The 144,179-nt window shown below is 32.4% G+C and overlaps 7 protein-coding genes, 1 long non-coding RNA gene, 6 other non-coding genes and 1 pseudogene across 20 annotated transcripts in view; 10 read left to right on the top strand and 5 right to left on the bottom strand.

The window, feature by feature from the left end:
• LOC105829260 (LIM/homeobox protein Lhx3) overlaps positions 1–47,423 on the bottom strand; it is a 49,840-nt gene extending 2,417 nt beyond the window's left edge. The window contains exons 1-5 of one of the 6 annotated variants that reach the window (XM_028193783.2): positions 43,417–47,423; positions 31,750–31,794; positions 3,054–3,228; positions 2,464–2,675; positions 1,897–2,089 (exon numbers count right to left, since the gene is read on the bottom strand). In XM_028193783.2, the coding sequence (XP_028049584.2) occupies positions 1,897–2,089; positions 2,464–2,675; positions 3,054–3,228; positions 31,750–31,794; positions 43,417–43,699 (908 nt within the window). In that variant the 5' untranslated portion in view covers positions 43,700–47,423. The other 5 variants (XM_036292995.1, XM_036292996.1, XM_036292998.1 and 2 more) reach the window with 5 other exon arrangements.
• A 14,957-nt stretch (positions 47,424–62,380) lies between these two features.
• Positions 62,381–62,452, bottom strand: Trnac-gca. The gene has a single exon. It is a non-coding gene; the product is annotated as a tRNA-Cys (tRNA).
• Positions 62,453–71,809: 9,357 nt separating this feature from the next.
• On the bottom strand, positions 71,810–71,930 carry LOC114254353. Its single transcript, XR_003625726.1, has one exon. It is a non-coding gene; the product is annotated as a U5 spliceosomal RNA (small nuclear RNA).
• Positions 71,931–73,081: 1,151 nt separating this feature from the next.
• Positions 73,082–73,154, top strand: Trnaa-agc. Its single transcript has one exon. It is a non-coding gene; the product is annotated as a tRNA-Ala (tRNA).
• A 453-nt stretch (positions 73,155–73,607) lies between these two features.
• Positions 73,608–73,681, top strand: Trnat-agu. Its single transcript has one exon. It is a non-coding gene; the product is annotated as a tRNA-Thr (tRNA).
• Positions 73,682–76,466: 2,785 nt separating this feature from the next.
• Positions 76,467–76,538, top strand: Trnap-cgg. The gene has a single exon. It is a non-coding gene; the product is annotated as a tRNA-Pro (tRNA).
• A 378-nt stretch (positions 76,539–76,916) lies between these two features.
• LOC105829430 (aromatic-L-amino-acid decarboxylase) lies at positions 76,917–85,002 on the top strand. The gene is made up of 8 exons (XM_012668267.3): positions 76,917–78,586; positions 78,979–79,212; positions 80,021–80,150; positions 80,335–80,595; positions 80,813–80,930; positions 81,467–81,557; positions 81,665–81,865; positions 82,179–85,002. Exons 1-8 carry the CDS (start codon positions 78,386–78,388, stop codon positions 82,476–82,478), a joined length of 1,536 nt encoding a protein of 511 aa, XP_012523721.1. The 5' UTR covers positions 76,917–78,385; the 3' UTR covers positions 82,479–85,002.
• Positions 79,554–79,625, bottom strand: Trnap-agg. Its single transcript has one exon. It is a non-coding gene; the product is annotated as a tRNA-Pro (tRNA).
• Positions 85,003–86,722: 1,720 nt separating the features above from the next.
• On the top strand, positions 86,723–93,516 carry LOC105827816 (major facilitator superfamily domain-containing protein 6). Its single transcript, XM_036293103.1, has 9 exons — positions 86,723–87,041; positions 87,352–87,650; positions 89,310–89,646; positions 89,781–89,971; positions 90,057–90,190; positions 90,791–90,906; positions 91,003–91,248; positions 91,501–91,659; positions 91,731–93,516. The coding sequence occupies exons 1-9, from the start codon at positions 86,984–86,986 to the stop codon at positions 91,799–91,801; spliced, it is 1,611 nt and encodes a 536-aa protein (XP_036148996.1). The 5' UTR covers positions 86,723–86,983; the 3' UTR covers positions 91,802–93,516.
• A 226-nt stretch (positions 93,517–93,742) lies between these two features.
• LOC105827817 (major facilitator superfamily domain-containing protein 6) lies at positions 93,743–98,010 on the top strand. The gene is made up of 8 exons (XM_036292598.1): positions 93,743–93,788; positions 93,921–94,039; positions 95,146–95,482; positions 96,077–96,267; positions 96,352–96,485; positions 97,104–97,219; positions 97,318–97,563; positions 97,804–98,010. The coding sequence occupies exons 1-8, from the start codon at positions 93,743–93,745 to the stop codon at positions 97,980–97,982; spliced, it is 1,368 nt and encodes a 455-aa protein (XP_036148491.1). The 3' UTR covers positions 97,983–98,010.
• On the top strand, positions 98,011–102,523 carry LOC105827815 (peroxisomal N(1)-acetyl-spermine/spermidine oxidase-like). Its single transcript, XM_012665970.3, has 6 exons — positions 98,011–99,055; positions 99,328–99,678; positions 100,407–100,598; positions 100,911–101,236; positions 101,323–101,601; positions 102,122–102,523. The coding sequence occupies exons 1-6, from the start codon at positions 98,751–98,753 to the stop codon at positions 102,292–102,294; spliced, it is 1,626 nt and encodes a 541-aa protein (XP_012521424.2). The 5' UTR covers positions 98,011–98,750; the 3' UTR covers positions 102,295–102,523.
• A 1,478-nt stretch (positions 102,524–104,001) lies between these two features.
• On the top strand, positions 104,002–105,563 carry LOC118647547 (annotated as a pseudogene).
• Positions 105,564–108,087: 2,524 nt separating this feature from the next.
• On the top strand, positions 108,088–111,858 carry LOC105840760 (F-box/SPRY domain-containing protein 1). Its single transcript, XM_012687815.3, has 4 exons — positions 108,088–108,501; positions 109,129–109,402; positions 109,529–109,619; positions 109,780–111,858. The coding sequence occupies exons 1-4, from the start codon at positions 108,197–108,199 to the stop codon at positions 109,872–109,874; spliced, it is 765 nt and encodes a 254-aa protein (XP_012543269.1). The 5' UTR covers positions 108,088–108,196; the 3' UTR covers positions 109,875–111,858.
• Positions 111,859–111,972: 114 nt separating this feature from the next.
• Positions 111,973–119,954, bottom strand: LOC105840761 (transmembrane protein 164). Of its 2 annotated transcripts, none has more exons than XM_028189695.2 (7): positions 119,711–119,954; positions 119,053–119,400; positions 118,853–118,969; positions 118,703–118,781; positions 118,527–118,627; positions 117,447–117,778; positions 111,973–117,279 (listed from the first exon to the last, which is right to left on the bottom strand). In XM_028189695.2, exons 2-6 carry the CDS (start codon positions 119,374–119,376, stop codon positions 117,494–117,496), a joined length of 906 nt encoding a protein of 301 aa, XP_028045496.1. In that variant the 5' UTR covers positions 119,377–119,400; positions 119,711–119,954; the 3' UTR covers positions 111,973–117,279; positions 117,447–117,493. The 2 variants fall into 2 exon arrangements, with proteins under 2 accessions (XP_028045496.1, XP_036148755.1); XM_036292862.1 differs by lacking the exon at positions 119,711–119,954 and adding an exon at positions 119,507–119,704.
• A 1,477-nt stretch (positions 119,955–121,431) lies between these two features.
• Positions 121,432–142,933, top strand: LOC118647726. Its single transcript, XR_004964899.1, has 3 exons — positions 121,432–122,577; positions 122,665–122,839; positions 142,095–142,933. It is a non-coding gene; the product is annotated as an uncharacterized LOC118647726 (long non-coding RNA).
• The last annotated feature ends 1,246 nt before the right edge of the window (positions 142,934–144,179 follow it).

The raw sequence follows: 144,179 nt of genomic DNA, 5'->3' as shown, positions 1-144,179 counted from the left end.
ATAAAATATTGATCTAATTATATATAAATAACATGATTATTTAGTAAAGTCACAAAAAAAGATTTATGAATGTTTACAATTCAGCGGAAGGTAGATCTATATAAAACTTTAACAATGAAGTTAACGTCATTTTAAGATTGGTTTCTTAATAACTTATTATTTCTCTCTTTGTAGATAGTATTTTAAAATTATTGAAAAATTATTGTACTTAGATATCATACGTTCGCGCAGAGAAAAATCAATTCTCATGTTAAGAAAAGCAATTACTCAATTCCTTTTTTCTTTCAATAAGTAACGCTTATCTTTAATAAAGAATATTTTTTTTGTGATAATAGTCTTAAAATATGTATTTATCACAAATTTTAGAGAAATTCACTATCATGTACTCAAGAAAAGAATTTCTCTTGTAGAGCAAAAAATTTATTAAAATATATAATAGCAAAATTCCCAGTTTATCTCTTTATCGCGTTTAGTGGATGCTGATACGTACTGAACGCCGATAAAGACTAGAAAAAGAATGAGTTCTAGGATAAACATTTTACTTGTTGTGCTAGGTATTCGATTATTTATGATAAATACTCATATCTCTGACATCTGGTACAAATTTCTACTTTTCATTTATCATTTCGCTGAATAGTGAAAGAAGGTGTATCTTATCTCGACGACAGTTTACGTCAAATATCGGCTCGAGTTTTCTAAATAAATAAAAAATTACTACGCGTGTGCAATTTTATGAATTTGCGTGTTGTGTTACACAGTATATTTATCTGCAGTCATTGATAGGCTTTATTTACTTATCCTTGACGTTATTTTCGCGGGCGCGCATTCTAACACCGTTCACGTACCTGATAAGCGACGGAGGTCAGCGACTAGGACTCTCCTTTCATAGATAAAACAATTTTTCGCGACAGTTCGTTATTTTGCCTACAATATCACATAGTACCACTTGAGTGATAAGAGGGAAAAATGTGCATCCACGGTTACAAAGTACAGCTCTAGCGGATATCATGATCTTAGATAAAGGTAAGTTAGCGGAACGTTAATTTTATCTTTAATAATCTTCAGTTTATTTCGAACTTACAAATTCCAAAACTATTAAAAGTAACATTTTTACCTTCTAAATCTCATAGAGTGAAAAATTACTCGAAAGTTATACAAGTTCAATTTTTATTCTTTTAAAATGATGTTTCATTGTACGTGATTTAAAGAGTACGTGAAACAATACATGAGGCATAATTTTTGAGTAAAAACCCTTATAAAAATGTAATACCGGACAGTATTAAATTGGCCAGTAATTATTACTTATCTTGAGTATTAAAAGTATTAACAGCAGTATTTTTAATACTAAAAATAAGTATTAATTACTGGCCAATTGAATACTGCCCAGTATTGCATTTTTATAAGAGAAATTAATGTAAAAATAAATTTTTATAAGGGAAATTAATTTCTACTATCGTTAATTGAATTACGTGATGTGTTTTGTGTCGCGAAAGAGACATATATATTCGGACTGATGTCTCTTCACATTTCCGAATCTCTCGATTGCCTCCATGAATGGCTTCAGAAACCATATCAGAGACCACATCAGACATTAATGCAGAATCCTAACGATAAGCCAGATGAGTCTCTCTTAATTTGATGATTTCGTCAGGACCCAAAATTAATTTTTCTTATCCAATTTCTCTATCTAATTCGTGCGATAGCTGTTTATATAACTTGTGACTTTAAGCGATGCATTTAATCGGACTCTACTTCTCCCGAATTTTATTCTTATCTGTGTTATATCGAATACAATGCGCACATACACATAGTCCGACGAATTGTAATATGAGGCTTCTCTTACGGGAAAAGGATCGAGCTTGGAATCTGGGAAACCTTGTAACCAACTTTCTTTACCTATTCTGAAACCAGACTTGAACGACGCGCATGTCGAGCCCTGTGTCCTGAGACAGCTGTTCTCGCACGTGCCTTGCTGGTTTCGGACTGGTGTTGTAGGCCAGCTTGAGGGTTTCGAGCTGCTTCGCCGTGATCGTCGTCCGCGGCCTTTTATTAGGTTGATCACCGTCTATACTTCCTCCGTCTGCCATTTCTGAAAATCGCATAAATTAATCGCGTATTGTAATATTCTGCAAAGCTTTATTTAATTAATCAAGCAATGAAAGGAATTTATCGGTAACATTTATATTAAAAATATTTAATACATATACGCTATTTAATGTCAATATTTTATTTTTATCTTTTCTATTATTTTAAGAAAAATTGTAAAGGTATCTATCATTATAAAATATATCAGATTGCCTACAATATAATTTGTTAAAAGTAAGAACTATTTATTTAATTTAAAAACATTGTTGTGGAAATTTATATCTTGAATAAAGAATAAAAATTCGCAATGAGAAATTCTTTCTTATGAACAGTGGTATCTGTTCGTAATTTTTAAAAATTATAAAGATTACTTCTTACCTTTTGCTTTCGCCTGTTCGTAATCGGGCTTGCAGACAAGTTTTCTATCTTCCATAAGATAAAATTCATCGCCGGTGTCCAGTTGCCGAGAGCAAAGGGCACACGAAAAACACGTGAGATGATAGACAAACTCCTGTGCTCTTCGTACCACCTGCGAAGGTGCCAACCCCTGGCCGCAGCCCGCGCATTTTGTCCCGAAACGCCTGCCACACCAACAACATACAATATTTTCACATTACATTCACACATTAATGACAAAACTATATAGCTGACATTATTGTGATTCTTTAGCAATTGATGCAAATATGCGCAATTAAGCAATATGATTTATGCTTATTACATGTACTTATTATTATAGTTATTTATTTTAATATTCTTTATGTTATTCTTATTATAATATAAAAATGTAATTAAAGATAATTCTGTAGTGAATGTGTTGTACGTAAACATATTAAATATATTTATTATTAAATATAATTAATATAATTAATATATATATTTATATTAATATATTATAAATCTATTATCTCTTAAAAAATATTTGCACGTGCATATATGCAAATAACGTGACAGCAATTATTGGTGCTTACTTGAAGAAGTCATCTTTGCAGAACACATGGCCATTTCTCGCAAAACATTTCTCGGTCAATCTAGCACCGCAGTCCCGACACGTGAGACATCTTGCATGCCAACACCTCTCCAGGACCCTTAGAACGTATTTATCCAAAATAATTTCCTGACATCCACCGCATTTTGGTATCGTGGCTGCAACATACCGATTGATACAATGGATATAATAATCGATACAAAGAAAGTTTAATATTAATATAATATCTTTTTGCATATATTTTTTATTCAGTTTATTACAAATTAAATATATATTATAAAATGTAGATTAAAAATTCAGTTTTAGTTGTGGCATAAAAAAATCTTTACGTGAACATTTTCATAATGTAAACACTTTAAAAAATAATATAATTCAATCAATTTTTACAATTTTAATATCTCTAAATAAAAAGTCATAATTTCTGAATCGCTTTATGCAGTATAAAGTATTTTAACTAATTTATGAGGTTCTCTTTTAATTACGTTTAATAAAATATATTTAAATTGAAATATGAATTTTAAACAAAAACCTAAGAGACATAATATTTATCGTTACTGTTTATAGACACAATTTTCATAAACTTTGAATTTTCGAATTTTCTAAGCATATTGAAAATTAACTGTGTGAGTGTCACACAACGCGGTCTTTTTATTCACATTTTATACCGAAAAATGCTATATCGAGTCGCGATGTGCAATTGACGGCGCTCTTGGATTTTATTATAAAATTTTCATTATAATATAAAACAAGCTTAATAGCACGATCAGATTTTTATGATGACCCCTGGCACAAACGATTAAATATGGAAATGAAGTTTACCAGCCGAAGTAATTAATTTTTACAATAGGGAAGGATGCTGCGTACGATTTATATCCAATAAAATGACAATAATCGAAGAGATCTGGTTTTGCTTCAGCTTCATCGAGAAAATTAAAGTTGAAGAAGCTCGAACTTCGGAAAACGTCACATTTTCTCAACTATAGCCTCACGGCGCCACCCTCTCTGTCCGTCATTCGTCGACACTTACAGTGAAGTATCGTCGGGATATGCAGAGGCAGGTGATCGAGGTCGAAGGCGGGCTGATCTAGCGGATACATGTCGCTTTGCGAACCGACGCTGTCCGTCGCGCTGCTGTGCTGTTCCTGACGAACGCCGTGCGATTCCGGACTACTCTGCGGCGTTAGGACGTCGTGCCGCTGCGAACGGTACATCCCTTCTAGAGGGAGAGCCTCGCATCCCAACAACTCCAGTCTCATCTTAGTCATAACTGCCGTCGCTTACACGTGCGATTACACGGTGTCGCCGCTATTATCTACGCTTCCCGGAGCGATTTCAGCGAATGCAACGCTCCGTACTGCGAAGCATATCGACTCCTTTTTTTTTCTTCGCGCGCGATTCTCTTTATCAAGACAACCAATGTCCGCGATATCTTCCTTGATGATTACCTGTAAGGCACGGTAGTAGGGAAGAGTAGCGATATCTTTGGAAAATCCAGATTTCACGTCTCAGAAATGTATCTCGTAGAAAAGAAAAAAAAAATCTAAAAACTTCGGGTTTTAAATGAAAATTTTCCCGGGGACAGATTTATTATTCATTCTTGACGCAGCTGGCACATTTCATTAAAACTTTCTCGTTGACTTTCCATCCGGCAGTTTTCAGAAAACTATTATTATAAGCTCTTCAAAATTGCAATTGGCAGCACTTAATCCATCTTGCACACGGCCGCACGGCATATTTTCTTAATCAAACACTTGGAGTTCATGCGGCAACGTAAGTAAACCCGCTCGAACTTTCAACGTGCATTATCTGTATCTTATTGAAAATCTTCAATTCCAGATTGTAATTATGGATAACGTTTGACGTATACTATAAAGGCTCGCTGTTAAAGTTCCGATAATCCGGACAAACAAGTCTGACTATTCGCCAGGTTTATCTTATCGCACCAACACACTTCTACGTGTGTATCTCGGCGTGAGAAATACGTTGAAACACCCGTCCCGACGAGCACGGTACGAGGGTACGCGCACGACTGGTTCACCAGCAATGATGTTGCTTGTGCGCACGTGACACTCGTGGGTGTGGCGGCCGATTGGTGGGGCGAGTGCCTGGATTATTGGGTGCGGTCGGCACCCACGCCACCGTCTGGTAGGTGCTGATTGGAGGGATGCTCGACCGCCCCCCAATATGGCGCACGCCACCAACGCCGTATGACTTGAAGCACCCGCGTTGCCGTGGTGCTGTTCGATGCCACCAACGTGACGCGAAAGATGAGAGGATGAGAGGGATCTGGAGGAGCGCGAGGCGAGCAGACGATCGTCGTCTGATGTTCGCTGATGATGGACAATATTAATCTTTTCGGACGGAAAAGATGCCTGCAGTAAGACGCGGAATGTAATCCGATTCTCCGCGTTTACGTCTTTCATTCGCGTACAGTTAAAAGTTAGCTCTCGAAGAAGAGACGTTGAATATCGATATCAAGCAGATTGACGTAGATTGATATGTGGACGTATATTTTTTCATTAATATGTCCCATACTCGCTAGGGTGCTCGAAGAGATCGTTATTTTATGAGTATCGTCAATCAGTCAATATTGATGTCAGTGTTAGATAGTAGAGAAATGTGATATTTAAATTTTACAATGCCGTTTATTTTTCAAATAATTGTACAGTTTTAAATAAAATAAAGGATATCTAATCTCGCGCGTCGTTTATAAAAAATAAAGTATAAACAGATACTCAATACTTGTCACATGGCATTATTTATAAAAAATAGATAGATAAAGGATCATGTGAAGCATAATTATTACAATATACATTGCAGTAAAAGATAAAAGGGAAGAGGGATAAGATAAAGCTTATTATTACAAATCCTCGAAAATATATTGTCTACTCTTAAGTAACTCCCTGCTATCCGTCGCGGCTTATTAATGCGTCGTGGCGGTCGCCATCCATCGGAATCGTCGCGCCAAAGAATTCGAGAGTCATCCCTTGGGAGCCCCTTTGAGCTGGGGATTCTCCTCGATTCGGTAAGCAACGCGGAGCGCACACGCCGTACAAGGAAGGATAGCGAAGTCTGTCGGTGCGAGCGAGGAGCCCGGGGAGTGAGGGGAGAAAATGAGGAGGAGAGAAAAGGAGGCAGAGAGAAAAAAGGCGAGAGGACAAAAGGAACCGAGCGAAATTAAGAACGGTCACGGGGATGAGGAGCGCCATTTTATAATCTTGCCCGGGATCACTCGCGTATATTTCTTCTGCTCTCTCTCTCTCTCTCTCTCTCTCTCTCTCTCTCTCTCTCTCTCTCTCTCTCCCTTGCCCGCCTATCATTTCTTCCCTTTTACCCTCTGCCACCCCCAAAACTCTCCCGCGTACATCCGACCGTATACGGATCGATTGCACGCGTATACATAAACGCGTATAGATTGTAAAAGCCGCACAGCTGTGATTACGAGACGGCTCCTTGATCTCGGTTTACTCTCGACCGGTTATGCTTTACGCTTAATTCATGCATGCGATGCAACAGAGGCGTCTCAAAAAGAGCAAAATATTTATATTTAAAAATAAAACTTTTGTTGTAACACATTATACAATAAGAATTTTGATGGAAGGTAGTATCGAAAAGGCAACGAGAAAAGAAGTCCATTCGTGGTTACAAATTGTTAGCATCATTAACGCACGTCCGCCAAATCTGTCAAGTCCAATCGTTGGGCGTAACTTCGCTAAGTCAATTTATTTTCAAACCAAAAACTTCCCTAGTCGTTCAAATGTTTTAACAAGTATTTTTTGTCTTTATGTATTTTATTTCTATATATTACTGTTTTTTATCTTTAATTGTCCCTATGCAGTGGTCCGTTGGTCAATCGGTTTTTTGGACACGACGTGACCACTTGAGCGTCAAATGTTCCCGTTAACATGTGTGCAACGTTAGTCAAGAAAAAAGGAAGTCAATTTCGTTTATTTAAGGATATTCTGGCTTTACAATACCACACAGTTGTAAATGATCAAAATTTAAAAATAACCTTCGCAGATTTCATATCATGGTACATAGAAAAATTTAAATAGTAAAACAAGGAGTAAATGATTTATTCGCTAAAGCACCGCGTTAATTTTCGTTGCAGTAAGGATTGCAAAAAAGAAAGATTAATCTTGATATGTTTGTAAATAAAAGAGATGTATTATTTCGCATGAAATGTTGGCAGTAATTCATTTCATTCAATTTAGCGTATTTTGTAACGGAAATTGTCTCGTAATTAAATTATTCTTCTATTAATATACTATTAAACTATGTAACTATATTATTAACATGTAAAATTATTATTACTATTAATATATTAAAATTATTATATTCAATATGTGTAAAACATAAAATACTTCGACTGAAGGATTACATTCTGTATTCAGCAGAGTGATTAAATTGCAAAATCTGTTCAGTTAATTACAACAATATATGCACATCACTAATCACTTTATCTATTATATTATTTGCACGTTTTAACCCACGATTTAGATCAATATTTCTCAGCCATGTTCTCAGCTACAATTTAATCGATCGCCTGCACGGCTTTCGCTGTGAAACAGGCGCATGTTCGCCTAGGCGCATATTTCATGCGTGCAAATACATTGAACCGGCAACTTCGCATAAAGGCCTGATCGATCGAAGTGCGGCATTTCCCTAATGCATATCGCGACGATCGTTAAATTTTCCACCTGACCACGGGGTAACAGATGGCACGGCGTTTTCTATGCGTACGATTGATGCTCATAAAATCTGTCATGCATACGCGTCGTTGGTGTTACGTCGCCAAAAGGGTGTACCGCCAAAAATAAACCACGCGGCAAATAAACGTCAAAAATTGTCTGATTTCTATATTCAGCATCGTGCCACGCAAATGCACCATTGAACATAAATACCCCATGATACAAAGTTTATATAAAATATTTCGATCAAAAGATGAAATTTATATCTGTCACATTAGAAATTTTAAATTAGATTTCTGGATTTTTAAAAGTCTCAAATTCGTATTGCAGACGTGACATAAAAAAGATACAATAAAGTGCACAAATATTATTTACAAGTATAAATAAAATACAAAAAAGGACATTCTCTTTTATTTATTAAAAATTCCAAGTAGAGACAAAATTTGAATTTTGCAATAGTAATCTTTTTTGAAATTTATATTTTTTGTACATTTCCATTTTTTATATTAATGTATAAAATGTAATTAAATCATCAGCTATATGTATTGAAATATAGGATAAAGTTTGTATTAAAATTTAAAATTTGTGTAAAAAAAGTTTCGAATTCAAAGTGGACATTTATGAAAATTATAAAAATTTCTTGCTGCATATTTAATTAAGAAGACAACTTTGAGAACTCCTAAAAATTTATTTTATCGTTAACAATACGATATCATCGATTCTTCGGCAGTTGCCTTCGACACGGCATCGATTTTTCCTTACGAATCGAACACGAGGTCTTAGATCTCGACCGCAATGACGATCCTCTCTCGAAATCGTCGATGGTACGGGGGTGTCACATCTTTGCGATTGCGCGACCTCGTGACTTCCGTGGGCGTCCTTCCACCCGAGCTTCGATCACGCGAACCCACCCTTTGTCGGTTCCGTCGCGTATACGTCGACACGCCTCCAGGAATCGTCCGTCACCGTAAAAAGCGTCGCCGCGGGGGATTGTAGGGCAAAGGCTCGTAGGGTGGAAGGGTGTAGAATGCGTGGAACCCCTCGTTTCGCGCATTTACAGTTGTGCACGATTTTATGGATACAAAGCTTATGTTTTCAGGAGAAAACTTGTCCCAAATATATAAACGTATTTGTGAGAGGAACAAATTTATAATTATAACACAACAAATAACATGATGTTTAATATCTTTCTCGCGTACGATGTTCGAAATGTTCTAACATTTATTTCGCGATATAATACGTCTACAGTATATTAAAGTTAAATATATCAAACATTATCGTTTCTCTCTCTTTCTCTCTCTCTCATTTGAATGAAGGGTAGCTTCACATCTTATTCAATTGGTTTCAATGTTCACCAGGAAATACCAGCTGAAATCAATTGTTGCGGTTCTAGACTCACAATTAGTGAACGGAGAGACGACTGCTATGAAATATAAAGGTCCATATACGCAGTACATTTTTTAATTTAACTTGCTTCAGAGAGAGACAGAGAGCGAGAGAGAAAGAGAGAAAAGGGGGGGGGGCAGCCGGAGGAGAGACGGGTGGAAATGGGAAGACCCGCGCGGAGGTAGTCCAACTCGGGGGATACGACTGCATATAATCGAATTTACACCGGGGAGATCTCTTTCTCTATGGGCGTTTCCATTACGTTGGCGGGCAATAAATTACGCTACCCTTGCCACGTAAATAGATTTGAATTTATGCCGCCTGTTTTGCTCCATTTATGCATATGCTTTTTATTCCTCTTCCATTCGCGAAACGTACCGGCGATTTTTTTGGCAAAAATCATTTAGGTTAAATCGAATCATTGCACAGTAAATATACCTTACAACGATTGATCAAGACACTGTTATATATTAAATTAATATATGATATAATGTACCAATATCTTTATATCGCGGGTGTAAAAGAGAGTTGCATAGTCACTTAAGTTATTTTTTTAATAATATTTTCCACTTGGGGTATTAATTTGTACACAAATAAACGTTGAAAGCTATAGCTTGACGTTTTAAGTAACTACAATATCTTTTACCAGTGACAAACTACTTTATTATAATTTTTTGGCAATATGTTGCCAAACGTACGATTTAGCAAACTGCCTTTGAAAATGTAAAATTCATAAATTAAACAAAATATAAGGAATTATTTATAACTAATAATTTTATATCAGTTTCAATTGTATTGTTACGACTTAAAAATCTCAGGTTTAACAGGCGAAGTACAATATTTGCATTCAATCAGCAATGTCGAAGGGGCTTCAATTATTTCACCTCGAGTTTGCAAACAAACGCAGGCAGTCCAGCTTTAAACGTCAGAGAAAGTTCGACTTCCTCGGATCGAGCGTAGTCAATGCACGCTATCACCATATAGACCAGATGTGCCATTGTGTCAGCGTCCACCGTGATGTCGGTATTGAGGAAACGCGAGGTCTTGTCGAAGGTGGAGGAACATAACCAGGACGCGCGTATCCACACTAACGCGCCGGCGACGGGCGGCGAGCAAGGAGGAGCAATGTGGAATGAAAGGGACGCTCGCGTGGGTGCGCCAACATGGTAGGACAAACCGTCGGCACCCCCCCCTCCCCCTGCATCATCCCCCGCTTCCTCTTGTCTCGAGCTCCGGCTCGGGGTTCATAAACCCCGCAAAAGACCCTTCGCAAAGCCCGACGACAGCCCGTACCATTGTCGCTGGCTTGAACGATCTCTCTCTCTCTCTCTCTCTCTCGCGTTCCAACGATTAAATGGACTTAAGCGACATACGGGCACGCATTTGCCCGTTACATCAAATCCGATGCACTTGCGCGCGGAGACCTTTCCACCTCATCTCACTTGGATTTGCCCGGCAGGTAAAACGCGACCGGACTGAACACACGTGGGCGGACAAAGGGCTGTGAAGTTCAGTCAAAGGATGAAATCGCGCGTTTTGATTTCATGCAACTATTATACTGCCGTATATAAATCATTAGAAGTCAAATCTTTTATTTTCTTCCTTTCAACTATTGTAGAACCAAAACGTCCTTAAGCATTCAAAAATAATATTTTAATAATCGAACAATTATCTCGACATCATGTTTAAACTTTTTTTTTTTCGCGTAACCAGTTAATATTTATTTATCACTCTATTGACGTTAACCACGTGCTGCCACGTATTGACTCACATTGATGCTAATGGCAATTTCAAGCAATTCCGCGACGTCGTCAAACTTTAACGGTCCAGATCTGTACTTCGCTAAAGTTTCGGCGGTCGTGGTTTAAAGAAAATCCGCTCATGAATACAAGAACCCGGTGCCATCCGGGCGCGCGCATCGAGCGGGGGAGATCCCGGCCGGCAATAAAACGAATCCGACGTGCCTAACCAACGATATTAATAAATCCAATATCTTCCGACCGATAAAACGGCAACCGAGCCGTTCGCGCATTCGTCACCGTGCCCCCGGCCTCATAAACAGTTGGCTCGTTCGTCGTTGCGCGCACGGATTCGCCGGGAATTGTGCAAACACGTATAAAATACGCACAATGTGTCCGCGGAACCGCGTAATACACGTTGCGCCTCACGGACCTTCGATAAAAAGGCACCAGACACCGAATCGCCCTTTTGTGAATGAGCGGCGCACGTCATTCGCGTTTTCAAGAAGATTGCTATTAGATGAATTATTATAAGTTGTCAATGTCATTCAGATCTTGTGTATCTCACTACAACTCATTTATATAATATGTCTAGTCCAATGTTTTAGCTTAAAGATATGTAAGAGAAATTCGTTGTATATTGATTCAGTTTATATTAGGCAAGATAATTTTGTTTCGAAATACCTAGAAATGCAGCTTTGACAAATTTGAAACTGTTTCTGAGATTATCCAAATAATTACGTAGGACGCTCAAGCATAGTGATAAATGTTATCAAAAGTTTTGACATTCCCAGCAACCAGTTTAAGCGTCTTAATTATGTTGAGAGGGGGGTCCAGTAAATTATTTTCTCAATCACTGTTTGCACATACTCCAACTTTGATTCGCTAAAATTTCCTTGTTGATTAAAATTAGAGGGGGCTTATGAGTCGCGTTCATTTGACAGACCTGCCAAATCACGACGCCATCGGCTATCATCATCAGCCGTGTTATCAAAGTAACGGGTTTTAACGCTCGTAAAGGTATTATACGAACGGAGCAAGTGTCATAGCAGGACAGACGGGGGGATCCCCTCGCGTGCGAGGATGGTGCCCCGCACGCATTACTTATGCGCACCGCCCATTGCGTGTCGTGAGATATACATACGTGCGCGCGCGTGCTTCGATTCACGCATATGGGGACATTAGCTACCCCATTAAACATTTTATCCGTCGCTCGTCTGCCAGGGAAAAAAAGGAGGACGATCGTACCTGGACGATTCGCCGGCGAATCCATCACTTTCATCGATACGCAGTGGGGACCGAGTGACGTTCGCAAAACATGCGAATTATATCGATACGTCAAATTTAAGGGGGAATTTTATATAGCTTTTCGGCAGTTTTAGTTTGTTTGGGAATTTTTTAGCATAAAAACTTTAGATCTTTAAGGAGCTTCTTAGAATGTTAAATTTAATTTTAAAATTTGGTATCTTAAATAGTTAGTAGTTGCGCAACAAAATTGTCGTTTTGTGGTTTGTTTCTTATGTGTGTTAAATGTGTGACTATTAAAAATATTCTTTATTGTATTTTTTACTTGGTACTGATTTGTACGCAAATAAATGTTCCAAATTGATACGATTTAGACAATCGGTCCCTTAAATTGAAGCTTGTTAATCTAAAATGTGTCGCCTTTGTACCTAATTTATGAAATTACACAATTAAAAATGTAAATAATTAATGACTAACACTTGTTTTATTAATAATTTATTATAAAAAGATTAAATATTTAATAATTAATAAAGTAACAATATGATGAAAAGATAAGAACGTTGTAATAATCCTGACTTGAACTAATTTTTGCAATATTATTTTTTTATTTATAATTATATACATATTAAAGTTAATTATTTTTTATAATTATTAATTATTAATTTTAATATTATTATTTATCACGACCGGTACGCATTCAACAACTCTCTCCTCTACGAGTTTACATTATCAAATAAGTTTTATTTGTTAAAAAGAAGAAAAATAAGAAATATCTTAAACGTCCAAAGAAATAATGGACAATTTTTAGCGCGTTTTGCATTGCATTTTACGCGGGTATTTCTGTCTAATCCAAGTAGATTTTATCTGCGAACGATGACGGCTCGTTTCGATCGTAGTACACATTTTTACTGGCGTTCGGTTAACCTACTTCCGCGAGTCGTAACACTCGCGATTACGTAATAACGTGCGTAGTAGAAACGTGCCACACATTCATACGTGCGCACGCACGTCCGTAACGTTGCCCGGGTATATGTACTGCGGGTTAGAACATTTAGCGAGTACATTAAGGAAATTGCGTGGACTCTTTGCACCGCGCCCTGCCACAGACCGCCTCTCACACTCGCTCGTATTAAGCACATACGGAGGAAGCGTCAGCGAGGTGGAGGTGGCCTTTTCCGAAGCAGTGTCTCTCAAAAACTTGGAAGGTCTAAAGAGTCTAAAGTAAAATGAAGAGACCGTGTAAAAGGATCAGAGCCCTTACCTTTTCAGTCTTTTTTTCCATTAAAAGGTGCACGTGGCTCTGAAGTAGATTAATGGACCTTTCTTTGGCTTTCTCTCTGGCTTCGTCAAAGTGCCTTTTTAAAAAAAAAAATATCTCGCTATCAGTAATTGAGAGTATAGAGAGTCTAAATTACAAAACGATGTAAACAATAAATTAAAGAAATAGATAATTTGTAATTTCGCTCTCTAAGCCTTGCCTTTACTTTCACTATTTGGAACCGACCTCCCCGGTCTATCTATACCTTGATTATCGTTGGTGCCACTTGAGAGACTCTGCCGTCGGTTGCAAGGAAACATGCTCGCACCCTTCAGCGCATCAGTGTAAGTAAGGTGGCGCGGATGGAAAAAGAGGAGCACACGCTCTCACGGATGCTGTGCGGATACATCTGAGCGCACGCGTGAGGGCGAAATAAAGGAAGATAACGGGCAGGAGGGGCCTAGAGAGAAGACAGAGGGCCAATGGGGCGTAGAAGAGAGCTGTGGATCCGAGGGTGGAAATGGTCTGCACTACCAGACCCCGGGTGAGACAAGTAGGGTCAAGTGAACTAAAGCGAAACTACCGGGACGGGGGTGTTAAGGGGACAATATACCGCTCTCGCGCTGGAGGGTGAGTCGAAGATGGGTTTAATCTATTACCGGGCGACTCGAGCCAAGTGGCTTCTTGTTACACGCTCGTTTAGACGAGACGGACTCTCTAAACCGATCCGATAGAAAACCGGCGGTCCCGACGGCGGAGGAACGTAGACAATTTGACGTCCCGAAGGCTGTTAAATCGAACGAGAAATGAACGTTTTCGTAAAGTTCTTACAAAAAACAAAAGGCGTATGGATTACAGCCTCGTAAAAGATAACCTGATCCGACGAATTAATGTTAAACTTCTTCTTTTCTCTCTACCCAGCGCTTATTTACGCTTAATTAATTTTTTTCATCTATAACTCGCGGATAGAAAAGAGTTTCCGAATATGTACCATTTAAGCTATTTTTTATTATATTTTTTATTTGGTATTAATTTATATGCAAAGAAACGTTAAAAATTGTAGGTTAATGTTGTAGGCTTTTTTTTTTTTAGGTACTTATAACAACACTGTGTGATCTTTCACCAACGCAATCGAAGTAAAATTGGCTTGCTTTAATTTTTGTAATTGATCTATTTTTATTTAAATACGTCAATTATTAGTTTTGCTATTATCATTTATCAACCGTATATTTGTAATAAAATGTGTAGGAAGGAGGATGAAATTGATAGATTTTACAAAAACTTCAATTAATTTTTATATAATAATTGCAAATATTTATATAGAATAAATGTATGTTATAATAAAGCTTCTTTTACGAAAATTTATATAGTCTAAAGTTGTATGGTTTCATTATTATTTGATATATAAATTAATCAAAAATTAATATAAATGGTACTTGTTCTTTTAACTTTGTTAGCACTCACAAAACATGAGGTGTAGCCTATTAGATTCCATATTTTTTATTAACTTCATATTTTTGTGACTAAATATTGCTTATACCAAGTATTACTGAATAAAAACGTAAAATATACGAAGAAGTACGACTTAAAAGAGCAATTCAACAAACTCTGCCCTAGTTCTAGAACAACTCAATATTATTGCTATTGATTTCCGGAAATGTTTAAGCTATGTCTTCATTTTATTCCGCACTGTAAAAGTCTACACGCAAGATCTTTAGGTAGAATAATAAAGGAAAAAGTTATTAATGCACTTTGCAGTCATTCAATAGTGACGTTTGTTTTCGTATTCATTCATGGTACGTTGATTTATTCGAAGCCGGAAAGGCAGATGTCTTTAATATTCACTGTTATTTCGCCTTTCTCTCTTTCCGCGATTGACGAATCATTCTCACTGGGATTCGTAAGCGGAGCGCGACGTTACTGTTCTTACGCGTACACGTTATTTCCGGAAAAGGTCAACGAAACCGGAAATCAAAGGTCCGCAAGGTGCTCGACGTAGCAGGACGTTATTAATTTATTTTTCTCGGCTCGCCGATCGCAGCTGCTTTTACGACTTTACTTTTTCACGGGAATGATTGTGGTTACAATATTCTTCAGAATTAAAGTATTATTTAAATGATGTTTATTAGAATATATTATTTTAAAAAGCATTACAAAATTTTATTATATGTAATTTTGTAGCCTTATATTAAAAGAGAACTTAATTCCTTTTAACTATTTTATGTACTTTAATAGATATAGAAGAATCAAGCAAGAATAAAGCAAGTTTTGAATACGTAATTAATAATCTATACGCCACAAAGTTATACTGATTCCAATAACCAAATTTAAGTTAGTTTTCTTGAGTTTATTATCAGCTCTATTTGAAAGTAACATAAATGTCATCAGTCGAAACATTCCTCGCTTTTAGCAAAGGCACCGAATCTCTATAAAAATTATACCACAAAGAAACATTCAATCCTTAATAGCGAGACGCGGCTTAGATTTGGCGTAAGATTCGCCAGGATTTCGTCGCGGAACCGTCGCCCCGCGAGTTCGTCGCGCAGAGAGCGCGTGTAACGACGGATTCGTTTCGATTCTCACATTATATCACCGGCGCGCGTCCCCAGAGATAAGTAACAGGCCGAGGGAATTCGCCTGGGAGTTATGGGAACGGCACGACAAACACCAAACCCAAGAGTATCCGATGTACGAGCTAGCATATTGCGCCGGGGAGGCCCGTGGGGTTTTCCGTGCCAGGAGTCGAGGTCGAGCGAAAGGAAAAGAGAGGGACAAAAGCATCGCGTGGACATTAGGGTGGCGAGAGGTGGATCCGCTCGTGGGGGGGGGGGAAGGGGGGTTGCAAGTGACGTTACCGCAGCCCATTGTGCTCACAATCGTTGTCTACAGTCCCGCTTTGCACTTGACGCACGCTCCATGACTGGACCCAATGATCACACCCGTGGGCCCGTGTCGATGAGAGTCAACAACGAGCGCCAATTTCGACATCATTCTTTTTTTTTTTTAATGATCACACACATCGGTATTGGTATTTTATTAAGACCATTTCTAGAAAAGACGTAGATCACAGGTGGATACGATAGCTGAGCAAAAGAGTTAATGTTATTAGTTTGCGCTTCTGTTTGGACGGTTGCGTTCGTGTTTGCAACCTGTGATCTATGTTGTTCTGCGTTTCGTATAGAATTGCTTTTACACGTGCGCGTCGCGTGAAACCAACCTTGAACTTTAAAACTGATGTCCCCCCAGGGGGAAACAAAGCAAGACATGTCCGGCGGTAAATTCTGAATTCGTAATGGTCTGCGCTTTGTCTGATGTACTCTGTTTATCTAATTAAGCGAGCTACCCATATAAATCTACACGGAAAAGGATTTTATTGAAGTAAAAGTTTATCTATTAAGAGACTATTTAGGCTATCAAGCTAATTATGTATGACATATCAATTTGTAATTAATATTAGCATCAATAATTTGTGAATCTACTCAATTGAAAATAAAACCACTCTTTCCGTAAAAATTCCAAAGCAAACTATAATATGCTTGCTACGATAAAACTGGTTAATCCCTAGTGCTACGTGATATTATTTTACTTTTCTCATTTGAATACCGTAACATTAACGGCAACGTGAGGCAGAAGCTCGAGAGATTGGCGGAGTCTCGCGCTCTTGCTCCTCCATCGTATCAGATTATAGTTTCTGAAGACTGTACAGATTACAGGCGTGGACTACGGGGGATTGAAATCAGTGAATCGCTGTAATCATCGGCAACATCGTACGCCGCGCGCACGTTTCCGCACGGCGGAATAGCCGGCCCGGGAAGGCCCGGCCGCGCGCAGTTTCAGGGACTAGAGACTCCTGAAGCGGACCAACCCCCGAAATTCCCCCGGGAAATCAGCGAGGCATGAGACTTTGCTAGGTCCCGGTAGGTGAAAGCCGGCGCCGTGCACATCGACCCGGCGTGCACGTGTGCCCGAAGCACGCGTGTGCCAGCTTTTACGAGCGTTGACAGTGTGCTCTGTAGCGCACCACCCTCGTCGTTACTGCCGAACGGCCGGAGAGGTAAAACTTGCCCTTGCCCTCCAAATTTTCGCGTTCCAATCGAATTCAGCAAAGATTTGCGCCTTCGCAAAGAAAGCGTAACACACGAGGTGACGAACATTTCTCTCTCTTTTGCGGAGTTATTTCTCAAATGCGTAAACGCTCTTTTTTTATGTGAGAGAAAAATATAAATAAAGATTTTTGACATGTAAATGCAACTTCCGAAACACTAAGTCTAAATGATACGTGTGCATACAATCGATATTTGTCGTAAGAGCATTAAGAGTATATTGAAAAATCGAGTCTATAGGAGCCATCCTTGAAAATTTTGGAAAATTTTGAGACCAGTTGCAAGAGGATCGGACCACAAATGACGGAGTAGTTCGCGAACATACAAAAATACGGACCAGATTCTTTTCGATTTATTATGTTGTAGTTATTGTATATAATTAAAGTTTACAGTGTTTTTAAAGCAAGAAATAAAAATTTATTTTAACAAAAAAAAACTATTCAACTACATATTGTCACATTTTTATAAGTAACATCCTAATCTTAGATATTTTATAATTTTAGGTCCAGAATTAATTAACATATTGGTGAATGAAAATGGTAAGTATTTAATTTAATTAACTTAAGTTCTCAAAATATTAATTATTAATAATTATTGTAGAAAATATAACAATAAAGGACCATAATATTTTTTTTTCTATCAATTGAGTAACATGATCAAAACATCATATTTTTTAACTGCAAAATTAACTGATGATAATTTCCAGGATTTTAAAATCTTGTTAATTAATTTTTGCTATAAATGATAAGTGTCTATTAAAAAGTTAAATATTTTAACTTTCTGCAATTATCGCAATTGCCGCGCATCGAAGCAGTATACAATTATTGAAAGGTCGGTGTATCTATTTGTTGTTGAGATATGAATTGGACACCGCCGATCATGGGAATAGTACAGAGCGAAGTAAATACACGTTTGTAGGGATAAAAACGATCGTTCTGTTTGTATTATCCTTTGATTCATCCGGCGGTCACGTAGCGGTAGACACACTGTGTGCCGATAGAATTCAGGGATAACGATTATTATCGGTTTCTCGCACGCGTCGTTATTTGTTAAGATTAGTCGAAACAGGCTTATACGTGATTCGGATTTACCAATTTCGATAATTATATACAAATACTATACATTGAAACGTGATTCGGATTTTCCGATTTTGATAATTATATATAAACACATCGAAGCATGCTTCTATTTTCAGATACAAATGTAATACAAATATAATACAGATATAATTGATAAATATGTAATTTTTATTGAATATTAAAAAATTATTTTATAAACTGTACTTGTATGTATAAATATGATATAATTCTCTCTTTTTCCCTCGTTTTTTTTTAAATTTATAGATATATGGATATATATGCTTTATCTACATATTTCAAAACCTTTAAAAAAAGAAAATAATGCAGCATTTATATAAGACAAATTATAAAGTAGCTTTTATTATTACTGTATTTATTTCCAATCAGTTGAGTGCATTAATCGTTGACATTTTATTGGTATAAAGAAAATTGATCTAGGGTATGATAAAAAAATCAGAATGTTTCAATTTGTACAAAATTATATAAAATACTTAAAGCAAAGTTATATTGAATTTTAAAACCAATTTATCATGTAGTTATTAAGTAAATTAAACATTTTAGTTTTATTTACTTTGTACATATATGTGACATCTTATGACAAATATATCGAACGACTAGCATATATCATGTTTTTAAAATGCTTTAATATAGATAATAATTATATAAATACTTGCAATAGTTAATTAAATAAATAGTACAAGTAAAAAAAACTGATCAAAATATGCTTATAAATTGCAGATAATGTTAGATAAAAAAATATAACAGAAAATTTGTCACCGCTATTGAAAAAAAGATTAAAAAATTGTTTAGATATTAATTTAAAACAAAACAAGTTGTAAAATTCCATATGTAGTAAGTATGTTTTAAAACATGGTAATAAATATACGATAAGTAATGAAACATCACAGTTTAGCTACTTAATTGTAAAATCCGACATTTTAATAGCAAAACTAAAGATATGCAAAAGAGTATATAAACTAGTTCTTATTATTAACGATTACAAAAACATTTCATTAGTTTAACTGTATGCAATTAAAATCAATAATAACGATAGAATTCAAATACGTGCTAAATTAAAAAAAAATGAGATACTCTCAATAATATTATATAAGTCGCTTTTGTTAAAGTTATATTGACTATACCCCTTTAATTTCTAACTTTATATTGTAAACAACGGAAAATTAAAGGAACCGACCGAGATTCGATATTTTTCATTCTCAGTTTTTTTAATACTTAGAATGTTACAACTATTCCACTATTCCCATAATTTCGATCGTCTATAAATATATTTAATCAGCCTTATGGAAACCTTATCGCCCAACATTTAATTACTTAATTAAAAATCAAAATTGTAATTCCCTGCTGCGATTCGACTGAATAAACCGTACTTCCGTGCCGTCTCATCGAGGGCGTCGCACGGAAATCATTTGGACCTCCACCTGTTACCGTTGCGGTGCGTGCTGAAAACCTGTAGGGATGAGCTTCTGGAGTGTTATCGATCGCGCGGGATCAATGGATACAATTATCCGGTCACGTGTCGGGTTAACGGCGAACAAGTAGCCAAAGAGGACGAGAATAGAGCCAGTCGGAGAGCGCGTTTTCCCGCCGGTTCTTCAACGACCGCGACATTGATAAATGTTGCACGCGTGACGCACATTCTGTTGCTGGTCGCGTTTCGCAGGTTATTCGAAATAAAACCAAAAAAAAGTGCTCGTCGACCCTTCCTCTGAGAGGCAGTGCGAGCGTCCCTTGGAAATAAAACTGGTGCTCATTAATAAATGTAGCTCCGTTACTCCGCATTACCGCGAATCAGACAACGAATCAGGAAGGAGCTGTACAATTCTGCTAATAAAGAACACAGAGAATGTAAAAGCGTAAAAACGTTCCAGCTGGGAGAACCGGGAGAAGCTAAATGCTCTGAGTTTCTATACAAAAGCGAGCCTGAGAGAATATTTCAGAGATATTTAAGCCGCATGTTATTCCTTTAGCGTTCCGACGGTGCTTTTTGTTATCATTAAGAGTTCTAACATTTTTTAGGAACAACAATTCGCTCCCGTGTACGGTAATCAGAGTAGCGCTGATCCTGATTGTCCCGTTACAACGTTATGAATTGTAATAATTTACTAGAGCGACTAAAAGAAAGCTCTCCCCGCGGGATACACCGCTGCCTGATAAAATCCAGATCGTTCGCTTTCTGATCTCGAGGGATGTGGGCTCTCACGATCGACGACCTCGTGCCAATTCTCTATCAGCGTCGCGGGAAAGGACCGATTCGGACGGAGAGATTCGAATTTAATAATGAAACTTTGCTTCGGTGGGGTAGATCGTAATCGATGATACTCGCGGAATTCGCGAGTTAATTATGGTGTCAAACCTTCCCGCGCATAAAACGAAGGACGCGAAATTGGATAGATAAGGCCAACGATTGATTTATAATATTATATCGCTAAATTCAACACGTTGATATTTTTTCATTATAACGAAATTAAGAAGGTTAATTTAGCTAGGTGCATTGATCTTCGCGTTTTTAAATCTTTAAAATTTTACAAATTTTTATTAATTTATAATAATAATCGATTAGAATATTTAAAAAAATATTAAAGTTACACTGTTTTAATATTTGTAATTTGTAATATGGTGCGCGCAATGTCGTCTCATATCACATAATCTATAATAATCTATATGATACATTGGTTGATTTAAAAGATTAGAATATCTGGAAAATAATTTAAAACGAGCACAACGGAGATAACAGCTATGGGGAAAAAAACTCACGGCAACATCGTCGTACTTTTACAATTATGTATATCCGTATCTTCAACGGCAATGAAAACATTTCAATGCGCGCTTTTAAATATTATCCGCGTACACATCCCGCTCGAGATATACATATATATTTTTTTCGTACGCCCCGTTGTAATTGGGGGTTCGCGTGCGTTTACGCACGCGTAACGATTCCGCCGGTGTCTGTGCCTCGGCAGGTTGGGTAATCAAGCGTAATGCTTTCGGGCTTCGAGCGCACGCTCTATTTGCACCACGCATCATAGCTACGCTAATAACGTCCCATGAGGACCTAATGTCGAGTCCGTGCTCGAGCCATAATCCGAAGCGTGCGTGCGTGAGCACCGTCGCGTCACCCCGCGCAACACATCGCCGTGCCACAGATTTTCTTTAACCATGAACCTCAAGGAGAACGATCGGCATAAACTCGTGAGGCAGTCACGCAATTTAATTTTGAATTTGAGACAGTTTTTATCCCAGTGCAGGATTATTTTTTCTATGAGCTTTTGGGCTGGTTTCATATATGAGTTTTATTAATCAATGATATCTCTTAAAGATTAAAGATTAACGTGAGTCTTTTTCTAACAGAATTTAATTAGATACTATTTTATTTTGTGAGCTTTAATATTTTAAATTTGAATTCCTGCCAGCCTTAAAATTTTATCATAGTAGAGCGTATCTAATAAGATTAACGGAAAAAGATTACTCGCTGCATTTGCTCGCATTTTATAATATGCGCACATAAAAAGATGTTCTAGTTTTTATTGTTAATATAAGCGATTGTGCAATTTATTTTCCTTTTTCCAGCAAGTAATCGTTCTCTCTTATTTGAAAGAAGAAAATTAGAAATTGAGTAATTGTTTTTTTAGCACAAGAATATTTTTTTGAAGTGCAAATACGTACATTAAAATAATTTCGGAAATTAATCATTAACATGCAAACAATCTCATACAAAATCAGATTTTCCTTGTATAATTAATATATTTCTTTATTAATTAAAATTATAATGCAAGTTGAAAGTTTGTATCCAGACATTCGTTTTTCGTTAATCATGAAAGATTCGTGATAGTAATTAAACAGCAGCATTCACATAAATATCTGTTACATAAGAGGTAATAATATTTTTTTCGTTTTAGCTTAACATTTCGCTATGTGCAGAATATCGTCGCATATCGGGGTATACATGTGCTATAAATCATACATTATGATCAATTAAAATAATTATAGATAAGTAGCTTACGTGTAGCCGGTATCGGAACAATCTACACGTAAAACGTCGCTCTAACTTGTTGCATAAATAAGATAGAACATGCGAGGAACGTGTCGCATTACCCATGAAAGCCTTTCGATAACGTACGGATACTTTCGAGACTTAATGATAAGCGCGCTACAAACGCGCGAGGTATAGTAGAAAAAATTATACATTTAATAAACGCAAGTTTGTTATCGTCTTTAATAATTTTATGATACGACGATACAGCTAAATAATCCCGTAAGTCCCGATGGTTTTAATTATCGTATTGCTCATTCCTCCGCGACTGTTTATCGCGCGATTTTTTTTCTCACATCAAACTTTCTAATTTTAATTAATAACCGTGCAAGCCTCCGTATCATCGTCGAGTGGATGAATTACGGTTCTACTTCTCAAGCTTGTATTAAGGCCGGCTGGTTTAGGGCCTTTTGCGCAGCGAGCCGGGATTTAATCACTCGCAGGATCCGTTCTTCGCGATGGAACAAAGGCGGCGTTTGAGAGTTCGGGCGAACACGCTCGTCCATCTGTAAAAGTCAGCGGTGTCTACCGCGCAAAACGGATCCTCCTAGATTCTAATCAGGGGCTGCGTGTACCTATTAGGGACGTTCATTGTGCGTGGGTGTACCGTGAATACGACAGGGGTAAGTCTCCCCTTCGGGGATGGCCCCATCAAAAAGCTGGGGATCTGACTTCGCTCTCTTTCTTTGTTTCTTTCTCCCTTTCCATTTCTCTCCCTTTCTCCCTTTCGCCCTCTCCCTCTTTCACCACGAGACCGTCACTTGTCACGTATGATTATGTGCGCGATTCCCTTATTTCCGAGCTACAAACACCGTCACACGCGCGACACATGCGACCAGCACGGGGTACGCATGTTCTATACAAATATATGGATGTTTGCTGACTAGTGATACAACCGAAAAAAGAAAAACAATAATCTTTTAGTATAATTCGATGCGTAAGATAGAAATTGGTTTCATTCAAAATTATCAAAAATTAATACGCCCTCCTATTTAATTTTTAACGTGTAAATTGCAAGTATAAAATCCGGAATACCTATAAAACAATATGTATTGCAACAATATTAAAACATTTGACAATATTGAATCGCTGAGGGTCCCTGTTTTGCTGTAATTCAAATTTAAATTAACTTGATCAACCTTTCTTATCTATATAAAAAGTTTTTAACTAAACATATATTATTTGCACAAATAGATAATAAGAGATTTTTAATATATATTCTTTAATATATTTCACATCATTTATTAACAAAAACATTTCTGTCGCGTCGGTTAATCAAAATTTCATATCGCTTCATTCGCTTTTACCCGTTTTACCTTTTAATGTCTTACGTCTATTGTACTATACTTCATAAACCTCTTTAATTTCAAGAAGAGCAGCGGCCACTTTCATATCGTCCCGTCATATCCTTTCCCTCCCGCAAACGTACACACCCCTTTAGGTAGCAACAACGTAGCCGGCCTCGCCGTCGGGGTTAACGAGCATCAACGAGCGCGCCTTGTGTAAAAACACACACATACCGCGGCGGCTTCCTCGTGCGGGCTTCCAGAAGTTATCGGGCTACTTCCGAGGCTATCTTCCGATGATCGCGCATCTGTCGTGCATTTTGGTGAATCACTCCGTTCCACGGAGCGCCCGCCGACGGGCGTCGCTCCATATTATGGCTTCCACGGGTCCGCGGGTGTTCCGGAATATTGCGCTCCCGATATAGACCAGGCCGACTGACTGGTCGGGTCAGCTGCGGAAGCGTGGCTCGTGCCACCGGCGTAACCATAAGGCCCGCAATTACGACGGGGGTTTGCGGTCGGCCCCGCGATGATTTGTCGGCCTCCTCCTCCTCCTCCTCCACGGTAATTAAAGGGATGACTTTCAACCGCCGGCGACGTCGCGTCGAATCTTCCCGCGTGATTTTTTTCGCCGCCCACGTGAAAAAGGCCGAGCCCCAGATTCTTCACACGTACGTCAACGAGTTCGTCAACGAATCAATTCACATGGATTCGAAGAATTGAGCAAAGTTTCTAGTTTTGAATACAATATTGATAAATTTTTGAAATTATCTCTGAGCGATCCGACAATGATTTTTTTATTTGTCCCATAAAGAGACTTAATGAAGTATCAAGTAAGTCTTTTGCCGTTATCTCGGATTATAACTTTTTAGAACACAAATTGTTACACTTTATGTAGTTTGTGTAATTAATGACTTGATTTAATTTATACACAAAGAGAATTTTCTCTTACTCAAAATCTGGTAATTGTAAGATAATTTGTTAACTCGAGGAATTTTACTATACTTTTTAGTAAAATTTACTAAAACTATAGTAAATTTTACTAAAAAGTATAGTAAAATTCCTCGAGGCCACACATTATCCCACAATTTTGAGGATAAATTTTAAGAGAAAATTATCTCCATGTATAAAAACATTTTTAAAGAAAAATGTTATATATTAATATTTGAGATTTATTTCATTTATAAAAACTTTTAATTTTTAATATTGTTATTTCATAATTTTGCTGTTCAACTTTGTTTTAGAAAAATATATTCTCTATGATGGATAGATAATATATACTCTCTCGCATATTCTCTACGCAATCTCTATCTTGTTTTAGCTACAACACACACACGCGAACAAGAGCTTTCATCAACATCCAAAGCGTGTATGTTATAAATATACGAAATTACGAGACGTTATTATAATGACCATTTCCCACCAGAGAAATTAATTTAATTGACGTTATTGAATGATGTTGAAGCGTTTTTTAAAAATAAACATTTATTAAACAAATTTAATTTTATTGCACATCCATTGTACATGATGTTGCGTATCGTTTGGACAAAAAAATTATATTTATGTTTTATTCAAATATTATATTAAATATAAATCGGAAAAGCGCCTCTACCGCGCCCGCGGCGACAGGGACATTATGAAATTTTATTCCCGCTGGCTGGCTCGGGTATTATTTAGCATGTCACGTTTGCTGTGTGTTTACTAAAGCTCTCCATTCTGCGACCACAGAGAGAAAGAGAGAGAGAGAGAGAGAGAGAACCTGCCTTTGCAATCGATATATGAAGCACCGCGACCGCGGCACTCCCCGGAGAGAATCGCGATATGTATTTTCAGAAAGCGCCTGCACGCTCTTCGAGCACGCCCTCGCCAGTTCGCGAGCTTCTGTTTGCACGCGGTACCTTTCATCCGTGGCTATTTGATCTTATTATTTCATTCGTCTAAATTTAAACACTTCACCCCCTGCGATACCGGGGTTTGTTTTCCCGTCCCGCCGCGAGACGATGCTGAACCGAATAACTCAATCGGAGGGGCCTGAAGAGTCCTCGGTGTTGACGAGGTAAACGCGTCATCGTAACCCAAAACTGTAAATCTTTTTCGGGTATTGAAAAGTTCGAAAAATACTGAAATTAGAGGTAAATTATCTACAAACGTGTTTTTGAAGATTAAACTTCGGTGAAAAGTTTTCTCAGAATTTTTATACTAATTGGAACACTTTTTAGAAATATTAAAAAATTTACATCTTTTCTTAGAATCTGTATCAGAATTTTTATATGTAAATATTTTAAGATTTTTGTAGTTATCAATTTTTAATTTAAAAACTTTACTTTAAACTTTTTCAGGTTTTTATAAGATTTCATACACTGAGAAAAAAAAATTCAAATAAATATTTCTTGGAATAATGCTAATAACATTATTTTATAGAAAATCAATAATATTTATTTAAAACAAGTATACTAGTTTTCTATAATTTAGAAAATATTACTTGTTTGAAATAAATATTATTGATTTTCTATAAAATATGTTATTAGCACTATTCAAAGAAACATTTATTTGTATCTAGCAATTTTTTTTCTCAGTGTATTTCAGAATTTGACGAGAAACTTAAGTGTCAAAAATCCCTAACATTTTGCCTAATGTAATTTTCGCGTATAACGAAAATCGCAAAGAAGAATCAAGATCGTCGCGAACCCTCGAAAACGGACCGATGCGTTAACCGCGTTACAGGCGCTGGTATAAACCAAACCAAACATTGACATGTTCAATCATAGCGATCTCTCATAGTCAGCTAGAGCGATGACGGAGGAGAAGGAGGAAGAGAGGAAGGAACGAGGGAGGCATGAATAAACTCATAGGATATGTAGGGTCAGACAGAAAGAGAACGAGAGAAGAGGGGGGAGAGGAGGGGGAGAAACAGAGAGAGAGAGAGAGCGGCATCGTATACCATCTGGCCTCTGACGGAAAGGTTGGCACTAAGGGGTAGAAATTGAAATGAAAACAGGGCGCTACCCCAAAACCGTGCCGCGTCTTTGCTATGGTTGTCAATGAGGGCTATTAGGGGACGATATGTTTTTCTTCTTCACAGATTTTCTCTATGACGCGTTGACTTCTACCTAGACCCGATGACGAGAGCGATGATTGCTCGTCCGTGACATGCAGAGAAGGATAAAGCGACGACGCGGTTGTTATCCATTCTTTTTTTACTGTGTAATTGATGTTAGTAAAATCATCAAGGCAATATAAAGTATTATTTTAAATATTATTGTTTGAATAATGCTTTGAGATAAAATATATAAAGTATAAAGTTATAAAATAAATTGTAAGAGTATCTTCGAATTTGGTGTTTGCAGTATTTCAATATGTATTTAATTGTCCTACATAGCTTTAAATTGAAATACAATAATTTAATTTTTATTTTAAAATTATTATGTTTAAAACTTTCATATAAAGTAAATGCTTGAAATGATCTCTTATCTCTTATGTACTGTATCGTTATTTTAAAATAATTTAAATTTAACATCTTACAACTTTTAAATTACAGTCTGTCATATATCATCATATTCGATATCATATTACTCTTTTTAAAAAGATCTTATAGTTTTTGATATAAATTTATAAATAACAATGCTGAACTTCATAATTAGTGATTCTAGGGGGTCAAAAGATATACACGGATCACTTAATGTTCCAACTGTATTATGCGGGCAATGTTCGAAGTCTAAATCTGCGGGTTATTTTCATCATATTATTTCATTTCTTTTGACGATTCAGTAAATATTAATAATTGTAGATAAGCAAAAATTTATAAAATTAATTTTAGTTGATTTAAATATTGCCATATAATTAAAATGCACTTATTTATATTTTACATAAACAATACTTAACAAATTAGTAGTAAGCAGTAAAAATGCTGACAAAAAAATAAATATTTTAGTCGTAACAATTAATAATGATAATAATAATAATAATAATAAAATCTTTTAATTTTAACATATTTTGACATAAAATATATAATGTCTTGTAAATTATTAATTTTTTTGTCTATATCTTAATATTCTTGTATAGAATAATAAAAAACAAAAAGAATCAATGACCTTATAATAGAAATCATCTTTTGCTTCACTTTCTATATCTTCTGCTTTACTTTCTGTATTTTGAACTTATTTGTTACAATTTCCTTTGTATATTCAATCCTTATAGTTCCCATATAGAGTTTTCGATCAAGGCGCGAGGAAAAAAGTGCAAATAATACACGTTACACGTGGTAACGGTGTTTTGAATAGTACTCGAACCGCCTCGACGAGCACTTGGCGTAAGAGCATTGAGAAGGTCACGTGTCGACTCGTGCATACCGGATGTCACGGTTTTGTCGTATTTAACGCCTCCTCTATAGTCTATTCACTTCGCGGTAAAAGCATAGGCGGTTCCTTTTCCACCTAAATAATCACCAACGAGGTACAGAGGCTCGTGCCATGAGAAATGAACGCGCGCGATAACATATAGAAAACAATTGATACTGGATAACAATTGAGACAATGTTTGTTTTGATATAAAAGATATTCATCCTCTTTAATAGATATGCTTGATCTTTCAGAAGAAAAGATTAATATTAACTAAAAGGTAATACAAATTCACATTTCTTTCTGTCTATTTTAATTTATTACAATTTTAACATACCCCGTAGGAAAAAATTATGCAAAAATTATTGCACAAAAAATTGCATATTTTTGTGCATGAATTTCTACAGTTTTTTGTACAAATTTTCGCCTTCAGAATTTTTCTGCAGAATCTTTTACAGAATTTTATGTAATTTTTTCTGACAGAAATTTTCAGAAAACATTACATAAAATTCTGCAAAATATTCTGCAGAAAAATTCTGGAGGCAAAAACTTTGTACAAAAATCTGTAAAAACTGCAGAAATTCATGCACAAAAGTGTGCAATTTTTTGTGCAGTAATTTTTGCATAATTCTTTCCTACGGGACACGTTATTGTAAAAATAAAAAAATAGAAAGGTTTCTAAAGCGCGTTGAAATTACGAGACGTCTCTTCGTTTTAAACGACGACTTCTAAACGGGAGAAATATGCAGTCATCATGGCTGTGTGATAGCCAGCACTCCTTCACGTTCACGCACTCGTCGTTATCGACTTATTTCACTTGCGCGGATAAGCGGACATTTTCACGGACAATTACGTAACGAGAGCATGGGAATTGGGTTACGGAATGCCACAATTTTAGCGTCGCTGTAAATCCACGCGTGATTTGCAATGCGTGCCACGGACGAGCATGTGGGATCTCTCCGGCGAGCGTAGGAGTGCCGCGTCAACTATTGTATCCCGCGGCAACCATTTCGTCTACAATGAGCGTTTGACAAAACCGCAAAGCACTGACCGTGATCGTATTTTGGTATCCGTTTACGATCCCTATCGATTACATTCGAGATTAAACCGTCAAGGCAACGTTAAACTTTTGGCTACAACTTTTTAAAATGTTGAAAATTCGTGTAATAAGAAAAAAACGTATTTTTAATGATAAATGACGAGAAACAAACCGAATGAAGCCCGAAGAAGTAAACGTTTCTATAAAAATTCTCCAGTTTAGTCGTATAATTAATACTTTTAATACTTTAATTTTCTGGTATCGCGTAATTATTTTTAATAGATCCCACTTTGGCTTACTTTGTTCCTGCCTTCGTAACTGTCATTAATATATTTGACATGTTTCCGTGCTGCGATGAATGATATATTGTTCCCTAATGATTTTCTGATCCTCTACAATGTTATCGTAGGACATCATCCACTTACGTATTGCGGAAAGAATCGAAGGGAGAGGGGGGGGCAATGGGGTTGCCGAAGAAAGTCGACTATGGGGAGGACTAGAGACACAAAGATAGATAGGTAGATAGATAGATAGGCCGATAGCTATAGATACGGGAGGAGAAACGGTGCGAGCGTTACAATTATCCTAATGGAGCCGTGAACACCAGCACGCATTATCGATTCGACGTAAGCACTTTTATACTGACTACGTAACCCATTAAACTGCAGTATATAACTTAACGCAACGGGAAACAACTTTCCTCATCGGGTACGTGAGTTCTCGATTCACGTGTGTTTTCGATTCAGCGAACCACAAATATAACTGTTACATCTAACATAGAAGTAGAGCCATTACACGGAGAGAATTTTCCTTTAAAAATTACCCTAAAAGTCGTGGCAATTGTGGGACAACGTAAACCTTGAAGAATTTTACTACACTTTTGACAAAGTTTACTAAAATTTTAATAAACTTTGGTAAAATTTTGTAAATATTTTACTATACTTCTAACAATATTTACTAAAACTTTGCCAAATTTTATTACAATTTTGACCGTCGCTGTTTTCTACTTCGAATATGTCGATTACTTTTCAAAGAAGTTTCTCTTAATTTCTTACTATTTCTGAAAACACAAAAGCAAGTTTTGGATTATGAAAAAAACAAAGTAGACCAAGAATAGAAATAGACATAGTTTAAAGATAAAATTTTGTAACGCAAGTCAAGATTGAAGATGCGACAGATATATCGCGGGAATGGACGATTCAAACGTTTTTATACGTTTTTTAATCAAAGAGTCCTTTTCTCTCCCCTTCTCCTCCACGCCTCTCGCGCCTCATCACCGCAAACGGGGACCCTCGTTCGAGCAAACTGTAAAGTCTGCCGCGAAGCCATCTAAACGATTATTTCCAATTAACGGGCGGCCCACGAAAATCGGCAACAAACCCAGCGGGAAGGCGATCCGCGTACATCGGCGCACACGAGAGACGTCGGAATGAACAATCCACTCGTCAGCCCCGGCCACGTGCTCGCACGTGCCAGGAACGTGCCGCGACAACTGGTGCCCCGCTCGCACGTCGCGCCATGTGCTCGGATGAATATGTACCACCCTGTAACGTCGGGGGGGGGGGGGGTGACGCGCGCGTGTCGCTTCGCAGGGTGAAGGATTACTCCGCGAGCGTAGTGACTGTTACTTCTTCTCTATCTTCGCGCGTGGAGGGACGGAGCTCTCGCCAGAAGCCCCCGCTTGTGAAAACCGAGAGCGCCTCTCTTCGATCTCGCGTGGCGATTCCTCCTCCCTTCACAGAAATCGCCACGGGCAGCTTATGCTCCTTGGATTGCGAGCCATCGCGTCAGCAGTAAAGCCCTTCCCCCCCCCCCCCTGCATCCATATTCGATGTGTATTAAGTTAAAAACGCGCTACGATCGCCCGCATTTCGAGCGGGTATTATGTGCTGAAGTGGACGGCGGAATATCGACGTCGACAATGAAGCTCTCTCAGAGATGTAACTTCTGATCGGCAATGGTGTCCCGTGACCAACTGTCGCACTAGATCGAACGAAGTAGAACGTGTTCTGGATAACATATGGGACAGAGTCGAGTGTCTCGCACGGTGCCTCTCGTGACCCTTTTCGCAACAGACTACTTTAAGGATTGATACCATCATTCGGGCTTTCTCGTTTGCAAAATTGACACACTCTCGGCTTCCCCCTGCATAGTTTATCTTCCACCCGATTTTATCCCTTTCTCCCGTAAAGCACTGTCTTTAGTATTTAAGTAGAAGCGGCAGAGATTTAGATTTCGATTATTTAGGTGTAAGATGATACTTGCATTTATTTTTGACAATGAAATCGTAATAATTGGCGTCAGGTCACTCTTGTAATATTTATCACTTTAGGATTTGACGCGATAAAATCTGAATTAAAAGAATAACAGTTCAATGTGCTAAGTTTGAGTTTCTAAGATGTTCCTAATAGTACTTATCCGCAGAAAATAACGTAAAGGAGTCAAATAAAAAAAAAAGCACTCACATTCTTCCTTGATAGTAAAACGGCTTGGTGTTTTGACTCTCCGTTCTAAAACAAAAGAAAAGAAAATGTAATACGACTTGAAAAATGGAAAATTAAAGAGCTAAGTTAAAAATAGTTTCCCCCCCCTTACAATTAATTGAAAATAATAAATTCAAATCAATATGCAATTAAATCTTTAAAAGAGGAAGAAAAACGGATGACATCCATAATATAATTGTTACCGTTTTACACAACAATAAAATAATATTAATGACAAAGTTTCTATAAAGTTGAATTTGAATTTACTTTAATAAATTTTTGCAAATCAATTTAAATTAAAATTATTTTATAAATTTTAATTTAAAGTACTTCTGTGCTTTCACATGATTACACGAAAAAATATTTTATGGAACCCTCGAGAAAGCCGTCGGTTTACCATTACTATTCCGGGATTGCTAGAGATTTGAGTGCGTCGACACAATTGCTGAATACGAGCGTCGTTCTCGTTTATCCCGGGATTGTAGGCATCATAACTTTTTTTATAGGACATTGTGTATGTCACTAACATTTCAACTTGTCTGCACTTTTCTTATGCCAACGTAATATATAATTTACACGTCGCTTACGAGCGAGTTCTGGCATATTTTGTGCGACGTGTGATTTGCGGTTCGTCATTTTTTCAAAAACAAATTATTAAATTATTATTGTGTGCAAGAAAATCTTTATCATACTATGGTGCGCATATATCGCGCGTAACAAAAATATTTTGCACGATGTGATTCTCACGCGTGCGAATCAACCATATCGTACTTTATACGATAATTGTACGTTTTTGTATAGAGTGTAATTTACGTCCTGATTAATTGTAAATAGCGAATAAATATTTGAGCGTTAAAAGAATATTTAAAAACCCGAATAAAATAATAAAATTGCAAAATTAAATATTCTGCTTAAATATTAATTACAAAATTTACTTTGTGTTATTATTATAACACAAAATGTGATTATTATAACATTATTATAACAAATTCTAACAAATACATTAATTTGGAGATATTTCAATGAAATAAGAGAACAATAATTTGCATACAAATTGCAGATAAAAATAATATTTTCAAATACATTTCCCATATTAAAAATGCTATTTATTTTAACATATTAAAAATTTATTTTGTTTAGTTATATAATGATCTGATGACTATTATATAACTTCTCGTTTCCTGATTTACCTATCTCGTTTTGTATGTCAATATATTATTCAATGTATTATCGAAATATAATCAATTTCAAAATCTAAAACTTTGCTCGTGGGTTTGAAATCCTCTGATAACAATTTGTGCTGAAAAGAAAGTGCTGAACCACTTCACATTTATTTGTTAAGTAAACAAGATCACAAGAACGTGTCGTAAACCGAATAGATCCGTGTAAAAATATTTACGCATTTAAGCTTTATACTTTCTCTTTCCTCAGTTGTCTGTGCATAATTGTAATGCCACTTTTCTTTCTTTTCCGCAAATTTCGTGTAATAAGCTCACTTGACATCAGGTTGTAAAAAATAAGGAAAATATACGGAAGACGAAATTGATGAGAGTTCTCTGGGTATTGCGCGATAAGAGTTTTCTCCCGGAGGGATAATTCAGGAGTTAAGGAAGGGCTATAGCTTCTTTTTAGAAAGTTTTCGTTTCTTGAGGTTGTATACAAGAAAACACTGAAAGGTTAGAAGTTTAAACTTTTGCATTCTCGTAATATAGATGAGTGAGATCTAGGTTGATTGTGCGAGAATTTTTTTAAACATAATTTTAAACATTTAAAGAAAAATTTGCAGAGATTTGTTTATATAGTTATAATAAATTAACATTTATTACCGAATGTTATAATATTTTCTATCAATCTGCATTTGATATTCACCAATCAAATAATCGAAGTTAATTCCGGCTTATTCTAGTTTTTCAATTTCAAAAACACACAATCATTATAAATAATAAAAGAGATTGGATAAAATCTATTATGTGTGCGCATATGCGCGCACGCGCGCATGCGTGCGCGTGTGCATGCGTGTAAAATTGTAATAAAAACGATGGAACAGTTTTCTAATAATTATACATGTTTTACACATTTCTAAATCTATATTAAGGTCGAGATAATCGATATCTACTTTTCTATATTTTTCATTATAAATTATTTTTTATCCCGGTCTTTTTTTAAATACTGTTTTGTTCCCTTAAAAGATATACAATATCTATAACCTTAGTTAGATAAGAACCTTATGTTACGTGTATCGAAATACATATGTCCCTGAATTAAATAAGCAACGGAAACAGTGTAACATTTAGACTCGTGTCCTTTTGGGTCCACGCAATTCCGCCGTGTGCCGGCGACATAATCGTAAGGTTACATAAACGCGGTCTAAACACCATTTAGTTCCCATCATGAGCCACTTAATCTCTGATCGCGTAAACTCCCAGTGGCAACAACGGAAGGGAACCAACAATTGCGTAGGGAGAAAGAGAGCGAGAGAGAGAGAGACGCATGTGATTATGCACTCGACAAACAGGAGAACTCTGTCCCGCAAGAGTCACGTGGCGCCGTAGAAGTGAACACCACCTCTCTCTTTTAATGTAGCACTCCATGGAAAAACTTACCCTATGCGATAGGCGATCGACAAGCACGCCTCCAAGGAAAACAACCCCGAGGCCTCGGTCCTGCGTTCCCACGTATATACGCTAACTCAATCCCAGAATTCTCCGTGTAGCGGTTCGGATTACATGCCGCTTACATCCAGAGTGTACAGCCGAACCGATACACACCCGAAAATTTCTTCTTTGAAATAATTGATATTTAGCAAACAATAACTTTTCCATTATTGAAGATCGCAATAATAGTAATATTGTAACAATTAATAGATTAAAAGAAACATGCATGGATAAGTAGTTTCTGTTGAAAAAATTATTTTAAAATCCTCATTTTCTCTTAACTGTAACTAAATTTAAAAGCATTCCGTTATAAAGTTAAGACAATGTGTTAAACAGAAAAAGATTAGGATTTTCTAAAAACGCAGCATTTTTTATTTATATAATTAAATCATGAAGCTTTATATTGTATTTAACTTTAAACAAAGTTTATTTTGTCAGAATTAAGGTTCTAAGTTGATTGAAAACAGCAGTATGTGTATAAAGTTAAAAATATTTTTCTAAACATTTATTAGAGTTACAAAGCAGAGATTTTAGATATTAAATTTTATATATAACTTTTTTTTATAAAATTGTTAAAAAAGCGGATATATTATTTAGTAACTTTTGAATGAATTTGTTGGTAAATTCATATTAAATTCATATTAAATATAAAAATTGCTATTATCAAAAATATTAGGCCAAGTAATGAATTTTATAACATTATTAATAATAATTTAATACTTTAATCGGCCACTATGTTTGGTAGAAAGTAGATAAACATTATGCATTGTTGTCCCAATTGAAATAATCCAGTTTTTGAAATAACTCTTTAAGTTGAAATAAAATTTTTTATCTTATCGAGAATCGCTTGCTTCTCCCTGTTTACAATCAAAATGACAAACCAATAGGCCTTATCTTTTGACGTAATTTCTTCATAATAATAATAACATTAAATTCTAATTTGCATTACATTTTTTAATAAACATTAAACGTAATTTAATGTTTATAAAACTAATTTGTTCAAGCAATCCAAATTCAACGACATTTGTCAAACTTTTTAAAAACAAATAATTAAATATATTCAATTTTAATATAATAATATGATATATATATTAATTATAAAAAATAAGCTTAAAAAATAATGTAAAAACATTAAAAATTTTAATTACTATTAATGATCGTCACTTGTGCATTCTTTTCAGAAGAGTAAAAATTATTTTTATGTATATATGTACTTTTTTTCTTAAAAAGATGACGTCGTTACGGTCCAGTGATCCCACGACTATCTTCATAAGTTTTTCTTAGCATTAAAAAAAAAAAAAGGACAGCTATCGATCAAACCTCGATTAGTCGGTCTTCCAAACCGGAAATGAGTTGACCTCGGTTAGCCACGCGCGAGAAAAAAAAATCGTAATGCCGTAATACTCCCCCGGGGTGAGATGCCGTAACCTGATGCGGGTGGCGGAACACGCGCGTGTACGCGGGAATTGTTTTTTAGTCGGGAAACCTTATATGTCGTCGACCTTTCTTCGTGCTAAAAGGCTTCTGCGTGGTTTGCTTGTCAATTTAATGAGACATTTTATTAATAGTCCAATAATTAAAATAAAGTTGTGATAACTGTTTCGTTAAATGAAGATAATTAAGTTAGATTAGAGATCTTTTACGTAAACATAAAAATAATACAGTATCCTTTAGATCGTTAGACTTTCATTCTCTGTGACTACGATCAAATCATGACTTATAGTGACGCGGATTGGCAATAAGGGGACGATAACCGGTATTTAACGACGTTACCGGACCGATCTATCACAACGAGTGGTCACTCGGGGCGAAGTTGCGTCGCGAAAAGCGAAGAAAACGAGGGAAAATATAGGAAAAGCCCGGCCGATGCCTTCCCGATCGGGCGGTTTTCATGCTCGGACTATAAAAAAAAAGAAGGTAGCAAAACCACCGTTACCGCAGGAACTTTCGACTTGGAAAGCAATTTCCCTTTCCCACTTAGGCAACTTTTTTCAGGATAAATGGAGGCAGACAGGAGGTACTGCCACGATTATAGCACGTGAAAAAGATTGCCAGCATTTTCATTCCACTCGGATGTATTCTGACATCATGAAATATGATCAACACACGAATATATTTTGTATTCTATTGTATTTCAAATAAGATATTGTGTAAAATTTTTAATCATCAGATACGTTGTCTGACTAAATGGAAAGGAAACCTTTGAAAAAGTTTGACACTAATAATTAAGCTTGGGAAAATAATTTCAATTAAATGTTCAGTGTTCAGTTAATTTTAAAAATATTCAGTAATATGTGGCAATCACATTAATATTAAATAAATATGAATACAGTAATAATGGCCAATCGATTATTGCACGATTACTAAATATTACTAAACATTATTAAAATATTAACTGAACTTTTAATCGAAATTATTTCACTAAATCTTAGTAATCATATCCAGGCTTATTTATAATATTATCATACTTTTTCTAGCGTTTTGATTCTAATAAAAGACTAACTAATTTAATTGTTACGCAAAAAGATTCTTTTCCGATCACGGTTGCGCGATTTCATCTACGGCAGAAGAAAGCATTTGCGAACATTCGAGGAGTGCGAAATTTGAATAAGCATCTCGAGGAGCATCACCTCGCACGCCACACCGTTGAAGAAAAAAAAAAAAAAAATTACAGGAATTGTGCCTCGTAGGCGCCGAGTAAAGTGACGCGAGGAATTCAAGTCCCAAAGGGAAGAGCTTCTCCCAGCCGCGTAATACGATCAACTCGTCCAATCATCGGCTTTGGCTACCACGGAAGCGCCCGGTGACGTTCCTCGTGCACAACCCCGCGCATACAAAGAAAACGCACGCTCGTATTGCGCGCGCGCGCGCGCGTGCTCGTGTTAGTGCGCGCGATTATACGGGAGTAGGAACCTTAAGGTTCAGCCCTTTTAGAGCACCAAAGCCGATCCGTCGTCGGCAACAAAGGTACCGACCTTCATCCTCATTTTCCCACCGACTTCTCTCCACGTGAATACCACGCGCTACTCCGTAACCGGACTGCCATTTTCTTTTCATCCCCGTCCCGACCAGCCCTCATTCGCTATGAGCCGTCGTTTCCTATGGTTACCATTTCGCTCGGGGGTTGGTTGACATCGTCATTGGAGCTTCTCGCCCCTTGTCAACGTACGTTTCTGACAATCTTTTTCCATAAAATAAAAAGAAGGAGGAGAGAGACTTTTTATTTTGCGAACGCCTCTTCTTTTTCCTACGCGTGCAAGATAATGTCCGAAGCGATTAAATCGCTCGCCAAATATTTCAAAGAGAAATTAGCGAAATGTAGTGATTAAAATTGATTTATAATAGGGAATTTTTATTAAAGTATTTCTACGCTATGATTTTATCTGATTCTGCTCTTTTTAATTAAAATATATTTCGTCAAAGTCAAAGGCATGTTCTATCTTATTGAGTCCGAAAAAGGTCTATTTTCAATTTTACTCTTTATGGAAAAGTATTAGCAATACTGGAAAAAAGTATGTAAAATTACATAAATAATATGTGTAAAACTTATTTGACACAAAACATTGATAGTGAAATATATAAACTTCTTTAATACTTTTATTTTTTTATCTTTAATTGTACAAATACATCTTTATATTGAACAAAAAATTATATTAGGAATAAAAATACTTAAAAAATTTCTATATTTCCGTTATAAATTATTGCGCAATTTTACAAATATTATTTACAAATATTTTACATAATTTTTTTTACAGCAAATTAAAATTTGGTAAATTTTGTAGAAATATTTATTTTATAAATCATGGCAATATTTTTTAATCAAATCTGTATGCAGCTAAATTTGAGATACTTCATTAAAACCGTTCCGTGTACGGATCAAACAGACGAAATGTTTGCATAAAATTCGTAACACCGTGAAAAAAATCTATATCTCAATATGCAATCCATCATATTCGATCAGGTCAAATCATTATACGAAGTCCGTGATAAGCCCTGGAACTTGCCTGATTCACGGTGGTTCGCAGCGATTTGCAAGAGCAAGACAATTAGCAATAAAGCCCTCCCAACCCGGACTTTGACGTGGCTCTGACGCGGCTTACACGGTTCGCAAGTTTAGTTCTAGGTCGTGTGTAGGATTTAAGCGCGTCGTACGCGCCCGAAGCAATACCGTATATCGATTGTGGGACGGCCGAGCCTCCGAACACATTACATGATTAAACCGCCCCAATGGCATAGCAACCGGCCTTGCAGCACTTACCTTATTAAAATATCCGCCACCCTCGCCGCGCCCTTTTAACAAAACCGGAGCCGCGAACTACTACTCCGCTCTCTTTATTACCCAGAAACGCTTAGCCGGTCAGAGGTTGATCGGTTCTGCGGATCGCGCGTGAGCAAAAAGACCGGTTAGAGCTACCTTTTCGTGGTAGGTGTTAATCGCGATTATGACGCTAATAATCGAGCTGACTGAATTGAAAGATGTATGCGATTTGCGTACAAGACAGTTTCAAATCAGTTTCAAAATCAGTTTAATGCTACACTGAGAAGAAAAGTTGTTAATTTGACTAAATTTTTCTTCAACTTAATTAAACTTCTTTAATTTAACTGTTTGTGTATTTCAGTCAAATATATATAAATACTTAAATTGAAGTTCATGTGTTTTATGTATTTAAGTTAATTGCATAAATACTTGAACTGAAGAAATTTAATCTAGTTGAAAAATTTAGTCAAATTAACAACATTTTTTTCTCAGTGTAAATATAACAAATATAATGAGATTTCAAGATGAATCTTAGAATTTGAATTTCATCGTAGTTTAAAATATCATACGTTGTATGTAAAGTTAAATTTTTCTATTCTTAAACTCTTATATTAATTTAGTCGAATATAAATTTTAGTAGAGGAAGATCATTATTAATTAATATACCACTTTGTTTTACATAAAATTTCTTAAATAAAAACTAAAAGTAAAAGTTTTTAAATATAAATGTAAAGCAGATGTTGTCTCTGTCAGATAATGTAACAGTTTTTATTACACGGTTTCATATTTCGTAATAATTAATATTTTTTCGCAATATAACTAAAAATGAACGTAAAATTAGGTCTTAAAACTAGCAGATGGAATTCAAATACAACTTCATAATAAAAGAGTTATTTGCAAAATAAATTAAAACACTTTTGTAATTAACTATATTTCTATATATTAAACAACAAAGTTTATTTTAATATTACACACATACACACACACACACACACACATAATTTATATTTAAAACCGTTTTATATTAAATCTAAATATTAATCAAGAAAGATAATTGATAAAAACTCTTGGTTTTGTAGTCGACATAGTTAAAGAATGAAGTTGAGAAGCTCTGAGTTAGCTATTATCCTAATTGATAATCAAAAGAGTCCCAACAGCCGCGCGTCTCGCTCCTCGGCTCGTAATAAGCGTAAAATATGACTCGTACTTGAATCTTAAAAGGGTTACGAGGTCACGAGCCTCTGTTTACGGATAGCGAACCTAATTATCGCTAAACTCGCTCGATCCGACGTGAATATTCATTCGGAAAATCGGTCGTCGACTCCGCGTTACTGCTGCCGCGAGGTCGTCTTCCAGCAGCGGACGTTCATAATTTAGGAAGCCTTCGACCTTGCTCCACTCACCGAGATCGACTGGATGAATAACTCAGAGGACAAGGCAAGGCGTGGCGGAGGAGAAGGAGGACGAAAATGACGGACAGCTGTGTGGTTAAGATGAGCAAAAGTCGAGCGAAGATCTATAAAGTCTAACATTGTCCTCGACCGATTAATATTCATTCGATGTTCTTGTATTTGGGGATTTAAAAGTAAAAGTGTCTTTTTAAATAACGTATGATACAATGTCTTGTCCGCATTTCCTTTCGCTGAATCTTAAATCAATCTGGAATTATATTATTCTGAATTGTAAACAATTGAAATTTGAAAAAATTTTGAAGATGTAAAGAAAATAATGAAAGCCATATTCATCACTAAATAATTAAGCTTATTTTTCACTCAATTATTAAATAAAAAACATTAAACTTAAAACAAAACTTATATTAAGAAAAGTCTTATTTAGATATCTCTTTCTGATACAAATGTGTTTTGCATCAAGAAGCAATTATCTATAACATCAGAAAATAAAGTATGCCATAGACATCTTATATTAAAAATACCGGATGTTATTCTAACTGCAAACAGAGATGATATCTCGTGGCCTTAAATACAATCGATTAAATGCAGTTTATTTCATGATAAAAAGATATAAAATACTATTTACGTCATTTCAAACAATTGTCATAAGAAAAGAAATTCACTGTCATTGGGCAAGACAAACTGAAATTGTTAAACACTATAAATTCAAGTAAATATGTTCATAATATAGCGAATTTTTACCATAAAATAAAATTATTAGAATTCTCTTTTCATATTTGTTAGAGAATTTGCGAAAAGAGTTTAAAAAAAGTTAAATTACTTCTCGCATAAGCAACAAAAAGAAAGAAAGAAATTTTATATATGCCACACATGGGTAGCCATTATTACATTCTGCAAAGTTCGTAGTATTATAATTCCGTAAACTATCGTGTAACATCGCAACGTTAATGAGCGTAACTCAATCAACATTGTACCTAATTATGTTAACTAAATACACTAAATGGTTAAGTTTATTACAAAGTGATTAAATCTTCTTTTGTATTTACATTTACAGATTAATATTAAATTTAAAATTATATTCTAAAATTGCATGTAGACAATGATTTCACAATTAAATTAAGATATGTAAGGTTTAATAATATCTCTAATAAAATCAAAATTATCTATTAAGAAAGAAAATAGAATCTTGAATATGAATATCGATGGTAAATATTTTATAACTTATATATTGTTATTTATAATTAAGAATTATAATAAAATTTATATATAATTTACAAAATAAATATTTAATATTTTTAAAACAGAAAATTCTCAAAATGTTTTTCTTCATCAAAAGAATTATAACGTTTATAAAATATATATGAACTCAAAATAAAATAAAATAATAAGAAAAAATCTACAATAATTAAATATTGTATTATCGATCTTAATTTTACAATGTTAACTTATAAACTCTTTAAAACTCAGATTTTAAAATGGAGAAAAATACATTATAATTGCAAATAATTCAAATCAGTTTAATTTTTATTTTAAAATATGTTATAGAAATTACTTAATAAATTATAATTGATGTCAAATTTTGGTCAATGGTATTTCGTTGAAGACTGAAGTGCCGGTAATCAAATATTTGACGTCATTTTACTATAATACTGTATGGCTTGAGAAGTTACGACGTCATAAAATCGATAAAGAAAAACAATAAGACGGTGCCATGGACGCGATAACGAATTTTTAGATGAGGATATTAATCTTATCGATCGTTGATGGAGAGACATTATCGAAAAGCGGCCACTGTTCACGTAATGTCTAAGCGAGAATTTTAAGGCAAGTTGATATTGCCGTCATTGAGCGCAAAAATTATGTCAAACGACACGCATCATAAATCGAAAAAGCTAACTTTCAATCAAGCTTTAATGATAAACGCAATTGTCAAACGTCTCGTTACTAATTTCGCCATTAATCATGGCGCTGCTGCGTGTAAATTGTTTTTGATGTAATTGCCACTGTGCAATTGGCAGTTGCATTTCGCAGATAAATGCTGCAGATGAGTTTCCGAGTCAACGAACGTAACGAAAAATCGAGCGATAGTAATTAAATGGAGTCTAATGTTTGCGCTGGTAATACATTCGATATTTACATTTCATATCTCAGCAGAAATTGTAAAAAGAGAATAATGTCTATTTTTACCAAAACGCTCCTCGCAGATATGTTTAATTATATTACGTAGATAAATATTTATTAATAAAATATCAAATCACGATAATATAAATTTGTATATAAATATATAATAATATATAAATATATAATAACTGCGTTACTAAGATTACTTTAATAATACATATGATAACTTTTTTAATTGCTATGCAAGTTACAAGAACCGATAATCTGTGTTAGTGTTAAAATTTATGTTTATTTTTTTTCGTAACCGTCGACATGTTGAATAATCGATGTGATAACTTGGATGTGGAAAAGAAGTACTCAGCATGTAACACGTATTCGCAACGATGCATCATCGTGTCGGTACGATGATAGCTTTTTTAAGGTATTGCTTTCCAGAATAGACGTGTGTTAAGAAAAGAGAAAATTTCGTACTTAAGGAAATATAAATAATCTTTTTACAATACAGCTTCTTCAATGTCGTCTTCAATGTTGCATAAGTTACGCAATCTTGATTTTGTCCAAAAATAATCTCTGATAATATTCGCAGCTATCCTTCTATCAGTTCACTGATATGTCATTTTTATGATTAACGAGTTATATAAAATGCTAAGCGGTTAATAATTGCACTTAGAAAATTTCCTTTTTTTGTATCGTTATTTTTTACCTCTCTTTGTTTACCTTTAAAAATGTTTAATACTCAAGTAGCTGCTATTAATTTTTTGAATGTTTACAGAAGATTAACTAAATTCTGAAAAGTTGCTGTTAAAGAGTAAAATTACTAACACAAACAAAAAAAATTCATTCAATTTAAATAATTGTTTTAAATAAGATGCAAGATTTTTAAAATCCTAACAATATAACAGTTTCCAAATTAATAACTAGTATCATATATATTTTTTGATGATATATTATATAATATTTTGTGAGAGTTTAATTCAATCATTCCTCCTTAAAGAGATCATTTTCAGACATCAATGCAACCTTTTTCCACTCGTCCTTCAAACATCACTCAGAAAATCAGACTTCCTGATATACTTTTATAAGTAAGAGCAGGCATTTATAAACAAATGCTTCCTGAATGCTGAACAACTTATATTATAGGGCATCCACAGTAAATGCAGCCGTTAATCTGCAGAGAGTTTGATGTCGTGTTTATCTCACTCACCTTCCAGGTTCTTGTTTCTCGCGAGGAGCGCCAGCAGGACGTCCTGGTTGGGCGCCGCGTCGGCTAGATCCTCGTCCTGATGGGTCGGCGGTAGTGCCGGTCCCAGCGGCGGCATGGCACCCGGCGGCGGACGCGGCATCATCACCGGCGGGCCCGGCGCGGCGCCCAGCGGCAGGGCCAGGCCGCCGGACGTGTGGTGCAGGGAATTGTGGGCCGCTATCGGGCCGCTGCTGGTCAGGTTCGTCGGTAGCGTCGCGACCGGCTGCTGCACCGCCGCCGACATCGACAGGTCGACGCCACCCAGCAGCACCGGACGACAGCCACTCGAAGCACCGCTGCCGCTCACCGCCGGGAGGATCCCGCCGCCTCCCGGCAGCGGTGCGTACGGCAGGTACAGCTCCAGTCTAAGAGTGAATTCGTGCAGCCGCGTCGAGGAGCAATTCCCGGCGAGCTCGTCGCCTCCCTCGCGCCGATCGTCACTCCGAGATCGACGATCCGCCTTCTTCCCGTGGACGGCAAGATCGTCGAGATCTGTGCAATATCGACGATTTCTGTTTAATTAACGACGCAAGTTGACGCTCTCGGCTACGAATCAGCGAACGTCGACAGGACTAAGTTTGTTGCACGCTGGAGATACTTGAAACGATTCATGCGAGATACATTCGCCTTCTGGATTAAGAAAAAAGAGCTTGGTGATGTAGTCGGGTAGTTTCTTGGATTATTCGGATTGTTTGAAAGCAATTTGTTGCTGCGGGATTTCTTGAAGGGGAAAAACTTTCGCTGATAGAAGTAGACAGTATCGTGCATCAAGGCACTTTTTCCACCGAGGGAGAAATATAATTATATTAAATCTCTATATTCTATCTCTCCGAATCAAAGGAAACACGCTCCGACCGCCGTGTCACGGTACGAAACAATGTGATAAGAAGTTATGCGTCCCTCTTTGGAGATTTACTACTTGTACCTTCCACCTTCGTTCAATCTTGCGAAGATGCAGATTAGCGATCTTCGCTGAACTATCTCTTCCGTTGTACACGGAAGACTTACTTCATACAGGACAGTTGCTGACAACAAGTTGCGTCCATCTAGAAAGCTCGAATACGACAATTTGACGTTAGGCACAGAATCCCTCAGAGTTCTGCCGAACGGCTGATGGTGTCCCGGGGAAACTAGAAGACTCGAAAACTCACTGATTCACACTTTTACTTTTTCTTACTCATCTGCCTCTGCCATCGTCAACACCAGTACACTGAGAACAGTGAATCTAGCCCTCAGACATTCTCGTGATTATTTCTACATCTTCTACTTTTGTTGGATGTAAATCCCCTGCCAATTCTGGAACCGCACCAAATAATTATCAGGCGAATTTCAACGTCTTATCTCGAGGTGCCCCGAATGCGAAGCAATTTCGTCGCGAAATTCGCACGACCGCTCGTAAACGACGAGGCCGCGACGAAGGAGAACGCCTCTCCCGCGCAAGATACGCGCTTTTTGCGCTTGGGACTCGTTTACGAGCCCGTTGCACGAGACTTGAATGGGCTGTTTGTAAACAGTTTCCACCTACACTACCACCTACCGAGTCGCTTATTGTCAACGTTCCCGCGCTCACGGCACGACAAGTGTACACGATTTTTCTAGCCGTGACGCGATTTCTTCTCAGCACACATCAACACTTCGACGCACTCACACATAAACTTCACACGTTAAATATTCGGAGTACGAGTCATCTAACTGGAGTCCCAGAGGTTTCATGGTTACGATTTTCTCCTTCTCGGAGTAAATCATACGACACAACCGTCCTCCATCTTCCGATTGGCCGTCAAGTCACTTGTACTGGCTACAACTGACAAAGAGAAATACATCTAATTGGCTGATCGCGTATTACCACGCACTATGCTGCGTACAACGTCGACGCTGGTAGCCAAGTGTCTGATCGCGTATTTGGTTCTATATTTCTCTCTTCCCGCGACGTACACGACGTTTCCGATCAAAGATCACGAAATTTGTGACCACTTCCCTCCACCGAATTGAATCTACGTCATTCCGCGCGACGGATGGACGTCGTCGTTCCTTCGATATATGTCGCACCGAGTTATTTCCGGCTTGCGACGAGCCGCGGCCGAGTCTCCTCCGATTGAGCCGGAAATCGCCGTCGACGCCACCGCGCGCGCCTTCCGTGCGGGCTTGAAGCCGGCCGCGTACTCCTCGATGCCCCCGATGAATCGCCGACGGATCGCCGGCCGCTTATCGGGTCGCTCACGAGAGCCCCGGTTTATCTCGTAACCTTGAATACACGAGCGCCGATCTCGCCGAATCGCCACTGCGATTTCGTTGCCCGTTCTTCGAAAGCACGCGCTTGAGTGACGTCGACGCTCTTGAAGCGATATACCGAACAAGGTAAAATCTCCTCCTTCCTTTTGCAAAAGAGCGACGGCAATGCTCTCCAAATTCGACGAACGTTTAAAAATAGGACGCGACCAAAGAATTAATCATTTATTTTTCTATTAATCGTGATGATAAAAAGATAGTAAATCTTTTCAATACAGATTGTACTAAACGTTGATATTCTATCTGCCTCTGGGAAGTCGTTCGGTTCCTCTCGTTGTTCCTCCGTCGGCATCAGATTTCGTACGTGTGCCTTCTACGTTCGATCCTTTTATAAATCCCCGCGCTTCTCACTCTCCTTTAAATTCTTCACGATTGCACTCACTTTCTTATCCGGACGTTTCTTCGGTCTCTCCTCGTGGACGTCGATCCAACAAAATCTCCGATCGGTATTCCACGGGGCGGAGCGAAATTTTCTTTTCAACGCCGGGCAAACATGCTCGCGGTGGGCTGACAAAACTGGAAACCACTCCGAGGGCTCCCCCGCGGAACCCGGGAGTATCGTTGCCCGCGCGGCGAAGATCCGCCAGCGGGGACGAGTGTTTTTTGCGCGCGTGTCGATGTAAATCTCGCGCCCGACGTAAACCGTCCGATCGGCCGAAAAACGCGACGGACCGTAAGCCGATCTAGCCCGGCCGCCGGTTCCCCCGGTTGATTCGGCGATTCGGCCCGAATGTGCCGGTCAGCCTCGCCGGCCGCCGCCGGTAAGAAACGCCGAATTCCGCGGCCTCCCGATCGCGATCTTCGACCTGCCACGTTGTCCTGCCCGTTTTTTCCTTCTCATCGGTGAAGCGGACCCCGTCCCCCCGAATGGCCCCGGTCTACGAGCGCGTTCGACGACACCCCTCGATGACCGTTGCCGATCGTCCCCGCTCGGTCCGCGGGCCTCGCATCTTGCGCCAAAACGGCGGCGAGGGTTTGGAAAATATTGGTGATCGCGTTTCCTCCCGCGAATCAGTCACTTTCGCCGCTCCGTACCCACATTGATCCCCGACGGTCTTTAGATTTCGAGGCTCTTGCACGGGTAACACACGAAGAACCGATGGCTTCAAGCCGATCCAATCTCAAGATACATTCCTTTCACTGATAAGTATTCTTGATCGATATCAAAAGAAACGGCTGCGAGAGGTGTGTAACAAGCTCATTGTCCGGCTGATGTACAAAGGTGGTATATCCCGGGGTCTCTGGCGAGTCGTCCCGCGGAATTCACTGATAAATAATATTCCTATCCGATTTTTCTTCGTACCCCTCGAAGCAAAACTTGTAGCACACTGCGGACCACAAAAGTTCGGACGAAGGGGCACGAGCCACGGAGGATCGTGCGGCGCGGTATATGCGTGTGGAATATGCGATTTGATTAGCAGGTGCCGCGGTACTATGGTGCCGGCTTCGGGCTCAGCGCGGCCGTAGTACACCGGCCAGCGGAAGCCCGGCTCTCTCGGAGGGCCACGAAGGACGCGGAAGGTGGAGGTGGTCGCCCACCGGACGTAGCGTCCGAAATCGCGTACGCAGCTATCGGAGGAGAGGTTGCCACCCTACCCATCGTCCTCGGCCACCACCGAGACCACCGCCGCCGCCGCCGCCGCCGCCGCCACCTCGAGCACCACCTCGAATAGGGGAATTATCGGTGGGGGAGTCTCTCTCGGCACGCCTGCGCTCCGTACGCCACGTTCACCCCTCTACCACCCCTTCCCCCCCTTCTTTCTCCGTTGTTCGCGAGGCAGCGGCGAGGTGGAACGCGTGGTGAACGCGTACCGACCTATGATCTCGCGCAAGATTTCGAGATGGTTTACGGTACGAGGTGAACCCTAAAGCTAGCGGAGCTATACCTCGCTCGAAGGCTTCGCTGCCTGTCGCGGGGAAAAAAAAGGAACGCGGTTGACTGCGACTAAAAATGACCGACATAGGTGCAAATGGCCTCAAGGAAGTTTACGTGTGAAATATAGAATATCATATTGAGAATGTAGAAAGGGAACTTAAATTGTTCAATAAGTTTTCTTTGCGTAATATCTTCCCACGATTTCATTGTATCTATAATTAAATTCTATATACATTTGTAATAACCATTTGTATAGCGTGGTAGTACACTCGGTAAACAAATAATGTTTAAAAATGTTGATTTTATGTGTATTTTTTGAACATTTCAAAATAGTATTGCACAAATATTTCAAAAAGATTACTTTATGTATATAATACTTTCCAAAATATTGTTGAATATTTGTGAAACTTTATTTCCACAAGTAATGATTAAAATTTGTTTACTTTGATATTACAAGCAATGATAAATACGACATTCGAAAATGTAACATTGTTAATAAATATCGTTGTAATAACATGATATTGATTTTATGTTATATTTATGTAATTAGTAATTTTTAAAACATATAAATTTGTTAATGATAAGTAAATATGTTTTAATATACATTTCAAATTAAAGTTTAATTAAATATTGGATTACATATAAAGATACAAACTTATTTATCCGGTTTGATTAATACATAATATTATATATTTTAATAATATTACGCGCGCAATAGAATACTTAATTTTATTTTATAATCATAATAAATTAATTAAAAAATGTTTTTATGATTAAATGTTATAGAATTATAAAGAATAATAATATCTGATAATATCTGTAATTATGAAAAGTCAAGGATATTAAGTACAATTTGAATAGTCCTACGTATAGAATTAGATATAAATTTAATAAATTTTACTGTAATAACAGTTGTAAAAACGGTTGACATTAATTGCGAATATTATCTATGCATGTAGGTTTTTCTATAAAAAGAACTATAGAAATAACTGATGAAGATGTTAATTCGAGTATCGTTGTATTTTGATCGTGACACGCTTAGCAAATATATTTAACAAATTAATATTTAATTTACTTTTATAAAAAGGATTTTAAAAGTCTGTAATGCCATTTTCAGATCTCTATTTCTAAATTTTATATTTACCGCGACTATATTTTCTTCCCGTATACGCGGATTTCACGATATAAACGAGAGGATACGATGGGGAGGAAGATCGATGATACGAGTACATGTACGAGCGTGGCGTTTATAGCGGGGTTATCAATATCAACCTTTTACCGGTTTTCTATATAAAAGTTACTATAGAGTTCAGAAGAAAGATCGAGAAAAGCGAAAGAAGTGGTCATAACCATTAGTTATGACATCTTGTTTTACGAGAATAAGAAACTAGTGGTTTTCTCAGCAACTTAGGAATTCATGAGTATATGTGTATACGATGCTCTATTTTTAATGACACAGAGACAAATATTTCGAGAATTAGGAAAAATATTGAAAAGTGCTTTGGACAAAAGCACTGTTGTAGAATTGTTCTTCTCTCTTTCTCTTTCGCGGAATAAATAATGGTAAATCTTTGAAAAAAGGTCACAAGTTTATCACTGCTTTTGAAAATAAAATATAATAATTTTTATATAATGTGATTTTTTAATGTAACTTTTTATATATTTATTATATAAAATTGTTCAATATAATTCATAATATGATTAGTTTTCTATGCAGACATTCGATTACGTATTATACGTAAATTTGCATTGTTAAAAAATGTATATAGAAGACGGTTTACAGAAAATGTTTCTCAATTGCAAATTCACTTTCTTAATTTTTCCAAGATTACAGTAGACGCGCGTACATGGGATCCGTACGATGAGAATACTCGGGCAAATGCTTTAACCCATTTACGTCTAACGCGAAACGATAAATCATACGGTCGTATTATTAATAACGCGACGGGCAGAAAGGGCTGGCGGGGCGGCGGCGCGAGAAAAAGCTCGTCCGAACTTCCGCGGGCGTCGAAGGTTCCGCAAGAAACACGCAGAACGGGATAGTATCAAGCGCTAATCAAGACCGATGGTCAATAATGGCGGCCACGGGCTGGCTGGTCGGCCAACCCAAGTCCAACCTACCCCTCGGGCGCCGGGCGTGTACAGGGTGGTTTAAGCCACCACCGTCGTTGTCGTCGCCGCCGCCGCCGCCGCCATCTCCCACTATCTCGACGCGGGCTTGATTCTGCCCGAGGCTGGAGAGCGAGACATATTTTTATTGTACAGCTAGGTGAATCACTGCTACGGGGGCACTTCTCTGTGTGCTATCTGACCCGGCCGAGCTTGCCTACGCGCGCGCGTGGATTCTGTTTATCCTGCATTTTATTTTTGTTGCTTCGTTGGATAATGCATGTCGACTGCACGGCAGCTTTGTATGATTTCAGTGAATGGATTCTTTCCAAATGAGAAATCCGTCTTAACAATAACAAAACAAGAATGAAGGTAGGGTTATAATCGGAGAACCGAATTAATTGCTGCCCCCTGTACGTACGATTTGAATACATTCAGAACGTTGCAAATTTGTTACAAATGTCTCGCCTTTTATCCCACATCGCGTAACGCACGCCTTCGTACGCCGAGCGAAATATCGTTATATATTCAACTACGTCGAAAGTAAAAAAATAATCGGCTTTTTTTTGGATTCTGTGCCGGAGAAACCAGTCTCGTTACATGCAAAATACATGCGGCGTGCATTGTTTGCGGCTCGCATCGAAAAGAGCATTTGCGAACAGCGTGGTATATATGCCCCCGCGCACGCGTGTGCTGTGCACATAGTACGCACACTTGATTCCACCTACATATATTTGATCTCGCGTATTCACTGCATTTTCGCGTATCGCCCACACGGGTCTATGACTGCGTCTGTATTCAGTCAGCACGTCCGTATGAATTTGCTCCGCTCTCGCTACACGCGTATTCAAATACGACAATGTCGTTGTAATGCATGCATGCACGCAGTCTATATCAGCGGTCGTGTTTTCTTTCCTCGGATACTAGATGACGAAGAGAAGGAACAATATTTGTTTCAGCATCCGCACAGCGTCGTTAGTTGCAGAATTTTTTAATATTAAATAATCAAACAATTTTTTAAATACAATTTTAATTTAAACTGATTTTTTTATATTACTTATTAAACGTGTAGCAATTAATTTACATTTAAGGTACCTAGATTAATATGGTTCATCTAAGCTTTGGGGATTTCTTAATTTTTTGATGAATACGCAATTGAAATGAAAAATAAAAATTAGATTTAATAAGAAACATTTCTGAAATTAAAAAAAAAATATACAAAATATTTTCAATTATTTATATAAGTACACATACTATTATAAGAATTTTTAATAGAAATAAAAACTTTTAAGAATATAAAATCGTTTTTTATATTATCTTAATGTAAGCAAGAAAGAGGGATGCGGGGATATAATAGTAATAGGGGTTCATAGTATCAGGGGTTCATAAGTATCAAATATAGGTGATAATAAATTCTGAAGAATAGAATGAGAAAAGAATAAAATATAGAATAATTTCGAATTCTGTTATAATGCTTTGCTGCGTTATTATAATAATTCGAAAAAAACTAGATTAGACTTAAAATTTGATCGGTTAAATTATTTTGAAAATTCAATAATTTTTTTTGCAATTTCGACTCGCATGTAATACACGGTCTCGCGCTGTGCATTTACTTTGCACAAGCCATTACCGTGTCTCTTGACTTTCAACGCAATTTTTTCATGAAAGGTATGCCCAAGGGTGGAAACAATGGATTTCTGTAAACTAGACATTTTCCACGATCGATTGATTTATTGCACATATGTTGAACTATTTTGAACTTTAAACTTTTTTTGTAGTTTAAAGTTCAAAATATTGATTCTATGAATTCTATTATTTTAAATATATATTTTATATATTCAAACAATTTTTAGTATGAGAGTAATTTTTATATTAGTTTAAAATTTATTTTTTATGTTGTAAAAAAATTATCATTCTGGTTTGATTTTAATAGATTTTAAGAATTTTCTTAAGCAATATGCGTCGAATCGATGGAACCTCACTACGTGCCCCAAGTATAAATTTTATTAAATATTTTTAATAAGAGTTTCAATGAAAATTAATGATTTAAACACATTTTTATAGATTATAGATATGTAGATGTATAGATTATATTTTATAGATTTGTATAGATTGGAGTGTGAAGAATAAGAAAACATACCGAAATTAGAAATTTTTACAAATATAATTTTTTGTCCCAATGTCCGGTTTTCGAGCATTTCGCCCCACTGTAGATTCCCTCGTATGGCGCCTCGACTCAGGAGCGCGCACGCGTATATACACCCCCGCGCGCGTGTACGCGCGTGTGTTCACACGCGCGGGGGACAAACGGATCAGTCGTCGGAGGTGCACTCAACGAAATTAAACCCGCTACGTTCCTCGAGCCAACGTGGCAGTTGCAATCTCGCGCCATCGGGAGAGGGACATCGACGGCTTTCGTCGCATTTTCGCGCGGCCGGCACTTTAAGAATCACCTCCGCGTAATTTCAGACACGCAGTGTGCAGATTTTAACCCTTAACTCTTAATCTCTCCATTTCAACATAATTTCGTAAAATTACTAGGCAACGAAGAAAAAAAGAGAGAATAAATGAAAGATAATAAAAAAATTATGACATTTTGAAAAAGATTGCGTCTAGTCATTTAATTCATTAAACCCCAGGAAATGCATTAAATCCCTCTACACATTTTTTTATTTTAAATCCTCAACTCTGATCCTAACCAAAAATTTTAACCGCAATTGGTATTTAGAGTTGCTCTTTCCAAAAATCTAGTCGGCGATGGGATAGAATATTTGGAAAAAAAGACATAAAAGTAGGGAGTGGTATTTAAAAAGAGTAAAAGATCTCTGCCTTTTTTTCTGAAAAATATTTAACAAATAAATAATTTCAAGTATCTTTTTAACTAATCTTTTTTACTCTAATTATTAGTTCTTGATGTTTTTTGATCCTGAATTATGAATAAATATCTTGAGACTTGCGACTCAAGACAAAAATTGTTTTTACCTATGTTACTTTTCTTTTTTTTTCAATACCTGATAGTTTACTCTCTACACAGAGAGAAAGATTTTTTAAAATTTAATAAATCGTTTTGTTTGACTTTTCCAAAGCTTATATTTCTTTGTTTCTAATAAATTTTATTAAATCTACAGAAATCTGTGTTTCTGATTAAAATTTATTAAAACCAAAGAAATATATGCTTTAGAATAGTCGAACAAAACTATTTATTAAATCTAAAGAAATCTTTTTCTCCTGTGCATATATTAAATTCTTCTGTATCTATATTAATTTCTATTAAGGACTTATCGCATAGCGATGTCCTTGTGACAAACGTGATGAGTAACTTTTTTTTCATTGGTATGCTAAGGGGAAATCAGGTACCTGGGATATATATTGGGGCGTAACATAACGAAAACGGATAGCGTGCGATGGTTAGCGCGAGCGAACGGCTCGAAAAGCTCGAAAAGCTTGAAAAGCCCGAAAGAGAGTGTCACGTTTCCATGGTAACCCGGCATGGCAACTCCGCCCCTCTGGCCTCGTCGGTTCGATATCCTCTCGTCTCTTTTCCCTGGCTCCCACGTCAACGTGCTCTACATTTTTCCAAGCCGAAGTCGAGTCCGTGCACCATATGATTAGAATAGAAGAAACAATAATAGTCCTACGTCAAGAGATGCGTCCTAGAAAGTTTTAATCCGAAATATCATTACGATTAATCTCCACGGCGAGTATCGTCTGGTGCATACACGAATAACACTATTCCATGATTTGGAAATAAAATAAATATCATATGTTTAAATACGTTTAAATATATATTACTTATTCTTTCATTTAGATGCGGTGTTTTAGTTCTATTCATGTTCCGAACAACTGTCAATTGTTTGAATAAATGCAGAAGCATTCTTTATGATTTAATAAAAAATGATTAACAGTTTAGATGGTTTATTAAAAACATTCTCTTTGTCTCTATTAAAAAAAAGTTTTTAATAATTTTTTGCTATTAGAATGTACTATACACACACATACATTAACTTTATATACTTATCTTATTTATAATTTGTTACAGAAATTTAGGTAATAGACAAACGAGATTATTACGAAAATAAATTAAAAATATTATGTATAGAAAATATTAATTAAAATTAATATTTTCTGAAAAAGAAAAGGAAAAAATTAAACAAATGAAAGAACCTTATCAATCATATTATAAAGTATTTCTAAAAAATGAAGAAATTAGTTGAATGTAAAATGCTTTTATATTATGGTTTAAAATTTTACATTTATGTATAATATAGATTTGTAAAAAAAGAGATAAAAAATAAAATATATTATAATATTTATTTTATAACAATTAAAAATATGATTAACTATATACACAGTTAATCATATTTGCTCCTTTAAAATTATTAAAATTGTTTATTTCATTATATTTATTTATTATATTATACAAATACATTTATTTATTATATTATACAAATAAGCATACAGGATATTTCTTAATAAAAAGTAAAAATAAACATTTATAAAAACGTGATATCAACATTTTGTATTGTATAAGGATAAAAGTATTAATAACTTATATTTTTTCACAAAAATTCATATTATTTTAATTTTATAATGTGAATTCTCATCATATTAATTTTATAATATAAGTGGTTATCTATTTCCCGCATCCTAACAAATTTTAATAGATATGTACAAACATGAATATATATATGGATATAATTTGTCATAATTTGTTTTTATTGCACATTGTAAATTGAAATATTCGAATAAGTATGGATTTTGGACCAGTAAAAAAAGTGAGCTGTAACTTGAACTTAATTTTTCCGACGCTGGAGGTGTAAAAAGCATTCCAGGTGACTGGGGTTAAAAGTGGGTCAAGTAGAAGATTAGAATCGTTCACAGTTCCTTCCTGCTTGACACATTAATTCCCCACGCACCCCCTGAAACCGAGTAGTCCTCGCGGAAGGAGGGCTCCGTTTCTTCTCCCGGTGCGTAAAAATTTCGAAATTTACCCCGGAATATAATTCCATGAGATACGAGCGTTAATATTCGAACGACGGGCGCCGAATCGATACGAGCCGGCGGGTCTCTCCCGCCGAAAAGGGCAAACAAATTCGCACGCGCTTTCCGCGCGCGTCCGTCCATCCATCCATCTCGCTCCCACCAAACCGATATCTCGTCCTCGTTCTCGCGCGGCCCATCTTGTCCTGTCCTCCCCAATGCGTTTCGCCGGTGCAGCCGCATACACTCTACACCCCCCCCCCCTTTCCTCCCTTCCGCCCTCGCTCGTCCATGTACTCCCTCGCGTGCAAAACGTCCTCGCGATTTGCTTTCCTCGCTCCTTCGCGCCACTTCCTCCCCCCCCTCTCTATACCCTCCTCCCTCATACCACCCTCCGCTTCATTCGCTTCGAAGTTCCCGGCGTAACCCTCCCCCCGGGCTTCTTCCCCCTCATCGCCATCTTCCTCATCTCATCCTTCTTTCTTCGCGCGAGGACGCACGCGTTAACACATGCGCCCGAGCGATGGGCGAGAAAGAGCACGGATGACATATGCAGAACGTAGGCACCTCTATATTTTACGCCGGGCTGTTCGCAGGAATTTACGACGCTGCCATCGGCATTCTTCTCCTACCTTATCCACCTATAGCGTTGCTTTCCTTTCTACCCGTAGTCCCGAGACCATTTCTGTATTTTATCCATTCTCTCTTGCTCCCCTACTTTTTCCGGAGCTTTCGCCGATTTGCTCGCTTTTCTCATTTCTTCGTCGGCGCTTTTGTTTCTTTTTTGCCGTCCTGCACCTCGGAAACATCAGGAGTCCGACTTCCTTTCCTTGCAAGACGGATATCGACATTTTTTTGTCAATGTCGATTCTTCCAATCACCGCTCGATTATTATATCTTCTGCCTTTTTGTATTCTGGATTCATTTTTTTGCACCTTTGTTAAAATAATATTTATTATACAGTTTAATATCAATATAGTGGAAAGATGATATTTTTGAATCAATTAGAAAAAGCTAAACAAATGCATTATCAAAGATAAGAAAGCTTTAATAATATTTTCTTGAAGTTTCCGTTTGTGTTTGTTCAGACTTTCATTCTGCTCCATCTACTTCATTTCTTTTTTTCAGTTTTTCCTTGCATCTAATTGTAAGCGGAAAAACCCGGACTCAATTTAAACATTTGTATTTAATTCTGTCTAAATATAATATTCTTTTGCCATTCTCTCTCTCTCTCTCTCTCTCTCTCTCTCTCTCTCTCTCTCTCTCTCTCTCTATTTATCTATCTTCCTCTCGCCCTAAATTATTACAAAAAGGATCATCTTGGTTAAAAAATTATGGTTGTTCGCGAGCCTTTCTTTCATTCGCCGATGCAATCACATAAAATATTGATAGCAATGTAAAATATTAATAGCACTATACCGCTGTGCGTTAGAGAGAACACCTTTTGATGAATAATTCGCAACGTCTACGAGAATCCTTGCTCGTGGCATCCGGGAAAGAAGAAGCGCGGCTTTGATTAACGCACCTCGATCCGCCGGGTGCGTTTTTTTTTTTACTTTTTAACCAGCTTTCTAACCGAGTCCTGTTTATGCGCGCCGCGCCGCGCTGCTGCGGGCGAATTTTCAGCGAAGATCAAAGGAAACTGGCGCGACTAAGGAACAGATTAAAGCCTGCAGCCGTGTGGGGCTCTCCTCTCTTCCTCGGCTTCGGCGGAAACTTACGACGCTTTCTTTATTAAAAGCTAATAAACCGGCCGACTGTGCCTCGCGCGGCGCAGCGATTTCATTAATTCCGCCTTTAATATTGCAGACCGAACGATTTTCCCCCTGGTTTGGGAATCGGCGTCGAAATAATGTAATCACTAATCAGACCTTCGCGATGCCATAGTGCATTCCCTTTGACGCAAGGCAATTCTCGTCGACATTCGCGAATCTCCCGCATTACGATTGCAGGCAAACTCGGCGAGCTTTGATTCCTACCGTGTTAGATTTTCAATTGTGACGTCTACCTCCAGGCGACAGGTTAATCAGCTCCACTTATGGAATGGCTTTATTATTAATGATTTGCAGAGAGAAGATCGGAGAGAAAAGAATAGAAAGATAATATAATAATTAATGTATGTTTAAATAATAGTTTTTAAATTATAATAATTAAGCAAATAAAATATGATTAATTATTAAACATGAATGATTATATCACGTATGTATATAGTATCTATAAAAATAGCTTTGTAACTTTAATTTTACAAAGGAAAAGTAATTTATTCTTTTAAAATTACAAAGTAAAGATTTAATAACGCTCTGAATTCTTTTTTAAAAATATTATTGATAGCTATAAAATTTTTTTTATTCGATTTTTTTTTTTAATTTAGGAAATTAGAAGGAACAATGAAAATATATCAAAAAATAAAATTAATAAATATAAAATTCTTAGTTAAATATTAATGCATTAATAAAATAATTTAATAACTTGTTTCTGATTCAAAAAGTCCTAAAACCGCGTTATAAGAGTAAACTGAATAACTTTTTTAAAGTTTCTAATTTTTATTTTAAAAAAGAATTCAGAGCATTATTAAATCTTTACTTCGTAATTTTATAGGAATAAATTTTACTTTTTCTTTGCGAAATTAAAGTTATAAAGCTATTTTTATGGATATACACGTAAGTGATATGATCATTAATGTATAATAATTAATCATGTTTTATATGCTTATCTGGATCGATTGAAAAACCGACGCGGTAAACTCAGATTCGCGGGTAAAAGAACTGCGCATCAAACAGCGCTGAGAACTTCTTAATTGAGGGAACAATTCCGTTCGAGCAACTCTGCGTGTACCTATATACTTCGACGGAACTTTCGGAAGTTTTATAAGCCGTTATCTTTTACCGCCGTGCTTCGGCAACTTTTTAAACCTCTGCCGCGCGCGTTGCAGGTCAGCATTTTTAACCCGCAAGACGTAAAATTAAATATTCACTTCATGAAAGCGCCGTAAAGGGCCCACGGTTTCTCTATCTTGCCATGGCTTGCGGAAGACCAACGGGAGAGACGGAATTCATTTACCTCGCCGGCATTTCGTGAAAGCGGATTTTCCTCGTGGACCGATTACATCCTTCCAGCAAATATGACTCTTTCCCGCTAGGTATTCAGAAGTCTGCTACGCGAATCCATCAAATTTGAATAACAAATAAAGACAAATTCTCACATAAAATCAGTTGAAAGGAATTCTAGAATATCAAAAGAAATTCTTTCAAAGAATGATTTTTTTAACTATTAAAGATATAACGTGGTAGTGCAATAATTTACGTTCATTAGACTTCTTAATTTTTTGACAATATGTTACATTTAAGACTTTAATTTTAAACAAATATAGTAAAAGTTTAACTTAATAATCTAATTGTCAAAACATAATACATTAAATATTAAAACTCAAGTTTGCTATTAGAAATAATTTCAAATTTGTCAGAGATTTTAAAGTATGTTTAGTATCGATTATGAATTATTCGGACAATTATTGTATAATATAATAATATGAGATATCAACAGGCACGCATAGCAAAGTGATCAGGCAAGACGCCACGGTGGGAAAAGTTATACACTTTGAGTAACATGAACAAACCAATTAGCTGGTTAAGCGGCCAAACCCCCATGAAATTCAATTGTCTTCGCCCCATGCGTCTCGCCCCGGCTAACCGTTCTTATATTTTCATCCCCCGGCACGAAGACCGTGTGCCCCGAAGAATCTAACGGCCATACAGGCTCGCTATTATGGTGTCAATTAAATTAGATCACTAGCTAGCTAGGGGTGGCTTAACTGATACGTTGTCAGATCTGCACGGGGATGTATCCACACCAAGTGCGTCCTTTAAAATGAAATGTAAGTACTATATTCACGGTAGTATTCATTTAACAACATTTTAAATAGACACGTTTATGCAAAGTGCATCATGGAAAGTAATTCGTTAATTATATATGATAATTGATATTTTAAATAAAAAAAAATATATATGTAAATGATAAAATTCTCAGAATTATGATTTATTAATAGTATTAATAATAGATATTTATATAATAACTATCAGATACAAAAAACAATTAAAAGTTTATTTTATCATTTTAACTTTATAATTGCAAAACTTTTCCTAACAACATTTTTGCTTTTTTTTCATTTCTTCAACAATTTTTCAATGTAAAATTTATTTAATTATCTTAAACATAAATCTGCAAAATGTAAATGGTAAAAACGTCAATATGGACGAGAATTAAATCGAATTAAGCGAGAAACTTGTCGAGCACAATAGTAAGTCATATTTTACAAATCACTTGACTGTTTATGAATAATTTAAAACGTTCAGCCCCTGAATATGGGCTAGGGTAAAACTGACAATCCTCCGAGGACAAAACGCAGAAGCCCCTCAGGGATATGGACCCTTTGTTACTGCCTGGTCGCTGGTTGGAGCAAGGACGCCAATGTTTGATCCTGCACTACGCGGTAAGCCACGGAGGATCATCGTCCCGCGCGTATTGATCTATTCTACAATATACTCCGCTGCTTCTCAAGCAGGAGAGGTTTAGAATCACGCAGCCGTAAAATAAATATATCTTAATAGAAGACTATATTTCTTTTATTTTTATTTAAACTCTAAGGCTCTCGTAAGAAATAAATAGAGGATTGCAATGCGTATACAAAATTAATTTTAAAAAATAATCAATAACAATACTGAGAAATTGATTTCAATTAGAAGATTTCAAATAGAAGATACTTTTAAATTTATTAATTAATAACACATCTATTGTAGCTGTGTATGTTATAGATATTTAATCCAATCTCTATATGCAAACATAAAATATTTGTAGAAACAAATAATAATCGCGAGAATGCCTTTAAAAAATATTTTTAATATTTAATTTCGCAATGTTGATGACTTCTATCTCGGTTTTTAAGAAAGTAAATGTCAAATATAGATAACTAGAATGCACTTAAAATGCACTTTATACCATGAAATAAAATAAAAAAAATGTAAACATAGAATGAATATGTATTCGATAGCTTTTCATCTTATTCATGATAAGATCGCTCTGCACAAGTCGACTCCGTGACTCATACGATTGCTGAAAAAGCATTGAGCCCGATTCTGGCGTCGATCCCTAAGTATCGTGAATACAAAAGGCCGTATTCAGGATCGAGCTGATCATTGCTAACGATAATGGTGGATTAGCACGATCACATCTGTCATTGACTTATGCAATCCCGACAAGTTTTCTCGAGATCTGGGTTGAACTCGATTCGAGCTATGTAAAAGTCTAACTTGTGAAGTCAAATGTTGAATCAAAACAAGAAATATTTTTGTCTGTTATGCTTTGAAAAATGACAAACAAATATTTTACGATGATGTCGCATATTAATAGCATGTACTAGCATATTAATAGGAATATAAAGTTAAATTTATGAGGCGTTTATTAGAAATACCGTAAATTAAGTGCAAAGTAATTGAAATAGTCAACATGTATGTACACTGAAAAAAGTAAATAGTAATAGTCAAACTTAGATGGCGGTTAGTAAACTGGTTAAATAATTTTAATTAAATAATTAATATAATTAAATATTTAGTTGTACGTATTTAGTGACCGTTTAGTAATTGGAACTGTTTTTGTTAATTAAATGATTACTATTAATATAATTACTAAATATTACTAAGTAGTTCGTTATATTAACTAATTTGATTATATTAATTAAACATTTAACATTAAAGCTTTATTGTTACTAATTCTTTTTTTTTTTTTCAAAACAAATTTCGGGATAATACAAAAACGATAATATTTTTTTCAATGATTCTTCTTAAATTTAATTTTAAATCAAGAATTAAAGTTTATCAATTGTTGATAAATAAAAAAGATAAAAAAGAGAGAGAATAAATATTATTGTATTATCTTTTCACATAATGATTTCTGCAACTTTATTAAACCTCTTGTTTAAATATATATCTTTTATTTACATTAATATGAATTATTTTATTTAATCATGTATATTTAGTTCATATATAAAAATTAATGTAATTACTTTATTTAAATTAGTTCTACAAAAAATCAGATTAATCTTTACTTTTTATGGCTAAATTATATCAAAAATTTTTCCCAAACATTTTCTCTGATACAAATATTGTGCGATTATTTCAATAAATATTTTACATTAAATATTGCCAGGTTTGAGTATTAACTAATTTTAAAAAATTAAAAATTAACAAAATAACAAAGTCAAAAATTAATAACTTTTAACTTAACTTAATTTTAAATAATTTAATTTTAGTTTTTAATTAGTTATTTTTAATGTATATAAATTTTAATTTACTAATTTCTTCTAAGTTAAAAATTTATTTATGCAAAAAATTAAAGACAAACAAATTTGTACATGAAAACAATATTTCTTTATTACTTTAAATAACTTAATTTACAAATAAAATATTAAATTTATTTAATGAGTTCTATTATAATTGTTTTAAATAATCTAATTTAAAAATTTCGATTTTCTGATTTAATACAAATAATGCATTTTAAAATTAATTTTTAATTTAATTTCTAATTTAACTTAATGTAACTTTTAATTATATTAATTTTTTCTTTATCTAGCTTTTAGTATAACTAAATCATTAACTTAATTTAGTTAAAAAAAACGAACTTGTTTAACCCTGAATATTGCACAATATAAATGTGTTAGAATATTTATAATATAAAAATACGATATCGACGTGCAATAAACGATTTTTACGATTTCTCTCGTTACAATAAGGATTTAAGAAATTACGTCAAAAACCCGTGTGCAGATATAGGGAGACTTATGTTGGATATACATTTCATTTGGCGTCCTGCCAATTGGCCTGATCGCCCCAACCGAGCATTGCGGGCATTTCACGGATTCGGCGAATATTTAGTGGGATTTTACGGATTTAACGCTTGCCGTCAAAGCAGGTGGTTTGCACATCGAACATTCATCTTCTGCGGTCGGCAGTCTTGCGGATTAACCGATGGCCCTCTCTTCTCTTGTCAGGTCCTTATACCAGTGTATCATGCCATGGCTTTATCCTTCACCATTCTCTACATTTTACTTTATTCTACAGCATGTGAAATAGTCAATGTGCATATAAGTTTCGTCTAGTGAGGAGACAATTTTCCAAAAATCGCGAATAAATAGAAATGTATTTGTCGATAACTTTTAAAGAGGTTTTGAAAAGTAAACGAAGAAGGTATAAAAAAATTAATATTTATCATTGTCTTTCTATTCTGTATTTTTTTCTTTTTACTTGAACAATCCAAATACAAATAAAATTTCCTTTAATTATATTTCTTTTCATAAAATACCTTTTGTTTTTTTCTAACGTTTAAAATGCTATAATTAAATTTTTTTAATTATGATAAATTATGCTTTTTAAATCATAAAATTAGATATAATTAATATATTATAAAAAATAATAAAAATATAATAAACGTAAATATTTAATTCTAAGTTAAAAGTTATTCATTGATTATTTTTTTCAATTTGAACACATTTATTCCTTATTGTTAATTATATGCTATTAAAAAAAAATTAATATAGATAGAACACCATGTAAAACTATAAAAATAAAATAATATATTAAATTGAGACAAATTAAGTGTAGAAAAAAAAAAGCAATCTTGAGGGGGCACCCGGGTTTGAACCGGGGACCTCTCGATCTGCAGTCGAATGCTCTACCACTGAGCTATACCCCCAATTGGTTATACCTTCTGCTATTACGCTCTTCTGTACATTCTAAGAAAATTACGCTAATATAATTATAATATTTTTTTATTATTTTATAGAAATTTTTCAAAATTTTTACATTTAATTATTTGATAAATATTGCAAAGTATTAAAAACAATAAATAGAAGAATCCTTCAAAATATTAAAGATTTTTTAAATTCATTTAAACAACAAAGAGTTATGAATATATAAATGTCACAATAAGATTTAAAAAAATAGAAAATTACATTTTTTACTTTATTAAAAAAGCGTCTTAATATAATAATTTATTTTTTTTCCCTCTGCATAAGAATAAGATAAATACATGTAGCCTCCACTTGCGTATTAAAATACTTTCCTTTTAGATATTCAATTATATGATTCAACTAATATTTATAAATAATAGATATTTTACGATTTTCTTATATAAAACCAGTCTTTATTATATGTGTATTGTATGAAGAGCTCTGAATGCTAGGCACCGATAATAAGTAAAAAAAGAGAGTAAAATCTATAGAAAAAAAAAATATACAATTTATAGAAGACAAATAGCAAACACAAACATAATATATGTGAATAAAGACAAATATTGAGATATTTGTGTTCGTATAGATATTCTTATATCTGTATTCAGTACATATTATAAATATGTACTAAATATATCACCTAGAATGTCAGGTACTTTACGAGTCTCTTAGGGTAGTAAAAAAAACAGCCCTTGTTGTCGTACAAATAGCCTTGAGCGCTGCCCCCCACGAGCACGGATGGCGACAGGTAAAGTAATATACTGCGGACCACCTAGTGGCTTCATGACTTTGCCATATGTCAGCGTGACTAAGGCACACATGGTCGAGATCATTGTATATCGTATTGACTGAGATGTCTTATCTAATTATCATCCATTAAAATTTACGGTATTATATTTTGAAATGTCGCATCGATTTAAATAGCGTACTTTTTAAGAATTTTACAACAGTGTATGACCAGTCTAGATTTTTATTTACACTGAGAGAAAAGTGTCTAGTATTTGCAACTATAATTGCATAGTAAAATAATTATAGTTGCAAATATCATTTTTATAGTTATTATTTTATAGTTATCATTTTATAGTTATTATTGCTATAATGCTAGTAAATAACCATGTATAGTTGTGCCAAACAAGGTAAAAATTTTACTATAAACTAAAAAGTTTACTATAAATTATAATAATTTCTATCATACATATTCTATCATACAAATTTTCTACCATACATAAATCATAATTATGGTACGTTGAACCATACATATGGTTGTATGAACGAATGCTATAGCTATTGTAACAATAATATAGTGTTAAGTAAACTATAATTTATATTGTTAATTTAACTATAAAAATATTATTACGGCCAAAAATAACTATAAATTATGGTAAATGAAACTATTTTTTTCTCTCAGCGTATTAATATATCATTTCTCTTTTAAATAATAAATAATTCCAAGAAAGTTTATGTCCTGATATTTTCGTAGAAAAAGAATCGATTTGTCGCAGAAGTGACAAAATTAAAATCGTAAAAAGCATACATCTTATATTTCCTTATTATTGAATAGAAATAGGTGGAATTATTATTTGATATATTTTTAGCAGTTTCTTTATAAATTTATATTTGACTTCTGTTTGTCAGAAATTTACACATGTTATATTTAGCATATCATGATATATACAACGATGAAAAGCTACGTTATGAATAACGAATAATCCTAGAAAGGATGCATTATGTAAGATAATGGATTTGCTGGCAAATTACTAATTAAATTATCGCAGTAATTTTCGTTAATTTATCTGTATAATTTAAAGATTCTATAACGGATTCCTTAAGACATCCAGTATGTAATTTGAAAGCTCTCCAATATAAATAATAATAATAAAAAAATTTATATTTTATGATTTAATTAACCGACATAAATAGCAATTATATTTAAAAAGTCACTGTTTTGCATTTTTAAAATATGTTACTGCAAAATATTTACATATACGTTTTACAATTATTGCATATTATTATTACAATGTTTCCTTAAAAAATCTAAAATTGAAGAATTTTATTCCAAAACTAAGTCTATTTTATCAATACCTGAATTGTATAACGCCAAATCATACTCTATTATTCTCTATCGTATAATAAATAATTTTATTATGGCAAGAATTAAATAGAAAACGAGAAATATAAATAGACAAGTAAATAAGAAAAATTCCGCAAGAATCAAACATGTCCAAAAGATTTTTTTTTCTTTAAACGGGCAAAATCAAAATATTATTTAAAACCTATAACTTTGTTCTTTTGTGTCTATTATAGTATATCCTTGCAAACTTATTAGATTTTACACAATAAACGGAAGATGAGAAATTCTTTGTGTTTTCTAAAAATTCAAGTTTTTAAACTGATTGATTTTTTTGTATAGGAAACCTTTCATTATTTATCATTCCTTAGATTTTATGTAGATTATTCCAGATAAAGAAGTTTCATTCCTTTAACATAATTTTTTGTCTCATTATTATGTTGCTACCTCTTACTGCTAAATCAACGATAGGTGTATATTCGAATCCAAGATATTTTGCAAATCGATAAGCAGTTCGGTTGGTTGTTTTACAATGCTTGTCGATTTAACGGAAAAAAAAAAAATAAAGTGAGTAACGTCGAAGTCGGTCTATGCAACCTTCCGTTTGGTTTGCGAATTAATCCATCAAAACAGTCACGGTATAACTCATCCCTTCCTTGTTTTGTTCAGCGCGCCGTCCGCCTCTGTGTTCGCCTCCTAAAGTCCGAGAGTCGATTGCACGCTGCGTTTTAAATGCACCGACAACGACGGGCGGCACGAAAATTTGATTTCGCTCCTATGCATCCATACAAACAGACAAGAGAGATTACATTCCGGTACAAAGTGTACCGAAGCGGTCCCGCGCTTTTTTTCTCTGCCTTACTCTAAGCAGCAATTGATTATCTTTGTGATTACTTTCATAATTGATTGATAAAGCGGTCGTTAAGCAATCGAAAGATCATCCCAAGATTGATTTGAACGAGGTAAATTCACACTCACGTAAGAGACAAATTGCAGCGTAAATTCGTGCGAAAGTTCCTGTGAAGTGGAAAGTAAGAAGAATACGAAATGAAAGTTAGTTCGAGACACTTTTCGCTGCCGAGAATATTTATTACGTGTCATATGAAGCTCCACGTTTTGATTGTGACTGACTTATCCATAACTTTGTTTCCTACAGCTGTAAGTTTAAATCGCGTTGCCGCGTCACGAAATGATATCGACAAGCATTATTACTGAACGAAAATTGTATCAATCTAATCAATCCTTAATCCAGAGAAAATTCTCTTCTAATGAAATAATTATCAAGTGATGGAAGAAGTATCAGTGGCTTTTAAGTCATGCCAATTACATTATCGATTTATCTTTTCGTTGGTCGCCTCGAATCGCAAGTAAGATTAAATCTAATCTTGCTCGACATCGCGATACTAAATTTCCACAGTGTCTGACTCTTTCACTACGTCGATATTTTATATGTATTTATATGAGCTTTATTTTAATCGTCTTTTAAGATTCTGTCAGTTTCGTCAACTATTCACGAATTGATCATCGGGAAATATATTTGAATTATAGCTTCCGTATTTCCGGATGTCGGAATTAATGGATTTTTTACTAAAAATGTGGAAATCAAATTGTCGTTGATTAGATCATAAAATATATGTATGAATCTATCTAAAGTGTCAATTAAAATTTAACGATATCTTTGTCTGAAAGATTAAATATATTTATATACGTTATATCTATATTCACTTTCTAATATATTTCTGACAATGATCGTTGAAAAATAAATGTTATTAAAATGTAAGAACATTTTTAAAATAGAGAAATATTTTATTACACTCTAATAAATATTTGCGTACTTAAATGCAAAAAGTATAATTCTAAAGCAATATGTAGAAATATAATTAATCAATTTATTAGAGTGCCATAAAATTAATATAATTCTAAAAATTAATTTATTTATAATATACAATTTTATTTATTTATAATTAAAAATAATTTTTAGAAAATAATAGACCAATAAATCCTAATTACTAATAATATTTTTTCTCAATTCTTGATAATTTATCGAATTAAGCCAAGTAAATCACATGTGCTTGCTATGGCTATATTATCGCACTCATAAAGTTCTCTAAAATAACTGGAATTCTTATTCTCGCGTAATTCTTATGACATATATATACCAACAGGATGTAGGTATCCTGGCATCAAACCAACTGGCACCATTAACCCAAATACCGTCCATTATAAGGTGAATACCTAGTAGATAAATTAATCACGAATTTCTCTGGCGTCTTCGTTTCTATCGACCTCGAAAATTCGTAATTCGATAATTCAAGATTCAATCAAAGATTCATTCACCGCCAGAAAGTCTCTTTTCGTAAACGCTCTCAGCACATTATTTTGTCATCATTTGGAGTACTACTTTACTTTTTGGTTATTATTGTAACAAAAGCAACTATACCAGTAACAATGAATTATAAAAGTTTTACAAGTAAGACAAATATTTTTTAGTATATTAATTTATGTTCTTAAAAATGCTTTTTCCTATAATTAAATAATTCAATGACTATACAGAAAAGAACGATTCTGCTAAAGTATCTGAAAATTTAACTAAATATATATTGATTTGAAAATACTCTTGTTGGTCCATCAAAGTAAATATAAAAGATTTTCAAGCATGACGTTTAATGCTGCAGAAAGTTTTGATATTTTAACAACCAGCTTGAACAGCTTACATAATTATTTTAATAGTTTAGTGAGATTATTTTCAGATTTGTAATCATTGTACAAAGATCCAAATTTTTAGATATCTCCAAAAAAACATTTTTTAAATCTATATATAATAATAGAAGAACAAAAAAATAGAAAATATATATTATAAAAATATATTACAGTCTCTCCAAAATTTTTCTATAAATTTGCATATTATTTAAATAATATCTATATTTTCGCCAATTTTCTGAAACTTTATTGTATAAACTTTTAAAATTGTATGCCAAATCAGTATCACAAGTATTTCTCTGTTTTGTCGCATAAAATAAAAGAAAATGTCTCAGTAAATATATATAATTATTCTAATCCACTTAACACAACATATTTGCGTCAGTTATTTTGGAAAATTAGCTGCAAATAAATTCGGATTACGAAAAAGTACGCACGGAACTCGCGTATATAAGAATCTTCTTCCTAGGACGAATTAAATTAGCGCGATTTCTTCCTTTTCGCGAAGGACCCCGCCAGACATTTTACACATGCTCGCGTATCCATTATGCAAATACGCGAATGTCACGTCGTGTGTATTTGTAATTTCTCTCTCTATACGCAACCACGATGCACGCATGTGTGTGTATACGATGTTTATTGTGTACTGGGTGATCCAGAAGAAATAAACATTAATAAGCATTTATATGTATACATAAGAGTGAAATTATTTTTAGCAATTGGCATAAAATTTATATTAAAAATATTGCCTTCTTTTTTTGCAAAATTTAATATCAATATTATAAAGGAAAGCAAACTTATGTTCATATACTTCTATTATTAAGATTATATTATTCTATTAAAGTAAATAATTTTAAAAAATCAGAATTTGTTTGAAATTAACTTTTCGCAAAAAAAGGAATTACGTTTGTTAATAAAAATATCTCATTTAGAAGCCAAGATAATTATGATGAGTTCAATATGGTAAATTCATGCTACAAATGCGACAGACCAGTTCGTAGGTGAATCATAAAAACGTATAAAACAATACAATTTGTGATTGTTTAATAGATATCACTCACAGATGACATTGCGAATCTGAAATTTAGTGCTGGCAACGACAACACGCGAGTTCATGAAGATTAAGATAAAACGATCGATATCGGATTCGCTCTTTTTTCAGACCACCTCGTACACATCCCTCGTACCACGTGTAATGCATGCAGGTGCCACGATGCTACGTGCACCCCGACCCATGCACGCTCGTGATCGCGCATCCCGCGCCCGTGGACATCGCAGATCGCGAGGCCGGCGCAGCCGTGGGTCCCTCGTGTGGGTATAGCGTCGGTAGGTGCTGCGTACACACGGGTTGTAGGATCAATATAAGCGATGACACAGCGAGAGCTCATCTTTAAGCCACGCCCACGAGTACGCCAGGAACGAATGCAGACGCGATCCCGGCCGAGCGCGGCCAATCGGCGTGGCGCATCGATTTTTCGTGCCTTTTTCCCTTCTTTTCGCGAAAGTGAATTTCTTCGCGAGGCTGACAAGGCGGTGGTGAGGGTGAGAGGGGAAGAGAACGGAGGGATGGGGAAGAACGCGGGTGAAGGCTTTAAAGGGCGAATAGAGAGGATGCGATGAAGATAGATGAAGAAAGAGAGAAAAGAGAGAGAGAGAGAGAGAGAGAGAGGGAAATAGAGGGATGGAAGCAGTGACGGCAGTTGAGGGAAAGTATGAGGGGATATTGGGGAAACGAGGGGGAAAAGCGCACAGAGGGAGAGAGACGACTGTAGAGAGAAGGCGGAGGATGAGGATCGATGAGGACAGGGTGACTCTTCCATGCTAGGGGTAAACGAACCTCCATTTCATCTACCCTTCATGCCGTTATCGGTTGTCCCTTTTTCAATCGAGGGAGCCCCCCGCTGTTAGGGACATCGAGGTGTACCGCGAGTTCATCCTTGTACGTATCTTGCCAGTCGATACCAGCGGTTCTTGTCGTTGTTTAAAATTGTATTTATCGTTAACAGTATAAATGAATACGCCGCGTACCCATGTATTACGAAAACACAAGCTTTTTTCATTCAGTACTCGCATTTATGATTACATTATCAGAAAAGATTCTTTTTCTTTAATGTAACATTCAATAAACCTCAATGTAAAGATTTTAATAGATATATAGCCTTGCGAAGTATTAAATCATGTGTTAATGAAATATGAGAATCTATTGAAATGATGGAAGAATTAATATAAATATTTTTATTTTATATATAATTTAAAATCTATTTCTATTCAAATAATAGACAAATATAGTCTTCTAAATTTCCGGCATAGAATATATTTATTCCCTATTATTAATGTAATATAATGTAAGATGAATATAAGAAAGAAAAAAAGAGCAAAACCGAGAGAGAGAGACAGAAAAGTTAAAGAAGGATAGTGTCACAAATATGCATATACAATTTTTGCTTTTTAAAGAGAAATTTATATCAATATTTTTGATGTAAAATACTGATTTAATTTCATTTTTCAATTCCCGCGATTTATTTCATTTTAATGAAGAGACGCTTTCATTATCTATTCATGTCAAATACATATTCATAAATTTATTTCTTAATTTTACTTTTTTTATCATTCTTAAATTTATTTTTAATTAATATATTTCACTTTTTCCCAAATATATGTGTATCATATAATTATTCACAAAAATATATAAATGTAGATATAAAATAAAAAATATGAAATCTATGTATGAGTGATCGTAGTGTACTAAACTCTAAACGGTAAATACAAATAATTATATGTATATGCGGATTATTCTTGCGGAATTTATGATTTGTTATGAATAACTTCAATAACCGAACTTCTTTCGCCATCTCGTAGTACGCAAGGCAACTGTGTAAAAAAATGTTTTTATCATTCACGGTAAAATATAATGGTATTATAAATATTTATGCCACACTTAAATTATGGCATTTATTGTAGGCTTTTATATTTTGCGCTATGTTCTATATTTATATAAGTTTAAAAAAAATTGAGAATTTAATATTTCTAAAATTTGAGATTTTTAATGCAGAATTTATGTTATATACATATATATAGGTATATGCTCCTGGCGAGAAATAATAAAATCATTAAACACAAACTTAAAACTTCGATATAAAACGCTATTAATTAATGTATTTTAATAAACATACATTTTGGCATAAAGAAAAAGTAATTTTGTATTTTATTAAATAATATAACGTACCTCATGCGTTTGTGTAATTGTATATTGCATATCCAGTAAATCGCTTTAAGTATAAGCATCAAATGCAAATTCATATAATGCTGTAACCACATAGAATTTTCTGGATGAAACTTACCCCGATAAGAAGATTTTGCAAACATTGTAACTATGCCCTTATAATGGATACGGATTATAAAATCTTTTACAATATTTTATCATACAATTTTATAAATCTTTTCCTATCGGGATATACACGTTTGCATTTTATATTGACACGATATTTAATAACAAATTGTGTCATGTAGTGATTGAAATGTAATATCAATATTTAACTATTCCGATATGCAAATTTCCCATATGCTAAATTTAATGAAAAGTACGTCATCGTTTCAATTTATTCGAGAAAACATTAGGACCGTTTACGGTTTTATACTGAGGATGCAGAATACGGATATTATTTTGTACATGGCGCCATCTGTGATCACACGCTGTATTGAGTAATGTGAGTAATGGAATTGATCAAAAGATGGCATAAGCAGTCAAATTTGCTTGTTAAGCAATTGCAGATTGATATTTTTTAATTAGATATTTGGAATTAACATTTTAATAAATACAATGAATAGTCATATATCTGCTCTGTAGAATTTTCTTTACCTTCTACGTAATTGTTTTTATTACAATAATTTATAGATCGATAATATTAAACATTTTTATACATGTATGTATACTTATACACATTATCTTTGAGCAAGTTCTGTATTATTTTTCTACATAATATCTAAGGGAGCATTAGAACATTTATTCCGTTCGTTTATGCGTCTTAAAAAAGGAATAATGAATGGGAATGCGACCGTTCCAATTAAAGAAAAATCGTCAGTGTTAATAAATTAAATTAGTACAATATTCGATACTCTTTAGTTACTATATATTTATTAATGTGATGCGGTTTAGTATCTCGATGCCGACTAAACTGGCAATCTTATTGATGGCTTATCGTTTTACAATATATTCGCTTACCGACGAAATCGGGAAGTCATGCTCGACGCACGTGTCATTTACAGTGAGGAGAGCGTGATCATCGACAAGTCCAAACAATAAGGATTAAAGACTTTTATATAAAATTTTCTTAATATTATTACATCAAAGAGAGAAAAACGTATTGGGAGAGAGAAGAGATAAAACAAGTTTATTTTTCTCTATATTAAAAAGTTGAAAAAGACAGGAAGGAATAAATTAATAAAAACATATTTATGTAGGATTGGAAAGACAAAAGTCCAAAAATTTTTCGGACTTTAGAATAAGTATCGAGGATTAACTTAAGGAATTTTTATGTTTATCTTGATTTATGACCCAACTTTCGTTGGGCACACAAAAAATTAGTCTATAGACTCATCAATTGTTCCCCTCCACGGAAATCTTTAGTAAAAGGCGAAAGATTTATGCGTGAATTGAAGGGAAACCAGAGTACTGAGACGGTCTCGGCCGTCAGTATTTATAGCATTTTATGAGGATTTGACTTACGAGAAATTGCGCCCTCTAGGGACCACTGTGAGCGTTAGCTGGTTAGCACAAAGACGCCCGTAGAGTATGGCGGGAAATTTAATTGTTCTTCCAGTTTACCTTACCAATTTTAGTTTAACGGATAGCCTTATTTTGCTGTCATTTTATAATAAATTATTTTAACACATATTAAGATTATATATTATATATAATACTATACTAAACACGTCGTAATTAAGTGCGTTAATGATTCCAAATGTAATTTTTTAAACTTAATTATTAAATTAAAACCTACAGTATTTTTTAATTCTGCAGAAATTTTTTTGGATAAAAGCTTTTAAACTTATTCTTTTGTGCATAGAAATTACATTTTTGAAATAAACAGATTTTGTTGTTTCTTGCAAAAAGAAATATATTAGTTGCAGTTAATATAGAATGCGAGTAATAGCTATTATTGAAGAACCTTGAAACCTGTCTCTATCCTGTTACAAGAAAAACCTGTAATAAATGGTAATAAAAGTAACACGGCGTCACAAGAATCCAATTTTCTGCCGCTACCGCGAATTTCTTCCTGTCCCATTCTTGTGAATTACTGGATGTGCTGACTGTGCGTTGGAAAAGTCTGCCAACTTTCATTTTCCCTAACTTTTACAGTTCAATATAAAAGTAATATATATAAGTATAGGTCTTACAGCTATATGTATCTACAAAATCTACTTCTTTTCTATGCGCGTAATTATTTCAATTTAACTTAAATTAATTGTTTTTTATTATGTTATTATATGATATAATATACAATAAAGAATTTCAAAACTTTTGTATAATATTTTAATTCTATTTTTTAACTTTTACTTTTCTTACATTAATATTTAAAATAATATTTAATTCAGGTAGAGTAAGATATAAATTATTTTTATATTTAGTATTTAAATAATATGGACAAAAATACTTTAAATCTTTAATTATGTCCTTTTAAAACTTTAATAACTACATCTTTTCTTTTTTCTCTCATAATTTAATTTTTAGTTTTTCTAAAGTAATACAAACGTATACAGAATATATTGTGAACATTTTATACTTGTTAGACATACAAATAATATTAGAGAACAAATCCTCGAAGGGGGCGTAGCTCAGATGGTAGAGCGCTCGCTTAGCATGCGAGAGGTACCGGGATCGATACCCGGCGCCTCCAGAACTATTTTTTTTACTTTTTTACGAAAAATTATTATAACAAAAAAAAATAAGAACACAATTAATGGAAACATATTCACGTAAATCTTTTTAATCTACAAAAATAGATAGAAAACTTTAATATGAAAATATTTAAAAAAATATTCTTATCAATAAAATCTTACTTGATCATTGTTTATAATGCCTATTAAAATTAATACGGGATATACTGATATCTAATTAAATTATTTGAATCTATTTTCATTAATGTAAATTAATTTTAAACTCGATTTAACTTCTTTATCTTTTCCAAATTCTCAGAACTAAAGAAATAAAAAGAAATTAAATTAAGATTAAAGTTAATTTATATTTTAAAAGACATTAAATTTATACATATCATTTATATTTTATATAAGAACATTATAAAACCATGCATCAACTTATCTATGTAGAAATAAGGCTACCTTTCCGAGTAGGCGCCGTGGCTTAGTTGGTTAAAGCGCCTGTCTAGTAAACAGGAGATCGAGGGTTCGAATCCCTCCGGGGCCTCAATCCCGCTGGTTCATCAGCGTGTGATTTTTTTTTAAATTTGATTTTTATTTTTATTTACAAATTATATCTTTAAAGTATTAATAGATAAAATATAAGTTAATATATAAAATTAACCTAAAGTAAATTAATACATAAAATATTTGGTACTTGTATTTTAAAATTAGACATTTGTTGCATATAAACTTGCTAAAAGATTAATTGTAAGTAAAACAATTATTAAAAAAATTTTTAATTCTCACAAAACATTTTTATACGCAAAAATTTTATTTTAATTGTTTTATTTTTAATTAAATTTATTTTAAATTTTTAGATTGTTAATGATTAAAAGTGTATTAATTAATAATAATCTATAACTATTATTAAGTGTTTAATTATTGTAACTAAGTTATTATTAATTGATAAAGAATAAGAGAGATTATATGTTATACTAATATCTGCAAATTTTATATTTATATTTTTTATATTTTTATAATTAGAAATTATATTATATATAAATTGTTAAAACAATTGCGTTCAATATATTTACTGTCTGACGTATAATATTCAGCTTTTAGAAAAATATTTTTAATTAATTTAAAATGACATATAAAAGTTTTAATTGTTAAAATATATCAATTACAAAATATCTTTTATAAAAATATATTATTGAACTTTCAAAAAAATTATTGGAATTAAAAGCGAACATTAAAGGTGAATTTCTACTAATTTTCAATATTTTTTTCGCGAATCCAATAATATTTTTTCATAAAGAATAAAATAATAAAAATAATGCAACATGAAAAAAAATTAACCATGACAATCGCATTACCTACTCATTTTGCAGTTTATGATTACATTTTATGTATTATAGCTTTAAGAATATAATGTTTTATGCCAGACATTCTTCACAATATATTTATTGAATATAGCTAGAGAATTCTGATAAACTTAATAGTTAAACTAATAAAGTATATTACGTGTGAATATGTGCAATAATGTGCATGCTTACATAAAATAAATTTTAAAAATAAATACACATTGTGAAACTTATTTATAGTTCTACAGTCATGCTATTGTTTATATTTTATAAGACTTATTAAATAAATTACAAAAAGTTTTAATTAAATTATAAAATCACTCCTGTAATCGAGATTTTATTGCCAAATTTATTGTCTTAAAAATATACGACCACGAACAAAGTTATTTACATGATCAAACGACGATGAAAGAAAAAGTGAAAGAAAAACTATTTTAATGTTAACAGAAACGTGTTATCCTAAGCCGACAGAAAACCCTTTAAATGTTTACATAAATGATTTCAATTCTTTTTACTTAATGTTTAATTAATTATATATCTTATTTAAATAATTCATTAGATAATGTATAATTATCCTTTTTTTTATAAGTTATTTGCAATTTATTTGCAAAGGTTATATATATATATATGAAATAAATATATATAAATTTTTTTAAGTACGTCAATTTTTTGTATCTTTTTTAATAATTTTCTTCCTTGTCTCTAATCCTATCTTTAATTACAATAATCTAAAAGATATAATTACGAGCGTATTGAAATAGACTACGCAATAGTTACTTAACAAGAGAAAAAAAGAATTATATGAAATGGTCTCAGACGCTCTTAAACGGAGAATTTGAAAGTGACATAAAATACTTTTCTGCAATCCTCTTCTGCTTTCTATTTGTATTGCTCTTCTACTTTCTATTTGTGAACAGAAATTAATCTTTGGCTCTTAGATCTTATATTAATTATAAGCAATCGGAGATAAACAAATAAAAATAAAAATTGTAATAATGTATATAAATATATTAGTTTTCTCCAATTTATATTGCTTATAAATTTACATAACAATGTACAATATTCTGTTTTAATTTCTTTGGCATACGTGACAAGGAAAATTCTAAAGAACGTAGCACATTCAATTTATCTCGGAAACGGAAAAAAACTAAAAAAAAAGAGTTAGTGTATTCATCAATCGTGGAATGTGATGTGTCATAATACTTGCAGCGGACAACTGCTACTAAACTGAAAGTCGCGAAAGTAGGTCACTGAGAAACCAGTTGAATTAATAATAAATAAAGATGAGATTGTATGGGATTTGAATCCGGGACCTCTCGCACCCTAAGAAAAAATCATAGATCAACGAGTAATATATAAAACTTGTTGCTATTGTAACGATTAACTTGCTAATTTGTCAAAATCAGTCAATTAAATATGTTAAATATTTTACTTATAAACGATAGATTACAGATATATGTTTACGTTTATTTTACAGTTCTTTTTACGTTTATTTAACAGTTTAAATAAATTAAAATATCTAATTAATAAAGAACTAGTAAAAAAATTAACAATTAAATCTAAATTAAATCATCTATTAAAAACATAGCTACATTATATCTAATGTAAAACATTATTTAATGTAAAACATTACTTGCTTACTTAAAACATTATTACTCATAAAATATAAAGATGTCAGAGAACGTGACAATAAAGAAACTAGAAAATCTTTATAAGAATAAAAGAAAAAAACAAATGATTATCGAACGGAATAGATAATAAAAATAAAAAACAAATAATAGGTACATGAGAAAATCATACAAATGGAATGTTCGACAAAATAATATCCGATTGAAATGGAAGGCATACAGATAACCAATGTTGCGCGCGTAACTGTCTTAAAATACATCAAATATCTCTTATTAAAAAAATAGCTTTTCCAGTTAATTTTATTTGACTTTGTGATTGCGTTCATGTGGAAGATCAAGAAAGAAAAAGTTTTTACAAGGCTCGTTGGTCTAGGGGTATGATTCTCGCTTCGGGTGCGAGAGGTCCCGGGTTCAAATCCCGGACGAGCCCGCAACCTTTCTTTTTAAGTCATCATATTTATGCCGATATATTTCAAAATATATAACATTATTAAAGAATTAATATAATTATAATAATTAATCTTATAAATACTTTCCCCGCTTATTATTTTTATAATTCATATTAATGATAAGAATCTGTTCAATTTTGTAATATGTAATTTTTTTTAATATATGCAATTATGCGACAAAAACTATACATAAAATAAATTTTAATATGTTAAAAATATTGATCTAATTAACTAATTTTAACAAAATTAATTAATTTTAATAACAAAACTTTTTTTATTTCCAGCTTGTGCATGAAATAATGAAACTTATTCTATTTAATTTTTCTGTGAATGTCGTAATTTTTTAAGCAATTAGCACAAATATTATTAATTTTAAACAATAACAAAAAAATAATGTCGTTGGCAATCATGCGTTAATGAATTTTAACTACTTTGATTTTTCATATCTCTAGAATCAATTCTCGGTTCAACTTAATTTTTTTTTTAATAATTGATCCCTCATTATAAAGTATCGTTAGTACACAAATTAGTTCCAAAATTGCGAAACCAAAAAGAGGTGAGAAAAAACTACTAATTAACTAAACTCAAGTAATATTTGACTTTGATTACTGATTAATTAAACAATAAAAAAATTTCTAGTTTAATTATTAATTATCTAAATAATCATTAAATAAAGCTGAAAATATTACTAAAAATATCGATCACTGTTGGACATTTTATGTTTTATTAACTTAATGAGCAATCAGTCAGAATTGTAGTTATGTTATTGCACCATATAGAATTGTAAATGGTTCATTGCAACAAAATAAAATCTCTTCTGTTATACAGTGGTTTACCAGAGAAAAATGCTTCCGCATGTTCTCAGTAATATACCAAATTTGGTGTGATTACAGAGAAAGCAAGTGAAAGTTTTCTGGGTGGTATTTAACGTTAGAGGATGTATTCGACTGAAAACACTTCTGAATCGTCAATCGGCTCGCGCGTCCATCTCAAGTCGTACATATCAGTCAGTTTGATTTTTTCCGCATATTGTAATGTGTCCGATTCAATAGTGCCAGCGAAATCCGAGTCTTGGTTTCGAGTGAAAGATCGTCGGCAGATAACAATGTTCATAATGTATACAAAGTGAAATTTTCGCTGTTCTGTGCAAAACACGACGCGTAGATTGTATAGGTACGAATTTGACAATAGCTCGTGTAAATAAAAGCAAGATAAAAATATTTGTCCTGAAAATAGAAAGAAAAAACGCGAGACATTATTTTATCGAGAGACTTCTATGTTTCGTACGAAAAATCTTTCTCTATGGTCAAGCATTTACTATATTATGTTTTATCAGTTAAATCGTTGATTATAATAGTATCGCTCATGATATAATAGTGTGGAGAATTCTATGTGCTTGTGTAACATAATAATTTTTATCTAAAAATGTAAAAACAAAAATGTGTGTGCCGTTACATTTGCGATACTGTATTTCTCTGCAAAATCACTTGCAATTTAGGACTTTAAAAGATGCTTATGTGACATTAAATTCTCAAAAAGTTATTTTAATAAGTGCAATAAATTAATAAGTGCAAAGTTTAAATCAAGGTCTTTATAAAAAATAATCCAAGTAGCATAAAATTTATAGTAACAAAATGATACAGCTGTACAGTTACATAAATTGTTTGCGATTTTCTAAGAAATACATAAACTTAATTATATATTAAAGACAAATAAAGCTGCAGTCCAATCGCCTTGCTTTACTTTTCATTATAAAAAAAAATTAATTAAAATAATTTGTTTTAATTTATCGTTACAGCGCGTCGCGTGCTCTTAAAATTAAAAAAATATGGATACAAGGGAATTCGTAGAATTTGCTAAGGCGACTATAGACTATGTTGCGGACTATACCGAAACTTTGAGAAGTAGAAATGTATTACCGGATGTAAAGCCAGGTTACCTTAGCAAGTTATTGCCCAAAGAAGCGCCGCAAAACTCCGAGAAATGGCAAGACATACTCAAAGATGTGGAACAATATATTATGCCAGGGGTAAATTTTTAATTCTTTTCCAGTTATAAAAAGATAGTATCATATTAGAACTCAATTGTAATAGTAAATTTTAATACTCAGAGATGTATTGATAAAAACAGAGATACTAAAGAGAAAACAGTTATTCTGTGTGTTAACAAATATAATAAAAGATATATAAAAATTACAAAATGCAATAAATTAAAAATTAAAAACTATTACTTTGTATAGTATTGCTCAAAATTAATGTTTTAGTCTAATGGCTTTTCTTACAATTTGGTTTTAACTTATTTATTTTAAATAAATGTTCAATATTTCTAAATGTATATTAAAAATTCCTCTTTTTCTTCTATCATATTATTATAAAAAAAAAGAAAGAAAATGAGCTTTATTATTTCCATCAATACGTACAGATAACACATTGGAATTCGCCACACTTTCACGCGTATTTCCCAACGGCTAACTCTTATCCAGCTATCGTCGCTGAAATTTTGAGCTGCGCTATCGGATGCATCGGTTTTAGCTGGATAACATCTCCAGCTTGTACCGAACTCGAGGTCATTACGTGCAATTGGCTTGGTAAATTGTTAGGCCTACCTAACGAGTTTTTGCATTCGACCAATGGAACAGGTGGAGGAGTCATTCAGGTAAATATTATGTATAATAATTATCAAGTATAATAAGAGTATCTTACGAATTTCAAGGTTTTTAAACCATTATATAATTATCTTTTAATTTAATTTAATTTAATAAATGTAATTTTTAACTGAGTCAGTTTTCTGTTTATGTATAACTTTTAATATAAATAAAGTAACTTTATAAGCCATTAATTATAATTTAATTTTGTAAAACAATATTGATTTACTCAACTTTACAAAATACATACAACTACGTCAATATTTTTCATTTAACAAAATATAATGTTTAAGCTTAAGGGAGTGATTGAGGTATATCACAATTTCCAAAAAAAATTATGATAAAAAATAATGGGCTCGTCCGGGATTTGAACCCGGGACCTCTCGCACCCTAAGCGAGAATCATACCCCTAGACCAACGAGCCGTTGTTTATCTCGATTGTTATACAGACACCACAGACAAAATTAATAATTTTTAAACACTGAAATATTATTTTACTTTGTAAAATAAATACTTATTGTATTTTAATAATAAATGTAAAAATATATATACAAATTATAATTTTAAATAATTTGTGATAATTTTGTGTTACATATGTTATACAATATAATTTTCTTTACAACAAAATATATTGTATATCATTTTGTATATATTAATTAATTCAGTTTTTTATTTAAACCTTCTTTATATATTTTAATTTTACTAACATAATGTTAATATATTATTGTACATTTTAATATATTTAATATTGTAACGTATAAAACTATAATAATAATATTATTATTATATTTTTTATTAATTAGTTTATTGATTTCTCAGGGATCTGCAAGTGAATGTACATTCATATGTCTATTAGCTGCGAAAGATCACACAACACGTCGAATAAAACGTCTTCATTCGGAGATAGATGAGGACCATATTAAATCTAAATTAGTCGCATATACCTCCAGTGAGTATAAATGAAAATAAAAGTTTTAATGCGCGTATTGTGTGATAAAATGTCATTTAATTATTAAGCAAAAAAGGTCCAATGTCAAATTCTGCAATGTCAATATTATATCCCGTAAATAAATCACTTAGTAATTCTACATAAAGGGGATATTTGTATAAATATATTTTTTACAAATTCTCAGATCAGTCCAATTCTTCAGTGGAAAAGGCAGGGATTTTAGGATCAGTGCCAATGAGATTGCTACCAGTGGATGATAAGTGCTCTCTGCGTGGAGAAACTTTAAAGAAAGCGATACAGGAAGATTTGGAGAAAGGCCTTATACCGTGTTACGTCGTCGCTACTTTAGGAACTACTGGCACCTGTGCTTTTGACAATATCGATGAGATAGGGCCAATATGCAAAGAATATAACATATGGTTGCACATTGACGCTGCTTACGCAGGTATAATTTAATGCAATACAATTTAATTTTTTTTTTATTACTTTGTATGTCTTACATATTAGACGTAAAATACGTTACTTCAAATAATTGTTAAAATATCATTAATAAAAGAAAGATTGAATTTTTGCTATTAAAAAATCACTAAATAAAAAATTATAATTACTTATATTATTTCTAAATTACAACAAAAATAATTGCTTTAATTATATTGATTCAGGTGCAGCGTTTGTTTGTCCGGAATTTCGTTACTTGATGTCCGGCATTCACTACGCGGATTCTTTTAACGTAAACGCGCACAAATGGTTACTTACAAATTTCGATGCTTCAGTAATGTGGTGAGTGTTTCAATATTATTACACAGAAAGATTTTTTGTTCAAAAATTTAGCTAAATAAAATTGTGAAAATAATAACGTTATATTAGCATTCAATATAATTACATTATCAAAATAATTATATTAAATGCTCAAATTGATTGTTAGAAAATTTTAGCAATAAGTTGTTATTGAAAATTTTTGTAGTGTAATTATCTTGAATCTATATAATTATTTTAATAGTCCCAAAAATATATATGTTCAATTTTTGAACATTTTATTCTAACCATTTTTTTTTATTTAAACACAAATAATTTAATTATTTTAATTAAGTAAATTTTTATAAATCTTTATGTGATTTATTATATTGTACATCTAAATAAATGTAAAATCTTTTTATAAAAAATTAAAATTATATACTCTTTAATATAGAAAAATTTAGATTATAAAATTTAGATATTTTTTTAAATCAAAATAATTAAGAAAATAGAAAAGAAGTGGTAATAATAATAACATAATTTATATGATAAGTTTGTAATAATGTAATTATTATTTTTAGGGTAAAAGATTCGAGACGACTTGTACAAGCATTCAATGTTAACAGAATATACCTTGCTCACGATAAGGAAGAACTTGTACCAGATTATAGAGTAAGATTTTATAAATTTTGCTAATCCATTATTGTTGTCTTGATAAACTATTTAATAATATAACAATGATTACCGGCCGTTTTCATTATTTAAAGATATTTTTACAGAATTGGCAGATAGCATTAGGTCGACGTTTTCGTTCGTTAAAACTTTGGTTCGTTATGCGTATTTATGGAGCGCAAGGACTTCAAGAGCACGTTAGACGTACTATAAAACTGGCGCAGCTTTTTGAAAAATACGTCAGATCGGATGATAGGTTTGAAATAGTCACCGAAGTCGTTATGGGTCTAGTCTGTTTTCGTATCAAAGTAGGTCTTTTTAATTATTAACTTTTTATCAAATTACAAATCAATCTATCAATTTAAACTTTATCAATTTAAAAGTTACTTTTAATTATGAATTTATCCCGTTTTATTTATAATTTTTTTTAGCTAATTAAATAGAAATTTATTTCTACTTTTTGTTTTTTTATGTTATGTAATTCGAGTAATTAATTAATTATTTATGTAAAAAAAAAAGATTAAATTCCTTTTCTTATTAGTAATACAGCTTAATTATAAATTAACTAAAAAACTTAAAAAAAATTTTGCAATAAGGAATTAAATAAATTCCTTTTTTTAGGGTGATAACAGTTTGACAAAGGAACTTTTAGACCGTTTGCAGGCTAGAAGACAAATTTATCTTATCGTCGGCACATATCAGCAGAAACTTGTCGCTAGGTTCGTCGTATGCAGTCGATTATGTCGAGAAGAAGACATCGCTTTCTCGTGGAATGAAATAAGTTGTCAAACGACAGAAATTTTGCGAGATAAATTCCATAACAAGACAATCCATAATATTATAAAATCGGCGGACGATATTGCGACAAGGATAGAAAGTTTGAACTTAAAGACGAAAAAAATTTCGCAGAAAATATCATAGTTTTTCGTATCTTTTATCTTGATCTTTCATCTGTAAAATTTCCATGACAGATTCTAATTACGCTGCGTATTGTTATTTTTGTTGTCTTCAATTTCTGATAAATTCTTAATTGCAAAATCTAAATCAACATAATTCTTTAACGACATATAAGCATTAAATATTATTATGTTAATTATTATTGCTTTTTATTGGCAAATTTTTGTTATGTTTGATATTTTATTATTCTGGTGTATATAGGTACCATAGTAAGAGAGTATATGTATATTCAACATAAGTATCTGTGAAATGTAAAATAAAGATTAGTTTTTAGCGCTTATATTGCTGCATCAATTTTTTATAACGTTTTAAACATTTATGTACTGCACCACATTTTTTACTTTTTAGTATTTAATACTCATCTTTTTTTCTTAATTATTATAGATATTATGGGTCTCCTTAATTTTTGATACTTTTATAAGTATAGTATAAATAATCACTATATCGCATAAATTCTTGATATTCTCGCAAACTTTGACCAGATTGTTGATCATCAACATTTGTTGTTCTTCTTCGCTACTGACTATTGTATCACTCCATCTGTATTTGCTTGCACATTTTGAACACTACTCATGTTCAGCGCATTCTATACAAACATATTATATAAATTTTACTTAGAATACTAAGTATAAATTATAAATAATACAAACATAAATTATTAATTTAAAACAATTTTTACTTTAAATTGCACATAAAATGTCACGTTTAACCACAATTGCAATTAATTACAGCAATTGATAAAGAGCGGTTTTTCCACTAGACCAACTAATAAAAAATTTTTAATTATCCAATTAGCGATGTAGAAAATTGAGTCTCACGTATATTATGGCTCTTGCACAAAAATTGCGCTGCGTTCAGAAACATCCAGATAATCATTTTATCCTTGTTGTCCATCAAATTTTAAAACAAGGATAAAAACAAATTAGTATTGGCAGTAGTATATTCTGCTTTGTTCTTTCTGATTAGCTTTTTGTTGTTCTGTTTTCTGCTTTTATTTAGTAGACAGATGTAATATTTCTTATTTTTTGTGATTATAATTAGTTGAGGGGGAAGGGGAAGAGATTGTTTGGTCAAGTTTCATAAAATAATCTTATATAATTTAGGAAATAATAATTTAGTTAAAATTGATGAATAAAAATTGGGCGTTTAGTTAGCAGACGTAATACTGAAAAAATTTTTTTTGTTTTATATATTTCTTTAATTCTTTTAATGTCAATCAATTGGAAATCATTTGGGATAGACGCGTCTACAAAATTTTAATATTTGGAAAATAATTTTATTGTAATAAAATAAATTTAAGGAAATCCTAAAGACATCTGATTTATCGACATTATTTAAATACACTAATATTTAAATTAGCTTTACACAAATGATTCCCACAAATGTATTTCAATATATTTATGCCAATCATTTGTAATCAAGTTCGTAAATTATTGTAATCTATTTAAATAAAGTAAATGGTAATCACTACTTATCTTTTTCGCTTTTCTTTCATGTTTAAAATATTTAAAATTGTATTTTTAAATGTGAATTTTTCGCAATTGTAAAAATAAATATTTATGTTAAGTTTTAAACAATTCTATATTAATTTAAATTTCAAGTGACTTCCCTCTTCTTTCCTAACACAAATTTCACGGAGTCTACTTTCGAATTAAAGCAATTAAATTTGCAGGGCATCTGTCGTGTAACTTCCCCTAGGGTAAAAAGTAAAAAGTGAAAAGTTTCACGTAAACTCGTGATCATGCAACTCAACAAAACGTAAAAATATGGAACTTTTTATATAAACGTTTCCAAATCTAATGGTAATATAACTAATAGTTCTGTAAGTTGTTACTTTAAAAAATTTACGTGAAATAAATAGAGTAAATAGAGTAAAAATGAAAAGTGAAAAGTAAAAAATGAAAATTATTACATGAAATTACATGATGACTGATGCCCTAAGTCAAAATTTTTTGGGACCCTACGAATGCTTGACCGCGGAAAAAGACTGGAGATGCTAAAGTTGTCCTGTTTTACTGATAATTTTATTTCTCACTAATCTTTTAATTGCACTTACAGAATTAAAAATTCTCCAGAATTAAGAAGATGCTAAACTGTCCGTCAAATTTGATCGAGGTCGATAATGTAGAGTCATTTGTTTATCCTTGTTTATAAAAATATTTGCTTCAAAATACAAATTATGTAGCTTATACGTATAAATAAATAACATCTCTCACTTCAGAATAGATTGAAGAATAAGACTATATTCGTCAAATTACAATTAAAAGCCGTAAAAAAGTTTTTTGTATGATCAAATTTATAATACCAGAGAAGTGAATACACGAAAAAATGGTTAGTTGAACTTTTATTTCTTTATATATGAGATATATAAACAATAAATTATGAAAACAATAATTGTTATCGTTTTATTCACAAATATTTCGATTATTTCGATTTTACGGTATTAACCGTTAGATCGAAAAATAATGAATAATCATATGTTTAAAAAAATATTTTGATACAAATAAAACTTTTTGGTACAAATAAAAAAATTGATAATAGATATTTTAAAATATAATTCTTCAGCTTTCCAATTAACATATTTTAAAGTATTTTTTCTTTTTTTCTACAAAATGCAATCGTTTGAAAAAAAAAAACAATTTTTATGCAAAATTTTTTTATTTATTGTCTGTCTATCAAATATATCTTTTTCCACTCAATTTTAATACAAAGTCGATAAAGTTGGAAAATTGCGAGAAAAAATCGGAAGCGGCAGACTTTTAATAAATTATTCGGTTTTATTAACTTAAAACTGTAATTCATTGAAAATACTATAGCGCCTCTTGTGAAAGCTGTAAAGTGACCTGCTAGTATAAGGATAATAACAAAATATATTAATTTTACATACAGTTCTGATAAGCTTGCAAAATTACGGAAGAGCATAAACTGTAGTGAATTTCCAATGAATTATTCGCTTTCACTGATTTAAAATTCAAGTATATCAATGAAAATACTATAAAATAATTTTCTTAATGTTTTCAATCAACTTTTAATTTTTTTAGCTTCGCAATTTATGTAATATAGTTTAAAAATTCATGTTAAAAATTTTAGTTATGAGCTATCGTCGACCATTTTTAGTCCCCATCGCTTATCGCTACGAACAACGTTGCGAATAGCAATGAATTTTGTTTGCGCTCTCCTCGCCTCGCGGCGAGCGACGGCGCGGATATCACCGCTCACGAGCAACGACGATCGTCTTGTTTCCCACCGCGCTCGTGTTTCCGTTATAGCCGTGCGTACATTAGCAATATTTCACTATTTTCCAACAATAAGTATAAGAACTGTACGCATGGAATCGAAAAAATTTAGAGCGCTTTTCGTCTTCGATCTTCGTGGGCAACACGATGGTATAAATATTATGCAAAGGTTTATTAACACCCTGTATAATTGTTATGCGTGTAGTCAAAACTTAACTACATTCTTTCCAAATTGCAACTTATTTCTCATCAATTTCCCTAATTAAGTATGTAACATTCACTTGTTTTAATATCGCAATAATGATTTTTCCACTAATTATTTATTTTGAAGAGGACTTTATACTAGTCGAAACGTAAATTGAGTTTTTGTTTCATTTCGTATAATTTCTTTGAGAAAAAGCTTACACTTGACTCATTTATAATTTTCTAATAAAATATAAACACGCTTATATCAATTCAATTGCTTTGTTCACTGACCCTTTTTCATTACTGATTGCTTTGCATTACCGAACTTTGTCATCTTAATCTTAAAAGTTTATGTCAAATCTAATTTTAAACTAAAGTAATTATTAAAAAGTGATTAAGATACCTAAATATATTATATTATTTTAATAAATATTGAATAATGTATAACATATATAGTATGTTATATACAGCTAAATTAAATGTACGGCTTTAATGTTATTTTAATACATTTTATGTGGTTCCAACTTCCTAAAATATAATGAACTTAATTACTCATCGTGAAATTTTGCTTTTATACGAGATAATTAATATACTTTTAAGTAATAGTGACAGGAAACAATAATATTTCTTTTGGAATATAAAAAATGGAAGGGTAAAGTTATAATAGTAAAAATAAAATTTTTTTGTGTTTACATCAATTTTTACATATCGTTTTTCATCGGTTTCTTTAAACTTATTTACTCAATTTCTAGTGTTTATATTAAGATAAATATGATATAAGCGCTTCAATGCAAGATAACAAAATATACATTTACTCAAAATATTGTATAATTTTAATATGCATGTTGTACAATCGCTTTTATATTGAACGTTCAGATAAAAATTATGAATATTTAACACAAATATGTAACCTACAAATTCATCAATACTATAATTGCAACGTGCGTCATTTGTAAACGTTAGTTTAGTATGTCTTTGTCATTTAAAGAGTGTAAAATAACGGAATACAAAATTTGAAAATAATACAATTTAATATAAATATAAATCATGAAAATCAATTACAAGCATCTTTATATAAAAGCGCATTATTTCTTTTTCATGGCAAGTAAGTAATTATTATATAATAATTATATTGATATTATTATTAAATAATAATATACCATAATTATCATTAAATGTATATTAAAATATTATTTATTTTATACACCAGTTCAAGCTTTTTAAAATAAAATTTAAAACGTTACTGATTTATTTTAATATTAATTATAAAAATTATACAACCAATATACTAATTTTACTTAAAAAATGCATATTACAACAATTAAATGCAACAAAATATTAAAGATAATTTACTACCAATGTAATTATTACATACATTACATTACATATTTAATAACAACTTTTCACTATTTTAGGTATGGGTACTACTTTTCCATATGCTATGGTATATGGAAAGCAACTAGGTATTTCACCATTAATCGCAGGTACTATTGGCATGATTTCTTCTGCACTACACTTGATTGCGAAACCAATATTTGGGTTTATAATGGATTATTTTCAATGGAGAAAATTAATTTTCATAATATTGCTCATAGTATCAACTAGTGGTTATAGTGCGATATTCCTTTTGCCATCATTACCAGGTCCAATATTTTTAGATCAGCATTTTCAAAATGTTTCATGTGCATCTCTATCGTATTGCGATATAGAAAATGTAAGTTTTATTCTTTTTTAAATTTTATTTGTACATTTTTTTGATAAAATGCTAACAATAAAATGTCTGTAATATCAATCAGTAAATTATATTAATATACATAAGCTTATAAATAAGTTCATAAAAATGTGTATTGTGTTTATATATTAATAATATGTTATTATATATAATTAAAAAATTTCAAAACATAGCAAATTTTAATTTTAAATATATTTTGAATCTGTGTAATAAAAAATTTTGCTAAATGTTTTAAAAGTATATAAACAATACATCATAAATAACCCCGTAAATATTTATCGTATAAGAATATGTATAAATATGTATGCAATTATAAACAAAATATATCATATACTTGTACTAATTTTTTCTTTTTTCAAATTATGTTTGGTGTTAAAAAATTAATAGTTATACTAAAAAAACAAAAACTAATTAAAAGTATAATTTTTGCATTTTTTACAAACAGTTAAGTATAAAAAAATAAAAAAATTGTCCATGTATAATAATATACATTGGCACAAAAGAAAAAAAAGACAAAAATTTTGACCGAATTTTTAGGCAATCTTCAAAATAATGCAACTTTGCAAAAAATTATCCAAATTACATGAACTTTTTTTAAATTAAAGGGCAAAAACTCTACTTTAAGAATCACTAGACAAAAATTTGATTTGTTAAGTGTAACCTTTTTGTATCGCATAGAAACCAAACATGTTCTTTTATCAAAAAAAGTAAACGTTTGTTATTATTTTTCACTAATTTCTTGTTAAAATCTTGTTAATATTAATCCGGATTCTTAAGGTTTATTTTTTTCTAAGTAATTTAAAAAAAAGAATATGTTGATACGATATTTTTTGTTGATTATACACGAGTTTGAAATTTGCACTGCATTTTACAGTATTTTAGCAAATAAATACAGTGGATACCATTTGGATACCATAAAACGGTATTAATATAACATTGCACATTGATTTTATTGGTGTTTAACTCAATCATACCGCCGTCATCAGAGTGACCTAATGTGCAATATGTGGAGGTTTTATTATCGACAAAAGCGAGAGCTATATTTACGCGATTCTGTCTCTTAGGCAAATTTAACGGAATAACATTGAGTCTGTAGGAGTATAAATATATTATTATGTATCTACACAATACATAATAAGATGTATAAATTAATAAAATGTAACATGAATACTTCGATTTATACAAACTCTAAATTAGGCGTCCATTTCGTCAGATGCCCTTTTTGACATGTGTCACAGAAACATTAATTATTTAAAAAATACAAAACAGTATTATAAAAATTACTATACCATTTAATAGAAAATACTTTCTAATTTATAATTATGTTTCCAACATTGTTTAATTAACTATTATTTAAGAAATTTTGTCCAAAAACGAAATGATATTCCAAATTCGGTACCTTTCTCCTATTATCTGTTTAAAACAAAACAAAAATATTATAAAAGAAAGAAGCTATAAATGCATATTGACATATTTTAATTAATATATAATTATAATATATTTATCAATAAATAAGTTTATCAAGTCGACTTCTTGGCAAATTTGTTTTTTGAATCTCATGTTATCTTATTATTAGTAATTAATACTTTTTGTTAATAAAAAATATATTTAATTTTATTCTTAATTTACTTTTTGTTTAAGCATACATTAGCAATTCAATCGTGTAATGGTACAAAAGATACTGTGTGCCATTGGATATGCAAAGATATGAATTTTTCTGTAGAATTATCTTTTCATGCAGATCAACAAACAGTAAGCATCTCATCAGATACTGCATGCTTATTAAATATTAATGAGACGTCGTTGTGCCAAAGAAATATAACTAATTACAACTGCAATGTTACTTGTGATGATTTCGAAAATCAATGTGTATACACATCTATTACTTTTTGGAGTTTTGCTTTCTTTTTTTGTCTTGGTGATATTTGTTATTTTATTTCCATCTCTCTAAGCGATGCAACTTGTTTTACTATATTGGGTACGTAATTTTATTGTTTTGATGCTACTTGTAAAAATTTAGCTGTACGAATCAAATAAGCAATTTTATAGTCATAGAAATCTAATATTATACAAAGAAGAAATACTGCTTTTAAACAACTTTTGCATTTTCAGGGAAACGTGAACAATTAAAGTTTGGTAAGCAACGGCTATGGGGCACTATAGGTTACGGTATCGCAGCATGTTTAACTGGATATTTAGTGGAATTGTGGTCGCAAGATAAAATTAATAAAACTTACACACCAATGCTTATTCTAGTGCTTGTATTTGCTTTTATAGATTTAATCTGCTGTATAAAATTAGAGGTAATTGTTTTTTGCATTCCAAAAATAAACCGGATTAATAGTACATAATTTTGTTCTATAGTTTCGTATTCTATTTTTGTTACAGATGCCATTTAAAAGATCCCCAACTGCATTAAAAGATGTCTTTACGCTTTTGAAATCAAAATCTATCATTATATCTTTGTGTTTCTTTATATTTGCTGGTATCCTTAATGCCACCAAGAGAAATTATTTATATTGGTAAACTTTGACCTTTTATTGCAGATTAAACATTTTTGTTTATTTATGATAACATAAAATAGCTAGATAAGAATATATTATCAAGTAAATATCTTAAAAAGCATCTTATCATTGTGAATCTGATAACTTAGATTTCTGAAAGATAATTAAATGTATCTATAATCTAAATATTATCTGCTATATTGTTTTTCAAAAACAGTAAAATATGACGAAAATAATGTCTAAAAAATATCTCAAGTTAAATGGGTCTTCAAATTGATATATATTATTTAATATAATTTTGTTCAGGTAACAATTTAAGAAATTTTTTAAATAAGTTATTTTATAGAGTTATCATAGATTGCTCTAAAATTAACTGCCAGTACTAAAAATCTATAACTGACGTAACGCGAAGTATAAAATATTTACTTGCAATAAACATTTTGGAACGTTAGTAGATGTCTCTAGTAAATGCTAATTATATTAGATGAGATGCTATTTAAACATTATTTTCAAGATAATTAAATGCTTCCATCTTAAGATTATTTTTTAAGTTTTTATTTTGGGAAGCATGCTGTCTTGGATAGAATGTACTATACTCTATGTATTTTGAAATTATAGGTATTTAGAAGATCTCGCTTTAACGACTGGTTATATGAGTAAAATTAAATTTATAGAAGGTTTAATCGCAATGGCGGAGACTTTCGGTGGCGAAGTAATATTTTTTTTCTTTTCTGGTAATATTAATTATTTCTTATAATAAGTTAAAAATACTACGTTAATGTAATTAAGAATATTTTTTTAAGGAATATTATTTTAAGTTTTTTTTTCAGGCAAAATACTGGAGAAACTAGGATATGTTTACACTTTCTTATTTTGCCTTTTATGCTATGGACTTCGTTTTGGATTAATATCTTTATGTCCAATGCCGTGGTGGGTACTTCCGATAAAGTTAATCATGCATGGGCCATCGTATACGCTCTGCATATCAACAATAGCAGCATATGCGGACGTGGTAGCACCTCCTGGTGCTTCAGCTCTTGTTCAAGGACTTTTTCAAAGCATGCATGATAGTTTAGGTAAGTTTATTTGGTTATGGTTATTTAGGTAAGGTTATTTAGTTTGTTATGTATATTAATAATTATTTTCTTATAAAAACATTTTGAGATATTAAAACAAATATATGTGCAATAAAAAAATATTTTTTTTTGCAATCATTTAATTTTTATTATACATAAATTTATTGTCTACTAATCATGCTGCGCGACATAAAAGAAAAATATATTGCATATTAATTTTAAAAATTATTAAAAATATTGCAAAATTTTCAGGTCTCTTGATTGGCAGTTTAATAGTAGGTGCCTTGTATAAAAAGTTTGGTGGTACAATAACATTAAGGATATTTTCAGTACTTGCAGCACTTTCAGCATTAACATATTTCATTCTTCACATTTTGTATTTAAAACATGAAACACTAGATAAGAAATCAGGTACGTTTAAAATATTGTAATAAATATTTGCAGAAGATTGTTGAAAAGTATCAGATCTTTTTTTATTGTAGCTTCACGCAATGATGTTGAATGGAAAACAACGGATGATGCACGAAGACATTGTGTAGTAGCAGAAATGTAATATATGCATTATACATTTTTCAGAAAGTAATATTTTAACTTTATATACATATGTATATATGTATATCTCTTGATATAAAAGACATAATATAAATTATATAAATTAGGATAATTTGAAGCTATTTTATGTTATATGTGATACAATTAGTTAGAGTACTGTAGCATTTTTTATTGTAAAAAGATGCAAGTTTTTTATCACATAATTTTATTTGTAATAAAAAAATTGAACTACAAAGTTTTTTCGTTGTCAAACGAAAAAAATACCGTCGTTTTATGAGTTTGTCTAGATGCGTTATTTATGTCCAACACAGATGTTAATGTTATTTCTCGCCTACGAACAAAGAAATGATCATGACGCAATTACGATATTATATTTTTATATTATTTTTATCCGCTGAATTTTTATACTTTTGATTTGTATGCGTATTGGCTATTTTCCTATTACATTGTCATTTATGGTTTTATCCATTAATTTAAATGTGGATTTTTTATATATAATTGTTATGCGTGTAGTCAAAATGGCTCAACTACATTCTTTCCAAATTGCAACTTATTTCTCATCTATTTCCCTAAGTATGTAACATACACTTGTTTTAATATCGCAATCGTTTTTCCACTAATTATTTATTTTGAAGCGGACTTTATACTAGTCGAAACGTAAATTAAAAGTTTTTGTTTCATTCCGTATAATTTCTTTGAAAAAAAGCTTACACTTGACTCATTTAAAATTTTTTAATAAAATATAAACACTCTTATATCAATTCAATTGGCTCGTTCACTGACCCTTTTTTAATTGATTGCTTTGCATTACCGAGCTTTATCATCTTAATCTTAAAAGTTTATATCAAATCTAATATTAAACTAAAGTGATTATTAAAAAGTGATTAAGATATCTAAATATATATTATTTTAATAAATATTGTATAATGTATAACATATACAGTATGTTATATACAGCTAAATTAAATGTACGGCTTTAATGTTATTTTAATACATTTTATGTGGTTCCAACTTCCTAAAATATAATGAACTTAATTACTCATCGTGAAATTTTGCTGTTATACGAGATAATTAATATATTTTTAAGAAGTAGTGACAGGAAACAATAATATTTCTTTTGGAATATAAAAAATGGAACAATAAAGTTATAATAGTAACAATAAAATTTTTTTGTGATTATATCGATTTTTACATATCGTTTTTTTATCGGTTTCTTAAAACTAGGTTATTTACTCAATTTCTAGTTTATGTTAAGATAAAGCGCTTCAATGCAAGATAAAGAGAAATGCATTTATTTAAAATGTAATGTTATTTTAATCTGTATGTTATACAATCGCTTCAATGCAAGATAAAGAGAAATACATTTATTCAAAATGTAGTGTAATTCTAATCTGCATGTTGTACAATCGCTTTTATATTGAACGTTCAGATAAAAGACATAAATATTTAACATATACACCACAAATTCATTGATACTATAATTGCAACGTACATCATTTGTAAACATTAGTTTAGTATGTTTCTGTCATTTAAAGAGTGTAAAATAACGGGATACAAAATTTAGAAATAATACAATTTAATCTAAATATAAATCATGAAAGTTAATTACAACCATCTCTATATAAAAGCGCATTATTTCTTTTTCGCAGCAAGTAAATAATCATTAAATAATAATATCAATAATATTCCATAATTATCATTATATGTATATTAAAATATTACTTTATACACCAGTTCAAGCTTTTTAAAATAAAATTTAAAACGTTACTGGTTTATTTTAATATTTAATTATAAAAATTATACAACCAATATATTAATTTTACTTCAAAAATGCATATTACAACAATTAAATGCAACAAAATATTAAAGATAATTTACTACCAGTGTAATTATTACATACATTACATTACATATTTAATAACAACTTTTCATTATTTTAGGTATGGGTACTACTTTTCCATATGCTATGGTATATGGAAAGCAACTAGGTATTTCCCCATTAGTTGCAGGTGTTATTTGCTCAATTGCTCCTGCACTACACTTGATTGCGAAACCAGTATTTGGGTTTATCATAGATTATTCTCAATGGAGAAAATTAATTTTCATAATATTGTTCATAGTATCAAGTAGTTGCTTTAGTGCGATATTCCTTTTGCCATCATTACCAGGTCCAATATTTTTAGATCAGCATTTCCAAAATGTTTCATGTGCATCTCTATCGTATTGCGATATAGAATATGTAAGTTTTATTGTTTTTTAAATTTTATTTGTAGATTTTTTCAATAAAATGCTAACAATGAAATGTCTGTAATATCAATTAGTAAAATATATTAATTTACATAAGCTTATAAATTTATAAAAACGTGTATTGTGTTTATATATTGTATATTATATTTTTAAACATATATATAATTAAAAAATTTTGTAACTTAGCAAATTTTAATTTCAAATATATTTTAAAACTATATAATAAAAAATTTTGTTAAACATTTTAAAAGTATATAAAACAATACATCATAAATAACTTCGTAAACATTTATCGTATATAAATATATATGTAATTATATACAAAATATATCAATATGCGTTTGTACTAATTATTTTCTGTTTTCAAATTTTGTTTGGTGATAAATAATAATAGTCAATAAAAAAACACAAACTAATAAAAACAATTTTTTTACAAAATTAATAACAGTCAAGAAATATTAAAAGCCAATAAGAGCCGGCACAGCTCTTATTGCTGTATAATTACAATAATATGTAATTATACAGCTGTATAATTACAATAATATAAAGCGCAACAACATTTAGTACAATATTACAATTCGCTTTAGTAAATTATTACAGACGTTTCGACTTCATGTTACTCTTGTCTCTAATTATGATAGTGTCATTTCAGTTACTTTTAGTTGTCATTGTGGAGTTAATAATTACTGGAGCCTACGAATATTAATATAGTTTACAAAATTAAGAATAAAAAATAGAAAAATTGTTCATGTATAATCATATACATATATTTCTTGAATCCTAAATATACATGTATGATTATACAGAACTAATTTATTCTCATTTCTCCGTACTTAACTTTTTCTTAAAGAAACAATGCAAAAATTATCCTTTTAATTAGTTTTGTACTTTTAGTGTAATTTTTTTTTTAAACAAAACAAAAATTTTATAAAATAAGAGCTACTATAAATGCATATTGACATATTTTGTATATAATTATATGTATTTATATGTTTTTATGTAAATAAAAATTTTCATCAACAATATTTTATTATTAACAATTAATACTTGTTAGTAAAAATATATTTAATTTTATTCTTAATTTATTTTTTGTTCAAGCATACATTAGCAATTGAATCATGTAATGGTACAAAAGATACTGTGTGCCATTGGATATGCAAAGACATGAATTTTTCTGTGAAATTATCTTTTCATGCAGATCAACAAAAAGTAATTATCTCATCAGATACTGCATGCTTATTAAATATTAATGAGACGTCATTGTGTCAGAGAAATATAACTAATTATAACTGCAATATAACTTGTGATGAATTCGAGAATCAATGTGTCTATACATCTATCACTTTTTGGGGTTTTGCTTTCTTTTGGTGCCTTGGTGCGATTTGTTATTTTATTTCCATCTCTCTAAGCGATGCAACTTGTTTTACCATATTGGGTATGTGTCTTTATAATTTTGATGCTAATTGTAAGTTTTCCAGGTAGCACTCGTTTTAAAAACGTTTCACAAATGTTTCTTTGAAACGTTTCATATCCGGCTCTTGGAAACGTTTTTAATTGGTAAAATTGTCCACTTCAAAAACGTTTAAGAAATGGTTAAAATTTTTTTTCCTTTATCCGTGAAAATTTTATTTTTTTACAGATTTAATAAAATAATTTATTCACGAGCGCGCGTGTGTGTATGTGTGAATGCATTATACATATATACTTATGGAATTATATATTTGTTTAGCAGCCTGCCATTATGTAAACTTTTAATTACACATATACTTCTTCATTATTCTTTTTAAACTTTAACCTATTATCACATAAATGTCCCACGTAGCACATATTTATTTCAAAAACGTTTATACACATATACACACAGAAATACACAAAAATATTGGATACGTTTAGAAAACGTTTATAAAACAAATATGTGATACCTGGATTAGCTGTACGAATCAAATAAGCAATTTTATAGTCTTACAATTAGATACCTAATATTATACAGAGAAGAAATATTACTTTTAAACAACCTTTGCATTTTCAGGGAAAAATGAACAATTAAAGTTTGGTAAACAACGACTATGGGCCACTATGGGTTTCGGTGCCGCAGCATGTTTATCTGGATATTTAGTGGACTTGTGGTCGCAAGATGAAATTAATAAAACATACACACCAATAGTTATTCTAGCGGTTATACTTATTTCTATAGATTTGATTTGCTGTACAAAATTAGAGGTAATTACTTTATGCATTCTAAAAAACAAACCGGATTAATAGTTTATTTTTGTTTTATAATTTCGTGTTTTATTTTTATTACAGATGCCATTTAAAAGATCCACAACTGCATTGAAGGATGTCTTTACGCTATTGAAATCCAAATCCATTTATATATTTTTGTGTTTCATTATGTTTTCTGGTATCCTTAATGCCACCAAGAGTAATTTTTTATATTGGTAAACTTTTACCTTTCATTGCATATTATACATTTTTGATTATTTATAGTACAATAAATTAAGGAAATTAAAATAGCTAGAAAACAATATATTATCAAGAAAATATCCCAAAAAGCATTTTATCTTTGTGAACCTGATGACTTATTGTTAGACAAATTTTTGAAAGATCATTAAATATATCTAAATATATCTGCTACATCGTTTTTCAAAAACAGTAAAATATGATGAAAATAATGTCTAAAAAATATCTCAAATTAAATGTCTTCAAAGTGATATACATTATTTAGAATAATTTTGTGCAAATAACAATTTAAGGAATTTTTTAAATAAGTTATTTTATAGAGTTATCATAGATTGCTCTAAAATTAAGTGCCAGTACTAAAAATTAATCTATAGTTGACGTAACGTGAAATATAAATTTTGACAGTGAACGTTTTGAAACGTTTTGAAACGTTAGTAAATGTCTCTGGTAAATGGCTGATTATATTAGATCAGATGCTATTTAAACATTATTTTCAAGTTAATTAAATGCTTCCATTCTATTTTTTAAGTTTTTATTTTGAAAAGCATGCTGTCTTGAATAGAATGTACTAAACTCTGTGTATTTTGAAATTATAGGTATTTAGAAGATCTCGCTTTAACGACTGGTTATATGAGTAAAATTAAATTGATAGAAGGTTTAATCGCAGTGACAGAGGCTTTCGGTGGCGAAGTAGTATTTTTTTTCTTTTCTGGTAATGTTATCTATTTCTTATCACATAATTAGTTAAAAAAACAACGCTAACATGATAAAAAAAATTTTTAAGGAATATTATTTTAATTTTTTTTCCAGGCAAAATACTGGAGAAACTAGGATATGTTTACACTTTTATATTGAGCCTTTTATGCTACGCACTTCGTTTGGGATTAATATCTTTATGTCCAATGCCGTGGTGGGTACTTCCGATAGAATTAACAATGTACGGGCCATCGTATGCGCTTAGCATATCAACAATAGCAGCATACGCAAACGTGATAGCACCCCCTGGTGCTTCAGCTGTTGTTCAAGGATTTTTTCAAAGCATGCATGATGGTTTAGGTAAGTTTACTTAGTTTTGTTATGTATATTAATAATTATTTTCTTATAAAAACATTTTAAATTATTGACACAAATATATGTATAATAAAAAACATATTTTTTTGCAATTATTTAATTTTTTTGTACATTAAATTTATTGTACATTAACCGTTATATTGATCATGCTGTGTGGCATAAAAGTAAAAAAAATGTTGAATACTAATTCTAAAAATTATAAAAAATATTACAAAAAATTTTTAGGTTACTTAGTTGGCAGTTTAATAATAGGTGCCTTATACAAAAAATTTGATGGTACAGTAACATTAAGAATATTTTCAGCATTTGCAGTACTTTCAGCATTAACATATTTTATTCTTCACATTTTGTATTTAAAACCTAAAACACCAGGTAAGAAATCAGTCAGCTTTAAAAGATTGTAATAAATATTTGCAGAAGATTGTTGAAAAGTATCAGATTTTTTCTTACAGTAGTTTCAAGTAGTAATGTTGAATGGAAAACAACGGATGATGCACGGAGACATTGTGTAGTAGCAGAAATGTAATATATGCTTTGTAAATTTTTCAGAAAGTAATATTTCAACTTTATATACATTATATACATTATATATATCTCTTGATGTAAAAGACATAACTTGAGACATAATTAATATAGATTACATAAATTAGAATAATTTAAAGCTATTTTATGTTATAAGATATAAGATGAGTATACGATGCCATCAGTTACATTATTGAACCATTTTTTATTATAAAATGTTACCAGCTTTTTATCACATAATTTAATTTAGAATAAAAAAAATTAATTAATTTTTAACTATTTATGTTTATATTTATTATTTATATTAATTTATGTGTACATATATATTAATGTTAAAAATATATAAGTGCAAAGGATAATAAGACAACAGTAGACGATCAAAATGCTCGAAGTTGTTTGTTTGTGAATGACATGTCTTTCTCATAGCAACCTGCTTCTAAATTATACATGTCTAAATCTCCGAATAATTAATAATCAACTAATTTATTGATTTAACACCACACAACCAATAAAATGCTGTCAAGATTTAGAGTATCATCTTGGAAATTGCAGCGATTTTTCACAAGGTACGGATGAATCATATCAAGTGTCAAATAAGAGTTTACAAAGTTTTTAAAAATTTTCGTATTTTTTCATCTTACTAATTAATAATGTATTTACTAATAAGATTAATTGTGAGTACCCGCAATCAAAAAATATTAATTAAATGCTTAGAAGATTTTGCGCTTTGCAGATTGTTTTCATCAAATAAAGGTGGAGAAAGTAAAAAGGATATACCGGAATGTATGAAACTGAGAAAATTCGAAACGTACCAGATGGATCCATGTATGATAGATCCATGCAAAGAAGAACCAGCAGTTGTGATCGTAGGGGCTGGCATGGCCGGGTTATCGGCAGCACATCGATTAACTCAATGCGGTTTCCGTAATTTTACGGTTTTAGAAGCGACAGATAGGTATCTCGAACAAATTCAAAATTAGCTTTTATAGCTTAAAGGTTTATATCAAATCTAATATTAAACTAAAGTTTAATAAAAATTTATTTATTAAAAAGTGATTAAACTAAAGATTATTAAAAAGTGATTAAGAGATCTAAATATATTATATTATTTTAATAAATATTATATTTCAAAGCACAGTTTCTTTCAAAAGTATAATAAACTTAATTACTCATCGTAAAATTTTGCTTTTATAAGAGATATATTAATTAATAGACTTTTAATTTCAGACCGGGTGGACGAATTCACTCTTGCTGGCTAGGCGACGTTGTAGCGGAAATGGGTGCAACGTGGATCGAGGGTGGGAGTGTGGCGAACCCGGTGTTCACTCTGGCGGCACAAGAGGGTTTGCTGAAGACACCGCTTTTCAGGCCAGATCCCAGTCGCGGGCTTTTTTGCACCAGCGACGGTAGGGCCATCGATCTCCCGGTTAGCATCGCGGCGTATCACACCTTTCGGCAAATCGAGCAGCAGGCGGCGGCTCTCTTCGCCCTTGGTTGCGGCCGTACTCACGGTACGTTGCTGAATTTTATGGGCATCAGAATTCAGCAAGAACTCCACAACTTTCCGGAGGAGCAACGGTACAGTTGCCCAGGTTAATCGCAAAGCTATACGAGCAGTGATGTAAAGAGTTGACTTATGAGTGGCCAGAGACAAATGAGAATTTCTCATTAATTAGAAATACATGACGTAATGAGTTTTATACTTTCGGTGGAAACGACATTCAGGACATTAAGTAGACTTGTAGGTATGACTCGATTCGATTGCTCAAACGTTACGTACAAATAATTACTTATTTATAAATGTATCCAAAAAGTTAATACAAAAGAAATGTGAAACACCGTACAGCACAACATCTTTCAAAAAGTTTTCTGAAAGATATTTGACAGAAAATATCTTTCAGATATCTTTCAGAAATATTTCTGAAAGGTGTGTGCTGTGTGGGACATAAATAGCTGTATGTGCTACACTCTACAGAATAATATTATACTTTAATTAAACGTTATATTTTAAGTTATCTTACTTTAGGCATATTAATTATTTTATACTCACACATACGCACACACGATAATATTATTCTAATTGATAATATCCCTATGATTGATGTATGTACATATATATTAACCTTAGAATTGTATTTTAACGTTAGAATAAATAAAAAGTATAGTTGTATATAAGCAATTATTTTAAAAGTGTTTACAATTAAAAGTTGCAAAGTAGTTCGCATTAAGTATAATCGTTACATTGCTGCGTAACTAATTACTCAATTATGCTAGAAATGATAATACGGATGGTTCATAATTCGCAGATATGATGCCGCCAGGGTGATGTACGGTATGACGAATTGTGTGAAGTGTCGATGCGGAGATGATCTCTCGCTTGTCTCGGCCGATCAATTCGGCAGCTATATCGAGATTCCTGGTGGAAATATTAGAGTACCTTTGGGATTTGTGGGAGTGCTGGCTCCTTTACTTCGAGATCTACCTAGTTGTTGCGTCAAGTTTGTACAAAAGCGTGCCTAACAATTTGCATCAATCTATTTTTATTTTTACTTTAAAAGAAATAAAGCAAATAAACTTTTAAAAGACGTAACTTTGTAGGAAAATTATTTTTTAACGCTATTTCTTAATAAAAAAGACTGCGATATTATTTAATATTAATATTATTTAATTAGTTAATAAATTTTATTAATTGGTTAGTTTAGCCATTAAACGCAATCTTTTTTAAACTTTATTAATTACTCAAACTTTAATTATTAATAATCGTTTGTTAAATATCTTTATAAATATAGAATCATTTAATGTCTTTTAAGATATTGTAAACCAGTTAATCGCATTCGGTGGGGTACGGTGAGCCATAAGAGTCCACGAGCTATCGTGAAATGCATTGATGGTGAAGAGTTTCCTGCTGATTACGTGATCATAACCGTTTCACTTGGCGTCCTAAAAAGTCAGCACGCAAGGTTGTTCCTGCCAGGATTACCCGCTGAAAAAGTCGAGGCGATCAACAAGCTTGGATATGGATACGTTAATAAGATCTTCTTGGAATATGCGAGACCGTTCTGGGTCTGGCGAGAGGGTACGATCAAATTGGCTTGGTCCGCTGAAGAACTGGCGGATAGATGCGATTGGGTGAAAGGTTGTCACTTTTAATATTACGATATGGTTTTAAGAAATCGACAAATCAACGGAAGTGTGTATGTGTGTATGTCTATTCGCGTCTAGGTGTGGCAAATGTGGAGGAATTGCCCAATTCTCACCATGTGCTATGCGCCTGGGTGTGCGGCCATGAAGCGATGGACATGGAACAGTGTCCTGACGAGGAGGTAGTGGAATCAATGACGACAGTTCTTCGTCGATTCACTGGTGACCCGACACTTCCTTACCCAGCCAACATTCTCAGGAGCAAGTGGTGCATGGACCAATACTTTGCCGGAGCCTACAGTTACATGGCAATGAACAGCACCGTTGGTCACCAGTGTGATCTGGCTAGTCCATTACCGGGTATCTTCACCTTTTGTCGTGAACACATCTATCTTGTTTAAAAGGAGCTTCTCTTTGAATTTCTAATATTCAAATAATAATATTCTATACATTGAGAGCACACCTATATAGTAGTCAATTAATATTAAAATGAATCTCAATTTAATATTAAAATTGATAAACATTAGATATTATTAATGATTATGGCTTGAAAACTTTAAACCTTCGCTCATGGAATATTCAAAAATTCTGTATATCAAGAGCTTAAATTTAGAGAGTCTTGATCTTAATTTAAAAGAAATTGTTATGATAAACGTTATAAACGTTATGAACAATTACAGTTTGAAAAACTTAGAAGAAACTTTGCCCTGGAAATTTTAGTATTTCTGACATTTCTGACATCTTATATATTTGGGAAGTTATTTTATCGAGTTTTTCATTTAATTTTTAAAATCAAATATCAGATTTATTGACTTTGATCAATTTATTAACAATTCCATTTATAACGTTTTCTTCAAGATTTCTTCTTCACTTTTTCCAGACTCTTGTGAAGCGATACCACCAATACTTTTATTCGCGGGTGAAGCTACTATTCCGGGACATTACAGCACAGTACATGGTGCAAGGCTCAGTGGTATTCGTGAGGCGGAAAGAATAATTCATTTAACAAAACGGTACAACGGCCCGCCAAAAAAGATGCTCGCTAAACCATGATCCAATTACGGCCAAAATATAAAAAATAAAACAATGCGGGCAAGTTTTGTTGTGTGATATATACACACATACTGCAAAATTCTTTATTTCGTGCAAAAAGGAGTCAAATGAGCATTATTTTATTAATCGATAATTTGAGATGAGATCCCTAAACTAAACAATTACCTACACATCATGTATTACAATATAAGATTAATTAAACAAAGCAATACAAGACTGCAACACATTAACATTTTGTTTAATACAAATAGTGCAAGAAGTGCCTCAATAAGTGCACATAGTGCTTCTGTAAAATACAAACTGCCATCTTACTGTGTAACGCAATCATACTTTTTGACTACCCCCGTCATCTAAAAAGGACCTTATATTCCCTCCTGTTATTCTTTCCTCTGTGTATCAGAGAGAAATCTGAGAGCGGCCACCGCGGCCTTCCTCGTGCGACTGATATGTGACTAGCATTAACGCCAAACATGGATGTAAATATAAAATACATATACATATGCTTAATATGAATATAATGTCTAGACTTAACTATAACAACAAGTCCCCATCTAATTTAGATCTAATTTTTACAAACAATTTATCAGATTTCATTGATTATAAACAAATAAATGATACTTGGGAATCGAATCATTTCCCCAATAGTTTTGTAATAGATTTAACATTTACTCCATACAATAAACTTTCTAATAGAATCTCAAAAAAACTTACAGACTGGATTCGCTATTCGAAAATAGTTGAAGATAAATGGCCCATCAAAAACCTTAATCAATACCAGACCGATCCGACAGAATTTTTTAATTTTTACAATAAATTTATTATCATTATAATCGAGTCTGTTGATATTGCATCAGGGAAAAAGAAAAATAGTACAGCAGATAGCAATAACAATAAAAATGATAATCATAAGGGCAACAGTACACAACGTAGTTTTAAAAAAAAGTAAATAGTCAAAAACATGTTAAGAAACATATGTTGGTATTAGGGGACTCCCACAGGGAGCTGTTCTTAGTCTTATTTTGTATGCATTATATACCAACGAAATCACAAAGGATGTGGCAAACAATATTAATGTGTTACAATTTGCGAATGATATTGCGATATATATTAGTAGCAATTCAAGAGAAAATAATAGAATTCTATTAGAAGTTGCGGTTAATAAAGTTAGGAAAAATCTTGAAGTGTTAGGCTTATCACTAGAGCCAAAAAAACAAATTTAGTAGAGTTTTCGAAGACCGGAAAACAATATATTAAGATTAAGGGTATTAGGGTTACGAATCAACGTTCGGCAAAGTTTTTAGGTGTGTGGTTTGATAATCATCTCTCTTTCAGTAAACATATAACAGAAATTAGAGGTAAGGTGGATAAAGCTAATTCTTTATTGCGATATCTTGACGGTGTATCGATATAGAAGTCAATACCTCACTTTATGTTATATAAAAGTTTGGTACAATCTATCATGGATTATGGTTCTTTTGTTTATGCCCCTAATAATCAAAATTTACAACTAAAACTAGAAAGAGAACAATTTCTTGGAATCAGAACAGCGTTGGGATATCGCAATAGCACTCCTAACAATGTCATTATGGCAGAGTCGAAAATTATGTATATTAGAGACAGAGCACTCTTATGCTAACAAAAAATTTTTGTATTAAAACCTTTAAATACTCTGACCACCTGATATGGCAGTGCCATAGGTATGACCGTATGACGCTAAAAGAATTAATAGATATGGACACGCACACCCAGTTGTATCGCCGTAACATAAATGGTGCTGAGAGCATTACGACATTACGTAATATACAAGTTTGTTAAGAAAACAGGAAGAATAATTTAAAATTGAATCTCGAGAGCGAGTAATATTTCGTCTAAGGACGTAAACTAACCTCTAAAAACCCTCCTGGTCTGTTTTGATTTTACTTGAGAGTAGATAACGGGATATAGCAGGTTTAATTAATTCAGAAAGAATGGGGTGCGGAGACGACGAAACGTACAATATCTAGTTTAAAAAGAAGAAGAAACGAAACCTTTAAGGAAACGCGAAGATTCTCGGATGACAATGACAGCGAGGAAGAGAAAATGTCCAAGTTAGGATTGCACATTATTCTGTTTTTAATTAATTGTGTGGCGTAGAACTTAGATTAAGAGGAAACTTATTGCAGGGAGAAAGTCGAGGAGACAAAGATCATTCAGAAACTCCGCGAGAGACTGGCTGGTGTCGATATTATTGGTTTGGCGTTCGGAAAAAAAGTTGTATTCGATGTGTTGACGGTAAGACACTTTTATATGTACGTAATGAAAGTGAAATATACTATATACTATATATAGATAGGAAAGGTAACCAAGATCTATGTTAATTTAGTCGGATCCCTTTAAATGAAAATCAGAGGAATGGTATGACTGCACTGGAAAATACAAAACAAGCCAAATGATGCATACAACACTGGCATTGGAATGCAATTTAACGCAAAGAATAATAAACGCGATGAGGACGAAGAAATGTACGTACGGTAACGTTTGCTTCTTTCCCTCTTACGTTTTTATCGATATTTAATCAGCAATAAGAGAATGTAGTTTACTGGAATTATTAATCATGCATATTTGTATGTCTTGTATACTTATGTAACTATTTCTATTTACAGAGTCAAGTATATAAAAAAATAATTGTCGAAGCAAGAGTAAAAATAATAACAATGCAGCAAATAGTATCAATAATGATAAGGAATCATATTGCTCGCCAGAGGAAGCAGCGTTGCACACGGTACCAGAACATTTGAGGCAGAGCTTAACCAGTTGTAACGAGGAAATGCTTTTGAATCAAATGCTATTTGGTATTCCAGAAGTCGATCTTGGCATAGAGTGAGTACATTTATATTACAATTATACAATTAATATTTTTAAAATGTTAAATATATAATAATAAATGCATGCAAGTATATGGAAATAATTAAAGTTAAAGTAACATCAAATGATGATTCAACTTTATTTGTAGTTGTACAGTTTTTAAAACATAAGTTTTATAATCAATATTTTCCTTAAAAGCGCAAATAATTTTCAGAACCAAAATTCATAACATTGAAGCTGTGGTGCAGTCAAAATTAAAACTTCTTTGGGACAGACACAGAAAAAAAGATGGGCCAAATCCTCCAAATCCTCGAAATGGGAGATCAAAAAACTAGATCGTACCGAGTTAGTAATATTATTGTGGATTTAAATCTCTTTTTATAAATATATGTTGCGCTAGTATTTAAAATATCTATTAATCCTTACGATACGATCATTATATGATATAATCTTTGATATAATCTTTGATAGTTAAATTATTATAAATTATTATAAATATAATTATACGTATTTTTTCAAAGTACATATATTTGTTCTAAAAATTTTAAAGTGTATGTTTATGAATTTTACATTTTTAAATTACTTTAAATAGATGAAAAATTGATCGTATACAAGATACATATTTAGGATTATGCCATTAAGGCCTTTTTTACATATTAGTACTGTAAGAATATTAAGGTACAATTATCAAATGTGCCCATTGAACTATGTAAGCAAATATCTATGAATCCCGTAGGTAATATGTATAACTTCTTGTGTCTCTTCTATGCTATGTCCACGTTTATTTAATTTCTTTTTCATGCTATACCCATAAATTTTACAATTATACGCATTCATATTTTAAATTTGTTTTATTCAAATGTGCATAATCGTGTTCTATAAATGTGCAATACCACATATACACGATATAAATTCAATTAATTGATTTGATAAAAATTCACTCACCGATTGTTGTCGCTCCTGCTGCTGATGCTACTGCTGCTACTGCTACATTCCTTTTCTGGAATACCGAGTCGCTCCATGGATGCCGCTTTCTGCTGACATCATCCTGCTGTTCTCGAACCACATTAATAATGATCGCACATTAATGACGATCGCTCGATACTTTGTTCGACAATCCCGATATTACGGATATCACACACGAGTAAAACGTAATCCGTGCGCGAGAATTTCACTTGTCGCGACCGTTACATTTGAAAAAATTACGTGAAAAGTCAAGACACACTGAAGTAAATCAATTCGCTCCCAGAGTTTGATTGCGCGACGACTAGTAAATGTTTCATTATCGGCACGATCGACATTCTACTGAAGGTATTGCGTACACTCTCAAGCGAATACGCGCACACGAAAACTTTGTCCGGAACGAAAATCAACGTGGCGTGACGTCACGTAACTTCGTGGAAACGCAGGCTAAGAAAACCGTTTGAATAAAAATCACACGCCGAGATACGATGAACGGAGACAAATGTGTTTCTAGAATTTTGTATGCTCGCACGATCACTAGTAGCACTTCAATTAGCACTCGCGATATACCCCTTCAAGAAACCTTTTTGCTCGAACACGGACTCACGACAGTCTCAACATCGTAGTTGGGCACAATTCGAATTCTGAATACGCGAGACACACGCAAAACACGCACGGAGTCAACGGAACGTTCGACTACGTATGACCAGCGCTAGAGCACGAAGAAACATGGCTGCCGGCACGGCAGCGGCGGACGTGATCGTTGGTAGGTACACTCGGCGGTACTCGGCGCTAGTCGGCGTGACTCGGCGGCCGACTTGCCGAGTCGCGCCGACTAGCGCCGAGTACCGCCGAGTGTACCTACCAACGATCACGTCCGCCGCTGCCGTGCCGGTAGTCGTGCTCCATCGCCAGTTGGACGTGGTCTGACGTTCTGTTGACTCTGTGCGTGTCTCGCGTGTGTCTCGCGTATTCAGAATTCGAATTGTGCCCAACTACGATGTTGAGACTGTCGAGAGTGCCGTCGCGAGACGTGAGATTGTACGTATTCATGTGTAAAGCGCGGTATCGTGCCTTCGGTTTCGAGCAAAGTGTTTCTCGAAGGGAATACGTTCGGTAGTATATCGCGAGTGCTAATTGGAAGTGCTACTAGTCGTCGTGCGAGCATACGAAATTCTCGAAACAAATTTGTCGTATCTCGGCGTGTGATTTTCATTCAAACGGTTTCCTCGGCCTGTGTTTCTCCACGAAGTTACGTGACGTTACGCCGACTTTCGTGCCATGTTGATTTTCGCCGCCAATCGGACGAGCCGTTCTTTTCACGTATTTTTCCAAATGTAACGGTCGCGCCAAGTGAAATTCTCGCGCGCGGTTTACGTTTTACTCGTGTGTGATATATTATCTGTAATATCGGGAGTACCGAATAAAGTATCGGGCGATCGTTATTAATATGTGATTCGAGAATAGTAGGATGATGTCAGCAGAAAGCGGCAAAGGAATGTCAGCAAAACTGGAAAATTAAGGAATGTAGCAGCAGCAGCAGCAGGAGCAGCGACAGCAATCGGTGAGTGAATTTTTATCAAATCAATTAATTGAATTTATATCATGTATATGTGGTATTGAATTTATATCATGTATATGTGGTATTGCACATTTATAGAACACGATTATGTACATTTGCATAAACCAAATTTAAAATATGAATGCGTATAATTGTAAAGTTTACGGGTATAGCATGAAAAAGAAATTAAATAAACGTGGACATAGCATAGAAGAGACCCAAAAAGTCATGCACATTACCTACGGGATTCATAGATATTTAACTACATAGTTCAATGTGCACATTTTGTGCACATAGAGGCGCTGATGGATGAAAACACCTAAAACGACGCGATAACCGCGCTCTCAGGTTCCTCTTTGGTCGCACGAAAAAGGTCGCGCGGTGCCGCTCTCAGGCTTCTCTCTCTCTCTCTCTGCTTCTCTCTAGTGTCACAGATCAGTAGAGGAAAATCACAAGAATCATCTGGCAACACTGCGCGTGTGTTTACGCTCGTGTCGCTCGTCCGCTCGTCCCTCCTGTGGCAGACCCGGCAAAATGGACGATATAGCACTGCGGGCGTCCGATCACGTTTTAGAGGTGATATTTTCGTATCTGGATCTGCACACGCTAAGAAACTGTTCGTTAGTGTGCAAGCGGTGGCATCGCTTCCTAAATGACGAGAACAACGATGTATGGCGAATGCACTGTATACGAAGGCTCGCTCAGGAGGCCCTCAGCTCCGACCTGTTGTCATCGGTGCCCACGTACAAGTCTAAGCTACGCGCGTTCTACCATGCATGGAATCCGAACGATTGCTCGCGGAATATTTACATAAAGCCCAACGGATTCACCCTGCACAGGTTGGTGCCCGGCGACAGGTTGTCTTACCGCGCTGTCTCTTCGTTTTCTCTCTCGTTGGTCGGGAATGAATCCCCTTTCACTCGTATCTTTAATCCGAGAAAATTGTCACCTAGCTTTGTTTTGCGTAAACGCGGTCATCTATTAATAATAGAAATTATATGCATATAAATTTTTTTGTAAAGTAAAAAATAGCACAGATTCTTGATCAGCTAATGAGAATTATTGTATTGAGCTTTATTTTCTAAGATATAAAAATGATCCAAGATGACTATTGATGAATAAATATGGATTGACGTTTTAAAATTTTTACAGTCTAATGCTGTTGTAATCTAATACTGCTTTTTGTTGTAAATAAACTAGCTGTATAGTTGTATTTTGTCGTAAATAAACTAGCTATATTATGGCAAACATGGCTATGAGACAAAGAATTTGATTTTTTTGTAAGACAAACTAAAGAATGCTTTTTTTAGATGCTTGTAGTCGAGTCTCTGAGTAAAAATACATATAACATAATGTAATTTCTCCAGCAACTAATGAAAATTATAATTATAATATAGTAGAAATATGAACTGATTTGACAAATGCAATATCCAAAATGTCTCGCATCAGTTACCATACAATTGCAGAAACCCCGTAGCACAAAGTACAGACGCGTGTAGAGGCAAGATAGGTTTTCGACATGGCCGTCACGCATGGGAAGTTATTTGGGAAGGACCGTTAGGAACAGTAGCAGTAATAGGAATAGCCACTAAGGAAGCGCCCTTGTTGTGCCACGGATACGTAGCATTGCTCGGCTCCGATGAACATTCCTGGGGTTGGAACCTCGTTGATAACCATTTACTACATAATGGGGATCCACAGGGAAATTATCCTTTACTCAACAACGCTCCAAAATATCAGGTACTGAATTTGTTACAAAATTGTATCCATATTCATGTAATCATGCTCATTGTATTTTTTATGTATTGGCACTTCTCATAGTTTTTCAGAAGTTTATTCTTAACGTGTGATCATTTTTATTTACAGGTTGGGGAAAGAATTAGAGTAATTTTAGATTGCGATGATAATACATTATCCTTTGAGAAGAATTATGAATTTCTGGGTGTGGCTTTTAGAGGTATATTTTATCTATTTCTCTATATTTTTTATGCATTATCTATCATTACTATTAATTTCAAAGATTTGAGATAGTTACGTCATTTTCTTCTATTTTCCATTTCATTCTTTAAAATTTCAAAATAAAGCTGTAAGCATTTACGAGTCGCTTTGATAAACAGGGTTACCAGATAAGAGATTATATCCATCAGTATCTGCAGTTTATGGAAATACGGAAGTGTCTATGGTATATCTAGGACCACCATTGGATGGCTAACACATTACATTAAAAAAAAAAGACATATCCTCAGAAAGCTCATTTGAGGCTGTACAATGCATTCTTAATGCCAAGTTCTCTGCACTATACCGATATTGTCTACGTTTAAGTAGAGAAAGCACACGACGACAAACTGTACAATATTTACAGAGAATGTGTGCCTGTAGATTACTTGGTCAATATTGTAAATAATTGATATTTTATTTCACTTAAATTGTGAACTTCACTATTCATTTAGTTGAGATAATTAAATCAATCACTCGATTGATGTAATTGAACGTGTTATACATGGAAGCTTTAAGTGATACCAGTTTTTACATAATTATGTACATGATATGATTATACATCAAATTATATATCAAAATATTTTAATTATTTTTACTAAAATATATATGTTAAATGAAAGATACTACAAAATTTTATTTAAATAAAATTGGAATAATTCATATAGTATACATATAAATTCGTCATACTTGTTGCCTCCATGTAGTATTATTTTTATTTATATTACATAATTATACACAAAGATAAAATATCTGTAATATTTTATATTTACTACTTTATAACAATCAAATTATTTATCTAATTTATCTAATTTATATTTTCGAAAGATTTTTTTCAAAAAGAATTTTATTGAAATATCCTTAAATAATTGTTATAAATAATATTTAAGTATTTTTTGCATTTATTTGCATTTGTTCCTTTGTGTTGTTATAGTAATCTCAGGACACTCGTTATAATGTTACTTTTTATTGCTAAGATTAATGAACTCGTTATAATCTTCCTCAATGCTCATAGAATACTATTCTTTTTTATATGTATAACTTAAGTGTGCTATATATGTATATATAAATAACTTATGTTAACTTATGTCGTAAATGATACATCACCTGCCAAAGAAAAAACAATAAGATAATTGTTTTTTTTTGTAAAGCTTAATGTATGATTTGCTTGTTTCTTGTGATTTAGTATATATTTCATGTATAGAAAACTTAGGGTTTTTACAATGGATTATATTTTATTTACATTACAACAAAAACTTTCAGAAACGATTTTTCTTGTAATAGTATACAGGGTGTCCCACTTCAAGTGTTCATTGAGTATAGCTATATTATTTTGTGTACAAAATTAAATCCTTAAACTAATTATGTATCATAATAAAATCAAATAGTGAACTGAGAGGCTTTTTCAAGGCCTCATTCAATAGATATGAAAATTATTTGTCCTAAATAAATAAATTTTACATTTTCTATTATTTTCTAAAAATAATAGGAATTTACATGTTTTTATAACACATAATTTCTTTGGAAAAAATGCGAAAATAAAAAGAAAAAAATGTAGTAACTGTAAAGCATTACTTGCAAATACAATGTATATTTTTCATATTTCTAAACATTTAAAGACCTTATGTCTTAAATCACAAAATGATTTAAATTCCAAGTCGTCAGATATGATTCTATTATATAACAATTATAATGATTTATTAGATTCTACATTGCTACTGAAATCTAATATCATTTTAATGCCTTGTGTATATATAAAATTGTATAAATTTTTATGCCTATTGTGGATGAATGAATAGAACAAGAGATACTACAGGAAGTTTAAAAAGCTGTCCTTTTCATTTATCATCTAGTGAATTTTTATGTTGTTGACACACATTTACACACACGAGAGAGAGAGAGAGAGAAGAGAGAGAGAGAGAAGAGAGAGAGAGAGAGAGAGAAGAAAGAAGATATATAAATGCAGATTGTATATTACAATCTGTGTTTATAAATAATGCCGTTTTTAATATAAAATTGAATATACTGATGATTAGGGTGAAACTAGGTGTGATCAATAAGACGATTATTTATAATGTATATATTTATTGTAATGATTGCGTTTGCTGTATGTAGTGTTCGTGAATTAGTTTTTCTAAACTTTTGTACAGAATCGTGTACATAGTGATTATAAATATTTGGAAATAAACTTTATTTCGTATGTACTCGTGGTCTATTCGTTTATCAGCCTCCACTTATATCTTATAAATGTTTTATCGCCGATTCAATCGACCGTTGTAGATTAAATAAAAATAAATCTTATGACACAAAAATCATAACTAGACCCAGACAAAGTCTTTATTCATTTTACCCAAAATGTTACAATATTTTCACAACTCGAATGCTAGTGTAATGATGTTACACATATATCTATAATCTCTGAGTACCTGAATATTAACTCGTGGATTTAATGGAGACGTTACCATGGCGATATATCAAATCAAAAGCCTGCTTTGTAACATATAAATATTTATCGATGCTAAATGTTGAAAACTTCTTATCAATTCTGTTCTGAAGAAATGCTTTCAAATGCGAGAGTTAACAAATTTCTAAAGTGTCATTTAATCTTATCTCGTTAATAGGCGCAGTTGTATTTGGTGATAGTAAGTAATGTACAGAATGACATAGAGTAATATAGTTACAACAAAATTAATATTCTCACTCTGTAAATTTGTAGGGAGGTACACGTTTACCTACAATCCCGATTGCCTACAGCTTCGTTTGCACACACGAAAATAATTAAGGTACAAGAATAAGATTGTACACATGACATTACTGTGCACAAAACATTGCACACACGACAATATTGCGCGCAGGCACATTACACACATGACATTATTGCGCATATGCACATTGCACACATGATAATATTGCGTTGATACACATTGCACACATGACACTATTACATACATGCACACATGATATCATTGCGTTTATACACTCTGTAAGCAAGAGGAAGGTTTTACTTTTATTTTTATTTTTAATATGGTATATCTCGAAAACTAAAGCAGTTAGCCCTATAAGATCTATACAATTTTTTGTTCAACATAAAAAATATCAGAAACCATTGTCAAATCAAGGCGCCCAAGTTATTGAAATCGTGCCTCCACACCTTCCCCGGGAGCGTCCCAGATGCGCACAGTGTAAAATGATCACCAATCAGATTACTGCTTTAGTTAATAGTTAGGATAAATTTATAAAATTTGATTGGTGATGTCCGTTTTACACTGTGCGCATTTGGGATTCATGCGTACAGTGTAAACCCTTCCTCTTGCTTACAGAATGTATCAGCGCAATAATATCATGTGTGCAATCTGAATGTGTACAATAGTGTCATGTATGCAATATGCAAGTGTTCAATAATGTTGTGTGTGCAATGTGTTAATATTATTTCTTTATCTTATGTGCGCAATAATGTCATGTGTGCAATGTGTATCAGCGCAATATTATCATGTGTGCAATGTGCCTGCACGCAATAATGTCGTGTGTGCAATGTGTATGTGCGCAATAATGTCGTATGCAATCCTACTCTTGTACCTTAATTATTTTCGTGTATACAAACGAAGCTGTAGGCAATCGGGATTGTAGGTAAACGAAGCCCACCCAAATTTGTATACAGCTGTATACAGTCTACTACGAGCCAATGTTGGGTATTTACGTGTGCAAATTAATACTTAACGTGTAATCTAAACATAAACAAATAATAAAGAATAGTGGATTTCTTATTATTCGTCTAGCTATATATACCGTTCGATCATATCATCTTTTTACCTTTTTTTAACTTTTACATATAATATAAAGAAATGACACCTTATCCTTACATAACAATGATATTTTAAATCCAATCTGTTTTATCTATTTAAAATGATTCGAAAAAAAATTCATGAACGTATTTTCAAGTTTGTAAAATACTTTATTTTAAAATAAAGTACAAAATATAAAAAAAAAGTAATATAATTTAATTATCAAAGATTAATCAAAGATTGAATAAAAACTTCCGTAGTATCGAATTTCGATCGACCTCAAAATATGTATTAAAAATTTAATGCTATTTGAATGCTTAAATCAAATGCAAAATGTTAAAGTAAAATTTACTTTACATTTTTATTTTCTCTTTTATTTGAATCTGTAAAAATTAATTTGTTCTTTCAGTTTTGATCTTTTTTAAATGAACTGATTACTATATGAAACTATATGAAAACTATATAACTTAAAACAAATATTCGAAGCACAATGGTGAGATAATCTGCATATGTATAAAATGGTAATTTACATATTTTATATATAGGCTGTGCGTAAATAACCAGCATTGATGTAATGAAGAATTAGTTTTCACATTATTTCCCTTTTCAATTGCCGCCTGATTTGATTGAAAAAGTGGTTAGTGAATTGCTTAACATTGTATGTTCTATGGAATGCACTGTATCACATTTTCATTAGAATAAGTATATTCGACCGAACATTTTGTTAAAATAAAATTCCACTAATTTCTTCAATAAATACGGGGTTTTCCGCAGAAATATCACGCAGAAAAGTTGTTTCATTTAAATACAATTGATTCGCCATGGAATGTAAAGTGCTCGCTTATTAGAACATCATTCTGCGTATTCGGTGTTATCGACGTTATTTACAATTGTATGTTTCTACATTGAGAATAAGATGTTTTCTTTTTGTACAGAGTATGTATAAAGGCAACGCGCGCGAAGTATATCATGTACAAAATCGTGAACAATTTACTGGCAACGTATTTTTCACAAGCCAGGTATTCATATAATACCTTTATACAAATGAGGCTGAAACTGACGGAAACTTCATTCTCGAAGTTTTTAATTATTGAAAGAATACACAATCTAAATTATAATAACAAAAAAATTTCATACAATATAAGCTATACAAACAATGAAACTGCAAATTTATTTCGTCGCGTATTAGGAAAATGTAGCTTGAGTCTTAAAATAATATTGCAACTGCCATGTAGAGAATTTATTAGAAACTTATTTAAATAGAAGATTACAGATATATTTTATTTTTAAATGATACTAATTACTATTAACGCAAATATCATTAACGACAATTATAAAAAAACCTATCTACAGCTCATCCTATTTAACAAACCAAATTAAAATCTTTGGTACGGAATACCTGAACATATCATTCATAAGATTCTCTAATAATTTCTATTACACTCTGTTAGCACAATAATTACATTAAGTACACAAATGAGATAATAAGTGAAAAACATTTTTCTTAAATAGTTTGTTAATACTTTAATGAAGCATCTTACAATCTTACAATTGTATATCATGTCAGAATCCTATAAAATTATTAAGTCAACAAAAATAAATATGTAAACATCATTACACAGCTAAATAAACTTCATGGAAAATAGAATGTTAACAAAATATCTTTACATAAATAAGAATTTATTACCATAGTTTTTTATATTTGTTCAAGCTAATAATTTTTTGTATTATTAGCTAATGAGTAAACAATTTTATGTATTAATAAAAACTTTGTTCAAAAAAATTATAATTAATGAAAAGTATTTACGATTAAATAGAATCTTTACATTATTTCTCAAAATTAGGCCATTTTAATAACAAAATACTGTAAGAGTATTTTTATAGTACCATGTTACTAGTTTAATTCACAAAATACTACTATACGTATCTAATACAAGAATTGGAACATTCTCGTGCAAGAATTATGAGCATCTTATTTTTAATTTAAGACTTTTTGGTATGTTATTTGTGGTATATTTTATATATCCCACAAAGATATCTACATAATCGAATTCTTATATTTAAATTACAAGATTACAAAGTTAGATTTTTTATGTTGTTTTGTTATAAGTTAAATATAATTATATATAGTTCTATATATAGTTACTAATATTATCAATATTATTATATGAATATTGATAACATAAATTCTGTACTATCAAGCTGTTTTTATTAAAAAAATAAGTTTTTTTAATGGCAGCTTACTGAAATTATGGAACTTTATAAGTTATGTTTTTATTTAATTCTGTACAAGTATATAACGACATAGGTCATATTATTTTATTAATTTGCGGGAATGTTTATAGACCTATCATACAAAAATCGTTTCTATATGAAAAACATTCTGCTTAAAAAAACGTAAAATGGACGTTAGCTTTTAACCACGAGAACGCTATTTTTATGAAATTTAATTTCCATTTGGACGAAAGCATTCATTTATAGTTTGCGCTTTTATCCATATATCACATGTTTTATATATACCATAAAAAGCACATTCTAAATTCTAAAAACTTTCTCGTTATGTTACGTTGACGAGAATATATAAGCGAGAATTCGTATAATATAAGATTAAATAGTATAGGAACTGTCATATAAAAATATTTCCATATGCACAACTAGTTTTGCAAATAGAGTCATAAATTTATCAAAATAAGAACGTGTTTTACAAATGCTTTGTCAATTTTTTATGGTCTTCAGGTTATTATATTCAAACCTAAGAGATGATTCCTGTGGCCAAAATACTTATGCTACATTACATGCATTTCTAAATCACAAAAGTTTGCAAAGTTTCACGATCTTCCTTCCAAAGTGGGCAGTATTAATCATGAATCCTTTGTCAACAACAATCATTCCTGAATTTAGGCTTGGCAATATTAAATACATTATAAAATATAAGAATAATGTATGCGGTATAAGACTTTCTTAAGATTATTTCTCTTTTTCTCTTGTAAAATATTAAAAACAATTTTATTGTATCCTTGAAATAATTAATAAATAAATGCTTCAAATAATTAAGAATTAAATGCTAGAAAGATAAACATCTTATTGCTAAAATCTTATTTTTCTCAATAAAATATTGGTCATCCAAAAATATTTGTCATTAAAACGAATTAAAACAATTAAAATTTCATTTTGTCATTAAGATAATTCACTTGTCTTTATACAACTAAATCACGTAACCAAGAAGATTTACTGTGAAACTTTATAAGCTTTTGGTGTCTATCTATGTGTATAATATATGTATAGATAAAGTATTGCAGTTTCGTTATTTGAATATCTTCATTTCTATTATACTAATAAAAATATAAAAATGCACAAAGTGATTTACGTTTACAATGCTTTTTCACCTAATACAAGAAATTATATCTTTAATAAGTCACCGTTGTTATTAAACGTCAGCTTAAGCCTCACATCATTTTTGAGATTCTTAATCTATGCACAGCACTAGGCATGATAAGCATTTGGACAGAAATTCATTGTTCAAATTGACTATTCTTATCATTTGGTATCATAGACTAATGAATTAAAACTAATATGATCACAATGATTGTACCAAGATTACATTATCTATTTGGTACTTTGTATATGTCTGTGAAAGAGTTTAATCTTCGAAAAATAAATAAATCTCTTTTTAATATCTTTTAAATAAAAGTTCTTAGTGAAAATATATTAATCATTGTTTACGTTAACTGTAATGTAATTAGTTATTAAACTTGTAGAAGTTAGTTTTTCCTATGTCCCATTTTTAGTTTCCTTTTTAGACCATATTTAGAAGATGATATAAACATATAATTATATAGTCTGCAAGGAAAAAAACCTGACATTCTTATCATAATTACTTAATTACCTTAACATAATACCTTAATTACTAACGCAAATGCACATTATGTAAAAATATTGCAAATCTGTATCAATTCGTAAGTTTCACATAATCTTAAATATTACAGCAATGATGAATATATACTTACTTAATCAAGACGAGATGTTCAGACATGCAATAATTTTCTTGTCCAAATTAATCAAAATGTGTATGGCCATTTCCTGAGGTGTTAGACTCTTCGTGCAACTTTTCATTCTGTTCGTATGTACAATTTTTTTTCGGGATAGAACATTCCAGCGATGGCTTAACTCTGGTCGGTGGAAACTTGGTTAAGAAAAAGTTGGAACAATAACAGAATAATTTGCACAGAACGGGACATAATAATAATTGATGAGTCACTGCCCATATTCGATAATTTTGACCTTCAAATGGATCCAAGACAGCTGCACACAACATATGACTAAGATTCACATGTACAAGCTGTAAAAAAAGAAATATTTTAGATCTTCAAAAAATTAAGGTCCTTTTGCCAGCAATGCAGATTAATTTTAATCTTGGTTTGACTTACTTTCCATCATTTTTTAGTTCTAAAAATTAAAACAAAAGATAGAAAGCAAGTTAAAGCAAGATTAAACAAGACGTTTATTCAAATTTTGTAAAAGGATCTCCCAGGAGTTTTATTTATAATTGCAGATAAGATTAGAGATTTTTTAAAATGTAGCTTTGAGATAAATTTATATATTTTTATATTTCTTAATCATATAATCATAAAAAAAGTTTTGAATATTTGAGAAGAAATAATATAAACTAAATGTAGGTAGCATGTAATATTCAGAAATCGAAATACGATTAATGTATAATGCCAATTTAAAACAATGTATTGTTTTCTATTGTCACTAATTCTTTTATATAAAAATTTGCGAGTCACAAGATAAAAAATGTAAATGTATACATTATATTTATTGTTAATCAATTTTGCATTACCAAAAAAAAGTAATCAAAGAATTTTGTCAGAAAAATAGAGAATTTGGCAAAAATTTTTCCAAGTAAAATTTTATATAAATAATAATAAATTCTCATAAGAATCCATCATTTTCAAGGATAAAAAATAAATTCCCTGAAAATTTCAGGTTATTTCGTTTCTTCCTGGTAATATACATCCTGTTAGTCTATATTGCAAACAGACCTATGTCTGTAACATATAAGTAACAAAGCAAAATATACGAACTAAGGCAACACTTTGAAGAATCCAAAAGTGATATCCTGCATTAAGGCCATAACTTAGGATTGACCAGCTCATATCAGACAGTGGCTCAATATTATATACACCTACAATAAGAAAAATAGTGTTAGTCATTATCTGTTATCTCCTGCTGTTGTCTCTATTCAGACACAGATAATTACCTCCAATCCTTAATAAATAATATGGTATTACTAACATCAAACCATGCTGAATATAGTAATTTGCTTTGTCTGCAAATATCTAAAAAAAAAACTCTTATTGTCTCCAATTTCAACTTGCTTAATGTTTGATTACGTATCACAATAACTTACAACTCGAGATTCTGTCTCTGGAAATAGGTATGCTAATACCGGTCCATTCAACAGATTCAAATGTATTCTGAAGATAGCAGTGACTGTTGGACTGGGATCCGCAGCCAGCAAGTACAGCTGTTTTATAATAAAAAACAAATATAGTAGATTTAACTTAAAAAAAAATTAATTATCATAACAGTATGATAGTTCAAGCTTACCTGTAATGCTGTTGTAATATGACATGGGTTTAACAGATATATAACAGTCCTGCTGGTGAACTTAAAGCCCATCTCCATCCCCAGGACCAGTGACATTATGATCAGCAGGACTCGTCTGCCCACACGGTCCTGGCTGTGCTGGTCGTAAGCTACTTTCTTTGGCAAAGTTATCCGCTTGAGACCCCATATAATGAAGGATATGATGAATATAGATATGAAGAAGGTCTCTATTATCCGTCGCTTTAGTGTTAAGTAATTTGCGCATTCTGGACCAACGTTGCGCGGTATCGAGCTGTTCACACCATCGTATGCCCACTCGAACATCGTCCTAAATTAACTTCTTCGGAACTGAAACAAAAAGCCGTCAGTAGTCCACAAGTAGTCTCCAACCACTAGTCACATAATCGAGCGTGACTCAACGCGATAGGGAAAAAAATATGGAAATAGTAATTACACAAGAATAAAAACACAGTTTCTTCGCTTAACAAAACGAGTGGAAAAAAAAAGAGGGATCACATAAAACGGTTTTTAACCGCGATCGCTACGTTGCGGCTCGAGTCAAGCGAGGTTAGAGTCGATGAGAGCCAAGGGGACATGCGAACGCTTTATTGATCCTGATGCCGAATTGTCATGCATTCGACACGCATGAATGCAGTACCTAAAATAAAAGGGGTGTCGTTCGCTGCGACGCGATCCGTGTTTAAGTAACAGTGTCTACACTGCAAAATCAAAACAAATTTACAACACCGCCGGAATATCAATAGACTTCAGTCGCGGGACACGGGTTCGAAACCCCTTTTCCTCCCGCAACCCGCTACTCCAAGCATCGATTGGCTGACACTGCTGGCAGAAAACGAGACGCTTATTGAGATCTGTGCTGCGATTCCGAGCGTGACCTACTACGTTCGGCCGAGCAGTGCCGATCGGCCGAACGTAAGTCACGTTGGTCGCAGCAGAGTGCGCGACGGCTCACGGAATAGTCAGAGTGCGATGTGTTCGCGCGGGCTCGGAATCGCAGCACAGCTTGAGGTATCGCTACCTGTTTCCCAGATGGCGGCACCTTTATCAAAGCGCAGGAAGTGTGAATTATTTTAATTTTGAAATATTTGACAAGCAAGAATAAAATAATTCTAGGAGCAAACAATTATTCTTGCTTGATTCGAATAAATTGATGCAAAAATTTTATTCGTAGATTAAATACTAACTGACAATATTTATTTTTATATCTAAAAAGTAGGCTGTAGATGAGTATACATATATGTACTCTGCTAATTAAATAAATATCCACACACACAGCACACATGTTTCAAAAAGCTTTCTGAAAGATATCTCCTGTCAAATATCTTTTAGAAAGCTTTTTGAAAGATATACTGTATGGATAATAACAAAAGAAAAGAAAATTACAATTAAATTTCGATTATTATAAAAATAACGTAATAAAAAAATTGATATATAATGTTCTTTGTGTAAAATATAGTACTCACTGAAATATTCACTTTTAATACAAATAATTGCATAATGCAGTGTAATGTACATCGAGATATATATATTGCAAAGATCACTTTTTTGCTATATTATTTTAATGATATATTGTCGCAACGTTTTGCAATGTTTTTGTAAACTTAATTGCAATATTGTAATGAAATATTATATTTCTGCAATGTTACTGTAATCTTTTTAAATTGTATGGAGAATCTTTAATTTTGAAACATTTATTTTTACTAATATATACTAAAGAATACTTAATAATTTAATTACGATTAATTTTTATTTTATTATTTATGGTAATATTTTTACGCAAATAGGCTAAAAGTGCCTATTAATAATTAATTTTATTAATATAAAATTTATGTATAATTCTAAAAAATATTCTATAATTAATTTTTTAGTAGCATAAACGCTAGCGTATGTCTCAAAGACGTAAGGTTAATTGTTAAGTGAGTCGATCTTACAAAGGTACATGAGGAAATGTCGTAAAAGCAACATACAAAGACATTATTTTGACAGAACATTAAGGGTTAATATTTAATTTATTAAATTTATTAATTTGATCATTTTAGTTTATTATTAACACATCTGTGTGATAATTTTGTGGAAGGTGGGCTCGAGACTTTTACATAAGTATATATTGTATAATTAAAGAGCATTTAAGAAAGTGCAGTTTATTTGCAAATTTACAAGATTTGCGAATAAATTTACAAGATTTCAGAATAGAAAATATAATTGACTTTTGTAAGGAATATCAGGAACAAGTAATACATATATCAAGACACTTGCATTGGCACTATAATTATATATATATATATATATATATATATATATATATAATATTACCGACGAGATATCAGCTGCACTTAATTTCCATTTACATCAAAAGTCAAATAATTATTATTTGTGACGTCATAACTCGAATGCACGTTCCTTAATTATTTTTTATTTTCACAAGTGAGATTCAATGGAGTTTTTATTTTATAATCTGAGCAATTTCAAGACCAAATACTTTACTAGATCTTGCATACTCACTTTAAAAGTTATGCATTACAATAATTTTGTTATTAAAATAAGCGTTATCACTTGCATGTTTTTTTAATCACTGAGTAGTGACGTCACTATCTAAGTATAAATAATATTCACATTACTGAGTGATTCAGTCTTACTTTAACATATAAAATGGAAAGCAGCTATTATAGCCTTATAAGTTCATACGTGTTTATAAAGCATTTGGATAATAAAAAATTTAATATAATTGTATTATTTAAATATTTATAAATTTCTATTAGTCGATAACGTCATCGCTCTTTAATTACCATCGGGGCCCCCTTTGTAGTGACAAAAATTCGCCAGGTGTGTCGTCAGTGGTACTACGTACGCTCACGCAATGTCACGTGACATACAAAAAATACGCGCCAAATTGCTATTTGAACGAGAACTATTCTGTCTTCTACACTCTAATACTCGCGCCTCCATAAAAATCTCTGTAGAAAATCGCTGAAGAAACATCGACAAATGTCGCGTTCTGCCAATAAGTGCACAGAAAGCATCCGATTCTCATTACGAGTCCCAGTCATTCGATTAATAAGTTATCTGAACGTCGAAAAGATCGGAACTTTACGCGCGCTTATCCGGACGCCATGACAGTTTCAGCGGTGCAGCGGTTTGGATCGGAGTGGACTCGCTCCGCAATTAATTGCGGATTTTATCGGTTAAAATCACACGAGTCCGAATGGGCGTGTCGATTGAGGTGACGGGCGATCTCCGGAGTCTATCGGTTGTTGCTGGTCTTGGTGATCTCTGCCGTTTCGTCCGTAACCAGGATTGGTGGTTATGATGCATCGAGTCCGGTGAGCGCAGATTTCGATGCCACAGCCAAACTGTTGTCTCGGGGGAGTCGAAGCGATTGGTATTTTCCATTAGACACAGCAATATCGCGAATTCCAATTCTCGTGACGATATCACGGCTCGCTTACTTCCGGACAACACAAGACGCTTCGTGGACGACCGTACAGCCGTAGAATGTTCATGAAGGTATGTAGAATGTTTTGTGCTACGGACTTCCGGATTGCGTTTATCGTACGTTGAGAGAGTGCAAGAATATTATTATTGTGCTTGTAGATACATTATTTAAAGTGGACGGACGATGGGACAGGTTAGTTAACCTCGAAATTGTACCCATGAGAGACGGAAGAGAGGAGATGCATGAAAAATAGCTGCATGCAGATTGGAGATTGGCACTCAACCCTCCCCTCACCGCCCAAAAAGAAGCATCTACAAAGATGCTTTCGTATGTGTACGTATATTTATACTGTGCTTACAAAATCGAGCTCCTATCTGTGCATTTTATGTGATAGAATATGAATTGCAAGTTATGTATATTAAGAATTCGTAATCTTTTATTTAATGATAATATAGACCGAATCCGCCACGAGATAGTATATTTATTGATAAATAAATGTTAAATTTGAAGTTAAATTAGATTGAAATTAAATTAAAAGGAAAAGTATGTAATTTAACAAAAACAATTGATTTCTTATTGTCATGCAGATTGTAATATATTTTGCTATAATGTTGCTATAATTTTATAATTCTACTTGATGTAATTTTATAATTCTACTTAAATATCTATTTAATTTTGAACACATATACGCACTTTGGATGAAATATGCTTGGAAATAGCGTAATTCGGTGTTATATTTTTGAATTTACTGCAAATACATATTTATACATAATTTGGCACAAAGGTACTGGTATAAGTGATTTTGTTATATTTATATTATATTTTTTTTACATATAATTGATGTATAATTCTTTGAAAGCAATTAAAGAATTGCTTTTTGTCTCATTTGGTTCTGTACTAACAATTGTAATATTATTACGTGTCTCTATTACGTTTAATGCAAACTTTGTCGCTGGATATTATACATATATTATCTCGGTAGAATGCGAACGTTCGTTAGTTTCGTCAAGTGACACTACGTGCGGTAGTAGCGTTATTGAATGTATCATATAGTTTCAGGAGAATGTATCAAGATATGTATTATTAGGAAAAACCGCAAAAACTTGAAATTTTTAGAAAATTTATCTTTATTCTTAAAAAGCATTAATTTTCATGGATACTCAGGAAAATTTTTGGAAAACTTTCAATTTTTATTTCATATATATGGCTTTCTCTTTCTAATAAATTTTTTTTTGTAAATATTGATTTACTGATCTGAATATCTGAATATATGAATAGCCGATATCTTTTGTTTTTTAGCTAAAACATGATTCCAATTGATTGGCACCATGTTAGTGGTATATTTGGAACATAACACACCATTTTTAAATCTTTAGAATTTTATCTTGGCAGATTTTTATTAAATTATGAATTACTAATTAGAAATAATTTAAAAAATGCTAAGAAAATTAATTTTTAAACAAAAAATCAAAATAATTTTATTATCATAAATAATATAATTGTAATATTTTGATTTAAAAAATTTTTTAAATATTTAAAAAAAGATAGTCTTTTAAAAATATTTTTGTCTATTCGAGGAGTAGAATTTTTACAATTGACAATATAGATTGATAATTATAATGAAATAATCGTTATAATTACAGATTTTCTTAAGGATTAAAAAATGTTTTAAAAGAAAATTCTAATTTTTTTTTGTTTGAGAATAAGCATTTAATAATTGGTAACTTAAATTAATAATTACAATGAAATAAATGATGTAATAACAAATTTTATTTTCCTGTAAATTTTAAAATTTTTGAAAGAAAGTATATTTTTTTAAATAAAAACTTTTCTACACAAATATTTTAAAATAATTGATTATTTCGATTGATCGTTGTGAATGAAATAAATAATAATTTTATAATCATTTTGTAGTTGTTTTTTTCTTTTATTGTGACTGTAACATTTAATCTTAAAACAAAAAAATTATTACAAGTTTCTCAAGTAGTGAAGATTAAAGCTTTTTTTTATTCTTAAGTAATTATTAGATTTAATGGCAAGATAGTAATTATTAGATTTAATGACAATCACTTATAGAATGATCGTCCAAATTTTTTATTTGTATTATTACAAATACAATATCGTCCCATTGTACATAAATTGAAATAAATTTATTGACACATAAAATAGCACATCATGTACAAGATTTATGCATACGAGTCCACTTTTATCATTATAGTGGCGAATCTTCAATTGGCTTCATCGAAAGTGCCACCGTTAACTATCTACATATTCAGATCAGTGGGTGAATTAGGAACATGAAAAGAAATTATAAAATATATTTTGAAGCTGCATACAAAAAATTCTCTAATCTTACTTTATCTGAAAATTTTGAATAAAATCCTAGAAAATTCTGAAACAGAGCTCAAATAAAACTCTTATAAAATTTAAATAAAATCCTGGAATATGCAGCAGATTCGTCAAATAAATTGTCTGTGACAACAGTATTATTTATATAATGAATTTATATAATTCATTATTCACTTAATTAAAATATTTACATGTTTTCCATTTAATTAGATATAAAATATTCATATGATTTGATGGAGAGGTTATAATTAATAGCTTACATGTATAATAATTGAGAATATTATACATGTAGTAATTACCAATGGTTATTATTTTATAATTAATCTGTTGATCAGAAGTATAAAGTCGTACTGTGTTGATATTTTTATAAGACACACGTGTGTCTTAATGTAAATGCAATATTTATATATGCAGTAATTGGCAATACTTATGTATGTATAAGTAATTGACCATGATTGATAATTTACTATTTTAATTGTGATCACTGTTCTTGTAGTTATTTTGTAAGTTACAAACAGGAAATTATCATATTTTATTAACAATATTTTGTGATTGTCTTGTGTGGTATTTATTTTATAATATTTCTAATTGATAATAAATTTAATAATATATTATGTATTACATACAATAATATTGATATGTATTACATTAATATTACTAATATTAGTAATATTAGTATGTATTACTTACAATAATTTTACTATATTTAGCTAATATTTACATGCAAGTTGATGTTATAGTGCTATTGTATGAATATTATAAGATGTGAGTTGTGAATTAAAATTTGAGATGTTGAGATGTTAAAACTGTTCTATTTTTATCGAGAGATTTTTAATAATATCCCGAAACTATGATAATAATGACAATTTTACCATTACATTACATATTGATGTGAATATTTGTTTCATATTTCTCATAATTTATGTACTTGTTTTACATTTTTGCGTAAATTTATAAATTTATTTACTGTATTTATGTGCAATTTCTTATGTAAAATTTTAGCTATTTATTTATATATAATATCTATAATCTATAAGTCGTTATAGCTTAATGACTGTTTAACTCAGTATAAGAAAATTATAAGTTTATTAGTACTATTATATTATTAAATTTATTATTAATTGAAATATTATATACATACACACATTATAGAAATTTTATATATTTGATAATTTTTTTTTAATAAGAAATAATTAATGTCTGTATTTTTCCCGTAATGGCGCCGATACGCGCCGAGTTTATACTGTGTTATATACAACTTCGAATGTTATTCTCAAAACTTCGTTATTCTAATCTTAAAATCTCTTATCTTACGTAAGAACATACTTTAATTATGTAAACAATCATGGAGGAAAAACTGCTTACGCAAAAACAACATATAGATTGACTTTTTATAATAGATTTTGTAACAGTGATCTTTTCAATGCGCGCTCTTTATAGAAAAATTTTTTAAAAATATTATTAGTAAAGTTATATTAAATTGCTTTTAAACATGCCTTGTACGAATAGAAGTCATCTCCCGTTTCTCTAAAACAATAATTTTACATATAAAGTCTTTCGACTATCGTATTATATCTTTATGAATGTTTTGCATTTTTCTATCAATTTATCATATAGGTGATATTAACAACATTTCATGCGTAATATTCTTTTTCAAATAAAACATTTCCGACAGTTTTTTAAATATTTTTCATGCAGTATGCATTTCTAATAATTATTTGTTATGTCAGGAATAATAATCAGATGTGATTGTTTAATTTCTTAAAAAATCTGTTATAGTACATGTAATTAGTACCAGAATTGAGTATCAGTTATTTGTGATTAATAAGATATACGCTAAACAAATTTAATTTCTCAAGTCACGAGTTGAGCACGTAAAGCTTTTTTGTCGCACTCGTTACGTGTCTGTTTCCCTTTTTTTTTCTCAATTCAGCGATTACCTCGTTCTTGCACGATGTGCAGATCTATTTAACATCAGACACATGGAGGAGGGGGGGGCAAGTACAAAACAGAGCTCCCTTATCTTTTGCAAGACAGCCTCTCATCTTTCGCGACATTTTTCAAATTTTCTCCTGAAATACTCGCCAAATCTATAAGAAAGGAGAAAGGCGGATCAATAGACGTACTCAACGAGCGAGTGAGTCAGATTTCCAGGGAGTCCTAGCCATTGTTGAGTGCAAACGCACGCACGCACGCACCACACCCACACACCTACAACATACACGCACGTGCAGGATACATACACGCGTATGCTCCTGTGTACACACATAATGAGCGTACTCGTAGTGCGGTAGCGCAAAGGCGGAGCGCGCGGCATCAACGATGCCGGGATGCGCGTCGTGAACGGCCGAGAACGTGTCATGTGTGCGCACCGCAAAGTGAGCAGCTTGGCACTTGCAGTTGCAGGCTTTAGGCTTGAATAAGGGGAGGAGCCTCGTGCATTGCCTCGCGCGCAATTATCCCCATTCTCCTTTTGCGGCTTCCATTCCTGCTCCGCGTGCTCGCTCTCTCTCTTTCTCTCTCTGTCTCGTTTCCCGTCTATCCTGTCTATCGCGGTATATCGGGGCCTGGCAACCCGCCTGGACGCCATCTTGGTCGCGTGCACTCGTTCGTTTTCTCGACTCTTTTTTTTTTTAAAAGCCTTTTCCACCGAACCCGCACTTTCGCAGCCCGCACGGGGGTCGCCAGGGTCGCCCGGATCGCCGTTACCAGCGATCCGCATCCTATGGGCATCTCCCGCGGACGGAGAACATCGAAGAGGTGTTGCTCGACGAGATAGCTCTTGACACCGAGATAGATCCAGTTTCCATAGTTACTACTGGCAAAACTCGCTAGATAATCCTTGTCTTTTCTCTTGCGCCGTATTATGTCTTTTAGAGCGTCAGTTAGGTGTTCACCACCGAGATAAACCGGGAAGACTTGAAGTTTTTAGGGTAGGTCTTTCTTACCCTTGTACTACGTAAATGGTGGATTTTTATAGGATTTTATTGACACGGGGAAATTTTTGGAATTCCAAATTTAAATTCTGTTTCTCTTTCTGAACAAAAACTGTTTTGTTCCCTTTTTTTCTTGTAATGTCGATAATCAATTATCTATATTATATTAGATAAATCTAATATAGCACGTTTGTATTCACGTACATTCTTGCGTGAGTCGCGAGTTTTTATTTTAAAAATTAATGACAATTAAAGACACTATATCGTTCTGCATCAGCATTGTGTGTGCAATTACATCGTTTGAATTCTGTATTTCCGGTGATCTGTTGCAGACCGTTGTATGCTACTTAATTTATTCATATTATTTTTTAAATATGTTCTAAAATTTAACATCTGAAATAGTTAATGGTAAAAAATATATATGGAAAATTTAAAAAGAATATATAATAAAATTTATTTCAAAGTTGCATTAAAAAAATCTGTGATTTTGCTTGGAATCTTAAATAGAATTCCTGGAAAATCTGGTAATTTTAAGGGAATTTTTTTACAAAATTTAAGCAAACATCCCGAATGTCGAACGCCGTTTCAAATCTATAAATTCCTGTAAAATTACTTTTATTTAGTTCAGCAGAAATCAATCGTTGCCGTTCTTTAGAAAGACGATCATCTTCGTAATATCATGTATCATATACATTAATATAATTTTTAACACTATAAAGAATCATGCTGCGATTAGCAATTTGAACTGTTCCACCTATCGATTGGATAATGATTTCTCAATGCTACGTCCGTTATTATAATTGCGCTGTTTGCGTCGCGTACGTTCGTGAATTTCTCGAGGACGTCGTGCAGAAAAAAAAAAAAAAACAAACGCGCGAAACGCAAATAATGCATTTGCATCGATATCACCTCGCATATGTGTTTATTTTAATGCAAAACACCGAGATAAAGGCTCGCGAGATATCGACACGCGAGGAAACGAAAATATCGTAATTTTACCACGTAATTGCCGGTATTTATTGCGTTCGCGATGGATTATCATCGTCGCGGTTACATCCAGTCGATGGGGGGACGTTACGCGCGGCATCGGTAATCGCGTCGTCAGAGACGGCGGGATTAACAGATCGGTAGATTTACCGTTACGACGCCGTCATTTAGGAGGAACGAGGGCCGATAATAAAAGCCCGACGGTCATATGCGGCGCGTAAAAGCGTGTTGTCGGACGCGCGGTGACGGACGAATGCCGATATTTCGTGCAGCGCGCGCGGAACGGTATCGTGCGCGGCCGATAAAATTTTTCAACAGCCATCCCCCTTCCCTCCGCGGCGCGTATACGTGGGAATATGCAGTTGTTACGTTTTCACCCTTATCGATATTCGAAAGCGGTATTAAACGGGCTGACAGTTATCGATGCCGCGGATCGGCCCGTGCAGAGCCCGGCCATGGCTATGTGCATTATTAAGCATTGTTAACTTTATACACTTGTGACATACACGCCGCCGCGGATATTATCACGATTTAAGCACGCGGGGTGGGGGGGTGGTAGGGGTGTATGCCGCGGGGTGTATAACTATCGCGCACGTGCATTTAACATTAAATTGCTGAGTATATAGTACGTTGCGCTCGCGCGCGCGCGCGGGGAGAAAAACCGGGCCTCGCGTTGGAGCTCCGCTGGTTTAGACACCAGCTATCTTGATTCGCGATATGGAAAAAATGAACCTCTTTTATGTATCGGCGGCGAAGCTAAATAAAAAGGGAAAAAAAAGAGAGAGAGGCGATGCAGAGTTTCCGAGATGTTAATCCGTTCTCGCGCGCAACCTTCCAACTCGTAAATTGCGGTCGCCGCGTATATATGCACGCCGAGTCCGTTCGGTAATCGGAGAAATACATGAAAAATGCGTCCGCATTGGATGTCGGTCGCATATACACGTTTGCTGATAACGCGAATTATTGGAAAATACACGCTGGCTCGGATGCATGGCTTTTAACCGATGCTTATCATCTTTCAAATAATATGCAAACAACAATGCATCCAATGTGCATAAAAAATTCCATCAAATAATTTGTGTGAATTTTATAGTGATCTATTGATCCTATAAAGTTTATTACGGCAAATGTTTTACAGCTGAGGGTTTTTATAATTGTTGGAAAATATTTAAACTATAATATTTAATTTTAAAAAGAACTTTCTTCATGTTTTGTAAATGTTGCACAGAGAGAAGGATTTCTTTAAATTCAATAAACCGTTTTATTCGACTATTCCAAAGCATATATTTCTTTGTTTTTAATAAATTTTAATAAATCTGTATGAAATTTATTAAAACCAAAGAAATATATGTTTTGGAATAGTTGAACAAAATTGTTTATTAAATCTAAAGAAATTTTTCTCTCTGTGTGTGAATGCAACTTGTGAGTAATATGAATGTGTATTACTTATCTGATATGTTATAATTTATATGTTATAATGTAATACATTTTGATAAACATTATATTCAAATCTTTGAGCATACATTTAATTCAAGTTTAATTAAATAGAATAAAAGAACGTTTATATTTTAATGCGACGCACAGTAGAACAAATTATTTCATATGCGCATATAAAAAATTATTTATATATGTAATGAATTATTTTTATGTGGATTTTTATAGTACACATACGTAAAATAAATATTGTAAATGTTACAAATATGAAGATTTAACCTTAAAAAGACATGTGGATTACGATTTTTAAAAGTAAAGATTTTTTAAAAGATTTCTGAAAAAATATAAAACTTTCTTACTTTTTTCAATTTTTTTCCTTCGAATTTTTTTAGATATCTTACAAGATAAGCGCCAATAGACATATTCTTAATAAAAATGGAATTTTTATTAATTTGGAACATATAACAATGCATGAATATTCATTATGCTTATTACAGATTTGTAATATTTTATCTACACATGTTTCTGCACACAATAATTTTACCAAGTCTGTGTTTGAATTCATAAGGAATGCGCATGTACGAGAAAAACTTTAATTTATATTATTAAACGAATAAATATATATAATAAATTGACTTTTGATCAAAAGGAAATATGTATGTGAACAAGCAACGTGAAACAGTCGCAATTTTTATTACAAAATATGAACGCTTTTTGTTAAATCAGCTATTTTTTGGCTTCGAACTTGTTCTTTCCACGATAAACTTTACGCGCTTAGTATTATTACAAGTAATTGTCATTTCAACATGGCGGACTACAATTGGCCATCTCTTAATGCCGGTTTACGAGATAAAGTAACGACTTGCCGACAAATGCGGTAATGGGATAAATTACATCAACTTTGTATTGCGCGCGCGAACCTTTGTACTATTGCTTTGGAACATTCCATTATTTTTCAAATGTTGTTTAGAAAGTGTTTTTAAAATTTTTGTTTTAATATATATACACATTGTTTTCTCATGTTCAATATTTTAGATGATAAATACGCGAAAAATTACGTAGATACGGTTACTCATCAGGTAGCGACAGTTTTCATAATCAACAAAGAAACGAAGATTTTTAGTTTTTTACAGTTTTTAATAAATCATAAAGTTTTTCAAGTTATTTACATATTTTATTTGCATTATAATATTATTATGTTATGTTTATTAGAAAAAATAGTATTACTTGCACCACATGCATAACATATAATTATAAAAATTCACGGAATTCACTGACGTATCACTTCCCTTGCATTAATGATAAGAGTATTTCTCGGGATGATCCTTTTAGTTTTCAGCTGCACACAAAAGCGGAAATGAACGATTTTAACGCAGCCGTATCTTCATCAGAAGGCCACGTTGAAATTTTTCACACGATTCCCTTTTTTTTATGTACCGACACTTGATTCTAATTATCTCATATAGTATGTGCGTAATTATAGTACGCCTTCGTAAATTACAGGATGTCGTGGAGGCAATCCGTACAAAATATTCTTCGAGTTTTTAATAAAAAATAAAAGTCGAGAAGTTTTAAGAAATTCACAGATGCTTCAAGTGCAATCGCAGATTCTATTTTTAAACATTTTCTTTATTATCGTGTTAGCAATGCAGAGAGATACCTGATTGTTGCCCACTGACACTCGCGGTAGTGAAATCGCAATGAAAAATATATACGTGGCGGATCTCCCAGACAATTATGGTCTCCTTATGAAATGTTTCGTATATGAAAGATGTCGGACGTACACGTACACACACACACACACACACACACACACACACACACACACACACACACACACACACACACACACACACACACACACACACACACACACACACACACACACACACGCTTACACAAACACACACACACACGACTATGCATTTCGAGGCGTCATGCTTACGTGATCAACATTTTCTTAATAACGCGCGCGCGCGTTACTTTATGTAATGTAAATCTCGCGGTTATTTCAAGTGACTGTTAATACCGTCAGGCACCGTATAATTATATAGGTAGATATATATGAAACTATAATAAAGCTAAATTTCTCTACGATTATATATGGCCTATTTCCGCCGTGTACAAATTTATATATTTAATTTATTTTTTACGAATAAAATTCCTTCTAAATTAATATCGTTAAAATGTGATAAAATTATGGGCAGAAATAAAAAGGCACTTTCGAAGCGATTCGTATTATGGAATCGCGACAATTAGATTAAAGTATCGTCAAGCTGTGTAAAATCATCAACGCCGTGTTATTGTTTAATTTTATACACTAGATATTCTAGTTTATAATTAAAACAGATCAGCATTACGCGATATTACGCTTCTATTTTTTAAAGAAGCAATTTGAGTCACTAGTAACTAGTATGATAAACACTTCTGAAGGATTTCGTGCAGGCCATGCATTGATTGATGCATATTCAGTAGAAAGAAATTGACCGGTACATGGTACCTGTTGATTTCTGACGTTAATTCCCGTTGCCAACTTGTCATCATACAGGTAGTTGAACTCCTTGACGACGGAGGCTGTCTGGTCACGCAGGTTACGTTTTATTGTATACGACAGTTCTGGATGGATCTCGCACCACGCGGCGTAAACTCGCGCAATACTCGTTCTATCGTTTTGATAATACTTGAAATATAAAAGTTGAAAGGACGAATGTTTATCAATCCGAGCAATTAGTAATTATACATATTACTCTGACTTAATTATGCATTCGTACGAAGATGTCAAACTCTTTCACAGCAACAGTTGTAGAAATGACAGTAATGTTTTACTATAATTTTGCTCGTGTTGCTTTACTACATTTTAATTGTTGCAAGATGTTTTGGTACATAAACCGAAAGACATAAATATGAAAAAATTATCAAGTAACGTTACTGTCATTTCTACGATTGTTACGACTGCTATTGTGATGAAGAATTCGACAGCTCAAGTGTATAATTTTATATAGACATCTCATGCGCGTAAGATTTAATAAAATAATTATATTTTACATGATGGATGGAATCATCTGTAATTCTTAATACAGTGCGGAAGCATAAAAACGTAAATTATATATTACGATTGATCGATTTTTGACTGCGAAATATTATAAAATAATTTATAGTAAGAACTCTCTTGTTCTGGTAAATATAATGCCTAATTGCTTACGTTTTCGTAACACATGGAGATTGTTACGTAAATGACATTTTTTATTGGCGTAGTACAAGAAATATAGAAGTAACGTGAAAGGAGTTGGGTAATTTACATGAGTTTTTTTCACGTACACTGTGTTACAATTACGATCAACGGCACAACAATCAAAATATTAAAAATTTTCTAACAAAACAGCAAAATTATAGAAAATGATTGTTACTATTCCTGCGATGATATATTACACTAAAATTTTGGCAACTTTTTAAAATGCGTAATTAATGTAGAACAATGATATTTAATATTAAATGACCAAATTTAATTTCTCCAAAGTTTGCAGTCAGAAAGAAGAAAGTCTCTATATTTATTAAAAAGATTAGAATTGTAATATAATAAATAATATTTAAGATATATGCTGTATATATATTTACATGACACATTAGTTAAACTGATAGTATTAGATTTCTTTTTAAAGATTTTTGACAAGGTTTCTTTTTTTCTTTAGGATATTGCAATATTTAAAATTTAAGACTAACTGATAATTTTTTTGAACATTTATTTTTTCTTCTTTAATTTTATGATTTTACAAAAGATACATATTTAGATAGATGTATTTATTAAAAATTTCTTTATTAAAAAATAAAAGAATATAAATAATAAATTATTTCAATTTATTTAAAAATATTACAACATATTAAATTATTTCTTAAATATGTACTGTTTAATAAAAACTGCGAAATTTTAGACAATTAACACTTAGGCTAGGCTGATTCTGTGAAGCTTTAGCCATTTGCTGTGATCTGTCACGCGAGTCATTTCAAACTTTAACATCTTGTAACTCCAACCCTTTGACTCATTGGCACCTAAATATTACTCTTTTAGGATATTAAATTCTATATCTCAATTAGCAAACTTTTCAAAATCTGTGGATCTTCCTTTGTTAATTTCTTTTCTTCTTTTCTTCCGTAAAGTTTTACATAACGTGCAATAAGTGTAAAAGTAAAGAAGAAACAGTTATTTTTTAGCAAGGAGTAATGCGACTTTTGTGTAATGGTTGTTTCTACGGCGGATATGTACAACTGTGTCGTTACATTCGATTATCCGGTGCTTCGGCGAGAAGTAGAATGGCGAACGGTCGGGCAGGACAGGCGTTGCCTGTGTGAGACTTTCCTCGAATAAGTGGCTAACCTAATTATCGGTAGGTAATTTGGCGTTGGGCGATGATGGCGATCGCGTGTAGGGATATTTTCGCCCCGAAACAAAACCGAAACAAAAAAGGAAAGTAGATCCGAGTAATTTCAGAGTAATTGCTTCGTCCATCGGGCCTAGAAGCGGCCGATCCTTCGGCGATCTATCGACCAATCCTCCGCGTTGAGAGAGAAATAAGCGTATTCCTTCTGGGTAGCGTGAGGCCCATCCCAGCTACCGACATCCACGGACTGGAATAATTTTCGACGGCGGTGGCGGCGGCGGCGGTGGCGACTGACGATCCTAAACGTCAAGATGAGGAGGAACGCGTCCCGATCCGCCGGTCGCCGCCGCCGCCATGTTTTATTCATTAAAAAAAGAACAAAAAAAAAACACCAGGGAAAATAACGGCATTAACCCAGGTAAAAACGATTTGGACGAGCGGTCGGTGATGCAATTTAAATATGATCCTGTCGATGGTCACTGTTATTTTCTCAGGGTGCAAATCGCTTTTAATAATCTGGAAATCGCCGGGTAGTCAAAGTGGTTACACGCGCAATTTGGCATCTCTGCAAAGTATGTAGCTCGCGAAATAACTTTGAGCTTACGTTGTCCGTGAAAAGGAAACGATGTTCTTATATTCACCGAAAAAAACGGCGGAAACTTACTTTGTCTAAAGTGATTAATAATTTTCCTCTTTTGCGGAGAAAATCGTAATTTTTAGACTCCTTTTCAATTATTTGTAAAATTATAAAATATTGTACACGCGCATTGCGAAAACGTATGTTGCAAAAGTTTTTGAAAGAATCGAAAGACATATTTAGCATACACAAGTTTATGAATGATATCTTTGCTATATTATAATTAGGTACTCTTTTTTTTTATCCGAAATTTTTTTAAATATTGCAATATCCTAATTATTATGAATTATTATACCGCTGACAATGAGATCATAACGACGAGAACAAACGGATGTCACATTTATAGCTTATGCTCTTGTATTTTAAGTGTTTAATTGTGGTAGGAATAGGTGGACATCACGCAATAGTTCGTTTTGTTTCGAACGTGACTTTAATCGTATCACACATTAATTACTTACTTATTCGCCCTACATTTGACAAATTATCCGTCATCTTGCATATTGTAACGTATATTTAACTACTTCCTACGAATTTTATATAACAACCTAGTTTGAGATTTACAGCGCATTGAGAAAGTATACGCTATATACATTTACCAATTAAGAAAAGAAAATCTTTCAGAAAGTTTGAGTAAAATTATTGAACATTTTTCACCGATTACTTAAAGTTTTGTATAATACTTTTATGTGAGACAATTTTGTATCTCTCATTAATTTGTTAAATAGTTAATAATAAAATTTAAATATATAAAGAAACTCTAAAAATATAATAGTCTTTTAAATATATTCTACGAAGATTGGATCGTTAATTCGAATAAATAAATACCTCCTTTCGTGAAAACATGCAATCATGTAAAGATAACAACTTAATTATTTTGTATTATAAGTTTTTAACGCTCGTGTACATTAAAACAGAAATAAATAATTAGATAAATTTACATGTTAACATTCAAACACGTACAAATCTTTTTAGACTGATATCGCGTTGCCTATGTGTGTGTGTGTGTGTGTGTAAACGCATATAATATATATAACTCTGAAGACTGAATCTTTGAGAACTAGGGCAGCATGACATCCGTGACATCAGTCATTAAACGTTGCAGCATTTTCCAGCTATTAAAAGAAGTTGATAATTAGTGAATTAATGATAATTATTAACGGGCACATGACTAGGGGCAGTCCTATGTGAGTTTTCTCAGACAAAGAATCGAAGACTTTCTCGTTATGTCATACTTATGCGAAAAAAATGCGGTGATGACACTTCACTGTCCCGTAAACAATCGCGCTTTGAATAGAAATGGATTATATAGCGGCGTGCATATTTTGTGCAATCTGTAATTTCGCTTTTTTTTCCAGACATCTAAAAATTTAATCACGAAACATCTTCTCCATAAAACCTAAATTTTTATTTTTTTTTTGTTCCTACAAAATATTAATTTTGTCAAATTTTATTCTGCTGGTTTTAACAAATATATTTTTTAATTATTTATTGGATATATGAAATATAATTATTTAATTATAAGTTTGTATTAATTTTTGCTTGATTGTTATGTAACTTAAAAAAATTTTGAATGATATGAAAGTACACAGTAGTCTTGAAAGCATCCGACGGCATTTGGCCGTCGGATCCGAAACACTCGACATAATAAAAAAATTATTTGCAACATTAAATAGCAAGTTTGTATTGAGAGCTGTATTAAAAGCTACAAAATTTTTTTCTGTAATTGATTTATCTTGTTATTATTCGATTTTGATAAGAGTTACTTTTTACAAGGTAAAATATATTTTTTTAGTTTTGAAAACTAAGCAATATGTATATATTTGATACATTTTTATAGAGATATGTTATAAAAAAATTTTACAGGTCAAAAAAACGTTGAACAAAATGCCGTAAAGAGTATTAATCTTTGTATATAAACACGTGTGTTAGAATATTAAAAGAAGATATTAAAGAATTATTTGTATATGTTAGAAAATTGTGTAATCAATTTCTACAACGCATAATATGATAGTGCAAGAAAACTTCAATATTTTATTAATTCTATTATCACTATTATTTTGCACGAGGAATTTTCCACATTCCTTTCCATGACGGCATTTATAAGTCATCAGGATAGCGTGTGCCATAATGCACGATATTTACTTTACACATATTAAATTTGCAGTCAGAATATTATAATTAAATGCGGTATACATGTCGGATGTGCTGAAATCGATACGGAATATTTAAGAGATTAGCGCAAGATATATTTTCTTAATAAATTTTTTTATGTTAACATGTCATATTGTCATATTAATGTGTCATTAAAAAGTATTGATTAAACAACTATTATTATTTTACATGACACATTATTTCTAATACAAATTAACAATAAAAAATAATTTGAATAATCTCAGTTTATATCTCTATATTGTTGCAAAAATAATGTTTTCAATAAAATGTACATATATAATTGAATTACAACACAAAATGATCGAATTTCGAAAGGTTATATCGATTTTTACGCAGCTGCATGTCCATATGAAACATATCATTATTTGAATTACCAAGTTAATTCATTTTTTCAATTCAAGGACTTAAGAGATTATATATTTATCTTTAATCTTTTGTTATGTGCCTATATACATGATTTATATTTTTTTATATAACAACCGATCGTTTTCTTTGAAGAAGCAAACAAAGTTATAGCTTCTTTTCTAAATTATCTGAAAAATAATCTAATCTACTATGTAAGAAGTATATATAAGGGCTTAAAGATATTGATTTAACGTATATAACATATATAAATATACATCGGTGTTATTCGAAGAACAAAATTTTGAGTGAATGTATTTTAAAAAATTATATGATATACATATTTAAAACTGTTTCTTTATAAACTACAAACGGAACACAATTTGCTTTGAAAATTATACGTATCGATATGTTCGGTCTTGTCATAGTCAATCTTTAATAAGACGGTTGCCCTCAATTTATTGCTTTTTATGTAAGTGAGAACGATTTAGCTAACTAATGCAAATTTTAATATGATTCCTTTGCCCATATTCGCTTTATGTTGGCTAATATCGCGTGTTTCATGTGCATGCGCTCCAAGATAACGCTATCAATGAGGTACATTTGCGGCACTGCCATTGATATCATAGAAATTAATAGGTGCCACGATGGAACTCATTGAAGGAGATTACGTCCTAGAAAATTTTAGCATCAAAAACGGTTCTTATGCAAATTTATGGAAATATATTTTAATGACTAAATGTGTCACATATATTTCACTTTCGTTTGAAATTTTCAGTGTCACAAGAACGCTTTCATCATCTATTAACACGAAATTATCTGAATAATTAAGTAATTATCCAAGAAGAAACGTTAATTTAATTATTAATAAATCTTTACTAATTAATTTGTTAATTCGAGAATAAATTTCGAGCGCTACTCAATAAATTTTAAATAATTTGTCTACTTTTCGAGATTTATTAGATTTGGAAATTAATAATATTTTTAATTTCTTTTTTATTATTATTATACAAAATAATAATACCGTGTAATAAGATTTCCTATATGAAAGTGATAAAGAAAAAGAGAAAGAGAAATTAGACGTTGGATTTTATCAGTTTCGTTAATTTTCGTCTTCTTGCTTTTGATGACAATCCAACCGACAACGTAAATTAGATATTTAAATGGGGTAGCAGACAGAATCGTGTACTTCTTGCGATGACCTTCCTTCTACATTCACAGATCCTTTCATCTTGGGTATAACTCATTACACTTACCGTCAATTTATTCATTATCGCACCTCCGCTCCGCAATTCCACTTTGCCGCTTCGGTTGTCCGGCTCAAGAATGGCGCCATTGCTGTTTCTCTTACTTGCATGACACATAAATCTCATTGCTAAGTCATATAATACCGACAATAACATAATATGTTTAAAGCTAAATATATTTGCGTTTTTGTGCGTTTTGCTTTTAGAATAATGGATATATTTCTTTTTATTTCATTAAAAAAGATTGATCAATAGATATTCTTGAACGAAATGTACAAGTGTTTTGTAGCTGACTTTGGAAACCTAAAAATATACAATATTAAAATATTTTCGTAAATATATGTTTTGTAACGTTATAACGCAATTATTAATAAATTAATTTTTAGCTTAACATTTTTGAAACAAGAATTAAAATAATTAATTGATTTTAATTTACAGTATTTTAAATTATTAACTCAACTAAGTATAATTAAACTATATAATCATATATATTATATATATATATATTATAATATATTCTGTCCTTAGCATGGACATCTCTTTCAGAAGAATATAGCTACGCAAAATGTTCGAGAATTATCGAGCAAACGTTTTGACTTGTAAAACGAGCTTTAATGTTGAAAAATTGGTAAAAATTCGATGACATTTCTAGTATTTTCAAAACGATTCTACTCCAGAAGGAGTTTCTACATTTAGGGGTTAACGCACTTTCTTCACGTAAATTCGGGTAATTTCTGATCTACCTGCATTATACATCGCGGCCTCAGATCGGCATCGCGGCTGCCACGTTGGAACCGATTTCCTTGTCAAGACGAAGCGACGGGTCGGACGAAAATCCGAAGCCTTAATAAGCGCCGTGGGCGCACTCTGCTCTCTTACATCGAGACACACCGTCGTCGGCACTACGCTTTATTGGGCCTCCCCGAAACACAAAACAATCGACCGCGACCGACGAAGTTCCTTGGAAGAAAGCAGAGGCGGCATTATAGTGTCCCGACTCCTTTATATCGTGAAATTGGGCTGTTAAAGAATTACGCTGAATTCCGTGGTTCCATTCCGCGAGAAGCCATTCCGTGGAAACGCTTCTTTCAGGTCAAGTTCTGTGCCACTTCGTTTCTCCTAGTCCCTTTGATCGACAAGTCGCTTTTAAAGCACCGCAATGCGTTCTTTTGTGACATCAGTATGAAAAGAAGTGAATTAAAACGATAGGCTTGGACTACCGTATATTTGTACATCGATATAGTATCATACTTATATGATACTTTAATAGCTTATCTTATTCTGATTAAAACCAGAAATCTTGATATGAAAATCTCGGAATCAATAGATTTTTAGTGTATACTTAATACTTATGCTTATTTTTTATTTTTCATTTTTTTATTATTAACGTTTTGCATTAAAGTGACAATTATTTTTATTTACGAATATTTTGCGTGATGTATTTTTATTTGAAATAACAACAGTGAAATGGAAATTATAAATTAGCTTTTTGTGATATTTGAGGAAAGTCATTTTTTAATAATATTTGAAATTGAACACATTACGTTTTATTTCTCCGGTTTATAATTTGCTCACAATTTTTGTATTGAATGTGCGTGACTAATACGTAAATCATACGAATTAAATTTAAGTTATAGAAAAGGGTTATATATTGATCATTTATTAAAGATTAATTTACAAAGTTCTTTAAGCGATTTGTAAAATTATAATCTTATGCACTATACATCTTTTATGTATGTATATACTTTATCTTATGTACGAGTGGATGTGTATTTAATTCTTCGAACTTTTTCCTGTTACACAAGGAAAACGTCATAACATTATAAATAGAATTCTATATCTATGAATTCCGACACATATAGTTTATCTAAAGTAACAGAGCGTTGTATAAGGATATAGGATATTTGGTGTAGATATAAATTTTGTAATTTAAATTTTTCATAGTAGAGCGATAGTGTCGGCTAGTACACGTTTTTCAGCATTTTTAGTATTTACTATTTATGCAGCAATATTATTGTTGCATACAAATATAAGTAATCATTTGCGCGATGTCAGACGAATAGTCAGGCAATGGCTCGCAGTGTTCTGTGTTGCGTCGCAATATTATTCCTTGGTACGTGGCAGCGATAAATATTACAGAAAAACGCGATCACATCTGAGAACAGTGAAGGATTACTGGTTCGCGCGATTGATTATTCTCACGTTTAATCTATTTCTTGAAATAGATATTTCGCGCGACTTATTTTAATTCCTTTCTTTTGTAGCAACAGTCGTCAGCGAAAATAAATAAAGTTACTAAATTGTTGTTTTAGCGTGACATTTACGAGCAATTATTTCTTTACTTTTTGGATTCATTGCACTTAAAATAATTTTACCAGTATTACAAATACAGTTCACTCATCATTTCTGTAATAAGAAACATAATTTAAGAACGTAATACATATATGGACCGCTAGAATTAATTGATTTACGTAATAGTAAGCTATGATATTCATATCAACATTTATCAAGAATTTTTGACGTAAAGTTTTAAATATTAGATATTAATGATGGCTGATTTTGGCTACTGGATGTACAATGCGCTGTATTTCCAAAATCGATTTGTTTGTCGATATGTCATTTACATTGCGAGACTCGAGCAAGCGAGTACAGTTGCGGCGTTTCATTCTCTTTCGAAACTCGTGAATACTGAACGGATCATTTATTTGAAACAATTATTAATTTATTATTGGAATTAAACTACGGGTATAAGTTTTGTTTTATGGTGATTCTTACAATTATCTGCCTTTAAACATTATTATTATCCACTTACTATTTTCGATTTGAGAACGGGGAGTAATTTATTGAAATTTAATCGTAATCATTCGCGCGAACCGAGATTTTAGACGTATACTATTGTTCACGAAGAGTAACTTGCCAGAAGGCATGATGCGTCAGTTATATGTATATTATAATATTACGCGTGCTTTGCTTAATGAATTTTGCCATAAAAATCGCAATTAGCATGTAATTACGGTATAATTTTATATTTTTAAACGTTCTTATTATAATTATTAATTTGGATTGTAGATTTATATGTATATTAAATTACAATTGTGTAATTTACAGTTTACTGTCGTGAGCGGTTTATGATGCGTCGAAGGATGTATGAGGCCTCGGAGGCATCAAACGATGGTGGAACGACTAGAGGGTAAATAAATTATTATTTATATATGCAACAATTATCTTTTGAAATATTAATTATTTTAAACGATGCTATAATTTGGATATGCTTGTATGTTACAGTCCGACATAGAGTTCACCGTAGTTCAACTCCGCTGCTGCGCATCGTATCGGTGAGTGATAAATTACAGTTTATTAGATATTATTTGAGGTAAATCTATAAAAGATATACAAAATATATGCCGTACATATATATTACAAATTGAGAATATAAAAATATTATAACTGAGAGATCTGTTTTAAAATTATACACTGAGAAACTCATATGGTTGAATCAACTAAACTCTTGTTTGGGTATGGGCAAACAAATACATTGGTTGACGCAACAAAAGAATGTAGTTGAAATATTTTGTAATACTACACTGACAAATTCATATGGTTGAATTAACTAAATTTTTATTTGGATATGGATTTTGTTGCGTCAATCAATCTATTTGTTTGTTCACATTCAAACAAGAGTTTAACAAAACGGGTTTAATTAAACAGGTTTCTCAGTGTAGAACAAATATTCATTATGCTTACGAAAATTTTATATAATTTTATATGTATATACTAATGTATATACTAAGAACACAAGATCAAGTTTAAATCAATACATTAATTAAAATACCTGGCGTATTTCTGTGTCATTAATTGCATTTTATTATATGACAAAACATTCTACTTAAATGTATTACGTATATTTAAAATTTACACACATAAAGTCTCGTAAATAAAATATAAACTTTGTAAAAAATGATAAGTTAATTTATTCAAGAAGTATTAATGATTATTAATTTTTTGTGAAGCGATAATTTATAGTTCAAAATAAAAAACTATAATCTAAAAATATTTTGTTAGAATTTCTCATGGCTTTATCGTCAGAATAAGCTTTTAAAATGTCGTACTACAATTGAATATTATATATGTATGAAATGTATATATGAGAAATTGTGCTTGATAAGTGACATTGTTATTAATGATAAAAAATTGAAATAAAATTTATAATAATATGTAGTGATAATAATAATTATTATTATTATAATATAGCTCTAAAATTAATTTGAAAGAATTATGATGTATAATTAACTATATAAAAAACTATATTATATATATATAGAATTAATTCCAACATTTTATATAAAATTTTATTACATTGCGTTACACATACGCGTACCATGCATCCGTACTTAGGTGTTTAACACGAGATATAATATTCGTACGAAAAGTGATATTTTTTTATTACGAAAGATTAGGTGTTTTGTTTTTCTCAACGCGTATAATAAAAACGAAGAGTTAACAAGAAAGTTATTGCGAGGCTATTATAGTGAACCTTATTTCTAATATACGTGTATATATATTTTAATATCAGTTTGGCTCAACTTGGATAATTACTAAATATTTCTTTGCTTTGGACAGACAGTCTTCTTTTGACTAACATATTCGATATCTTGAAATTAAGGTAAGCTATATTCGTGTTTATAATCGTCAATAAATCTTGAAGCAAAAGTAATTTAGTAGTTTTATCGAACGTTCTTCAGAATTTTTCCGTGCTGTACAGAATTGGGAATCTAATCTAAATCTAGCAGTAAGTTTTAATAAGCACGAATGCAGGAATTGGTACGTGATCGATGTCCTTTTCTTGGCGTTTAATTATCGATTAATTCTTCTCTAATTTTATTTTAATAAAAATGAAACTTTTGTTATTAACGAGAAGGTAAAAACCGGAACTACATGTAATAATATATAATGTAATTTACGATACTAATAATGTTAATGTTATTCCATCCTTGACATTTGAATCGAGTCCGCCCGATTGTGCGCTTCGATAATCACGATACACTGGAGTAATTTACTATAAAGAGCGAGTCGCGAAGTTTGAAAAGTGCCGGTATCGATCAGAGAGACGCGAAGCGTGCATTAGTTTGGCGTACCGCGTCTCGTGTTGTCCCAGCGCTGTAATTTCAATCGCGATATCATAAATTCGTTGGA

This window comes from Monomorium pharaonis, chromosome 10 (assembly GCF_013373865.1).
Source record: "Monomorium pharaonis isolate MP-MQ-018 chromosome 10, ASM1337386v2, whole genome shotgun sequence".
Classification (NCBI taxonomy): domain Eukaryota; kingdom Metazoa; phylum Arthropoda; class Insecta; order Hymenoptera; family Formicidae; genus Monomorium; species Monomorium pharaonis.
This window is presented reverse-complemented; position numbering and strand designations above follow the sequence as displayed.

Coding starts and splice junctions, on each gene's coding strand:
- LOC105829430 (XM_012668267.3), top strand. CDS start 78,386: ATGGATACAAGGGAATTCGTAGAATTTGCTAAGGCGACTATAGACTAT. Junction 79,213..80,020: donor CAGGTGGAGGAGTCATTCAG/GTAAATATTATG, acceptor TTGATTTCTCAG/GGATCTGCAAGTGAATGTAC. Junction 81,866..82,178: donor TAGTCTGTTTTCGTATCAAA/GTAGGTCTTTTT, acceptor TCCTTTTTTTAG/GGTGATAACAGTTTGACAAA.
- LOC105827816 (XM_036293103.1), top strand. CDS start 86,984: ATGAAAATCAATTACAAGCATCTTTATATAAAAGCGCATTATTTCTTT. Junction 89,972..90,056: donor TCTGCTGTATAAAATTAGAG/GTAATTGTTTTT, acceptor TTTTTGTTACAG/ATGCCATTTAAAAGATCCCC. Junction 90,907..91,002: donor AATATTTTTTTTCTTTTCTG/GTAATATTAATT, acceptor TTTTTTTTTCAG/GCAAAATACTGGAGAAACTA.
- LOC105827817 (XM_036292598.1), top strand. CDS start 93,743: ATGGGTACTACTTTTCCATATGCTATGGTATATGGAAAGCAACTAG. Junction 96,486..97,103: donor AAGAGTAATTTTTTATATTG/GTAAACTTTTAC, acceptor TTGAAATTATAG/GTATTTAGAAGATCTCGCTT. Junction 97,220..97,317: donor AGTATTTTTTTTCTTTTCTG/GTAATGTTATCT, acceptor TTTTTTTTCCAG/GCAAAATACTGGAGAAACTA.
- LOC105827815 (XM_012665970.3), top strand. CDS start 98,751: ATGTATTTACTAATAAGATTAATTGTGAGTACCCGCAATCAAAAAATA. Junction 100,599..100,910: donor CTACCTAGTTGTTGCGTCAA/GTTTGTACAAAA, acceptor ATGTCTTTTAAG/ATATTGTAAACCAGTTAATC. Junction 101,237..101,322: donor TAGATGCGATTGGGTGAAAG/GTTGTCACTTTT, acceptor ATTCGCGTCTAG/GTGTGGCAAATGTGGAGGAA.
- LOC105840760 (XM_012687815.3), top strand. CDS start 108,197: ATGGACGATATAGCACTGCGGGCGTCCGATCACGTTTTAGAGGTGATA. Junction 108,502..109,128: donor AACGGATTCACCCTGCACAG/GTTGGTGCCCGG, acceptor ATACAATTGCAG/AAACCCCGTAGCACAAAGTA. Junction 109,403..109,528: donor ACAACGCTCCAAAATATCAG/GTACTGAATTTG, acceptor TTTTATTTACAG/GTTGGGGAAAGAATTAGAGT.
- LOC105840761 (XM_028189695.2), bottom strand. CDS start 119,376: ATGTTCGAGTGGGCATACGATGGTGTGAACAGCTCGATACCGCGCAAC. Junction 118,628..118,702: donor TTATTTATTAAGGATTGGAG/GTAATTATCTGT, acceptor TTCTTATTGTAG/GTGTATATAATATTGAGCCA. Junction 117,779..118,526: donor TTCTTCAAAGTGTTGCCTTA/GTTCGTATATTT, acceptor CTTTTTTTACAG/CTTGTACATGTGAATCTTAG.